Raw genomic sequence first — 144,179 nt, 5'->3', positions numbered from 1 at the left:
ATTTTTAAAAATTATAATTAAAAAAATAATATGATAAAATGAATGTTAACACATGAATTGTTGTTCATTACAAATTTCCATTTTATTTATTACAATTTTTAATTACAATCATCCACTTCTCGACATCTTCATTGAGATAATATTTATAAAAATTATATAACCAGAAAAATTTCTATGCAGTTTATTATTATATTTTATTCTATTTACTTTGTTATCAAAGAGCGACAAATTTACTGACATCCTATACTTTTCTAGTAGCTTAAAGAGTGAGGCAATTACCATCATTTGGGAAAAGACGACGACGACGACGATGATAATAATGATGATAATAATAATAATAATACATATCGCGTGATTGTATTTATCTTCCATCACGCGAAATCCTTGGGTTTTTTCCCTCGTCTACTTTATCTTCTGAATTCGTAAAATATTCAATCGCTGGTAACATTTAAATGTAATTTGTTATCAAATGATTACTAAAGGATTTCGGGATTAGAGGTACGTCAGTGGCCAAGGGTGGAGTTGGTTTAGCCATATGTACTTGTGCTGAATCGTTGCTACATTCATAACTTGATGGAGTTAATCTGTTCTTGCTATCTGCAGTTCCTCCCATATCGACGTCTGTTCGATAGGAAGGGTAGGTCCAAATGATTTCTTTTGACAAATGAGATGGACTTCAATCGGTTTTACAATCTCATCTCCACTACATTAACCGAGTTTCAAAAATAATTTAATTAATCTAATCGATTAGAAAAAGTTTCAGTTTATGTGTGGGGGTTTTTTTAAATATAACTTCATTTCCAATGGAGATTGATTTTATTAATGAATGTAGAATGAGAGATAATTAAGTTATGACTCCAATCGAGAAGGATGATCATATAAAATTTGACTCATATTTTTTAAAATAATGCAAATAGTGTGTTGGCTACACAGGGACGTCCAGAACTCGTATGGGGGTAGAGCGGGTCTCTTTTACCATTTTTTTAATGATAAAAATAAAATTTCTCTTCATTAAAGTTATTACTTTTTTGTTAAATTACTTGAATTTATAGAGGTAGAATAGGCTAGTAATAGGGGCCACTTATAGGTCCCTAAGTTTTCTCTGGGCACGAGAATTCTTAGTTAACTCTCTCTCTCTCTCTCTCAATGGTCCCATATATGTATATTAAATGTGTATTATTTAATTTTGAATTTAAAATTATAAAAATATGAAGATTATTACTCAAGATTTTAATTTTAATTAAAGTCTGTATATAATTTTATTTTTATTCGGTTAAAAATCACGGGATAAACATTATAAAATTCTTTATTTTTATAGTGAATTTAAAATAAAAAATTAACATGAAAAAAATTGTAAAATTAAAAAATAAAATAATAAATTAGTCGTAAATTTTTTTATTAAAAAATATTTATAAAGCTTCTTGTGTATATAATATAAATAAAGGAGCTTTTTCATAAATTGGTTGAGTGCAGATATATAAAATATATGTTTATATGTGTGTGAGTGTGTGTGTGTAAGTTATATAAATATACAAATTTATATTTCAAAAGAAGATTTGTAGAAATGTAAAATTATTTCTGCTGTTAAAGGTAATATAATCTGACAAGCATTTAGAATTTTAGCAAAGCTCTCAGCTAAAATAAATAATAAAAGGAAAGAATCGAAAGAAAATCTTTCTTGGAAAAGATTAAAGAAGGCGGAAAAAATAAAAAATAAAAAGCTCTGGCAATTCGAAAATGTTGGTTTTAAAATTTGAAAAATACATGGCGTTGTGTATTTCGATGAAAAATAATGTTAAGAGAAGGTGAAAAATAGAAAATTAATCTGAAACATGAAAGAAGGAGCTACAAGGAGTCTAGCAAAGAGCCCATGAATCAAGAAATACATCCTACCGATACACTTTCTTTTCTCTAAATGACTTGTTCAGTCGCCAAGCATGAAATGCACTTTTACAATGATGGCAGGATATCTTTCTCTTGCCATTCTTTTAAATTGGATACGTCTTTGTATATTTAACCGATGATACTGAGAAGAAAGAAAGAAAGAAAGGAAAAAAAAGGCATACGGACTTACACAATTTATCACTTTATAAATGATTTTTTTTCCTCTCTTCAAATAATAATAAATAATTACTGAATATTTATTAATAAGTTAAAATCTCGTACAAGATGAATAGTAATTTATAAAATAGAAAAAAATGTAAACAATTATACGTAAATTTAAGTTTATTGTGCTTATATACGCAATTTAAGTTCTTATATTCTGTTTGATTTGTTTTTTTTTCTTAAGCGAAAATAGATAATTAAATATTTTTGATTTGTAAAGTTTTATTATTTTTTTCAATTAAATTTTTTGAATAAGAAAAACAATCAGCTAACATTTGACAGGTTTTCTAATTATATTTCTCGTTCTATACATCAGTTACAACTGTTTGATGTACTATTGACAATTCTTTGTTTTTCCAATTACAATTTTCTACTTGGATGTTGGATACAGAAATTATGCACCACGTAAGTTTTCCAGTTGTCTGATGTTTCTTCATATCTTAAAGTGTTTATTTAATTAATATTAAGAGAAATCTGTCAATTATATATTTATTTCACTATATTTGAGGCCAAAGATATTGATTTTACAGCTTTTTATACATTAAATTCGCATTAATTACGATTCTTTTTAGGTTACAATTTGAAAACATTATAGACCTATAAATGCCCAGTCGTTCGTCCATTTGTCTGTCTTATCTTAATGTTGAGAACGGAGTTAGATAGATGAAAGACGAGACCAGCACGACTCTATTGCTAACAGGAGAAGTGTGATGTACAGGGGTAAACCACTAATTTTGAGGTGGAGAGCATATATTTTAAATTAAATAAATTAAAAATTACAGCCCAGTATTGTAATAATTTCTGCTCGTTGCATCATATGTGTTTTTACGCTTCTTATAAATTAAATATTTTTAAAATTTATTTTATAATTAATGTTTTCTTCGAGTTTTATATACATCAGGGACGAATTTAGAATATTTACAAAGAGGCAGTTAAAAGAAATTGAAAATTAATTATCCAATAAATTTAACTTTATTATACTGATTATAAAAATATACATAAAAGGAATATTCATCTTACGGATAAAAAAATAGGAAAAAATTTATTTACGTTATAAATTTTTTCAAATAAAATTTATTTATAAAAGTTAACTTGATGAGGATATAGTTGAAGCTTCTATGATGTATTAGTATTGTTATGCTATAAATAATTTAAATAAAAATTGTAAATAAATTAAATAAAGAATAATTATTAATCAAATAAATATTTATGACCGTTCGGAGCAAAGCAAGTTTGCTAAGAGAGTTAATTAGAAATTGTATTATTCTAAACGATAAATACGAGTAAATTCTGTCCTTCGAACTTTCGTTTATTAATTCCCGATAAGTTTTAAACAGGATATAGAAAGATAGTTAATTAAAGGAATGCGAAAAGTACTTGCGAATCGTCATAATACATTAAGGAATAAATGGAAAACAAAAATAAAAGAATTCATTCGCATAAATCTGGTATACGAAATGATAAAAGCCATTTGAGACGTCTTTACAAACATCACAAACATTACTTGGTTCCATTAGTGTGCATTAACACCAACTAGCATGACACTTGCGACTAGTTTATTCAAATTTACATTCAAGGGTCGATCTTTGTACGAACATTACTTCGCAATTCTCTACACTTAGTTACGTGTCTTTGCTCATACTGATTTTTCTTTGATGTGCTTCTTAAATGTCAAGACGATTGATAAAATGTCTTCCTTTGACTTTTTTCTATCTTATTCTAAACAAGACTTTACTATTTATCTTAATTATTCTAAAGCTTAGCTCGATTATTCCTCCATAATTTTTAAAATGTTCGACTTGTAAAGTAGTTGGAAATTGCACAGATTTTATTAACAGTCTTGTTGAACTTTCAGATGGAAGATCGACCGCAACGGTGACTGTATCTTTTAGGTAATCAGTTAAATTGTTCCTGTGAGGTGTGAAATTAGCTGACAGAGATTTCAACGTACGATATATAGTGAATTTGTTCATGCAGAGAAGAGAGAAGTATACAAATTGGTTGTAAAATATCTCACTAAGTAAGATTATGATGAGGTTTCCAAGAAACATTTTTGGAAGCAAGTTTCCTCCTTAAGCTCGGAAGAGATTCCTTTGAATCTGGTAGTTTTCAGAGTTAAACGAAAGGTGTACTGCAAGTATAAGCAGAATGGAGAGTACGTGCTGCATTGAGAATGAAGTAAAAGATTGAGAGAAGCCATTCGAAAGCAGTGCTAATGATACGAGGATTGCATTCAAACGTCTCGTACTGTACATTATTATGAGAATTTGCATACTTATAAATAAATTTTATATTCTAAGTTTATAATATTTAATCTAAAATTATATTCCCTAAGCGATATTATTTTGTAACTTATTTTATTTAAAAATAAAAGTGAAATATTAAATATTTCGAGTATATTATACTTATAGATCTAGTTTGATACAGTAGCAATCTATCTAAATTTGCTTTAAAGATGTACAAAATCGAGTTAAAATTGTAATAAATTTCCTATTTATACTGTCAACTCTTAAGATTACCGTAATTAACTTTTTTTTTTAATCCTTCGCTAAGAAAATACTTTATGTAGGAAGAGTCAAACAGGAAATCGAATGGAGAGATAAGAGAGGTAGAGTACAAGGCCATACTTATCTTGTACAGAGGTATCCTTGGAGTTGCACTGGCTCTAATCCGAAAGTCTCCAGGGCGTTTTTCTTGCGGAGGAAAACACACTTTGGTGGCTATCGATTGTACGGGATTAGCGGTCAGACGCCAATTAGTTGCCGAAAACACTAACCCAATTTTGTTTTAGATGCTTTAGATTGGAGTGCCACGTTGAAAGAGAACTCAGACGTCTACAACGCCTATAATTCAAGATACTTGTTACCCATTCTGCTCTAAGGATGAATTTTGGTTCTCCTTGCAATCGATAAATATCACATAAAGGTTTAGCTGTTTCAAAAATATACTCTAACGAATACTTCTAATTTGCGAAGGAGGGGGAAAAACACACTCCAGTTTTTCCTCTGCTAAATCTATAATTCTACCGACAGAAAATTGATAAGAGATGTAATGAAACTTAACAGAAGAGGAAAAAATATATAAAATTAAATGTTAGCAACTACAAATTATTCAATCAGCTGTAGAATGTTTGAAAACTGTCTTGACACGTGAAGATGGTTGTTTTTACATTAGTTCGTTAGTCTCGTGAAGTTTCCTTTATAAAGGTCTGTAATATTACATTCCTCGATAAAGTCTATCATGATTTATGTCTTGTTCTACAAGCTTCTAGCTTTGTAATTAAATTAAATATATTTAATAATTAAATTACTCATATGACAATTTCTAAACACAAGTTTACACTTAGTTTTCGCGTTTAAAATTTGATTTATTAGTTCTTACTCGATATAAAATTTCCTTTACTTAAGAATATGATTAAAAATTCATTATCTGGTTGTAATTATATATTTTCTATAACAATTTTATAAATAAATCCTAAAACAAGAGAATAATTTATGGATTGAGTAAGTTTAGACCCATTTAGGAGCACGTTGTCCAGGTGGAGTATCCCCAATTTAAGTGGAGTGAACGAAAACAAATGGAATCTTACCCATTTCAACGTCAGGAACTGGCAAAGAAAATCTTTTAATACCCCTGGGTCTTTACTATTTGTCACGTGATGACGTGTCAGTGTGACACGATCGCTATTGGAAGAAGCCGAAGAGCAGTCCCCTCCCGATAAGAGATTAAAACTATCATTTTATTGTCTGCATCTCGCTTAATCCCCCATTTTTTTTAAAATCTTTTCTTCTATCTAAACTCAAGATAGCATAAAATGCCATTGTTCTTATTTTTGAATAAGTTGTTACTTTTATAAATGTTTTTACAAGGGAAATTAATTTTCTTTTCTTATTTTTCTTTTTATCTTTTATTAACAAGTTAATGAAAGATTAAATTATAATACTTTTTATACCGTGAATGTTTTTGTAATCCTGAAAAGGTTTGAAGTATGCTCCAATACTTCTGTATTGAATATAAAAATTTATATATAATTTACTTGATAAATATGGAATATTTAGCAGCATTTATTATATTTATTCGCTTTTAAATTTTAAAAGAATTAAATGGAAAAAGTAAATCTTTCTTTATAATTTACTAAATTCTTCACTAAAAACTTACATAATTAGTAAAAACTGACTAAAATGATTGATTTTAATTAAAACATAACTTTTTTCTATTATAAATAATAAAATTAAATCAGAATATACATATATTTATCTGAATGTTCTCTACCATAAAAAATTTAAAAAATTAATAAAAATTCACCACGAAAATCACGTCAAATAAATGTAATTATAAATACAATTTCACGCGTTATTTCTTTAAAAAAAATTAATTAAATTAATTACAACGGGAGAAATTTTTAACATTAATAAATTACCACAAAAAATTAATAAAAATTTTCATTTTTAAAATAATTATAATAAATTTAACAAATATTATTAAACGGAATATAATTAGTATCGTTAAAAATAACATTTTTGTTAATTTTTTTAATCGGTTTTTTTTCATTTTTAGAATTAAAATATATTTAAAAGGAAAATTAGAAGAGAAAAGAAAGTGAAGAAGATCAGATGTAGTGAGACAACATTTATTAACCTGTGAAGTAGGATGATTAAAGAGATCATTAAAGGTTACGTCAACATTCCCCGTTCAATTATCCTGCTATCAAAGAAAATTGTTCATTTTCCACTTGGTCTGCCGCTTCTACAATAGATATCTATCGAAAATCTTTAAAAATCATTAAAATTTATGTAAAATATTCTTTTAAAATATTTAAATTTCGATTTTTTTTTCAAGTAATAAAACATAGGATATTAAAGAAATGGAAACAGGAGATGAGTTAATTAAGTCTCTATGCTCTTTTTTTTACACTTAAATTTACATGTATATAAATATAATATTAAATTATGTATTTATAATTACCTTTAACGTAATTTAATGGTGTTGAGAACGTATTTAAATTATTATTTTCGCTTCAAAAAGCATCATTCTATAGGAAAGTGGGTAAAGTAGCATCAATTTATTAAAGATTTTTAAGTCAAATATCATTAAAAATACATAGAAAATATTGGAAAATAACTTAATAAATATTTTAATTATAAATTATTTTATGATATAAACTTATTTCTCTGGAATAAGGTTATGTATTTTTTTTTTCTTTTTTCCTTCCTTCCTCTTCCGTTTCTATCAGCAATACAAATCTCATCCAAAAATACTTCATCATAGATAAAAATCTTTTAACTTTTTTTTCATGAAATCTATTTTTTAAAGAGTTGTTACATATTGGATAAGATGTCAAAGTCGATGCGTAATTAAGTTCTTTGTCTAGTTTATCACATCTACATGTGACATGGCCATCCATTCAGTCCACGTAAGATACTGTCAAGGCAGTTCATCAGTACGTAGACCCCCTGAAAGCTGGTGGAAAACTTATAAAGAATCTAAAAAAAATTACCTTTAAAAACCATTCCAAATTTCCATAGATAAGTTATAAATGAATACTGGTTATTGAGGAAATCATACAGTTTTGATATAATTTATAATCATTCTGTATGTTACTAAAAGCCTTAATGGATCATTAACTTGGTAAAGGATGCTTTGTCTGTAGGGGCAAAGTTTGATATGGGTAATGCCTGACGGGGGAATTGTCACTCTACTAAATATCACTAGAAATGAAACATGTCAAGATTAGGATGTGTCAAAGACTGCTATCTGTCATCTACTACTTGGCTTCTATACTCCGCTTAATCCATCAAAATATAAATTAAATTGTCTGCTTTTTTATATATATGTAAAAAAAACTTATTTTATAATTAGGTTGTAAATTTAAAATTTCGAAAGTTTAAAAAAGAATTCCAGGATGAAAAAAATGTAAAATCTCAGATTTTATATCAGATTTTTAACATAAATCTATTGCTTTTTAAAAATTAATCTTTAAAATAGTTTAAATCATGCTATTTAGTTTTGATTTGGTTTAAAGGAATATTTTTTTCTTTTTTTTAATTTCTTGAAATTACTTTGCAATTTGCAATTTTTAAATTATTATTATTTTTAATTTCTTGACTCCATTAATCAATGAAATAGCAAAAAATTCATTAATTATATCTCTGGATGATTTTATTTTTAGATACAAAATGTCGTCATAATTAATGGCAATAATTTTAATACCTGTATGTAAATATATATATATTTTTTTTCTTAAAGAATACATTTTAAAATACGAAAGAATCAAAATAAAAAATAAATATTTCTGCACAAGATATTCGAAATTATTTTGTTAACGTTTGTCAGATTAAATATTGATTTATTAAAATTTATCTGTCGTAATAGAAAAATAAGGAGAAGACAGACAGAATGTTTATTATTCTTTCAGAATTTTTATAAAAATAAATAAGTTTTAAATATTCTCACATGTTAATAAAGTTTTAGATCGCATTCTGTTAAAATAAATAAACTTTTCAGCATCCTTATAATGTTTTTAGGTTAGATGAATGCTATGTTTACTTTATTTGCATAACTCCATACCGTAAAACATCCCAAGCAAATTGCTAGACTGATAAATTTTGATACCGTAGCGGAGGGCCCTATACGCCTTCCGATATCTCAGTAGGCATATAGGGCCCTCTGATACGTACGCATCTGACATAGGATCCTCTGATACATACATACTCACCCTTTTCTTTGTGAGAGGTTATTGCGTATAACTATATATTAATACATTATTAGTACATCAATTATAAGATTCTGTATATGAAATCCTGTAATTAATAACCTTTATTCTGTGATTTTACGAACAAAGTAACTCTAAAGTCTTCATTCATAGACACATTTCCATTATTATTATGCAGTCAATTATAAGTCATACCATTTAGCCGAATGTACTGTACTGTACATAGAAAGTTCTTCCCCTCATGGTAAACGTATGTGTACGCACGCATCACAAACCTATCCCTTTGAGCAGCAAACTTTGAATCACCCCGAAGAATAGTTCTTTATTTCCATAATTAAATACTTTATTTTGATAAAGTATTTAATTAAATTTATAATATTAATGCCTTTTTTATGAATTTTGCACTCTTAATTAAAACATTAATGCAAAATTTTTTGTAAGTTAATCACTGTTTATAAGTCATCATATGTTATTTAGAGTTTTTTAAGACTCTAAAAAGATGTGTAAATAACCTCTAAATACTCCAAAAATGTACAAATAATCTATAAAAACTTTAAATAAACATATAAACAAACTCTAAAAGCATCAAACAATGAATAAAATAACCTATAAAAACTACAGAGAAATGTATAAACAACCTCTAAAATCTCTAAACAGTATTCTTAAGATGTACAGTACAGTATATGAATACATTCGAACCGTTTCAAAATAAGTATTTACACGTTTTAAATTATGTTTCCATTCATTTTATAGTATTAAAAAGAAATTACTTGAAAAAATAAAATTAATCTAAATTCATTAACAATCGATCATTTAGATAATTTAATTTGTTTTTCATTGGAGGGAATACTTTCATATGTCTTTCTGGAATTGTTTGATTAGAGATGATAAATGTGTTCTTATGGATGCGGTTTTGGCTCTTTGCCTACCTTCATCATACTATTAGATAAATAGTCAGTGGAACGGTTTTAATCTTTAAACGGGCCCTCATAATAGCTGCTTGGAAAATAGTAAATCATTATTTACAAACAGTTTCTAGTAAAAGTAAACATGTGAAAAGTTTTGTGAATGGAACAACTTTCCTTTTCGTTTAAGGATATTGTAAGAGAAAAGTCTCGATTAGCAATTCATCTTTAAACCATTAACAACTTTTTTCTCCCCCCTCTCTACAATACTGAAGATAGCTCTGGTATGCTTTGATTAATTCTTAATATCCAAATTGAATAATGAAGCTATTAATTATGGCAAAAGTGAATTAAGTAGCGAGGAATGCTTCATAATTTATCATTTTTTATGGAGGCGGTTACGGAATGGTGGCTACAAAAATACACTTTTCTGCAACATATACCAATTTACAGCGGATTAAAAATAGAATAAAATGTAAATATATTTAATAAAAATCGATTTTTTATCAATTATATCTTATTAAATCGATTAAAAATCCTTATAAATATGGTCAATTCGTACGAAGCTTCTTCACATTGAATAGCCATAAAAATACACATTTTTTTCCTACCTAAAAATGTAAGCTTTCTTCAGTGTTTATTACTTAAAAATAGATTTAAAAAAATATAAAATAAATTCTTAAATTCGAAATTTTATATATTTTTCTTAACATATTTTACTTTGATACATTATATTTTTATATATAAATAATGTATAGCGGAACATATTTTGGAATTTTCTCAACATAAATATTCTTAAGATAGATTTTAAAATATGGAAAAAAGAAATTTATTTTTTAAACATTACTTTGGGCGAATCTTTGAAACAATGTAAAAAGCATTTATATATATTTTTTTAAACTAACAAAATCCGTTTTTAGAAATAGGTCAATTTTTTAAAAGTGAAATACAAATAATAAAAAAATCTTTTCTTCTTCCCTTAAAAAAATGGTTCTTTAAACAAAACTCTAATTTTTTTTTCAAATAAGAAGTGATCAAATCCTTACATTTAACTGGTTGTTTTGAAATACCAGAAAGTACTTTGACGTCTGAAAACATTAAAATTATTCTTGACTCGCTTCATTTCCTCTTGGGGAGAGCGTTAGAACTCGTTGAAATTTCTAATAAAAGAAGAAAATAGCCGATAAACGAAGTGTTTGAAGAAAAGAAACAGTATCAAGTCAAAAAAAAGAGCAAAGAAAATTTCTTTCTGGAAGTAGAAAAGTTGAGAACTCTGCAAGATACAATAGAAGGTTGTCAAGGCTCATCAATTCTTTGAATGTATCTTTGCCATTGAAGAAACAAAAAAGGAAGAGGGGAGGAAGTAACAAAAAAAAATAAAAATAAAAAAATAACTTTTTCAGAATCGAATGATTGAAATAATGAAACCTAAAATGACTCCTATACCGTTGCCTTTTATTTACAAATGGCAATCGTAGTAAAAATGATTGTTTATGTCGCGAGTTTAGAAAAAGAAACAGTCTTCATCTGCTACGTAATTAGTTGGTAGCTTTACCACATAATCCGCTTTCCAATAACTTCTCCTGCTTTTCCCTCGTTTTTTTACTTTTTTTATTTTTTCGTTCGAGGGTTTTTCTACCCACTTGACCAATAAGGATTTTTGTATTTTTTTGTTTTTTTTTTTTTTGGTGGAGTAAAATATCCGCTTCATTAGTTGTACACAATGAATTTGCTAGTGTTGGGAAATCGCCTATTGCTATCCATGTGACAGTTAATTAACGAAGGACCATTGATGGCAATGGTTCAATCACCGCAGAAACATGACAGTTTAAGACTTTCTTCAATGGAGTTTTTCATCTAATTACGCTTTCTTCGAAACTGTAATCTCTTAGAATCACTAAAATGCCACCGGAGTATTAAGTCGGACGAGATACATTAAAAGACAAATTTCTGTAGAGAGTGGAAAGACTCTTATTGTCTACTCATAAAAATGTATAAGAAGTGATGCTTAATTAATATCCTTACTTCCAAAAATTCTATTTTTTCCCCTCCTTCCTCTCTTTTTTTTAATTCTTAAATTTAAATTTATGTATAAAAAATGTTCCGGTAATTAATATTACGATAGTAGAATAAATGTGATCAATGCATTAGGAGGAATGAATAAATTTCCTTTAGCATTTAGTTGTAATTTAGATTAACTGATTTTTTTTTAATATATTTAATTTTTAAGATGGTTAATTTACTTAAAATAATATGAAAAAATCATTTTAAACATTACTTAAATAATAAAATAGACGAATTAATGCGATAAATTGGACCCTACATAAAACGCTTCATTTAGCATTACTTCAGCGATGCTCTACTTAGCTCTAAATGAATCAGTACTAAAGTAGCATGGCAATAAAACACTATTTTTGAAATAATTTAATGTCTGAACTGTTAAAAAACAGCGCAACAACAGAAAAAAATAAAATCTGAAATTATTTCTTTTCATTTCAAAATGATGGTATGAGTTATAATAACGCCCTACACAATGGGAAAAAAAGATGCCACAAGAAGATAAAATTATAATAGTAATAATAGTAATTTCCTCCAGAAACAATTGTCTCTTTTTTTTTTCCTTGGCAAAAATGGAGAGTCATTATTTTGTTGCAAGCAGAAGAAAGAGTGGAGAAGCAATGATTTTTGGGCCTTTGTTTAAGATAAGACTTTGGCTGTTGTGACAACAGATAAGGTACCAAATTGTCTGAAGTACCTCACCAAACAAGAACGATGACTCTTTGCCAGATTAAAGGACAAACTCCATATTGACTGGATTCGGCTAATCAAAGTGAAGAGAAAATATTGAATGATGTTCACGCAGATCAATCGTGTCTCACGCACACCATCCTAGAAGAGAAGATAGCGAGTGATGGATATCCGTGGTTATCGGAACCTGAAGTGGCACCAAGAAAAAAAAAGCATTGCCACTCTATCCCATTCCCTGATAATACAGTTTCGAATGGAGATTAGATTCGATAGGTGTTTCTTTGGCCCTAACCCGAAATTTTCTTTATAGACATAATTTTCTCGTAACAAAATTATCGATTGGTTAGGCTCACGAGCCCATATTCGAGTCCCCATTTAGTTAAAGATTCCGAGCACGTTTAATCCATTTTTCTCTTTTGCAAATGCTTAAAAAGTAATTGTCTGAATTTTAGCAAATTAGAGATGATTATATTTTATTGGCTATACAAGGCTTTGACACGTGATTTACTTTTTCCTATATTTAGATAAACGTGACGATTTTTTAAGGAAACGATCATCGTTACTCACGCGTTACTTCTGTTGGTTTTAGTTTAATTAAAGTGAAGATTTATGACTATCGGAAGATATTTACCTTTTTCATTTTCCCTCCCCCGCATAAAAAAATGTTTTCTGAATTTTTATCCATTTATTTTTTAAATAAAATTAAGAAGAAATTAAATAATAAAATTATTTCCGGACGAATAAGTTTGCAGTTCATTTCAATTACATTTTATTGTAATTTTTTTCGTCTAGATTATATTTATCAAGTTTAATTTACATTAATAAATAGGATTTCCTAGGACCAGTTCTTACACTTCACTATAGGCAAGAAATCACAAAATAAAAGCAGTAAAATTTTATTTTAGAATTAAAATAATGTATTAATATACACGACAAACTATGCTTATAATAGTAAAAACTTGAATCATTAATAAAATATCCAAAATAATAGATTTTTTCTTTTATTGCACTGTATTATAACGTGTAAGATATTCTGCTTTAAAAAAATAAGAATTTTTATTATTTTAAGACGAAACCCTAACTCTTAAGATAATAAATAAATACATAAATCTTATTTTAAATGATTATAAGTCACATAGTAGTTCATATATATATATATAGAAGCTATATATAGATAATTATTTTTACACGCCATCGAAACTTGGATAATAATAAAGGTTTTCCATCATTGGCTTGCATTGCTGCCTGGCGTTATCCAAATACTGAGGAAAATGTCATGAGCCAGTTATCCATTATAGAGAATAAGCAGTTACAAACGAGCATCTAGCAAGCCAGGTGTGGCGTTAATAAGTCAATGACAGAAACGACTTTCGTTTCATCTGCTAATTTTGGATTAGAATGACCAAAAGCGGTAGGGAGGGATGAAAAGACATACATCAACTATCATTGTAATCTTGGCCTGCACGTGAATAGTAAAATTTCCGTCCCACAAAGTGACAAACGACGTGTCTCACGAAAGCTGTCATCGTGCAAAGAGGAACAGATCGGGGGAGGGATTTGCTTGATTAGTAGCTACGCTCCTCCATTATGCTTTACTTAGCTCGTCTCTTATTAGTTACAACTGTTAGCACAGAGGCTTTGTTATTTAAAAGTTGGTAGCAAAAAATCGATGAGATTAACTCCAACATTATAATTTCATCGCTATTGTGTACGTTTATAAAGATCCATAAATCAATAACCTGTACTTGCTAATTACATTAATTTAACCAATTTGGACCTGTTAACCTTATGAGTGAACTCTAGGGTTAAGAATATTAATGGTCCACCCATCTATTATGCTACAATTATCTCAAATTAATTTATCTTTACAAATTTGTCTGGTCCGTTTGTCGTCCCGCAATAGGCGTTTATAAATATTCTCCGATGTTCGGCCGATCATTTTTTTTCTTTTTTCCCCCCTTAAAACATGTAATTAAAATCATGAAAATTGAAAAAATTGATTGTTAAAAATGAAAATTAATATATTTTACATCATTTTTAACTGAATTTAACGAGCGTTACATCTCACATAATACAAGCCGAAGAGCTACAAAATTAGAAAATATATAAGTTATAAAGATAAAAAATAAAACAGTATATATAACGTTCATAATAAATCACTGTATTTATTGTTAATTTCCAAAATAAACGTCAGACAATAAAAAAATATAAAAGAAAAATTTGACCGCTCTGACCCTCTCGGTATGACTAGTTCAATACATGAACTCCATTCTCACCACAGTTTCTAGACTTTGACAACAGATGTCCATTTATTGTCGTATCTGGAGTAAAACCCATACATTGTGATATATTTAGTAAAGAGGTCTCGCCACTCTTATAGCCACTACGTTGTCTTAGTGTGCTGAATCTATTGTCGATATGTGGTCGCTCCTCTACTTTGAGCAGTTCTAGACAAATGTTTCACTCTTCTGTAAAGACATAAAGTTGTTTCTGGAGATTTCTTTCTCCGTTATGATCCCACATTCTTTTTTTTACCGTGGCAATCAACTTCGCTCTATTGTATTCTTTAATCAATTCTTCTTGTAGCAATTGCCTTTTTTACTTTCTTCCAAACTGATTTTTACTCCCAAAAATGAAAAAAATAGAAAGTAAGACACACGTATATAGAGTATATATCCTGTATATATATAACACACACACACACACACACAGAGAGAGAGAGAGAAAGAGTAAAAAAGTATATAACTGGTTAACGTTTAAATTTTTATTCGTCGAACTAAGTCGAGTAACAGAATGTGCATGCGAATTTTTTTATTATGATAACATTCGCATCATTTTCACCCCCCTACAACACAGATTCTTCACGCCTTAAGGGTAAAAATTGTATATCTAGAAGCAGGAAAAAAAAAATTAACTTATCGGAAATAGAAACATAACGATTTATCGTAGAATCTATCCAATAAAATTTCGAGACTATAAAGTTAGATAATTATGCGAATTAACAGCGTCATAAAAGAATCTTCTTTTCTCGTTGTAAAGCGTTATAGATTCAAAACAGTTTTCCAGCAGTTAAAATCAGTAAACCATTGGGAAACATTTGGTATCACCGTGTCCAGATTGTATGCAGTCCTTTGGGAGAACAACGATATTTATCTTGTCATTGCACATCCTCTGTTGACAGTTTGGGAAATAACAAAACCTCAGATAACATCTGTACCGCATCTCCCCATAGGTGAGCATCCACCTTCTCCTGTTCGACTTGATAAATTTGATCAAATTTTCTTTTATTACAACTTTAAATTTGTTTCCTGATTGCAGTTAACTTTACAGGGGGAAGACTTTGTTTACTTCCAATTTAAAAACCTTTAACTTTCATCCTATTTTTTTTTCTAATACTTATAACATAGCTAAAATTATATTTAAATAATATGATTTTATAATTAAAAATAAATAAATAAAAATATGTTAAATGTATGAAAATATCTTGGTGACGTTTATTGATGAAAATGTATTTTGGCAATAATTCAAAAACATTTAAAATATCGAAAGTTATACGTGTATTTAGGATGTAAAAAATTACATAAATATATATTTAAAATAAAAATTTAAAAAAGGAGAATTTTTCAAATAAATGTTGATTTACAATTTTTTGAAAGAGGATGAAGATTTAATTGAATTTTCTTCTTGACACAAATGATTTCCTTTCTGTTCAATCTTGCATAAAGTATTAAGCAAGAATGATACTTTAAAATGTTTGTTAAGAGCAAATAGATGATTCTTAAAAGAAAAATGTTAGAAGAAATTCTTTCCGTCTTCTTCCACTTTTATAATTTTTATTTGATCCAATTCTACTCTATTGTAGAACTGGCAAAAGTCCATTCGTTTTTATTGCTCTTTTCTACTTCTTTCTTTCTTCCACTTCTTCTAACTTACACTAAATTTTGATTATTGTAAATGCGAGTTTCCGTTTCATTAAAATTTAATTAATTCATTAATAAAAATATATATATTTAAGATATGTAAATTGAATTAATTTACAAACACTTAAACGGCACTTATACGCTAATGTAAAACGTATCAAACACTTTTACGGCACTTATAAAAACTTTAATTAATTTAATAATAAATTCTCTTCTTATTTTTTTCATTTATTTTTAAATATTTTATTAAAATAAATTTAAATAAAAAAAGATTTTTTTAAAGTATGTCACTTTAACGACTAGATACGTTAAGTGTTTAATCGCTGTCGCCATCTAGCGAGATTAAAATAAATTATTATACCGTATATATATTTTTTCTATTGCAAGAGAATAGAAAGGTATTTATTTAATAAGATTTCGTTCTAAAAATAAAATATATTTAATACGAAAAAGTCGAGAGATTTAGTGAAAGTTACAAATGGGAGAAATTCACGATTATTTTCGATTTATTCGCCATTTGGATCTATCGTTAAGTGTCTGCTTGACAGATTAAAGAACGTGTTAGAGACAAGCAAACCGAAACAAAACTTTTATTTTTCAATTAATGACACATACATTGTAGTTTGGCAAAAGGGGGCGAAAAAAAGAGGAAAACCAAATAAGAAAAAACCATTACGAATGTAACATTTACGACATTTTGATTAATGAGTCATCTGGGAAGAGGAAATTCGTGTCTAACAATATTAGGCTTGTTAAAAAGAAGCAAAAGGAGAGAGAGAGAAAGAGGGGAAGAAAAAAAATGATCCCGTCATTGATACATCGACTGTGTTGATTATTCTTTTAAAATATTCACTTATTGGCAGCATTCTTTTTTATTCAAGAATATTGTCAATCATCGATCGAATTTATTACTTCCAATCTGATCTTTCATAACTTTATTGATATCAGCTTCGATTCTTCTCGTTGTAATTTCGTTTTTTAATAATATTATTATTTTTTTAATGTGTAAAATCTTCTTTAAAACTAGGCCATAGATTAATGTATTATTCTATTTAAAAAATCGGTTAAAACTTTAATTTTTTTTATTACTTAACTTGGTTTTTTTAATGTTTTTGAGGATTTTTATTTTATTTTATTTTACTTTTAATAAAGTAATAATTAAAAAAACTGTCCTGAATATGCAGTTTAGATTTTCGGAAAAACTTTACTTCAGAATTCAGCTGCTAGGACGAAATTTGGCGCTGTTGCCCCCCTTAATGCGCTATTAAGTACGTTTTCTAACGAATTTCGGGTCTTTTAAGTGCTGAAATTCTTAACTGCCTAACTGAATTCTAGTTTCGTTGATAGAAAAATTTAACAAGTAATGCATGATTAGGAGAAATGGCTAATATACAGGGATAATGACGTAATGACATACGGTACGGTACGTTAGTTACGTCATCATTCCTAAACATCTTTTGTAATGAGAAACTGAGACCGAATTGATGTAGGCCTACTAGTGTGCATTTTTGTAACAAGAAAGTGTCAAATTGACGTAAAGGGATACACATTCTAACAATACGAATATATTTAGAAGAATATGCATTATAATGTATATACTGTACTGTACGTTATATTACTGTATATACATTATAATATAGGCCTATACATTTACATGTTAAATCTAAATTACATTATTGAGTATTTCTTAGTAAGAAAAAAATAATAAATATTTAAATAACATTTAACAGAATATATATTATAAGACCTATATTTAATTTTTTTTTTTTTTTTTTTTTTTTTTTTTTTTTTTTTTAAGTAAATTTGGAGAGCAATTTCGAGAATATTCCTGTTAATGGGTCAAGGCCTGGAAGAGGATTCAGATTCATCATTCAAAAATTCGCAGAATACATTGGAATTTATGTTCATGTTAGGAAATAATGATAAATTATATGAATTATGCGTTATAGAATGAAGAAATTAGCATTTAGCTCTATAAATAAAGTTTAATTAAAGTAAATTTAACATAAATCGACTTATAATGCATAAGAGAAGTCAGTTTTTTGAGAAGATTACATTATAATGTAACTTATACAGGCCTAAAGCGTTATATTTATTAATTTTCGCTTATTTAAATACAAATTTTAGTATTAATATATAAATACTTATACATTAATCTAGCTACGGAATAATACGAATTAATACAGTATAACCCCGCTTTACGACTAATGCTTTACAATTCCTTCCCCTACAATTGATATAAATCTTCTATTATGACAGTATTAAATGCCATATTTAACTACTTCTTTGACATATTTGTGCGATACTATATAGTTCAAATTGAATATTCGAGAAGATAATCTAACAAATAGCCTGTATGGTAAATAGCTTATTGAAATTTTAAAAGAAAGATCTCGCTTTACGACGAATCTATGTCCATCATAGGTTCGAGATATATAGAGATTCCTTGTTACAGTAAACCAATTTATATGGTAAAGATCTACCGCATATAATTATATTATAATATAGTATAACCTAACGATCGAACTCCCGTCGTAAAGCGAGCCGTCCTAACATTTAATTATATATAATTACTGGAATACAATCGTATATAACTATATAAAAGTTACCTAATTTACTAATATACAGTCTAACCAACAATAACGTCAACCTCTCAACAACGACCACCTCTAAACAGCGGCATACATACAAAATAACTTCCAAACAAAGGCCGTCAGTGGCCGTTATTCAGAGGTTTTGACTATAGTAATTTTACTTATCTAAATAAGCAAAAATCAATTGTTCTATTTTTAAAAAATCGAAATTAAGAATAATTTGACTCGATCATTTCTCTTTCGATATATTAAATATAAAAAAAGTATTTTATAAAATAAATCACATCGACTAAATCGAGAATTAGATTGATGTCCACGTCGAAATTTATCGTATCCAAGGCGATGACGTCATGTCGGTACAAGTTTTGGTGGGAGGAATGGCTGCCGAAACCAACTCAAACGTCACGCACGTCTGTACGTCACGAACTTCGTGATTCTTTCCAAAGCTGTAAATCACGAATGTCGAGATGTACATAATCAAAGTGTTTATACGCCTGTGATCCATTAAGTGTTTTTAGTCGGATGACAACCTTTGATAAATGTTCTCATCAGTAGAGTAACTTTAGTAAATTCAATTCATCTTCTTTAACTAATAACTTTATACCATGTTACTATATCTTAAAACATTTATACAAATATACTGTATAAGAATGTAAGTTGAGGTTTTAACTTGGATTTCAAAATTAATAATTAAATAAGTAATTAATTATTATTATTATTATAAACAACTATAAGATGAAATAAGCATTTAATGAGTGATGATAACAACAGTTTCGATCAAACCTCCGATCTAAATAGTGGCCATTTTTTAACTTGTATTTTTGAATAAAAATGCCTACAAAATGATCTCCAAATTACTGCCGTTTTCTATTATGTTCCTTTTAGTGTCCGTTTTTCAGAGGTTGGTATTATTGGACTGCTATTTGAAAAAAATTATAGACCTGTAAATTTCTACTGTTGTCTGTCTGTCTTTCCTTAATCTTGAGAACGGAGTTAGATAGATGAAAACTTTGGAGGTAGGAGGCCCGATTAATTATATAAGAACTTCCGATGTAAACTGGAAGTCACGTTATTTCAATTCAAACCTTTTCCCCTGAAAGTAGTTAATAGATGACCGGCATGACTCTATTGTTGAAGGAAAAGTATGATGTACAGGGGCAAGTCAATACTAATTTGAGGTGGAGAGCATATACTTTAAATGAAATAAATTAAAAAGTTAAATTTTATAATTTTTCTATAAATAACAAAGCTCCTATTAATTTTATATAATTTATAACAATTAATTACATTACATTTATTCAGATTATAATTAAGTTTATTCTAAATTTAAGAAAGTAACTAGTAAATTTTCAGATGTTTTTGTGTTTTTTATAAGTTTTCAGAAGTTAAATCAATTTAGTTCTTATCACAATTCCTGTAAGTTTACAAAATATCGATCAGTTTTAATTCCCATTATGCTTTCTACAAATTTTCACAGACTAAATCGATTTAGTTACCGTAATTCCTGAAAATTTAAAGTGTGGGGTGAGTTACGCATGGTTTATATGACGTAGCACTATACATAGAACAAGGCATAAATAGATATAAAAGGGAGTTTAGCAGCTTCAATGCCATGTGATAAATAAGTGGAACCAACATATGGAGGAAACGTGGAGGCAGATGAAAGTTACTGTTAAGCGCATTCCTTCTTTAAACCACATAAATCGGGTCATTATGTCGAAGTTGTAATGGCAGATTTCATTTTCAGAAGTTGCATAGATTTTTATGTTACCTTAAACACGTCATATAAGTATTACAAGTAGAACCATATTGTACATGCTATATTATTGATAATGATCAAAACTCCGATGGTTCTTTAAGGCCTAATATTATAATACTAGAATTTCTCTTAATTGATGTCAATTGTAAAGTTTCTGTGAGTTACAGGAGTTTTCTTTTGTTGTATTCTCTTCCTTATTATCTTCAAATATATCAGAATAAAGTATTTATAAACTAATAATAATTTACTCAAATTTTTCTCAATTCCAAACTTTCTAGTGAAAAAAAAAGACACCATTGATTTTAGTAATTCTTGTTGAAAGTTTGAAATCATTTCTGTCACTTTTCATTAATTGAAAAGTTATTGCACGAATGACTTATGTGACTTTCTAACACTCCTCTATATTAATCCAAATCTACATACGTATCACTTAAAATATGACATTGATATTTGTTGATATCTCCATCCTATCAGCTGACGTTCTTTACATTCTCCTAAGTTATCTCGTGCTACTCACAATTCACAATATAAATCTCATAAGATACAACTGATAAAATACATATAAATTAAACTTTAAACTTATTAAACTATCGGGTTTTATATTTAAATTATCATAAAGTATAAAGCATGTACACAAGTACAGTACATCAAAGGAGCAGATACTGATGACACATCTGCATCACTTTTTATCCATTTTTAACTTAAAAAATCCCATTTTAAAGCATAAAATGTTTGTATTTTTATATATTATAAAGTTAAAAGAAGTTATTACGATTTGAAATCCTCAATATTTGGAGTATTTTTCTATGCTCGCACTTATATAACCAGGAGGATAAGACTTGGAAACATTGGATATAGCAGTTCCATTTAATGATAGAAAAGAAGTAGAATCATTCGCAAGGTGACAAATGCGACAGTGAATCGCACATTTGATCATTCCCTCAATGTGACAAAGAGAGACATTTACGCGACTGTCCTTCGAGACAAATGACTTCAAGTCTTGACGTTTGAATAAACTGCATGCTTTATTCATACGTCTAACTTGACATATTTTGGTACTAAACGGTCGTTGAAACTTGGAATGGCCGATTTCGTTAGATTTGTTTATTATGTTGATTAAACCTTATATATTTTTTTTCCAAATATCGACATCCCCATTGCAATTTTTTACGGTTCTACGACCCTTTTATTACTTTATAATGGCGGCCATTTTAAAATGCTTTCTTTCTCTCACCTTTTGTTGACTCCAAACTGTTCGAGTAATTACAATTTTCCGAAGAGAAATTCGTTAATTTAATTACAATGAAGAAGATTAAGATGTCTCCTTCTAATTACAATAATATTATTTTTTCTTTAAAAAAAGAAGAAAGCTTAAGTGCATTGAGTTAATTACAATTAAGATAATGAAGACAATTACAGCAATAGAAAAAAAACCACCCAAGTTATAAGTGGGTTGCATTAATTGCAATTAGAAAAATGAATTTTTCCATTTAATTGTAATTTAAAATTAAATTGCGTTGTCTTAATTGCAATTAGTCAAATTAATCGCATCGAATTAATTAAAGCTTTAAATTAGCATAATAATTGGTAATTAAAACTTAGTTCTTGTACGAAATAGGAAATAAATAATAAAACGGGATTTAAATTTATTTCCTTTTATTGATATAACCGTCGTTTAGTAAAATATCAAAACACATTTTGATAATCCTATAATTTTCCTTTAAGTGTAATGCACTTTAATATAAATATAATTGAGCTCTTGTATTTATAATAATTATTATAATTAATATTATAAAGCATGCATTTTAATATAATTTTAAAAAAATATTATCCTATTAGGAGTATAATTAACTTTAAAATCTTCTATACTACATGCATATAACACTACATTATCTACACCATGCTTATTATCATTATTATTATTATTATTCAAAAATGTGTAAAAAATAATATAAATTAAAATCTTATAAATTATAAAATATTATTTAAAAAATTGATAATTTATAATTCACAAATAAACTTTTTTTAATAAGCCATTACTAAAGATGATTTGGAAGATGGTGATAATTAATCAAGACTTCATAATCATCATTATTATTTGAATTATAGGCCTATATCTAATTTACTGAAATAAATTTATTAAATCAAATTAATTTACTAAAATATGTTCAAGAAAGTATAATTTTCATTGAAGAAGTTCATTAATTTAATTACAATGAAGATGTTAATTAAGATGCCTTCGTACCAATTACAATAAATTTTATAAAAACCAAGTAAATAGACCGATATTTATAATAAAATGCTTCTTAAAATCATCCCCATCATCATCATTTCAAATACATAAATCTATTTTAAATAATGATGATGAAGTTTTTAATAAGTACATTAATAAAGAATTATATACAATATATTAACATTTTAATTAACGTATAATACATATTTAAATATAGTTTTGTATATCCATAATTTATATAAAATAAAATGTATTTAAATAAATAATACTTTAATTAGTAACTTATTAAATTATAAACATAAACTTTATTTTATTTTTAATTAATCAGACACTTTTATAAGTAAAAATTTTTTAAAATTTAAGGTGTAGATTGAAAATTTATACGATTAAACCAAGCTACAGATGTACAATTTGTACGTAACTATTAAATTATTCAGAATATTTTGCAATCATTAGTATAAGCAGGTATTTTCTCGCGTAATTTTAGGATTATGAAATGTTTTTAATGACATTATTTATCATTTCAATCTTTCATTTATCATTTAGAACAAAATGACAAATATAGGTTAAATGTAATATATTAAATTTTCTAAGTTTAAAATTACAATTTCTAATGAATCAAGTTGGGTAAATTTTTCTAGTTCGATTTCTAAGCAATTATTATAGCCCATTCTATCGATAGATGTTTGCAAACTAATAAGAACTTGCTCCTATCGATAAAGCTAACATTCTATTATATCTCATGTTACTAATAGAAAAAAAAACAAGAAAAAGAATACTGCTAATGCTAATATATAAGCATTATCACGCATGTTTCCATGATAATGATACGCTTCTTAGAAACATGCGGCAAGTAATTAGATGCCAGATGAATTACCACACTAAAAGACGAATTTCCAAATAGAATTTTCAATAATATACAACTTAAACGAGAAATTAAAACAATATACTATTTTAATTTGGTACTAGAAGGTCCAGAAATCACTTAAACATTTTATAAGATTAAATAGCCAAATTCAGCCTGCGATTCGTGAAACGGTTTTGGACCACCCTATCTGCGCTAAAATTAAGGTATACAGTCTATTCGAAGAGGATAGAAGCTAAGGATAATGAGCATCGAAAAGCATGAGAATAAAGCCCTGTATACAGAAAAGCTTAAGTAATTAATAATTTTTTTTTATTTTTTTAAAGTACAAATAATTAGTTAAACTACACAGAAATATTTCTGTAATAAATTATAAAAATAATTTAAATGTCTTTTAATTAGAAAATTAGAAAATAGAAGCGTTTATTTAAGAAGAAGACCAAAAAGTTTGTAAAGAACCATCGGAGTTTTGATCATTATCAAAGGTTTAATTATGTCAATTCGCTTGTATGATGATAAGTTTTATAAGGTTTCGTGATTAATATCTTATTGTTAGATATTAAGTAAATGAATATGTCCATTCTGATTAATTATTTTGATGTTTTCAAACGAGAAATCAGATAATTGAGTTTCTTACTTCAAAACAAAAATTTTGTCCATTATTAATAAAATATATATTTTTTAATTGTTAGTTATTAATATTATTAATAACAAATTCAATTATTTCGAGACTTTATTTAACAGAATAAATAACAATTATAATTTTAAAAATTTTTTAACAAAGAAAAAGAATTAAAATTTAGTTTTGCTACAGAGTCGCCATCTGTGATTCAATTTTAACATTAAATTCTTCATCCATTTTGAAAAATGTTATACGAGAAGGATTGAAGTTTTAAAATTACAAAAGCGAGTAAACGATACAGGAGAAAACACTAATAAATTAATTTAAAATAACTTTTGGGTGCTTTTTTTTTATCTTTACAGTAGAGTTTGTAAACGGGAGCTATTTATCGTGGATTTTTCTATTGTGATAGCAATTTCTTCTTAAGGTTAAATGGACGAAGAGTAAGTGAAGTGGATTTTTTCAAAGGAAAGCTGTCGCTTTTAGTAGCAATGGCCGCAGCCATTGGACACGTTGGTGTACAATCTATCAAGTCTTTTATGAAGTTTTACTGCCGGACAGAAATGGCCGAGCCATATCCCCGCCATCTGCTGGCTGTTGAGCCTGTGGGATAAGGTTTTTATGGCTAAGGGATTACTTCCTTCTGGCCGTGCATCCAGACAATGTAAACTCTGGCCAATCATCTACCACTGAGAAGGTAGTCGACTCGGCCATAAAGCCGCTCTAACAAATTAATATATCTATCAGTGGCACGCTTGCCTTGAAGATATACTTTAACTTCTTATTCTTTTTACTTGTATTTTACTTTCTTACTCTCTTGAACTAAGATGGATTACGCGTAAGAAGGTAAAAACTTCTCCCATAAGAAAAAATAAAATAAAAAAAAGAAAGTTCAATTAAAATATAATGTATTGGCTACTTAAACTGGCGCCATCTGTTATTCTTTAATACAATTAAATATTCTTACATACGAATTTTGAAAAATGTTTTATTTTGAAGAACAGAATAACAGATGGCGCCATAGAATTTATTATTTTAATTTTATATCGTTTTGAAATAAATTTAGTAAAATTGAATTTATAACTTTAAAAATAATTACTGTATATATTTATTTACTAAAAAATTATGTAAATTTCTAAAAATATAATAAATGGTATAAAAATTATCGTATAATAAAAATATCATATAACATTTAGTAGACGCGTATCTTAAATTTAGTTTTATACTTATAGACACACGCAATTTTATATATTATTATAGCAAAGAAAATTTATTTTTATAAGATGTTCTGAATTTCATATTATCTTCAATAATAATACTTATTTTACTTCCTAGATGGCAGTAGATTCGTGAAATTTCCCCAGACCTTGAAATTTCCTAGAACTAGTTTTGAATAAGAATTACACATTTAAAAAAAATTTCTATAAATAAATATATATTAATGTTTAAATTTATATATGATAATTATTATGATAAATGCGATCTGCCAAGAGAAAACTTTGTGGGGGAAATGGCCCTATTTAGGTGTTATACATTTATCTTTTTACCTCCCTTTTAATTTCTGTAGTTGTGTTGAACCCCTTTCTGGATCAATCATAGGATTCTCTCATCCCTAAAATCCAAAATTCAAAGATGGTTAAATCTTTGAATTTTGGATTTTAGGGATGAGAGAATCCTATGATTGATCCATAAAGGAGTTCAGCATTATAACAACTCCAGATTCACAACTTATTACATTGTCATGACAATAAAAAGGACAGTTATAAAACATGTTTTATGACTTTATTTTTTTTTTAACCTTTGGTCCTCCATTTCTCGTCAATTGCAGTAAGAAATCGATCACTAATAGGGGAATCATTCATCATTCTTGACACATTAAAACAGAATATCCGTCATCACTATTGTTTTATTCAAAATTAAATATATTTATCAATGTAGGCAAATGCAAATGAAATTTTATCATTTGCTAACTTAGAATATGTTAAATCCAAACGTTTACTTCCGGCAAGATGGGCACCTCTACGCTGGGGTTTAATCGTTCGAGTCTACCTACAAGAAAAATTCCCCAAATGTTGGATTGGTTACAGAGGACCAATTTCCTGATTCCACAATATTACACCACTAGATTTCTTTCTTTGGGGTTTGTTATAGACAGGGTGTACACAACAAAGGTTTGCAACATTGAAGAACTGAAAAGACGAATTGAAATCTGTGGAGGAATAACTGCTGAAATGCTTTGTAATGCATGGTGCAAAATTAAATGCTGCCCAGATAGTTTATGTACCACAATGCCTACGCATGGAGCTCATAAAATATTTTACATTCTAAATAAATTTTCTAATTAATTAATGGCCTATTAAATAAAACAGCATACGTTTGAGTGCTTAACTATTCTTTTTATTCCTCCTCAAAATGTGCTCAATAATTTATAAGCACCCTTTATATTGATCACAAGTTAAATATAATTTTATAATTTATGGAATAAAATTGAGAATGTAATGCTAGAATTTCAAATCAAAAACAAATTTTTAATTTTAGACTTTTACTGAAATAATTCAAAATTATTATAAAAACTTCGGAGTTTATATAATTTGCATTTATTACAGTTCTAATGCCAAAGGAAGTTATTTAATGCATTGCTGAAACATTGAGATATTCTATTACGTGATAATTGGAAATAAATTACCATAAAATTATTTCTGAAATTAAATTTTCTTTCTTCCAAAGTAATAATTTTCCAAACTCAAAAGTTCAAGCAATACACAAAAACACACAATATCCAAAATTACTTTTTATTGACACTTGAATTTTTTTTTTATAAAGACAATACAATATTCCTAAAATTAAATAAAGACAATATTCTACATTAGTTTCACAATATAAATAGATTTAAATTTTCTTATAATAAGAAAACACAATAATTACTTTAAATATGAAAAAACAAAGCATTAAATTAAGCCATGGAATTATTTTCATATCACATCTGTGAAACAAAACATTAAAATGTGGCAGTGTACTTTGGAACTTAGCTGATTTAATAATATATAAATAAAAACTTTTATATATATAATTTTAAATATAATTCAAAGTTTATCTGGAATTCTTAAAAAAATAATAATAATCAAAATCAATCACAGGAAATTCTAAATCAAGAAAACCAAAACGCTGCCTCGATAAATACACAAAACACAGACATTTATATACATGTATATACAGTGTCATTGATTGACAATTTGAGTGATTATGACAAAAAATAAATTACTATCACAGCTAGGAAGACAGCATGATCGGCATAGGCACCAGGCCAATACGAATGTTACGTCTGTAAGAAAGTATCATTGGTCTCAAATATAAATATCACGACATTATTTGAGCAACATAAATATAGATGGTTGATATGTGCATTATAATCTTAGCCAAAGTAACTATACTACCACTATTATTATTAATTATAAAATTAACTCTCAAAAATCAAGATAGAAAATGATCTAATTCTGATTTCTGAATTACTTAAAATCTGGTTTAATGCTTAATAATTTTCAAGTATATGATTTTATGACTGAATGAATGTTAAAAGTTAGATTTTATTATTGTAATATTCATTTTCAGAATAAAGTTAAATAATCTTTGCAAAAGAAATGTAGGTTAGTGAGATATGTACTTAATATGGTTAATATATCCAATCAAACAATTTTTTTACTGTGTTCCTGACAATGAACAAAGCAGTTTGAATTAAGTTTATGTTTGATCAGCTTTTTTAACAAGTGTCTTGTTTTTAATAAACAGTAAACTCCTATAAAACATGAATTTGTATAACACAATGAAAAAATTGCAACTAGTACTCATACAAAATTTGAATTTTGTCATTCAGAGGTTCAACTTCCAGGTCCAGGTTTAAACTTGCATAAAATAGTCTGGTAATAAAGTTCTTGATAATGTGATTTTCTTAATCTTTATCACACAACTAGATGTGCAGCATTAGGCTTTTTTTACATCACTCTGTATTCTGCAATACCTTAGATCAATGTTTCCCAACCTTTTTCGTGCTATGCCCCACCTAAGCCTTTCTAAAATTCTTATGCCTCCCCTAACATGTACACTTAAATTGCCACACTGTTTTGTCGTAACCACGATAAAACCCAATCCTTTCATCCAGGGCCGGATTATCAAATAGGCAAAGTAGACAAATGTCTAGGGCCCATAATTCGGAGGGGCCCGGCTTCAGTGCAGAAGATTTCTCTGTTTCAAAACGAGTTAAAAATTATTTAAGAAATTCGACAGGACAGAAAAGGCTGTATTTAACAATTCCTACTAAGCTCCGCTCGACTAGCCATTACCTAAAAAAAAAATAAAAAGGTCAACAGCCACTCGTGCATCAGAAGTGATGTATGCCACGAGATCTCTCGCACCATCTAGAAATATTCCTAGGGCCGCCTCCTCGTGGTAGTACTGATGTATGATGGGTATGATTTGTTTTCTAAATCTAAACTTATACGTCGTAACATCGCATATTCGATATAGCGTTCAAGTTGCTCGAGTGCGAAGATATTACAATTCAATAGTGTTTTATAAAAGAGTTAAAAAGGGTGACACTACGGTGTGACTTGGGGTGACACCACAATATCCGCACCGGGTGTCACCCATGCTAGCTACGCTAATGTCACATTATATAAGATTTGTTTAGAAACAACTTATTTAAATGGGGCCCCAATTTAAATTTTGTCTAGGGCCTGCTAGAGGCTTAATCCGGCACTGCTTTCATCAAAGTCTCTTGCACTTTCCAGTTGTTGCCAAACACAACCTGGAACACCACAACTCATGTCTGTCCATCTCAAGGTCTGGGGAAAGAATGTCCTTTCTCCTTTTTCACCAGCATCAGGTCTTCATTCATCTCTTTGTTCTCAGTGGTTCCCAGAACTGTTAATCCCACCCCAAGGGAAAAGGGTTATAAAGAAAAGTTCTAGAAGGAAAAGGAAACAAAGAACAAAGAAAACTAAAACCAACTTAAATCAACATTTACAATAAATATAGCATACAGCAGCTATACAGTTAACTTAAAATCTGGACGAGTCAATTTTCGAATTGCCCGGCTTAAAAATCGAATTGCCCCTCTGGAGGCATTGGCCCCACGTTGGGAAACACTGCCTTAGATGCTGATACTCATTTCAGGCATATGCCCCTCATCTGTCAGCTTTATCTTACAGACATTTAGCATAGTGATGCAAACTATTATACACTTTTAAAAACACATATATGCACTGCTAAAATTATCACGACTTAGTGTACTAAACAGAATTTAACATTTGCCGGCACTACTGGTTTTTATCAGGTTTTTCTTAATCTCATTTCTATAATGCAGCACGTAACCCCTGCATTGTACGAGACTCCACTGTATTTTAAAATATATTAAATCAAACATAAATCTAACTCAAAGTGCTTTGATATGAGCAAAACATATTTGCTTTGAATAGATAAAATATTCTTTAATTTATATGTTATGGATATAAAAATGAATGAAAAACATATTTAATCTCTTCTGATTCCAGTTAAACTGTTCTTTTTATCATCATTTTGGTATTTCAATAAAAAATTTTATTGAATTATTATGTATAATTAGCTTCAGTGAAACTAAAGTTGACTAAATTACACAATATTATTTTCTTAAAATTTAAAACATTTTGAATGCAGGAGGTTTCATTTTAGACACTTTTAGAGAAAAAGGATCAAACTTTTTGTTTCCAAATGTACTTAATTGGAAATGACAGATGTAAGATTGATATATAGATGTATGAGAAAAATTTTCTCAATATTTCAATTGAAATATTTTTTTACTTATCATTTCTAAACTAATTTCTTGTGTTTTAATATTTTAGAAAAGATAAATTTGAAGAAATGTATATTTTGTATATGATACATTCATGTAAAATGTGTACAATGTATAATATATGAATTTTTTAAAATTCAAGATTTTTGAGAGTTAATCATACTACAGTAATGAAAAAAAAAAAAATGGCACAATTACTGGAATGAATGAAACAAAATATTGTCTCAAAAATAAACATCTGAAAGACAAAAATAGCATTTGCACAAAATATTTCCTATACAGCTTGCATTACTTAAAACATCTCAAAAATATATGTATATATCACAATACAGGGACACCATTTTTTTCTCTTCATAAATAAAAGTGATAATGATTAAAAATCTTTTGTTTCAGCAAACTGCTGAAGAACAGACAGTGCATACTGAAGTCTTGTTCTTATACAAGGTTCACACCCTTGCTGTGCAATGTCGGATAACAGATAGCTGGTAGATAAGCGTTCTTCGCTTATATACGTTACAATTCCTTTCCTTTGATCAATACTAATCACTATTTTGGTATGATCTTTAAAAAAGTTTATCTATAAAAACATAAATAAAATCAATTGAGTTTAAGATATTTTTGAATTCAGTATGTAAAGACATTTTAGTATTGACACTCACCTGCACTGTACCGGTACTTAGCTGCATAAGAATGGCATGAGATGTCCGTACCCATCGTTTCATGTGAGGAATGTGACTTTTACCTTTTTGTGGAGAATATTCAATCATGTGAGGTTCTCCACCCTAGCAAAAATATAACAGATTCAATTCAGAATTTAGTTATTATAAAAAAAAAAAATATATATATATATATATATACTGTATTTAAAAATTGAATGATTATTCACCTCAGTAAGATTTTCATCCATATACTGAGCAAAATATTTTAATAAAGTATATTTTTCAAGCAAGCTTGAAGGTATATTAGTAATAGTAAAAATACTAAGTTTTCCATTTAAGTCATGATATTCAATATGCCTGAAAGAATATTGTAAAGAGTTTAAACAATAAAAATATTGTCTAATAGGAAAAAAAGCGTGAGTAAAGTCAAAGTACTTACGTACGATCTGATGACAAACTGATTTTACTAGTGTCATTAAAAAGTACACCAATACTGTAATCTGACAACTGAAAACCAAACCCATATTTATTAGAATAATCAATCCATTTTGTCACAAATACAACCAAATGGTCATCAATTGGTGTTGGATTGGTTAATTCATCTGAAACAAAAATTTGTATATAATATTTAATACTAAATTAAAATAAAATAAACTACAATTTTAAAATTACAAATTTTATATTTATTTAATATAAAACTTAATTACTAAGCAAATAAACATTTTTATCTATAAATTTTTCTAAATAATTTTTTAAATATTTACTTAAATACAGGATATGCATGATTGTAATAAAGTTTTATTTACATTATACAGTTATTTTCATTTGCTTTTAATAAAATAATATTTTTAAATTGAAACAAAATAAATAGCAATTTAGATAATTTGATATTTGAATTTAAACAAAATTATTTTCTTAAATATTATTATACTTCATATTATATAATCAAACAATAACAAAATAAATCAAACTAATGCAACAAGTTAAACTATAATAATATAGGAATTCAAAAAATCTATCAAAATCATTTCAATCTTTCTTTGGGTTGATGCCAAGGTCGTCGAATGATATCATTCTTGAATAACTTTCAATGTTATTTTGAAAAACTATTCAGAAAAAAATTATATTAAATATGCATAATTTATGCATATTTTTAAGATAATTTTTTAACCTGAGGCAAAGACTTTAGGCATGTAAATATAATATATATAATTACATTTAAAAAATATATATATATATTACTAATTTTAACATACCTGTTGGCATACTTTCTAAAGATGATTGAACAATTTGATATAATGCTAAAGTTGAATACTGCTTAACTTTTTTACCTGATAAAAAGTTAAGAGATAATTATTATTAATTAATTAATTAATAATAAAAAAATTTGTTCTTTTATATATATAATCAGAATCAATGAAATGTTTGTATGCGTATCAACAAAATCATAATTTATTACATTCTCAATATTTAATTTTAATTATTATTTCAAAGTTACAGCCATTTACTTAAAACAGATCATAAAAAAATTTTTAATCTCTATTAAATGGCATTGATTCTAAACATTATGATCTTTTAAAAATATTTAAAGTATAAATAAGTAAATACCTTTTTCAGGACAAAAAATATTACTTAATTTTTTCTTGAATGAAGAGAGTGATTGGTGTTTTGACTGAAATAATGAAATAAATTTATTAAATTTACATTTTAAAAAATGTTAATTAAATTTAAAATTAAATAACAATTTCAAATAGATATATTAAAACTTTTATAATAAATTATTTTTAATTTCACTGATAAATGATATTTATTTTCATCAGCAAATTAATTACTGTAGGATTATTTTAAATTTATTTTATTTAAAAGAAAGCTAAATTAAAATTTTAAAATATTATTTGTGATGTTTCAGTTTAAGCATTACACTTCTGAACAAGTAATTTAATATTTTATTACTAATTAATTAATCATTACTAAATGTTAGAAATTCTTTTTGCCTAATTTGTATGAATCATTAAAGTCTCATTTGATGAAAATTGATTAATTATTAAAAATAATTACTTCATTATTCTAGTCAGCTTATTTTTGTAACTTTATTTCAAAATAATTTATGTTTTATTAAATTAAAACAGAATAATAATACCTTTGTAACTTTTGACTTTGGTTGAGCATCTAGCTGCATATTTGTGATTGAATCTGTGATACCTTCCATCTGACTTGATATACTTGCAGAACATCTATATAATAAAAAAGAACATTCACTATATTCTTGAAGATTAAAGAATAAAATAAAAGAAAGTAAAGTAAAAAACAAAAATAAGAAATACGCAGCTTGATATTTAAGTTAGAAAATCTTGATTGCTGACAAATTAACTAATTGTTATGGTACTACATTATATTACATGCTCATTAAACAGTTTTACTTTAAAATTATACAAATAATTTTTGTATTACAGAAAAAAATATTGTTTATAAAATTTTATTTTGTGCAAAAAATATACAAAAATTTATCTAACTATGCTAAATTAATGATACAAATCTGTAATAAATAAGCAAATAAATTCAAACAAGTTTTAAAAATAGTTTAAATATAAAAGAAGTAATTTTATTGGTTTTAGTAAACTTAATTTTTTTTTAAACTTATAAAATCAATGAGAAATTATTCTGTCATATATAGTTGATTTTTATAATAAGGAGAAGAAAAAAGTTCAAAGTTATATTGAATTAAGATAAAAATCTTGACATCATTTTGAAGAATAAAAATCAATATTCCTTGCAAAGTAACAAATTAAAATCAATAATTCCAATTCTCCAAACAATGTATTAAAGTTTTATCGATATTTTAATTTAGATAAAAAATAATAATGCTCTTTTGTATTCATTGTATACTTTTTCTATAGAATATTAGCATTAATTAATATTAAACTTACCTTGAAAGTGTTACAACAGATGGAAATTTAGGAGAAACCATGCAACACATAGGTGATAATTCAGTAGGAGTGTAACCAGTGGTAAAAAATGAATGTTTAAGAATTTGTTCAATAGAAGGCCTATCAGTTGGTTTGTTTTTTAACATTTTCATTATAAGATCGGCTGCCGGCTCAGAAATATTATCGGGAAGACTGTACTTATTGCCAACTATACGAGCATAGGTTTCGGTTAACGTGGAAGTCTCAAAAGGAGGTTGGCCAACTAACATAGCATACCTAAAAATCAATATTAAAAATATTATTTTACAAAATTTTATATATAACTAATCAATATTTATTTTACACGGGTTTCGCTTACATAATACAACCCACAGCCCAAATATCTGTTTCCATATAATGGCCCTCCATATTCAATACTTCTGGAGCAATATAATTTGGAGTACCACAAACAGTCCTTTAAAAATTAAATAAATAAAATATAAAAAATCATTTTAATAATTAATTTAAATATATGCATTTTCTTAGAGAACTATTTAATTACATTTTTGCATTCTTTTCAGTTTCATAGTAAGTAGCAAGGCCAAAATCTCCAATTTTGAGTTCCATATTTTCAGTTAGGAACAAATTTCCCAATTTCAAATCTCTATGAATAATTCCTTTTCTGTGAATATAATCCACACCTTCTAAAAACTGAAGCATGAAGTATCTAACTTCTGGTTCTGTTAGTAACTTTCTGTTCTTCAAAACATGGACTAGTGACTAAAATAGAAAAATTATTATTTATTCTCATTAAAATATTTTTATAATGCATTACGTTTAAAATAACGAAAATTTCTACCTAAAATAATGTTAAATACTATATAAAACTAATTCTTTTCCCCAGAAAATAATCTACAGAAGCAAGTTATTTTCAGTAAAGAAATCATTTCAAGCTTTATATATCATTAATTATCTTTCACAAAAGAAATTAAAATTACTTCCTAATTTAGTACATTGTTCCCTGATTATACCAGCTTTAACAATCAAAACATTCACTTTTAAATTCATATCTTTTCGTTTCCTCTTGTGTAACAGCTGGTCAACGTGAGTAATCAATTTCTTAGAATGAAATTGATCAATTAAAAGATCTGAATTAAGTGACGTCACGACAGCATCGAGTAGCACCTGCCACTGTGTTTAGGGTCATATCGAGGGTCAAAACTTGCCGTTAATTAAGCTTAAAGAACTTCCGTGATAAGAGGAAAAAGTCCCATCCCGATTATGAAGGGAACTAATTTTGTTCATTAGATTCGGTTTAGTTCGCATCCTTTGTTTGTAAGAAAGAAGAATGAAGCAAGACTAAACGTTTTCCAAGTCGTTGAACTTAGATTTTCTCATGGTATCATTTCGAACAGATCGAACAAAACGTGATTAAACGGTCCGGCGATGAAGCGCTCTTTATTTATCTTACGAGGATATAAAAAAAGAACACAAATACACGAATCTACATATAAAAATATATACATATTTTACCTTTCTTGTGCAATATTCTAGAACAATATAAACGTGATCGTCATCTTCGAAGAAGTGATGAAAACGAACGATCCGTTTATGCGTTAAGGAACGATGTAATTCAATCTCTCTCAATATCTAAAAGTAAAATTAAATCGATAAACATATTATACATTACCAAAAAAATTAAATAAAGACTTTCATCTACAAATCACAATTCTCCAAACCAATTTGTTCGTAGAATATTTTAAATTATCCAGTAAAATATTTAATTTAATCTCTTTATATAAAGAATATTTTTATGGATTATTTTTATGTTTATGTACCAGCTGCGTCTATTTATTATCTACGTATCATACACAAAACAGATTCTGCATTTAAGTATATTTAATCTAGGCTACTCGTTATTCATTGCAGAATCATTAAGCGAGTAAATACGTAAATTTATAGATTTTCGATAAAGTATTTGTTTTTATGTTTAGCCCATAAAGAATATTGTATTTACAACATGACATTTTGAAACTATTAGTAAAGCCAAAGTTGAGTAAATCCATTGGAATCAATAAATATCATTCTAAGAAAAACCTTTTAATATATACTAAACATTATCGATTTAAAAATAATTCGAACAAAATAATGATATATAATATTTTATTTACCTTTTCTTTCTGATGGGCTGTTATCAGTCTACATTTTGGAATGATTTTTCCTGCGTAGAGTCTGTTTGTTGTAAGATCGGTTAGTTCGTGTACTCTAGCAAATCCACCCTAAAATAAATGCATATTTACGTGTAAATCATCATCGCAATCAACATTGTCCGTTGTATATTTAGTTAATGAATATTAAAATATAATTATCGAAGCATTACTTTATTATTAACAAGATCATAAATATATATTTGATCTTTCAAAATCATGCCTATTAATAACAATAAACTTTGTTTTTTTTTTTTGTTGTTGTTGATATAGGCCCATATAAATTGATTTTTCATTAATTAAAAAGGAAAAACATTAAATATGACACAATTTTTTAAGTTTTTATTTATATAAAATTATATTTTGCAACATACTAATTTTGTTCATTCATCACAGCTTGAAACTTAGATTATTCCTTACAACAATTACTAATTTACACATTATTTATTACATCATTTATGCGTTATCTGATGTAGAAAAGAAAGCTCCGTTATTTAATTTTATAAAGCGTAAAAATAATTTAATTCATTTCTTAGAAAAAAGACGTTGAAATTAAATAGGGAAACGCGTCATATTTTCCTAGAAAATCTACTTGTAATTTTTCGTAACATTCCGCAACAGAATAAAAGTTTTATAATAAAACCAGTAGTGGTTTTAAGTTGTGAGAAGCCCTAGGCAAACAGATAGCCAGGCCCTTTTTATATAATTTATAGCCCATATCACGAGATACTTGATACTGCACAAGGTCTAGGATACTAACTAGCATGAATTCCGAGTACTAAATCAAGATCTGGATACTGGACAAGCATATGATTGTACCTATCTGAGGCCCTTAAAAGCACAAGGCCCTACACCTAAAACTAGACCGATCTTAACGCTCTGATTTATAAATATTTCGCACCCTACATGTTACATAAATGATGAACAGAATATTTCCTAATACAGGAAAAAGCAAGAAATTGCAACTATTAATCGCTAAAAATATTTTCTAATATTAAAAAACTAATAATAATAATAATAAAAGAACATCTTTAAGAAGCGAAGTGCTCTCGATAATTAATCTCAAATATTAACACTAGATCTTAAATGCGCGTTTCGAATATTAATATTTCTTTATGTAAACATTGCCTAGTAAATTTAAGTATGTGCGAACGGATGTTAAATTACTATTGGTAGAATATTCAAATTTAAGATGAGAATCTCTTATATTTTGATATTTAAAAGAAAGATTTCGAGTGAAGATAGATACGGAGATTGCGGTTACGCGCTGCGAATTATCAGTAAACCCATTGTATATAAGAAAAATTATCTGCCAAAAATCTCTTCATGATCTCATAACTACCATCATCATCAAAACTCGAGATGAAATTGGCTGTGGGCGTAGTCCAATTTTTTTCTTTTCTTTTCTTTTTTTTTTTTATTTATTCGTGCCAACAACGAACCATCAACAACCTTTCATCTTGTGAGAAGAAAACCACTATTTTGCAATGAATGCTGCCTTAGAAGAAATATAAGAGTCAATAACGGGCCGACATTGTGATAAAAGTCGTGATATTCTTTTTACTAAAATCCTTTTATATATATAATATATATATAAAAGTCAAAATAAAAGCCAAGAATTTTTCCTTAAAAAAGTATATATAATACGTTTTTATTTTCATTTTTCTGAAATCAAAAGTGACGTCGTGGAAAAATCCCAATATTCTCGTCCTACGTCCCAAATATCCCAATCAAAATTGACGTCACGTCCTACGTCCAGACGGAATTGGATGATCTGTGACGTTGCAAGACGTTCATTTAATTATTAGAACTTTTTTTTTAAATAAGAAATTTAAAATTTAATCGTTTATACATTTTTAAATTACGCAGCGAATATTTATTTTAAAAAAATAAAAAAATAAAAATAATAATAATAAAAGCAGACAATGCAGTCGAAATGACGTTATTCCTAACGTCTGACATCATTTCTTAACTACATCGTTTTAATTATTTAAACTAAAATACTTTTTTTTTTAATTTCTAAATATATACGTATCCAATTAAAAATTTAGTTAAACAGAGCGTAAATATATTTATGGGTATAATTAAGACGATATTTATATTTATATATTATACAGACGTATTTATAAAAGTAATAATTTAAAATTTTTTATTTTACAAATAAAGAAAGGAAAATCGGATGAGAGAAATTTCGACCAATAAACAAGCGCGAATCCGTTTATTCCCAGAATAGATTACCTGATTGTTATTGGACCTGTTTTCTCGGAATGGGAGACAGCAGAACACGCATTATTCCTTCTTTTAAATTGTTATTCGGCATTAATATCTATAAACGTGACAGTAAAAAACGAGTAAAATTCGATTTTGTGCATATCACCGAAATAAAAATAAAACTAGCCAATAGACGGCATCGTTACATACAGAAAACAACTATTATAATGCCCTTTACAAGAGTGAATTTATTCTTCTCGATGGAGAGAAAGAAAAAGAAGACAGGAGGGGGTAAAAGAAAGAAAAAAAAAAAAAACTAGAACTGAAATAATGAATGCTGCAATCCTTTTCACATTCTAAGCGCTGTACTATAATTTTTTCCCGTTTTTTTCATAACTTTTTAAACAGGCCGGATTTTCTTAAAAGATAACTCTATTGTCGGCTTTGGTAGCCATACAAAGACAGTTCCAATTATTGTTACAGAGTAATTAGATTTCGTATAAGTCCCAGAATCGACTAAAGCTCCGGGGTATGGAGGATCGACAGGTTTACAATTGCCACGATCTGACGTCACAGTTTCCTGCCCTACAGAAACGAGGATGTGACGTCATTCAATGGGTTAAGGTGTGTTGAACAAGAGTGGGAATATATTTACAAAAAAAAAGTTTAAAAAATTCCGGGAAGCAAACGTGTGTAAAACTGTGTGTTAAAAGTTAAATAATGCAACGGGTGAATGTCCAGAGACAAACGGTTTGTGTGTGGTTCTTTAACTTCAATCGGGGACAATTCTTGTTAGAAAGTAGGAAATAAAAGTTTTTTTTTTTTAATTCGTTTCTGCCATTAAAATCAATCAGTAAAGTCTTTTATAAATGTTACTGTTAACAACAAACTGGGAGTTATATATATATGTATATATACACACTAAACCCTATTATTAAAACATGAATAGATAGAAGTCAAAAACCATTATTATAAAGATTACATCATTCAGCGATTGGCAAACCGATATTGTTCTTGTATAATTGCCGTATTCCAAGAAGTACGATCGTAACAGCTGGTTTTCCTAATACTCTCGTGAAGTCCTACATCTTCCACCTGTTGGCTGTCACAGTATCTATCATCCCCAGTACTGGCTCAGCCAAATTTTTCCCAGAAATCTTCGAAATGTATTTTAAAAGATAAGTACAATCGTAGAGGAACTTCTCTTTAAAATATGCGAAAATCGAACATTTGCGCGCATATTTTTTACTGTATATATTTACTAAGAACGAGATAAATATGAATATTTGCGAATGTTTCTCCCACGCGTTTTCCCAATGCAGTAGTAGGTTTGGAATCGTAGGTGTCGTTTTAAATCAATTGTCCCATCAAACGCCCACGTTTATAGAAACGCACAGGTATATTATCGAATTGATTACCCTTTAAAATATATATATATATATATATATATAATAATACTTTCGAATAAAATAAAATTAAAATGTGGAAACAGGCAACGGAAGATATTAAATGGAAAATATATAGAAGACAGGAAATGAATAATAATCAAGAGGAAAAAGAAAGATCTTAGATAAACGATAATTATGAAGATTAGTATATTAATGATAAATAACGTTATGAAGAAACAATAAACGTAATTATAAACTGTGTACTTATTACATAATTTTATTCCATTAACTCGTCGTAAATTGTTCGAAGTTATTGAAAGACGTGTTTAAATTTCATCCATTTGTAAATAATAATGATGATGATATTCTCAAAACACGAAAACGTCTCGTTTCTGTGACTTTTCCTGAAGGTATTTTTGAACTATTTGTTTATAGAAACGTTCCCCAAAATACAGTAATTACGAATCAGTAAGAGGTTTGACCGCTTTCCTTTTAGGTTTTAGTCGAAATGAAATGCTCTTTTCTTAAAAGGAAATTAGTCAAATGTAATTAAAATTAGTTTAGTGGTTTCGAAGAATTCTCCTAATTTACAAAATTAAAAACTTTGACCGTGCCATTAACATTTTCAAAGAAAGAGAAAATGAAATACTTTTCTTGAACTCTGTGGGAACGAATTAAGAAAAAGAATTCTGCGGGAGGTAGGAAAAATATTTTGAGGTTTGAAAAATGTTCCAGGAGGTCAAATTAATAAACTAAAGTATTTATAAAAAAATTTCGAGAAATGGATGACACACAGGAATAAAAAAAAAGATTGAAATTGTAACCGAAAAGCCAAATTTGGTATTAATAAAGATAAAGTTGGAATTGTTAGAGTCCATAGGAAAAAAATGCTTTGTTACTACTATGTTTTCTGAAGTAATTATGAAATTCGACCCTTTTTTACTGTACAAAGTAAAGCTCTACCATAAGATATCCAGTCGTTCGACTATCTCGAGTTACATTGATGAGTATGATTATTGCATCAAGCTACACACCTGGTAACGAGCAGGTGTGAAAATACTGCCAGACGTTCACGACCTCGGGGTTCAGATTGCGGACAGGAATCATGTGGACGAAAAAGATGGCTCGGATGCACAGGAAACGTGCTTTTATTGCCTTGACATTTGATATTTGTAAATCCTTAGCTAAGAAACACCTTGATGAATCAAATCCGATACGTCTACAGAAGTGTTTCCCTTAAAGCTGAAATATTATGTTACGCTAAATGTATTAAAATCTATTTTCTTTATAAATAAATTTTACTCAAGAATAGGAATTTTTTTCTTTTTAATTTCCGTTACACTTAAATGCTTTTTGAATTTGATAGGAGCTAACAAAATTAATGCAATCGACTAGTGGACGCTTTTATTAGATTACATTTAAATTAATTTTAAATGAAGTAAAATACTTATTTTTAGCTTCTTTTTTGAATGTCAGACGTTTGATCGAAATCAATAAAACGTCTACTATAAAATTAATAATTCAGATAATTGACTTGTAAAAACCACGCAATCGAAGCTTCAATTAATTTTGGTACGGATGAGATTTCTCACGGTTATTTTTCTTAAAGAATATTTTAGAGTTTCGAACAAAGTTTTGAAAGGAATCGAAGGACATATTTTCTTTTTTAATTTGTGAAAGAAATTTACACAACAAAATCGTCCCGAACATCGACTAGTTCTTGCACGAAATCAGAACTTAGATCTTAATTCGTTACGCTCCTAATAAAAAAAAGTCAAAGAGATTAGTTATTTTACTTTGTTAAGTATGTTTATTTGTTCATTAATCTGTCATATTTCTATCAGAAATTACCTGCCAACTTTATAAAGAGATAAGAGATGTCAAGTATTTAAGAAACTCCCTTATCGTTTAAGATCTATAATTGAACAGTTCAAATATAAAGATTTTTCGAGGCTTTCGATAAAGTAAAAGACGAATCGCCTTCAACTTTCTAACGAAATTCAATACACGAAAACATTTTAAAAAGGTCAAGATTAAAGAAAGTGAATTGGAAAGAGTTGCCAATAATAAAGAGATGCTGCGTTTAAAACCGGTTACAACATATCAAAGAAACCAATCTCTTCCTAGAAATCACTGTAATACAAAGACAACATTTTCCTATACAAAATTCCTGAAAAGGATAAAAGTTGAGTAATGAAATAAAATAGAAAGAGCAACAGGATCTTAACTAAACTACAAAAATTATTTAAAACAAACTCTTGTTATTGATCGATCCTCTGCAGTTATCTCTCTAAAGAGTAAACAGACACGAGAACTTATTAGCCATTTATGAAATTCCGACAGTTAATTAAGAATAGAAACTCGATTTATATATTTAAAATTCGACTTTTAAATAGAAACTAGTATATTTAAAACAATAACAATTACTACTAAAACAACGACATTGAAGAATAAGAAAAATATATATATATATAAAAAGAAAAACACAATAATAAACATAATAATTTCCGGGAATTTATTCACCTGTTCAATTCCCGGAATTAATATATGTTGAACTGGTTCCACACCCGTAGATTTTATAATTTAAAGAGAATTTTTACGATAACGTCATACAGGAAAATACACACACACATACACACTTACCTTGCCAAGAAATTTTCCTTTCAAATAAGTTACTTTGGTACGTGGATCGACAATATATTCGGGTAGCTCGATATTATTATTGTTGTTATTAATGTTAATATTCTTATTATCGCTGTTATTATTACAGTGTTTTAGATTCTTCTTCTTTTTTCCTAATTTTAAATCTCTCTTCCTTAAAATCTTGGATGAGTTTTTAACGTGCATTGTCGATAGCATCGGAGGATGAGACGTACATCTATCTGACGACTCTAAGAGGTATCATTACTTTTCTCCGGTCTGGTGAAACGAAAATATAGTACAGTAGATGAGAAGTGTTCGGCATATACTAACAGCCGGTCGCACATACTATATTAGTCTATAGTGTGCCGCTAGAGGGAGAGTGCTGACTACACTCAGGCGATCTCATTATAGATGAGGAGGTACTCGATGTTGTGCACCTGCAAACTGTTCTATTGTTCTACTACTTCAAATTCTAAACTTCGGCTAATTCGCTAGAAGAAAAATAATAAAAAAAGAAGACATTTTCCTTTTTTTCTACAGGGAAAAAATTTTTCTATACTTCATAAGTAATAATCAGTAAAATTATTTATTAAAATTTGTAAAGGCATATGTGACGTCACGTGGTAATTTAATTATAATTTTAAATGCCTTTTCCACATCTTGACGATCTAATTTGATTTTTTTAAAATTTAAATATTGATTAAACTACTTAAAAATTTTGTTTGTTTTACTGAAAATTTAATGGACTTGGAATATTATTAATAATAATAATATAAATATAAAGCTATAAATAATTAATTTTTTATTAATGATAGACTATTGAATATAATTAAATTAAATAATAATTAAATAAAATTAATAATATACATATAGAATTATTAAATGCTTAAAAAATATATATATATATTTTAAATTGAATTAATTTAACTTCTTGAAGACTTTTAATTTTTCTAAGTAAATAATTTATTATTTTAAACCGATAAATAATTTTTTTTTTAGCTGTGAAAATCATTTTATATTTTTATCTAAAATTAATAATAATAATTTACATATTTAAAATTACGTCAGCGAAAATATTTTCAAGTTTCCACTGCGCATTATAAATGATCCTACTTGCTCGAAATATTAAACGATTCGCCAGAAAAAAATGTGAAATAATTAATTTTTATGAATAATAACCATTAGAAATTCCTTAAAAAATAATAAAATAATTTTTTATTTAAAGTAATTTTATTTTATAATCTTGAAATTTTATCGTATCTTGGCTTATTTTTCAATATTTTAAATGTCAACAGAGTCATTCATAATTTAAAAATATATATAGAGAGATTTATAAATAAAACGAATTAATAAATTATACAATGCAAAATACCATTAACCTAATGATAAAAATAATCCTTAATTCGTATTAAATTTATTATTTTAATTATCTTTTAAATGATCTTACAATTAATTTTCTATTTATATTTTATTAAATTCATTCTGAATCTATTTTGAATAGATTGATGATTAAACTAATTTATTATGGATGATTAAAATATTTATAAGTTTCATTCAAATTCAAGAAATGGTGATTTAAAATGACTTTACAAGTAATTAAATTTTTAAGAATTTCTCATTATTTTATCATTTTAAGTTAAATTAAGTTAAAATAAACTATAAATTATAATAAACTGTAGAAGTTTATATTATATAATTCGGATTAAAAGCGAAATTATTTAATATTTAAGAGATTTAATTACCTAAATTTACTTATTATTTTCAGGATAATATATAAAATAATGTCAATATATTATTAAATAAAAGATTTAAAGATGAATTTACATCCTTCAAATTCGATTTTTAGCATTAACCGGTCGATCAATTGATAAAATAACCTATTTTTATTGATAAAACTCGCTATAGAATTAATAAAATAAAATTATTCCGCTACAAAATCATGTCAAGTAAGTAATTAAATTTGAAATTTAATAATTTTTCGTGACTTTCGTCATATTAAAATTGATCGTAAGCATTAGAATCTTCGATAGAAATACCACAAATAATAATTAATTTTTATTAATAAATATAATTATATGTTAATTAATATTTTTTTAAATTAGGTTTTATTAAAATTTACTTAAATATATTTAAGAAAAAATATGGGTTGAAGATATATAAAAAAAAATATGTTTTTTTATCCATCCGTAAATAAGGTCTACAACCCATACAGTGGTATATAAATATTAAAAAGCATTCAAGGATATTCTTTACACGAAAAAGGAGGTTTTTATGAATTTCCTTTCAACTTTAAGATGTAATTTATAAGTATTTTATTACAGAAGTAATCCAACTTTAACACATTTCAAGAGTTCCTAAAATATGTTTATATACTTTATACCTTTTAATACTTTTTTTATTATAAATACGGACTTATGCTATAATTATGTACATTAAAATGGATAACGATTCGTCGCTGGAATGTTATATTAAGCAAACAATAGAAGAGAAACTCGTATAAAACTCTTATGGCATGTGAGAAGAGAAGATAAGCAACATGAGAACGTCCACATCATCCGACTTATGCATCTAAGATAAACATAGTTTATACTGATTAAGTTTAAAGCCTTTTAAATCCATTATTGTATAATCTATCTGGTAAATATTTATAATTAAACTTATCTCGGGCCGTAACTAGCGTCTAAAGCTTAATTTCTAATATATTAAAATTCCTTAAATGAATTTAATTACCGGAACGGTGTTACGTTTATGTTTAAAAACGATGAATTAACTATTATTCAGACTTTTATTTTTAAATTGAATAAAGAACGTAACGGTTTATCATTAATTCATTTCTTAGAAAAAGACTGTATAGGACTATACATATTAAATGTTGACATTACGATAACGCCTACATCACGGAGTCATTGCAGCAATTTCGAGCCAATATGCTAGCTTGTATAGTATTTATTTTTAGAATATTAACGGTTAAATCTTATAAACTTAATCTATCGATTGGGAAAAAGCTATAAAAGTATCGAATGTGCCTCTAATAGCAAGAGTATATTAAGGTTGATGATGCTTAATCTCATATCACGTTCTAGGAAACGATATTTTGTTTCATAGTAAAGTAAGGACTATGAACTGATCAATTACACATAATAGTGAGATATATGAGAAATATTCACTTAAATATCTTATCAATAAGTTAATCTACGTATATTTATTTTTAGGCAGTAATGGACATTTTCTTAAAAATTCTTTAAAAATAAATGGCAAGAATTGAGATTTTTATAATTTAAAACCTGTTGAGAGATCTAAAAGAATAAAAAAATAAATATATATAAACTAGTTTAGATTATAATTTTCAGTTTCAAGAAAATGATCACAGAAAATTTTAAACATAAATAGATTTTACATATGTAATATGTTATGATATAAAGATTATTTTATGTAGAGAAAGATCCATTCATCATTATCTGAGTGAAAAAATACTAGATTACAATTATCAAAGGTAGGAAATATTTCTAAATGTATTTTCAAAATTTTCCAATTAATCATTTCTTACACATGATTTCATCTCGAAAGTGTTTAGTAAGAAATTAGGACGAGTTACATACTCACACCCCACACACACATACACTCATTCTTAACTAGTTATAATCTTTAAGTATAAATATTATTTTAAGTGAAAAATATTTTAAATGTCCTAGTTTTGTTCTAGAATCTAGTTTGTGTGAACAAATAATAATAATAAGAATAATCTAGTTGTAGAAGAGGGGGAAAAAAGAATAAAAATGATTGTCTCATCTGGAAGAGAACACCTTACAATATATGACGTCAGTGGTTGTCATGACAACTGCATCCTTCATTTTCTGAAGGTAGGATTAATCAGGAAATGCGGAGAATTGCATTTGCCATTTTATATAATGCCAGTAGTTAAAATGAAGGTATTTATACATACCGTCTATAGACATTCGGATGGATTTTCGAAATAGGATTCGATAGGAAATAAGATTCTTGTTGTTTCGTTACATCTGTTGAAGTAATGAGTCATTCTTAGTCATTTTTCTCTCTCATTTAATGAGTTTCTCAGAAAGGATGTTTTCCCATTTATTTTCATAAAATTTATAGTTTGGTAATAACATTCTAAAAAAAAGAGATTGCTTATTTATCACGACAAAAATATTTTTCGATTAAATTTATATTTTAAAATTCTCTTGATTAAATTTCAGTAACGGTTAATTCGAATAAATCAATTTAAAGGGGAAAAATTAGTAATATAATATTTCACAAAATAAATATATTCTAATTTTTTATATTTTTTATAAAAATAGAAAAAAAAATAATTTTTTTCGTAAACAGAAAGAAAAGAATTTATAGCCTGAAGATAATGTAAAAACAAAAAAATATATTTTTTATAGGTTATGAAATAATGACGACATCTCATTCACTAAAAAAATCGCCGTCATCATTATTTTTACTCTTATATGGACTCTATTTGAGGAAATGGACTGTTAAAAAAAGTCCATTTCCTACAACTGTTCCTATCTTGGATCAAATCTTTTATCATTTTCACACTCTTGCAGGCCTTCCTTAATTCTAACCAGGCCAGTATGGTCTTCCTCTTCCTTTATTACTACTAAAATTCTGTATGCTTAATCTTTTTAGTACGTAATTCGAAAATTTCTTTGTCTATAATAATTTTTAATTTCCTCCTTTCAGTTTTAATTCGTCTTTATATCATTTTATCTGCACGAAATGATTTTTAGTGCTTTCAGATTACCATCCCAACGTATCGATCTATATAGCTTTGTAGCTCCAAACCATAAATTTCTCTCAGTCGCATTAATATATTTGATGCAATATATTATTGAAGATGAAACATTTTAAATTTTTAGTACATTATTCACATAATTTTCTTTGACTCTACACCGTATATTTTAAAGGAAGAATTTATGAATAGTTCCATAGAATTATAAAACATCAATCTTGTGCTTTAAGTCATATCACATTTTTGTAACTTGCAAAAATTTGCAATTCATTCATATTATTTTCTGACGAAATGGAATATATCATTTTAAAATTATTTTTTAGGATTAAATTATGAAAATATATAAATGATATTTTCAAAATAAAACAATAAGAATTTCCTTCCTTAGAATTTATTTCAAAATAAGGAAATAGAATGATTTATGCTATTCATATTCATTAATTTTTAACAACCATTAAAAAATCCACTAAGATTTTTTAAATCTGATAATATTTTAGTATATATAATCGAAACTGCTATTAATAAAGATAAGATTATTTTCTATTTTGTTCTACTTAATGAATTTCTTAAGTAACAAAATTAATAGATGCCAATTTTGCAATTTATTACTGTTTATTACAACTAAATTAAATATCTTGATATTTGTTTAAAATTTTTAATTTACTGGAATATATATCAGAATGTTTAACAGTTTTTGGAACATTTTATGCCCTGAAGATGGGCCAATAACTCGGAAGTGTTGGATTTTAAAGATTTCAAGCATTTTATATATATACACAAACACACACACACACACACACACACATATATAAAGCTTGATAGCTTGATGTATATAAGGATTTATATATATATATAAATCCTTATATACATAAAAATTTCGTATTTCCGTAAAGGTTATAGCTTTTTTTATGTGGACCGAAATATGAAAAAACCATAAATTACATACTTCTATAGTTAAGATCTACTAAAATCATGGATATTCATTATATATGAGGATAATAAAGATAATTCATTACATATATTATTTATACTTAAAAATTACCTACGAAATTACCTTTTTTTACCCACGAATTTGTATATACGAATTCTCAAATCTCGTATCAACAGATCAGTTCCAGTTTTGTTTTGATAATCATGATAAGAGGTAATATGTTTTTATGAACTGTATATAGAAAAGTTTTGAAAATTATCTGCAAAGATACAAAATTAACATCTAATTATTCTTTAATCTTCATTACACGACGTCACATTATTATCTAGCAGAACATTATGGTTAATGAGAAACAAAATCATTCTACTCGAAAAATGTTATATCCCAATTACCTTCTTTTTTTAATAATAGTGTAATAGGCATTATTAGAGGTTGTAGGCAGTTTAATGCCTGAAGCTACCACGCTGTTTCGTTATTATGTCGTAAAATAAAATTTTATATTTGAGTTGTCTTATCTGCCATCTCTTCTTACAATTATACAGTATTTATTCTATATAGTAGTTGATGTGTATGTAATCTTCGTAATTATTATTTGGACTTGATGTTATAGCTTGTTTGATTCATATCAATGCTTCATCTAGCTTCTTCCTTTTTAATTTACTAAAGGTCGTTCTAATATTTTGAGAACATTGTCGAGCTCAGTTTCTTCTATCACGAAATAAATTAAAGAAAATATAATAATAATTCATAAAATCTTATGATGATTTAAAATTTTGAATTCTCTTGTAAGATTTATACGGAAGTTTACAAAATAGAATAATTTTTTTCCGTTTACTAATTTAGAAAAGAAACTCGTATTTTATCATAACTTATAATCTATTATTTTTGATTGTTTGTGCTAATTTATTCGAAATTTTTTTCCCAGAGAAATTAATGGAAACAAGTATTCAATTTCTTTAAACAAGTAAATTTAAATAGTGAGAGAATAAATAATTTCTCTTCGAGATGTCGAAAGCTTTTACGTGTACGCTCCAACATAAACAAACAGATGCTATATTTCTTCCAAGTTATCATATTGAAGCATCTCTTCGCAATCATTTATCGGTTTGTTTCATCTAAGAAAAAAATATATTGGCAATGGCGCCGATATGTTCTAAATATATTCTTTCAGGCGCCAAACTTCCCATTCTGACGACGGATTAATTAAAGGTGATGGTGGGAATGCTACAGATGAGAGGGATGATAATGTTCTATGATTCATAAAGAGCAAAATGGATTCTGTTCTAGATTAATATATTCTTAATCGCCGTTCGGTATCCCATTTATCAATGGATAAATATCAGTCTTTGCGGTGCCACAGTAGATATATTTAACCTTGATGTTACCTAATACCTATCGATTTTTAGTGAAATGAAATCAAAACTATCGAGTTTAAAATCTAATGTTTCCTAAGAGGATTTTGTAGTTCCAACTTAGTAAATAAATTTTATACTTGTTCAAAAATCACTGGTGTAGACAATTATGAGGACTTTTAACCTACTGTTGAAGATATTACGTTTTAATATATATAAAACTTTTATAATTCAATTATTACGTGTTTCCATTTATACACGAATGATCGATGACTGGTCATGTCATACAGGCTTACTTATTTTGTAAGAATTTTAAATATGTTAAGCACAGATTTTTCAGTATTTACATTAAATATACACTGTATATAAAAGAAAACATTTCATATATATAAAAATAAATGTATCTATATAAAGATTTATCAATATTACATCAGTTTTAAAATAATAATTTAATCATAACGCTTATCTATTGAAAATTAAACCTCTTTAAAATATCATTTCTTCTTAGAATAATTATAAAACTTATTGAAGATCATATCAGTTTTATTATTATTTCCCGTCTTTAAATATATAACAAATCGTTATTATATAAACATGTAAAAGGAATACATATATATATATATTTATTTATTTACTAACAAAACATCGATTGCAATGTTAAATTATTAAAGATAAAACTGTATATTTAGATAAGAAGTTGCTGAAATCCTACAAGTGTAATACTAAAAGCAATCGTATTAGTATATATTCTTGGAAAGTAAAATTATCTCATTAATTATCCAGAAATCGCCTCCTTTTGGTTTTTAAATTCTTTCTTTAATAGCTTATTCCTACAAAAATTCTTTTAATTAAAGCTTAATTATCTATTAGTAACATTTATTAATGTAGTAGTAACAGCAGTTACTTATCAGGATTATATTGTTACTATTAACTGAACTAAGATATGCCATTCTCTACTGTATAATAATAATAATTCTAAGATATGAGAAAGTTTTTTTGCCAGTTTAATTTATTATAATGGACTGTCATACTATAAATAGCTACATTTATACACAATGCATCTAATGGAGCGTATAGTTATTGTAAAGTGAATCCAACACCACGTTTCATTATCTCTGATGAATATCTGACGTTTTATTGTCTAGAAAAGAGTTGGGTGGAGCAAAACCTTCGACATTCTGATGTAAACGTCAATAATTGACTAGGAAGGTTTTCCAGGAAGTATCAGCACGTGACCATTTCAATTCTTCAGCCTTAATTTTTTTTCCTCAAATATTATTACATAAAAAAATAAGTTTTTTTTAAAAATGTTTGTTTCTACATACAGAAGGAAATATAAAAGTAAATTTAAATAAAGCTATAAGATATGTAAATATTTTTAACTTTAATTAGAAGATAAGAATTACAATTTTAATATATTAACTAAATATAAAATCAAGGATAAATTTATAATTTTTTTTTTCTATTATTTTTAAACATATTTAAAAATAAATTTAGAATATATTAGAATTTATTTTTAGCAAAAGAACAATCTAAAATTTTATGAATTTTTAATAGCATTTAAAACTTTAAGGAATTAATGAGAAAAATTTTTAATTTTTCTTGTAAAATTTAAAACTTTATTAAAAATTCGATTCATCATCATTCAGGAATTAGAACAATATTATAATGCAATATACAAACAAAAGATTGCATTAGAAGAACTATTGTGACATTTCTTTACATTACAAAGAAATATTAGATTTTTGTATTTATATTACTTAAAATATTTTCTATAATAATCATATTGTAAATATCCTAAAAAACTATCCATGAATAATGTTGAAATATGTTTAGTAATGTCTCATATACCAAAATATTGCTTTTTTTATTTCTAGATAAATAAATTTTTTTTTTTTTTTACTTCAGGATTAAAATTCTAATACTGAAAAACTGCAGCAGTAAGCATACAGATGTTCATCACAAGTTATATTAATGCACATTCACATATGTAAGCTTTTGTTTATAATGTAAAACTTTTAACAGCTGCAAAGCATTATTTGATTAAATTTACATATATATAGTTAATCTAAAACAATTTTTAGTTTACTTATTAAATTTTTACTTGTTTATAAATTTATTTCTCTAATTTTTAGAAATAAAGAAAGTTTAAATTTTGTTTAATACATAAATATTTGTTTTTATTCATTAATTACATATTAATATTTATAACAACAAGCAAAATATTTATATTTGTTGTATCTAAATAATTTTCAAACAATTATAATTATTGTCAGTATAGTTTTGTTAGTTTGAAAATACTCAATTAAATCACTGATTTCTAAAAAATAATTTTAAACATTTATAATACTTTAATTATAACAAAATATTAATTCTATTTGGAATGTTCTGTGTGTTATAAAATAAAATAAATAATGCAATAATTCAAGTATACCAATAATACTATCAAAATTAGTTATACATATTTAAGCATGAATATACTAGTTGAATATTAAGTAGCATTTAGGTTCTTTATTTTCTGTTTACAAAATATGATGTTAATACACATGACTCATACTTCATTATTCATGAACTTGATTATTCGTGTTCCTTTTCCAATATTAACTGATTAGCTAGGAATGCACTGAAGAGTTTTATTATTAATAATTAGTGTCATCAATAGTTTAATATAATATATTATGGAATTTAATGGATTAGGCTATCAGAAAATTGCATATTTGGCTTATTATTTTAATGTTTTATGTTGATATTTTCTCAACTTAATCTAAATAAACTAGAGAGGGGAAAAAAGTTTACTTTGTTTGTATTCACTAGAATATTAACAACAAAATAATAGCTTACAGCTAACAGATGAGGGAGGAGCATAATTAGTTTTGAAAATGAAAAAAGTATAACCACTTTATATGTAAATTATATATAGCTATTTAATTTTTTAAATAAAGGCAATTCTTTGAGATAAAAATAGTGCATTATTCTTTATTATTTGAAAATATATTATTATATTTTAAACAATTTTATCTTTAATGATATGAAAATTAAATTAAACAATTTTTAATAATTCAAATACATCTCTTAAAAATTTTTTACAACTTTCCATTTATATAAAATCTATAATTTTTCTCAGCCATTGCTTGTAAAATTCTAACAATATTTCTGCAGTCATCTACAAAGAAAAAAATCAACAATTTTAACAGGAAGAAATGATAAAAGAATAAAATATTTTCATAATCCATATAATTCCCATACTTATATTTTCCTTATTGCAATATAAAAACTATCAAGATGTAACAAACAAAACAAAAGCTGTTTAAAATAATAATAATAATAATAAATTAGTTTAAACAAAAATTAATTTCTTAATTAAAACACAATTGATTCAATTTTTTCAAATAATTATTGAAATTAAATATGCTAAAACTGTCCTAAGAATGTAAAACTTTTTGAAATAAAATCTATAGTTTAAACATTTGTTAATTTTTTATGATAAATAAATATTTCATTATAATTTTTTTAAAACACTTAACAGACAAATATCAATAAATTATTCTAATGACTAAATAGAATGATCCATTGATATTTCTGCATTTCATCAGTTAGCTATATTTAGATGATGACTACTAAAATAATTTATCAGAAAAATTAATATAGTTATTAAATTTAATATCTACAAGCTAAATTATAAAAGTAAGAAATTAAGATATTATAAGAATATGATAGATAAAAATTAAATATCATATATATTTTATGACACAATTTTTTTAATGTTTATATCAATATTTGATTATTCTTAATAAGCTGAGATAAAAATTTAAATTATAAAATATATATATTATACATGTAAAATACAAATAAAAAATTAGAATAAGTATTTAAAATTATAATTGTATATTAGACACAATATAATAATATGAATAAACGTGAAGTACTTTTTGATATGTCAAAACTCTTTTCATAGCCAGGATATTCCAGGTAGACAAAAAATAAACCTAATAATTAACTAGAGCATAACATAAAATTATATGCAATTTATCTTGTTATGTATAATCAGATTTACATGAATGGTTTTCACACAAATTAAATATTTAAAGAACAGAATATTTCTATAGTATTTTCAAATATTTCATTTTTAATTTCAAAAATAGTAAATCAACACCATTTAGGATAGAAAATACTAAACAATATTGATTCAATAATCTAACAGATATTACATATTTTTATTCTCAATTTAAACTAATATTGCAAACTGTAAAAAGATAATTTAATATATATTTTATTGAAAGAGATTAAAGTTTTATAGATTTTTTCTTTAATATCATTAAATTCATTCTAGTATTAACTAGTTTAATATCTCTTACTTCATTAATTACTTTTGATATAACACTATAACAATAAGGAATAATTTTTTTTATGCCCAGTATTTAAATAAATGTGATGCTTTTAGAAATAATTATTTTATTTTTAATAAGTGAATTTTTTTATTATTAAAAACTTGAATCTTCTGTATTTGTATCAACTTAAACTTTCTATTTTGCTTTAATTTTGTATACAAAATGACTAATTATATTGATATAAATTATTTTATTTAAATCTAGATATTAAATAAACAAAATGATTAAATACTCAAACATTCATATTGTTAACTGATCAATTAATGATTTGTATTGCAAAATTTTATTTCTTTAATAATTGAAAAACAAGATCTATATAATTATAAGTGATTATACATTAACAAAATAGGATTTTTACTTATCAAACTAAAATACTGCAAAACAATCAAGATAATATGCACAAACAATTCAAAATTAAAGATTTCTTTCTATAAATTTTTATATATTTAAACTTTCTTCAGAGAAATATTAAATTATATCATAGAAATTAAGATTAAATGCAGAATTATATAATATCTAATTCTGCATTTCATTTTAATTTGTTATAGATCTAATAATTTCCAATCTCATTTCATAATAAACTTATTACATAAATTTACTTCTTTTTATTTTTATCAATTCAAAAGGGAAAATGTACAGTGCATGTATTATATGAAACTATGAATTATTATATATTATATATTTATTTATCTGTTTAAAAGAAGCATTAAATTATTATTAAATTATTAAAAAATAAAAATAAAAAATGAAAAATTATCTGAAACAACAGATTCAATAAATCACAATTCTTAAAAATGCTTTTTTATTTTTCTTTTCGAAAATGTTTGTGCTTTTTTTAAACAGATCATCCTGACTAATGGTACTTAACTGTTTTATAAAACAATATTTATGAGATAATGAATTCATTATAACTACTACCTTTAGAATAATAATAAGAATGCAAAAGCAGTTATACAAGTTTTCAATATTCTGAATGCAAAAGTCTGATTTAGATCTCATTAAATCTATTTTGAATAAAATCAAAATGAGAGTTCTTAAAAAATACTGTTTTAAACTTATATAATGAAAATTTATTTTTCTTAATACAATAATTATCAGATATAACTAAATATATTTCAAACACAATAGTAGGTAGTGTTTACTAGCATTAGTTAGACAGTGTACCATTATTAAGAATATGTTAATGTTAGTAATACTTTAAACTCTGTTTTTTAAAGCTTTGAAAATTCTCTGTACACCTGTAAGCATCCCAATTTTCACAGGTTGTTTTATTTTGATAATATAAACAATATTTTTTGATTTTTTGTTTAAACACTATGCAGTGTAATTAATTCGAACACTTGGCATTCCTTCATCTTTTATTTTATTTTAAATTTATAGCATGATAAGATTTTATTATGAAATTTAAAAATTTTAAATAAAGATTATGACTTTTAAAAATTGTAAAAGCGATTTTAAGACACAAAAATATATTTTCATGTTTTAAAATCACTTTTATGATGGTTTCTATAAAAATTTGTTAAAAACATTCCATAAATTCCAGAAGATTCAATATTATTGATCTATGATGAAATTATATCAATGATGAACAAGCTTTTCTGGATGCAGGCCACAAGAGAATTTCTTAAGCTTCCAGTGAGTCATATATATTTTCTTATGGAGTTGCAGACTCTAAGCCTGCCAAATCCCAACATGCTCTGTAAGTGCCAGTACACTATGTATTAAAATAACATGCTGATGATATGAAAACTAGTAGCCTAATGTATAGTTTCTGTTAATTTTTTTTACAGGTCAAGTTTAGTTTGAATGTTCTTCATCATAAATATCAGCTTAATTAAAATTGCATAATGGCACAAGATAGAAAATAGGAAAACAAAATTATGTTGCCAAAGCCATGAGGATAATGCCACCTAAGTCCTCATAGGCTGCATGTGACCCAGGAACCACAGGCTATTCATAACTGAATTGAATTAATATAAAAACTGCAAAATTAATATTATGCTGATTAACCACACACACACAAACAATACAATAAAATTTTACATATAAATTTATTTGGTGTGAAAGTTTCTAAAAATGAAACTAGTGTAATTTCAAATAATCTTAACAATAAAAAAAACTCTCCATCAGTGGTCAAGGAATGTTTAGGCATTACTGATAACCAAGTTGCTTTATTTTTATGAATTGAACAGGATAATAATAATTTAAATACCTTAAGTTTTGTGAAAGATGAGTCAAGTTTTTAAACGTATTATATATAAAGAATTTGTCAATATTTAAATTTATGTATTTAATTTATTAATTAAGAAAAAAAAATAATATAAAATTTACATTACAATATATTAATATGAATTAAACATAAGCTGGCCATACATACATTTTTTCCCCCATCCCATCTTTTTAGTAAAGTTTTCACTTTTGTCCCATTTTTTTGATAATCAAAAAATAGTCTTCACTTTATATATTAAACACATTTGTATAATTTATAGTAAATGTGTTATATGTTAGAAAATGTTTATTTTGTATTAATAAGGATCATAAATTTGAATGGATACACTGCTGAGAAAGATGACTGGATTGTAAAAATACAAAATACTCTCAACAAATTTAAGGAAGATATTACATGATCAGAAACAGATGAAATTTACTTATTTGATTAACGGGCAATATAGACAATAACCAAACACTTAGAAAAGTAAAATATAAAAAATCAATCGGAGGATGTTTATATTTGTATACAAAAATCAATGCAGTTGACAGATGTGTCAAAATATTTAATGAAATAACAAAAATGTAGGGTAGATGTACCAGTTTTGGCCAGTGTACCAGTTCTGGCCAGAAAACAAATTTGACTTTTTCATTTTATGTAAAAAATACATAAAATATTTGGCAGCATATCAAAGAGCTTGTACCAGCCCCAAAAGTTCTGGTACAAGCTCTTCGATATGGCTCCATGTTTGCACCAAAAACTACATCTATTCAGCCAGAAACAATAGTCCCAAACGTTGAAAAAATGCTAGTTGGAGTAAAGAATATATTTTATATATTTTCTCATAAAATGAAAAGTTGCAATATTCTATAGAGAAATAAAATTTTTAAAAAGAAAAAAAAAGCTGATATCATGAAAATTGATAGGAAGCAAGAAATACTTAATGTTAAATATAAGGGGGTGAAAAGTTTGCAACTCTTCTTAGAAGATAAAGAAAATTTGATAAACTAAATGAATGACCTCCTGATTGGAAGCAAATGTCATTTCCTTCATGTGTTTCTTCAATGCTGGAAACAGGTGATAATCCAAGAAGAGAGGGTATAGCAAATAGGCCAGGTAGTGTAACAATTTGAACCCCAAATCCTTGGGATTCCTGGGGCACTTTGTATTATTTAAAGAGCATCCCTGACTCAGCTTCTCCCCCAGTCTGAGTTTAGAGTTCCTGCAATTCATCTAAGGACATACAATAGGTGGTGTTGGTTTACTCACCCATTGTCACATACTTCATCAAGATGACACCAGAATATAGACGGCATAACTTTTCTAGCCAATTTCTGAACACAGAATTGTTTTAGCTAGAAGACCTAAGGCATTATTCTTGCCATTCTTTAAATTATTTCTTTGTCTCAGGATCATAATGATGAAGTTATGTTACATCCATAGTCATCAACAGGTCAGAAAGCTTTCAGCATAAGTATTAAACTGCACCAAAAGAGACTGGGAACACAAAAGCTGTCTGCAAGCCCATTTTGAAGACAGCTTTTGCATATTGAAAGTATTATGAATGATGCAAGAAACCCTTTCCTAGAAAATCTATAAGATTTTAGCAATCTTCTTGACAAAAATGCAGCAATCTTCAAAGATCAGAGTAATGTTCAAAATAACCACTCAGTCGGTTTGACGAAACACAAAATTTATATTTACAATACAAATGCACAAAATGATACAAACTAGAGTTACAATTAATTATGCACAAACACTAGTCCAAACAACAACCGACTATTCCCGTACACGTTCGTCGAAAGAAACTCCTTACGACCTCCACAAACAGACTTGTAATTAACAGCACCTCCGAGTCAGGAACAAGTTCGTACTAAAACACTGGGGTTTACTTTCCCCACATTTCCGTTGCGTCCAACGAGAGAGACAGTTAGAACTTCGGTAACAACGATCCTAATCCGATCCGATCCGATCCTCCCGATACCAACCAACCGATCCCGATACGAACTCTGTTCCCGCCGAAACTACTCCTTAAATAGTGTCCAATGTTCGAACCCTCTCCAATCAAATTCGAATGTTCCCACAACGGCCGCCAACGGTCACTTCCCGCCGGCCAATCATCCGCCGGTCGTCGATTTGAAACTTAACGGTTCTTCCCACGGAAGTTTCTAACGGCTGTTTCTAACGGTTTTTCCGTTATGAAAGTTCGTTATTATAAAACAGGGCGGAAATCGCTTCCCTAGGCGATTCCAAACCCTACAATCAGGTCATAGATTTTATTCACCCTTTCATTTGTTGCTGTTGAAATAGACCATCCAGAGCATGGTTTATCTGTTGACTCAAAAAGGCTGGTACAGAAACATACCATTATTTTTTCACCATTGTGAGGGAAGGGCAGTCTTCCTCTAGAACAGGGGTCACCAAACTTTTTCATAGCTGGCCAGATAACTGAGAGAATGACAAGTACAGACCACATAACCATATTGTTCAATACAGTACACTGAATACACAAAAAAATAAAGACAACCAACATATTTATTTACCAATACATAAACATGATTGCTGCAGCAAGTTTGTAATTGCTTTTCTTAGAAACTTCATTGCAAATATTTACACAAAAAGTGCTCTGATATCCAAAGTCACAAAAAGTTGCCAAATTTTTTCACTGATTTTCCTAAAAATTATATTACTGTCAAATGCAAAAATCAGATTGGACCAATTTTGGCATTTTTACTTACATTTATTTTAATTTTTTCTATGTCGTAAGTTTATCTATAATCTATGATATTTCCATATAAATAATTATATTTTAGGGAAGCTTGTGTTTCCATAAAAATTTCAAACAAATACTGGAAATGACAAAAATAAACAGTTTATTTATTTTAATTCTAAAATAGATAACTGACACAAAACAAAGATATGAAAACTTGTTTTTATTATTTTTCATAAACTAACTCTATTCGGAAATTTTTTCTGGAAAGTTGTTAATTACTTTATCATAAAAATTGCTCATTGTTGATTCCATCAAAGTATTTAAAAGCTCTTTTTCTATTGAAAGTGACACTAGTGACAACAATCTTTCCTCTGACTGAGTGTTCCTTGCAAATGTATGAATTTGCTTTGTGGTTGAAAAACTGCACTCAACAGATGCACTCGTAAATGGTACCATGAAAATTAATGATACTAAATCATATAATTCTTTTAGTTCAGATTGTCATTAATTATAATACAATCTTTGTTCAGATTATCATTAATTATAATATGTTTTATGCCTAAGAATGATTTGCCAATATAGTCTGGATGTGAATATAAATATTGCAATTCACTACATAATTTGGTTAAATTAAAAAATTCTCCATAAAATTTACTTAAAGAATTAAAATTTGCATTGGAAAATTGTTTTTCACAATATTTAAAATTATTAACATGTAAAAATGATAAAAAGTCTAAAAATTTTATGTCTGAAAATCTGTCAATATAATTATAATTAACTATAGCTTTGTAAAGAAACGTACAAAAAATAACTTTGAATATTCTTTACTTTTTAAATCTTAAAACCATGCACTTAGTCAAATAGCTCCCTACAAGTTGGATGGAATTGCTGGAAGTGTACTATGTTATTTTTTTGTATAGCATCCACCAGCTAAATTGCGAGAGGTTAGTGCTCTGTAAAGCGCATGTGCAAATGCCTGTAATCTGGCTGCTTTACACGATTCAGATATTTTTGCCATGGAAGCTGTCCCATATTTGACAATAAGGCACTTCCATTGAAAATATGCATATACAAATTTATATTCAAATGTACAATAATAATCTTATCATTGTTTCACATGTATAGAAATTTGTAATAAAAATACATAATGCAGTTATAATAAAATATTAATTTTAATTAATTCAAAGTACTTTAAAATATGAAAATAATCGCACGATATGTATTTATATTTTAGAAAATACAAGGGAAGCACGGCTTCCACAGCTTCCATGGATGGCACGCCACTGATCTACAATCTATGATATTTCCATACAAATAATTTAGCTCATTTATAAACAAATATTTTAGCTCAACAAATATTTTAGCTCATTACCGCATTGTGGCACAATGCGGTAGTGGGCCAGATGAGCTGACCTCACAGGCCATAGTTTGGTGACCCCTGCTGTAGAGTTGCCAATATCTTAGAGTGGCTTTCCTGTATTCCTTTCCCTTGCAGAAACAAGAACTTTATGATGATAGGCTTGCAAGCAGTGCTAAATTCCAGAGTTGACATCACTATCATGAATTCAAACTGATGAAGAATGCAAACTAATTCAGGTCATCACTAAGGAAGCTTTATTAATGACCTTTCTCCCTACATCCATTATGGTTGGCTTTTGCTATCTTTTATATGGATAAATTTATAAACTTTTCAAAACCCTTCATGATATATATTTGTTGCATATGGTTTGTTATGATTAAGACAAAAGTCATCACAACAAAAACCAGATCTCAGAAAAATATATATCCATGTATTATCATAAGATAATACATTGTATATACATATCAAAATATTATATTACAATGTTTTTCAGAATAAACAGTTATTGAACTATCTTAGGTTTATCATCCTTTCAATATTGTGTTGTTACATTCTTTATATACATTACACAAGATTCTATAATCTATACCATTTTCCTCCTTTTATGAAATGCATATTTTACAACTTTCAAAGTTTTGATAAAAACTCAAATGTTCTAATTATGATATAGCAATCATTAGACTAACTAGAAATCATATGGATGGAATATACATGATTACACATTATTGCATAAAACAACAAATATATGTTTATATGTGTAAAATTGATAACCATTAGTCTGAAGCAAGTTACTTTATGTATTCATTCTGAGAGACTGATTATTACCATGGGAAAAGTGTCACAAGATGTAAAAAATATCTTCACTACCATCTAATTGTCAATAAGAGTAACTCTACACCAGGCTCAGGATCTTTACTTGTGAGAAGTGATCATCTGTGTGCTCTGCAAATGTATGAATGATTGGAGAATCTGTTAATTTTCAGCAACATAATATTAAGTGCTCTCACTAAAATAGTTAAAAGTGTCTATCTAATTGATAGTTGTCTTTCTGGATTCCTCAAAAATTTATTTCTTAAATAATTTTTGTAGTCATTAATAACAATGCCTTTGACATGTTTTTATCATTAAAGACTTTATCAAAATGTCTTTAATAATAATATTTGTTAACGGGCAGTCTCAAAAGGAAGAAAATAGGATATATAAAATAATTATACATTAAAATATAGCATAATTGAATTCTGATTTAAAGGTAATGTTAAGCTTTAAAATTACATTACTATAAATTAAAAAAAAATCTTACCAATGCCACTATGATGTCTACCTATGAGTGTAAGATTGAGATATTCCAACATTCCAACTAAATCTCTTGGTCTTTCTAAGTGAAATAATTGTGCAAATGACTGTTAAGAAAAAAATATATATATAATTTATAAAAATTGTCAATTATATATTATTTTTGAACAGATAGAACATGAAAAAATAAAATCATATTATTTATGTTCATTAAAATAAACAAAATTAGACACTAACCTATTAGAATAATTAACTAAAAAGCTGCTAAATTTTGAAAATCAAAAAGTTTATTGAATAATTTTTCCTGTCCTAAGCTAAGAATGGCTCAAAATAAAGCTGAAAATATCACTCAATAAACTTTATTTGATTTCTAGAATTAAATGATTTTTTAATTAATTATTCTACTATGCTTAATATCATTAATTTCATCAATCTTGAAAATCTGTTAAAATAGTCTTTAAATGTATGATTGAAAACAAATGTCTTTAAATATGTATTTGATTTAATATATAGTATTTATAAATGACAAATGTAATAGCTTTCTATTTATATATAAATTTCTTCAAAACAATTTTAAAATCTTGGAAATTATCAAATACTAGATTGTTTTTTTGTGAAATTTACCCAGATGATAATTTTATCTTTAATTAATTAAAAGTAACCTAAAAAGAAATGTCAAGTTGTTATAGAATGCATTCTAGAATATGGAAGTGAATAAAAAGATTACTGTTTCAACAGACTTTGTCTTCCTTCTAATTAATAAATACTGCATTAAACTTTATAGACTTTTTAATATTTTTAAGTACTTTTATTGAACTTGCTTTGTATTATGTCTTCATATCTTACAACTCAAATTTCATCCACTTCTAATTAAAATAGAAAGCTGAAACCTTGATGAAAACCTAAGTCTGATGAAAATGAATTTTAATGATGATTTTGGAGAAAAGGCCCCCACAATCTCTCCATCCTAAAACCTGGTAAACATAATCAAATGTAGAATTTAATCATGATGTATGTCTGTAAATGCACTGTAGTGATATATTGTATATGGTGGGGGTGAAGCCACCCCAATTTTGAAAAATGATCAAGAAAAGCATTTTCTTTTTTAATTTAAAAAAATATATTAAAATTATAATCTAAGTACTTCAAAACTGAAATATTCATAATTTAATAAAATATAATTTAAAAAAAAAATTAGTAACCATCAACAAAATTATCAAAATAACATCAAAATAACATTTTGATGTTAAAAAACTGATCCAATTAGAATAATATTATATCTTGTTTATATCATTTAGCCCATGATAAAAATTGCTTTCATTATATGTCTTTTCATTTAATGTTACAGTTTCCAAGAATCTATTGATGATATTAAGTGAGGACATGCTTTTACCATAATTACCACTCCAGTTCTTGGGGATGATTAATATTTTTCATTGTAAATGCACTTACAATTTTTCATTGTAAAACTTCTGAATAACAAGTTATGTTTTGAATTTAGTATAAATTCAGTTTTAAAAAAATATATTCATTTTTTATAAATTTTCATCTACAATTTTACATAATCAAATATGAAAACTAAATTCTCTAAAGAATTTTCAAACAAGTTACAAAAATATCAGCATGTTTTTATTAAATGTAAAAAATAAGTTTAAATTAATTTTATTAATTATATTATTACGATATTATCTCAAAAATCCATGTGTAAAGGCCATTTTCATTTTTAAAATAAATAAACAAAAAAAATCAAATAGCTATAAAAAGTTTGGTGTTCATCTATCAATTTTGTTAATTATGGAGATTTCTACAAAGAATAATATAATTACAATAGTTGCAATATTTTGTTATTATAAAAAAACCATAGGTGATGATATTTATAAGACACGTAACTGCTAATGAAAGAAACTAGTGTTTAAGTTAAATAAAAGTTTAAAGACACACCCTTTACAGTTTGACAAACCATAGAATGAATATCCTCATTTTTCATGGTATATTATCAAACAAATATTTAATACAATGTTACAATGCAGGAAGTTCAAAACGTACTATACATAACATCTTCATAAACAACAGATGTCTTTGTCAGTACTGTTAAAAATTTTTATGAGTTTATATATACTATGATCTGTGTAGGAAAAAAAGAATATAGAAAATTTTGTTATCAGATAAGCTTGCATGATTTGATTTTGATATATGGTTATTGCAGAAAGTAAAGTTATAACCAAATTCTTGTCCAAAATATAAACACATAAAACTCAACTTTTGCTAAATTAGATAGTGAATGTACAATTGTCACTCTAATCTAACCATATAGCTTTCAGGAAAAATTTCCATGCCACAAAAATGATGGTTTACTAAAACTTTATAGCTTGTTTTTGCTTAGTTCATTTTTCTTTGAGAAATCAACTATTATTGGAATGGAAGTAACAGTATCTAAACAGTACTTTAAACAACTATTAGAAAGGTGGAGTTTACACTATGATTTCAAACATATATTTGTCTATAAAATATGATTTAAATGCATGATGGTATGCTGTTGCATATTGCTAGTATTATTATATAGTATAATCTTCACAAAGGAAATATTAATAAGTAGACTTCATGACTTGCATGTTCACCAGATTTCACTCTCTTGCTGGTTATGGATAAATCTCAAAAGAACAGGTTTATCAAGACACACCTGTACTTTTATACACTTAAAATTATATATCCAACACAAGGTTTCTGACATCTGCAACATGTTCCAGGAGAAGTGTTAATAATGCTGTTTTCTATCTCCTTGTTAGAATAGTATGGAGACTCTGAACAAATGATAAATTATAGTGCAACCTATTTGATAAATAAAGCAATAGTGCCCTCTGTCGATGAAAATTTTTACTACTGTCTAAATTTTTATTTTTCTTTTACTCAGTTATATTACTCAAATATTAAACTCAATAATCAACCATAATGGTATGTGAAACAAAACATTATTAAGGCTATTAAATTTTCAATTATTAAGTTTTAAAAATGTTAAAGGAATTTATATCTCTACAATGTCCTATGAGTTAAATATTATTATTTGTTTTAAGTATTAATATGCTATAAATTGATTGAAAACAAAGTTGTAGCTAGTAATTGTTTAATTAAACAATATAAATCAGATTAATATTCTATTTATTAGTAATTTATTCCATTCCATTAGTAATTTGTATCAAAAACTCAATATATTCAAGTTTAATTTATATCTTGGTTAATTAAACTTCATTTATCTTTTTAAGTTAATTAAATGATTATTATTATTATTATGTTGGGTTAAGTGAGATATACTCGGTTAACACCGGTGGCTGTGTACTATGCCGGACCAAAGTCAAAGCATAGTAACCAAAACAGAAATTAAAGAAGTGTATTATTATTATTAGTTATGTGAGATATACTCGGTTAACACCGGTGGCTGTGTACTATGCCGGACCAAAGTCAAGGCATAGTAACCAAAACAGAAATTAAAGAAGTGTATCAGTGTGTGTGTCTGTATTCAGGAATTTTCTCACAATATGACATGTATTCAATATAGTGGCCTTCTGTAGTGTGATGTATGTGTTTCTATTCAATTCTAATGTGCCCAGGCTTTTGTGTAGTGTGTGTGGTATGACACCTGTAGAGGAGAGAACAACAGGTACAATAAGCACCCTATCCATCCTCCACAGATGCCTTACTTCCTGGGCGAGTTCTGTGTACTTGCTAATTTTTTCAGTGCATGCGTTTTGTATATTGTGAGTGTTTGGAATGGATATGTCTATAATGTATGTGATTTTATTGTGTTTGTCAATGAATGTGATGTCTGGTCTGTTGTGGTAAATTGTTTTATCTGTGATTATGGCTCTGTCGTAGTACATTTTGTGCGTGTTGTTTTCCAATACTGTCTGTGGAATGTATTTGTAGTATGGCTCGTGGATGTCTACTAATTTGTATTTCTTTGCAAGCTCTTGGTGTATTATATTTGCTACTTGATTATGTCTGTGTAAATAATCTGTCTGTGCCAAGAGCTTGCAACCAGAGGTGATGTGTTGTATAGTTTCTGGCATGATGTGACATTTGCTGCATGTGTCATTTGTGACTGTTGCATCTTTGAGTATGTGTTTTCTGTAGTTTTTAGTATTTATGACCTGATCCTGTATGGTGATCGTGAATCTTTCCGTTTCCCCAAAGAGGCATCCCCGAGCTAACCAGCTGTTTGATGCAGTTTTGTCAACTTATTATTATTATTACTACTTAAGTTTATATTAAAAGAAATGTGATTTGATGCTTAGGAGCCAAATCTACTTTTTGTATTTTTCAAGTGCTGACAGCACATTTTTTGCCACGCAATGTTGCCAACCTTTCTTTTATTTACTTGACCCACCACCCACAGCCCGCCAATCCACCGGTGTCACCCAACACTTGACACTAGTAATGACCCAAAGAACAGACTGATTAAATTCATTAGCCTTGTTATGATAGAAGCAGAATTAAATCAACAAACAAATTATGATAATTTGATTGATGAATTTGCAATTAGAAAAGCATGTAAACATATTTTTTAACTCAAAAAAATTGTTATACTTTTTGTAAGAGGTTTAGTGTTTATTTTTTGTAATACAGATATTTTCGTCTCTGCCACATTTTGTATTATTACAATGCATTGATAAAAAATAAAAACAGGCTCACAGGAGTGGCAGATTCAAATATAAAAAATTTTGTCAAGATATAACAAAAAATTTTGGTTAAAGTTTACCTTGGTAGCCCAATGGCCGCGCTTCCGACTGTTCATGCTCTCGATGGACTCCTCCCAAAAGGGAGCTGCCGGAAGGCCGCCAACTGTTTAACATTGATTCATGGTAGTTCTTGAACAAAAGAAAAAAAAGGAAACATCTACTAAAAATGTAGTTAACCTAACCTAACCAAGCCATCTTAACCTAACCAAAGTGCCGCCATTGGGATTACCAAGGTAAACTTTAACCAAAATTTTTTTCTTCTATGGTGGTTGTCGCCCCTGGAAGTGTGCTGCCCTACGCCCAGGCATACTCAGCATACTTAATCCACCTGAGTGCATAACTGTATCAGTGGGTAGTCATGTAACAAGAGAATGAACTAATTAGAAAAAAAGTAAACAATTTTGCCTTTAAAACACAAGATCCCTGCATTTTGGTTTGCGGCAACCAGTAACTTGTCACAGACTCGACAGATGGCACCACTCCTCTAGAAATTTTCCCCATAGCCTCGTACATGAAAACTCTATTATACTCGTTGGGTTGAAGCTGAACCACTGCGGGATATAGAGGCTGATACTGTGGCCAAAGCTTTATATCAGACTTGGATATCGCATTTTGGCCTTCCGGGAGTCATTACTACTGACCAGGAATGCCAATTTGAATCACGTCTATTTCAGTCCTTGTCTATCCTAATGGGTTCCAAACATATACATACATGCTCCTTTCATCCCCAAGCTAATGGTATGATCGAAGGTTGGCATTGGACATTAAAGTGTGCTCTAAAAGCCTACTTAACTGAACAATGGACAGAGATACTCCCTACCGTACTGCTTGGTTTAAAGACAATGTTCAAGTCTGACCTGCAAGCAACATTCAGTGAGTTAGTCTACGGACAGACAATACGTTTACCAGGTGAATTCTTCAATCCTACTCCAGCAGACATAAACACTGCCGATTTCATAAAGACACTAAAGGTTTTTTTTCAAAAACTTAACACCGATGCCGACAGCATCACATGGGAAGCCCAAACTTTTTGTTCCCATGCAGTTAAGAGACTGTAGCCATATTTTTCTACGTTACGATGCCATATGCACCCCACTGCGTCCTCCCTAAGAGGGACCATTCCCAGTGGTGGAGAGGGGAGACAAATACTTCAAAATTCTGAAAAATAGTAAAGAGGTGGTTGTCTCCATCGACAGACTGAAACCCGCCTTTATGCTTGAGGAGAAGGACTCAATCAACCCTACGCAGCCTGTGAATGACCAACCCAGTAACATGGTGGCTGGGCAGACTCATCAAGCAGAACCCACAAGCGAGGCAAAGACCTTATGATGTGACCGCAAAATCAAATGCCCAGTGAGATTCATCGACCGCGGTTGCTAAGAGGGGGGTACTGCGATGATCAGTAACTTGTCACAGACTCGACAGTGGCGCCACTCCCCTAGAGGTTTTCCCCATAGCCTCGTACACAAGAACTCTATTATTCCTGTTGGATTCTGGGATACCAGTTTTTGTTGAATGTTAGCAGCTAGAGCACGTGTAGCTCTAATGTGTACTGTACTTGTACCGATTGTTCATGAATAAATATTGTTAGTGTTTAAAAGGTAGTTGTGGACTTCGTGAGAATCTTTTTACCGCATCCCAAAAAACGCAAGTTTTAGTAATGATCAAAATGGATGGGTGATGGACTAGCCATTTCTGCTGATTCCACGTGCGGCCCTCCATTACCCTCAGGTTAATTTCACTAATTAACTTCTACAGGCATATCAAAGTCCATTTTTTGCAGCTATTGTCATATTATTATCTTTTTCTACTGAAAATTTTCCCTAGACTGCTTTAATTTCCCCAAACCTCATTTGCATAAGCAGACATATTTTGCACCTCTGAATATATTATGTAGCAGAATTCTGTACAGACCAGATTTCTGCCATATTGATACTTATCTCTGTCATTTCATTTGAATCTTCTTAAACTAGATGAAGAAAAGATAGATAAAACATATCCTCTAAAATAATACTAACTTTTAATAATACTAAACTTTTAAGAAATCCCTAGGTATGAAATTCAAAACTTAGCAAAGCTTTAGTATTATTTTAGTATGCATTCTTGGGATGGAATATAGAAAACATAAAACCCTTTGATTAAAAAACTGAACTTATTAGTTGAACAATCTCCATTTAAAACAGCCAGCAAAATACAATTTAATTCAGTATTCTTCTCTCTATCTGATTTTTTCTATTCAATATTTGAGGAATTTTTAATTAAGTTACATAAAATCATATATTTTAAATTTAAAACAATATCTATAAAGAAAAATTAAAGAAACTAAAAATTAACTTTTTAAACAAATATAATATATATACAGTCAAACCTGTTTTTGTGTGATTTTTTATTTATATGATTTGTTTTGTGCGATTTTTTTGTGCGGTATATGAATTTCAATCAAATTGGTATACCGCACAAAAAAAATTGCACAAAACAAATCACACAAAAACAGGTTTGAGTGTATATACATACACATACCTTTTTTATATTTATCCATGAGGTCATATATTCTGGATATGAAATGTTAAAATACTTGCATTCTGAAGGAAGCCTAAGTGCATATTATATTATAAATTAAATACAATAATTATATATTAATTAAAAAGTAAATATTTTAAAATAAAAAAAAAATATAAAGAAATGACAAATACCTTTTAGCAAATTTTAATTCTGATGTTTTTAATCATGATATTTAATTTTAATAATTAAACTTAAATTTTCTTTACATTTATGTACACATTTTATATATTAGGGTGAAATCATAGTAGCAGTGCTGACACCACTTTCAAATGGCAAAACAAATATTCATTCACACTTTGACCAACCATCATCGAACACTATTCCATACAGCCAATCGAACATGTTATTTACTGAAGAGCTTAGTGCAATCAGAATAGAGATAACTTTGCATAAAGCAATTTATCAGTTAGTTCCAACACCATGGCTGAGGACACCAGAATTCTTGCTTTGCAAGGCCTCCTGGATATTTGCTTGTGCACTTCTCTCAAATATCATCATCTACTAAATAATCACAAATGCATGCTGCCATTGTTTTTGTATGCCAAATACATTTATGAATTTAAAATACCAATTCAAAATGATCTTGCATTGCTCAAATGATAATTGTGCCTCTGCCATTTTGTTTGACTCTCCTGCCAGTTGCATGAAGGCTCTGACATTCATGTGATCAGCAATATCTTTTGACAGAATATTACACCACACATTGTCATCATAATTCAGTTCAACTTTTAAAAAATTCCATAGATACCCTCTTTTAAAGTGTGTTGTATACACATGGGTCTTCTGTATTTTAGATAAATTATCATAATTTTATCAAAAACATGATAATTTTAATATAAAAATAATTGTTTCAAAAACTAAAAATTTAATTATCCAGAAAAATCTTGATTCTGAAGATCCCAACTTGCAAATGAATATCATTATTTCAGTATATTATTTTTCTTACCGGTAATATATTTTATTACTTCTATGTTGAGTATTTTTTAAATTATTTTCAACATTTTTTGTAATTTAATTCAATAATTTTTTCTCCTATATACAAGGTGTCTGAAAAAGAACTGATAGATTACAAAAACTCATATTTATTTTAGGAAAACAGATACAGTCACACTATCTTAATTAATGAGAAAACTCAAAAAGATTTATCATCTTTAAGAAATCCAGATATGAGCATCATGCATTATTCTTATAATATTAAGACAATATTCAATTTCTCTGAGTGTCAAATGACATATGGTTTCAACTGTGCTTTTTACGCAATCTTATGTTTCAATATCTGTATCAGGTGTTTGATAAATCAGGTCCTTCATATAATCCTACAAATCTGAAGGAGTTATATAGGGGAGTGGACTGGAAAATGAATTGGTCCGTTTTGTTCCATCCATCAGTTAAAAATAACTTTATCCAAAAGTTCAACATGCAGCAACAGTTTACAACACAATTTTTTTTTGTATTGCAGGAAAAACCATTTAACTTTCACTGACAATTACTGAAAACAATATGTGTATAATCTATTTACTTTAAACACAGTATATTAAAGCCAAATGATTGCCGGATTATACTGGACTATATTACTACTACCATTAATAATTAAATGCACTAGAGGTAGACATTAGGTGCCATCTCTTGCTAAATTTAATAATTATAATTAAATTAATAATTAATTTAGAAGGTTTTGGAAGAAAAGAATTGCCTGAAACAGGACTGAAATTTAGTATAGCTCGATATAATCCGGCAATTATTTGGCTTTAATATATGTATTGGGTTTTAGATATTGATATTTGTATATTTTCTTTAAATACATAATACTTTTTGTAATCCATCAGTTTCTTTTTGGACAATCTGTAATCTATAAAATAAAGAACTTACTGTAATTATATTAATTAAATTTTCTCTTACATTTTTTTCAAATCCCAATCACCACATGTCACAAAAGCAAATTTCACTTTAGGTTTTAAAAGAACTTCTTTTTCCATCCACAACTGAAAGTCCTAATGTAATTTTAATGTTTATTAATGAATTTGAAAAAAACAACAAAATATGATTTTATTAATTTGCAGCTGTGTTTTAAAATTTTTATATATGATTAAGTAACCTTATATTAAGATTTCTTCAATTAACTAAAAATGCTTTTACTCATTTTTGAAATAGTTTCTATAATATGCAAAAATTGTTTAATACACTACGGTGTGCCAATTAAACAATGAGACAGTTGTTATAACATAAACAGAAACCTTTACTTTTCAAAAAAATTTATATATTTTTGAAATCATTCCCTACTATCATTGTACAATGCTAGCAACAACAACAAGAATGTTGGAGGCATGCTGAAAGTCTTCAATTGAGATATAATTCACTTGAACAGTTGTTGCCTTATGTGCTTGGTGTGCTATAGAAATGTTTCTTTCAAACCAATTTGATTTGCAGAAATAAAAAAAGTCAACAAGAGCCAAATCAGATGAATAGGGAGATGTTGAATGATTTTGATTTGTACAGAGGCCAAAAATTGTATAACAAGTAGCATATTGAGCTGGTGCATTATCTTGCATGAGAAACCAATCATTGTTGACAAATCATTCATTTCTCACTCATTTGTTCTTGTAACCTCCTTATGGTTTCTAAATAATATGTAGCATTAATTTCTGTCCCTTGAAGAACAAATTATTTAACCTCACTAACCTGGCTTGTGTCATTTTTAATGAACTCTCAAACTTTCTGAAAACAATCATGCCATTGACAAACCTGTGTCCAAATCAAACATTCATAACCAAACACAATTTTAAATCCTGTAAAGTATCTGTGGAACTTTTGCCTAATTTTGCATAAAATGACTACCTACTGCTATTGAACTCATCTACCTGACACACAGAGATACATTCATTAAAATAATCACAAAACAAGAAGCAACGTATACAATCAATTCAGACTTATGAAACTTATGGTTGGAAAGAGCAGTCTCAATAGCAAAAGATAGTTCTTATTCTACTATGCACAGTGGTGATATTCAAAATAGTTAACAAAGGGTTCACTAGCAGAAAATTTTTCCCTGACAATCACCGACAAACGAAATGGAAGTTTTGGCTAGAAATAAATACAATACCTTTTCTTGCGATATATCTAATAATCAGTGGCGTATTTGGAACGTAACGAGCCCTGGGCGAAGACCAGGTAACAATAGTATATTACTGCTGTCGACCTTTTTTTTTTTTTATTTTAGGCAGAGAAATTTTTCACCCCAAATGGCACTGCTGATAATAGACAGATGTCATCATCTCTCGAAATACAATATCCTTTTTATTTTGCTGTCCATAGCCCGACACGTGTTCCACAGCCATCTTGTATTATCTCGTGCACGTGAGATTGAGGGATCTCTCTTATGACTGGATCTAGTTTCGAGAACTCTCTTGAATCAATCGCGATTAAACCTCGTTTCAGTCGAGAGAGATCGCACCAAGACATAGTCCCTGACCTTGCTCACAATCTACATTGAAATGCTCGGTGCGAACGGAGTATAAGGCTCTAGTTTAGTAGTATTACAGAGTATAATACGTATATTTTAATATATTTTTTAAAAGAAACAAAACTACTGAGAAATGTTACGCGTGTTTAACAAGGTTCGGAAAACTGAAAATTTTAACAACGGGTTCGGCCGAACCTGTGAAAACCCGCTGAATATCACCACTGACTATGCATAGAAATAAGAACTATCTTTTGCTCCTGGGATGCTTGTGCATGCTCTATGTGAGCATGCACAGGCATCCCAGTGTCATTATTTAATTGGCATACTATGTATAAAACTATAATTTACAAAAAAAAAACTATCTCAAATATTTAATTATGATTTTAAATATAAAAAAATAAGAAAGAGGAAAAATTGAAATTTATTTCAGTTTATTTAATTTATTTATGAATATACAAGGCAGTCTGATTTTCAGACAACTTGCTCTTTCCACTTTTAAATTCCTAAATCAATTTTTATACACTAAATTTGGACTTGCATATTTTCAGTAACTAAATGAAAATTTTGAATTAACATGCAGTCACACTTTCTGCCATTTTTTATTTTTATACCATCAAATCATTGTGATAATTAATTTCTATTGTCTGTTTTCTTTTTAATCTATAATTTTAAGATTTTAAATAATGTTTTATACACTATAGTATATTTGCTATAAAAAGCTAAAACTTTTCTATCTTAATAATAGATTTCATATTTTTCTTTTTAGTTCTCTATGAACAGAACTCCCTTTTTTTAATAAACAATTCTATTACTTGCCTTTCAGTTATTTGATTTTTGTACATATTTTTAGAAACATAGGCAGTTCTAATCCAAAAGTCAAGAACTGCCTGTAAAAGCTAAATTTATTAGAATAATAGTCTTATAAATCCAGATAATAAAAGTCATCATGTACACAAATATTTATAGCTCTGCCTCACCATGCTTACATATTATGATAAATATGATTATTATTTCAAATAAATTATAAATCTCATAGTAGTATAAACACAAATTGAATATAAACTTTTGAAGATTTTACAATTAAAAATGCTGGACAGAAGTTAATTGACTACCAGAAACACTAAAATTCATAATGATATGCATTTGTTCATATTGATACAAATGAATATGATCATGTAAAATATAATACATCATGTTTATGGTTCGTTCGAGATGTATACACCAGAAACAAAACCAAAACTTTACATGATCCAAAGTTTGTTGATCACCTTACAAATGTGGGTGTACACTACAAAACACAGTAAACATCAAAATAATTTACCGAAAGTCATTATTCTGCTTCTCTGCAGCACTGTACTCTATTTTTTCTGTAGAGTACAGTGCATTTTTGGATGCTTTTCTGCAGAAAAGTACCAACAAATAGATTTATATAAGCTTACAATTGTTTCTAATTTTATTTTTTACTGTCTACTTGGACATTGACTATTAGTAGGACGTTAACTGGTGTTTAATGTTTGATACAAAACTGACGGGTTAGATCAGAAAACAAAACTTTTATTAACTTCAGAAAAAATTACTACTACAGGTGAAGTTAATAAAAGTTTTGTTTTCTGATCTAACCAGTCAGTTTTGTATCAAACATTAAACACCAGTTAACGTCCTACTAATAGTCAATGTCCAAGTAGACAGTAAAAAATAAAATTAGAAATAAGCACTGTAAGGCATTGTTAATTACAATTGTTTCCTTCTCAGAATTGTTAACATACCTCTCAATGATAGCAATATCTCTCAGCTTTGATGGATTAATTACTGCTTTTCTTGAGTTGCAGTTCCATAATATGTTTTTCATATATAACATGTTAGTGTGACGATCGGGATATTGTGAACTTTATCATTTATATATACCTTTATAATCTTTTAACTATATTTTATGCAAACTCTAGATTTTATACAAAACGGAACGAAGTAGACCAAAAAGGGTTGGTTAAACGGGAAATCGACTGATAAAACTTTCTGATAAGAGCGGTCTAAACTCGATTCCCACGAGTTGAGTTCCTTGTTAAGACGAGTCAAATTTCGGTGACACGACTACGTCACCAATAATTTTATTGGTCCAAGAAGATCATCTCTTCTGACGAAATCAAAGAAGGGCCTGCAAACTCCCTCCCCATATAAAAGGGGAGTACGATGAGTAAGACGGGGAAGTTGTTACTGACCGTGTGTTTGTGCGCTCAAAAGGATAGTTACCTGTCGCCGCCGATCCTCCCTCATCATCTATATTCAAGCCGAACTGTCGTCGTTACACTTCCTATCTGAACAACTATTACCTGTTAGTGGACAGAGTCATTACCGACGATCTACTACAAGATCATTTATTCTTAGTCCGAACGCCTACAACGGTCTATAAGGATATCATCGATTATTACATCGACATCCGACTACATATCTTAAGGTATTTATCCTACACGCGAATATTTGTAAGCTCTCTCTCTCTCTCTCTCAATCCGCGTGGAATTTATGTTCGCGGATCGTGTGTCCTGTATCTTATCAGCTTCTGTAAAGTAATCGTTTGTACCTAATTAGTCCTATGGAAAAAATAAACGGGTATATTTTTATATATAAATCTCTGGGTGCGTTCTTTCCGTCATCCTCTCCACTCGCTTCATTCCGGGTCTAACCCATACGTAACCGCTCGCGCAATTGATTTTCTGTATCAATCTAAGGATACAGTGGTGTCATCCTGACGTGGTATCAAAGAGATACCGGCCCTATGGTCACATTAGCATATTATGCTAATATGTTTTCAATTATGTTCAGGTCTTTTCTCTTATTTTACTTATAAATGTTATTTATGTAATTATAAAATAATCATAATTCTTTCCTAAAATTAAAAAAGACTAACTTTTAGTAGTCAATTTTCATTCTGAAGGGACTAATCTCATTTAAATATATTACAGTTTTGCTCAAGTTATACATGATTCACTTTACAGTATACTAGGGAACCTAATCAGTTCATAAAATGAGGCCTTACTGTATATAGCATTTAAAGTTCAGTTGTAAATATAAGTTTATTAAAACAAGTTTTTAGCAAATTATAAATAATATGTAACTTCTCTTATGACTTTTAACAATTAATCTAAAAAATTCTGTGCAAAATATTTTTATTGATTTTATTCATCTATTTACCTAGACTATCAATTTCATTTATTTTTTTACACAATAGTTTTGTGATACTACTATCCCAAGTTTGCTTTTTCTAATACATGTTTTGTGATGCAATAATTTTCAAATCCCTTGCATCACCTATTCATCTAGCATCTAAAAAGTGTGATACAATAAACATTAGTAAGATTTATTTGCAGATAGATGTACAGTACACATGTATTTCAATTCACAAATTTTTAACATGCATATGTATGCATATATATATTGCAATTTTAAACACATAAATCTTGTCCTTGATAATGAATAGACAGAAGATCACAATGGGGACATAAAACTAAAAGTGGCAAAATTCTTTCATTTCAGAGGAATGCCTAAATAAATTTTAATTATTTAATTAAGTTATCTATAAGTGAAAGACTGTTACTCTCTAAAATTAATAACATTTGATATATAAGAAAAGTATTTTCTGTAAAAAGGAAATGTGGTTTTTTCACCATATTTTTAGAATACTACAGTAGAGCATCGATTATCCGACTTAATTGGGGACTGGAGTTGGTCGGATAACTGAAAAGTCGGATAACCGAAAAGTATGAAAAAATACATTATTAGTATAGTGTATTAGGCCTGGTTTAAATACTAGCCTCCCTTTTATGGTCGAGCCAGTGCTGCCAGCTAAAACATGCAAAAATTTAACAAAAGTAATATTAAAGTAGCCAAGACATAACCAAATATTGTAGCGCCACATCACTAGCGGACATTTGAATTTGCCGACTAGAACGCGGTCAGTTAACCGATAAGTCGGTTAATCGGGGGTCGGATAATCGATGCTCTACCGTATTATTATTTTTTATTTCAATTGCTATAACAGATAAATAACAGTAATTCCATGTATTAATAAATAGATGATAATACCAAAAAATCTGATTATCTAATAAATATATTCCTCTTTACAAAAACAATTGTTTTATCCATGTAATATTACATACATATATAAATAATAAGTTTCCAGGTTTTTAATTTTATTCTATACATGCATAATTTAACAAATATCTGATATTAATTTTACTACATGGTACTTCAGTACTCAAACTTATTCCAAAAGTCTGCTCAAGTACTTGAATGAATTTTTCCCATAAGGAATAATGTACATTCCACACCTCCCAAAAATACACTTATAGAAGCATTTTAATTAGAATATAATTAGAATATAACACACTTAGAAGCATTTTAATTAGAATATATAAATATTAATTAGAATATAATCCCACAAATTTAACAAGTTTACAAGCCTAGCATGCATTAAAAAAAAAACAAAATATATCCATATGCAACAGTGGTAAAATAAGCCTATTAATTTTATTGGGTTGAACAAAAACGTTTTTGTTATTTTAACAGCTGTCCTTACTTGACACAGATGTGCACTTTAATTATAACAGTTGCAAAATTTAACACATTATTGGTAATGTGATACTGTATTCCTTGTTAGAAGCTTATTTTGAACTTTTTACTTCACATTTTATTTGAGTAAAATCAAGTCAAATATGCCATCAGATAAACCAGCATATCCAGCATATTATGCTTTATGAGTTTCAGAAAGGAAATAATGCTGTATCAACCATAAAAAGTATTTGTAATGTGTATGTGGAGATGCACCTAACTTTCAAACATGTCAAATGTGGTTTTAAAAGTTTCATTCTGGAAATTTTGAACTAAAGGATACACAATGGAAGGACACTCAAAAGCTGTCAACAAAGAAAAGTTGCAAGAAGAAATTGTTAAAAATTGACAAATAACAACTTGTGAATTTACAATAGATCTTAAATGTGTCACAGATATGTATAGTTAAAACATTTCATTAACTTGAAATGGTTGCAAAATGGTTTCTGCAAGATTAAGTAAAAAAACCAAATTGGATTGAGTATAATTTTGTATGATGAAAATAGGCAACTCTAGGTTTTTATCTTATTTTTCAATTAGTTAATCATTTTTATCATAGAAAATTATTTACAAATGATGAAATTAAAGTTAAAATAAAACTATTTGATACTAACTGAAAATTTCTTGTAGCAAGTCTTGTTTGTTCAGTCAAGCAACTTTTTTTCCAGAACATGTGTTTGAATACCAAATTATTCAAGTTCAGAGCAGTTTTAATATTAAAATATCACTGTACATATTTTTATTTTTTTGTGACTATGAAAATAATTTTTAAATCATTAAAATTGAAACTGTCTTTGAAACTTTGATAAAACTGAGAAATTCTGTAGCAAAATACTAAATTTTACTGTAACAGATACAGTAAAACCCCGCTTAATGCAGAGGATACGTTCCTAGACAACAAAGCACTAAATGAAACAGCATTAAACAAGGTCATTTTAACACAGAGTAAATAGGGAAAGGGGCCCAAAAATAAACAGATTTTACTTTAATTTTAAGTTCTTTTTTTTTATTAATTTGCATAATAATATATGTTAAATAACACATAAACATATGCACACAGAAATGTAAAGTTTATTTTTTACAATGAAGATACAGGATCTTCTGAAATTCTTGTTTTTTGCAATAAAGTCATGTAGTTTCATTTGTCACTTTTTTTATTTCCTTAAGCAAATGTCGGTAGCAAGAGATCACATTCAAAATGCCTTGTCTTGCTTTTGCACTCCTTTCAAAATCTGGATTATTTGCTACAATTTGGTAAAGATCACTGAAATCATTGTGATTTTGGTTATCTTTACCAAACTTTTACTAAGGAAATCTGTAAAGAAATTTTTTGGGTTCTTCGTTTTCAGAATCACTATTTTTCAGTTCTACATGAATTCCTTATTCTACCAGTTCTTGAAGGTCATCGTTGGTAAGGCTTCTCACCAGCAACTTGCAGTAGCTCCTCAATATCCTGCTTGTCTACATCTCCTAGTCCTGCTGTATTGATTAGGTTGACAATTTGGTCAACTTAACAATACAAAGATAGGCTCTTCTCGTTGAGAATTCTAGGATACCTTCAGCCAGAACTTCTTTCACACTTCATTCATGCATTTGTCAGTTAATTCTTGCTAAGCGAAGTTGATATTGCCTATGGCCTATGCCTATTGCCTAACATCCATGATGTTATTTTTTCCAAAATTGCACCAAACAAACATAGATTTAAGAAAAGTACAGTGCTACGAACAAATTGCCACCTTTTGCTGATTGGTTTGTGTTTGAGAGTAATCGTATTATATATGAACCAATAAAATGCTGCAATAATTTGAATCAGCATAAATTTTGAGCTTTTTTTAGACTTCGAACAGGCAGTTATATCAAATCAGCATTAACTGAGGCAGTATTAAGCAGGGTCTTACTGTATTACTAATTTTCTATTAAAATGTAAGATATAGATAATTTCAGGCTGATCAGATTAAATATTCAGATTCAATCCAAATTCAAAACTATATAAATTAATATTTCTTAGACAACAATTTTAATGCACTTACTTGTAAAACTTCTTCTAAATGTTTTTTATTTTCAATCATTTCTTGTGAAATACCTGTTAGCTGAAAATATTATTTAACAAATATTAATATATTAACAAGAGAAGAATTATCTTATGGATAAAATTAAACAAAATATAATTTTTTTATAAATTAAAAAAATGAAGTAATTTTTTAAAATTTATTTTATAATTAAATATATTTAATATCAATGAAAAAAAGATATATTCTAAATAAAAACAAAAACTAAAAATATTTCTTAATTTTATTACTTATGAATAAAATAAAGGTTTTTTGTTTACACTTTTCAGAGTTTTTTACTTATATTGAAAATAGCTAGAAAATTTAGATTTCAATAATTTATTTTACATCATTAGTAGAGACTACAAATATTGATGAATAAATTAATAATATAAACTAATATAAACATATATATTAATGTGAGAGTCTGAATTTTTAGAGAAAATATTCTAGAAAATTAATAGAAAATTTGTTAAAATTTAATATAATAATTTGAAATTTTTATCAAAGTTACACATCAAAGAGAGCAAGGAACAAATGTTTCCTGTTGACAGTCAGTTCCTGAGAGACATTTTTAACTCCCATGACTAAAAAGCTGACTAAACCCAAAAGACTCATCATGACACCCATCATGTATCTAGATCATTGGTCAGATGATCTTAATTCTTAATCTCTATTGGAGGAGAAAAAATAGTATGAATAGGGGATAAGTGCTAAATTCAGGGCACTTCAGCCCTTCAGCACTCAGCACACTACAACACTTCTGCACCTCAACATATTTCCTCCATAATGAAAGACTAGTGCCATACTTCCTCAGATTGAACTTCCACCCAGAATACACAAAAGTTAGCAATCACATTATAATGTGATTGCTAACTTTTATACATTATTATAATGAGGTAATATACTTAGATTTTGTAAACTCTCTCTCTCATTTCCCATATTAGGGATTAGTATATTGTTACATTAATGGCAGCACATGCAAGTCAAAAAGTAGCCAAGGCACTAACTCGTTTTTGGTGCCAAAAAAGTAAAAAAGGAGCCAAATTTAGCACAAAGTAGCCCAAACCTATCATCACTGCATGCATTCCCTAATATGCAAACTAGGTTGCATTTGCATGGGACTATATCGATTTAAAGAGGTGGGCATCCTTAAACCTTAACCCCTATTTACTGAGTATAGTAGGATGGTCCACCAAAACCAGATGTTTGAATTGCTCTACAATTGGAGGTTGAACCCATCTTTTCTACTAGGAGAAGAAAATCTATTCAACTCAAAATGAAACATTTATTACAGTACCACTTAATTGTTCACTTCGAAAAGTGTAAAAGCAACAATTATTGAAAGTAGAGTTATTTCTTGGGAATTGTGATGATAATTTACAGTTTGGTTTAATGAATTCTGATAAAATTTTTATCTGCTTTATCACATAAAAATTAAAATTGTGACAATGGTGCTTTGCCATGACAATGGCAAAATTTGCTTTATCTGTATTTGTTTTAAGGTAAGTTAACTATATTGCCAAAACATTGCCCTGGTTGAGAAACACTGCTCTACATTATGTTTGGTCTGAAATAGGCTATCATCTTGATGTTAGCCTATTTCAGATCAAGATCACAGAAGGAAGCCACATGCTACATTAAATATCTGTGGTGCATTAAAAACTTATGGTTACAATTTTTCAATTGGTGTACTGTTATTGGCTATACTCCATTGCATTAATGAATCAGATCTGGAATTAATCCTGTATCTAGTTTAAAGAACAGCTCATTTGAGAATAGTACCATAATAAGGCAAAAATGTAAAAATTCAAAATTGGTCATCTTTATTTTGTCAATTCTCTTAAGAAAATAATTATTAAATGTTATAATATATAATTTCATAATGGAAACTGAAATTTCTCTTAAGAAAATAATTTCTTTGTAAAATAGGGCTGGTGGAAATAATGTAATAACAACGTAAAAACACGTAAACAGATAATAAAAATATCTTCTTTACTCGCCATGTCCAATCACCAGGAACAAACTATTCTCCACAGCAGAGATGACCTTTCTTTAGAGGCTACGCCTCTGCCAAATTATGTAAAACAGTCTAAAATGTCAGTCTAAGATGCGAAAAATAATTATTAAATGTAATAATATAAAATTTGATAATGGAAACTGAAATTTTTATTTAAAATTTTTTAACAGTATAAGAAGAATGGAGTCAGTATATATTACAGGATTTTTCATAAGTCACACACCACAGATTGTGCAGAGAAGCATCAGGTGATTGTAAGCAAAGCATCAGGGGCAAGTGTATAGTATATTGGTTATATGATTCATCATTTCAGATCTACAATACTGTTAAACAGAAATTAATTGCACAAAATTCATATGCATGGTCAAATCACCATCAACAAATGTAGCCCAGTTGTATAGTTATGTACAGTATAGGGATTGCAATTGCTGGATCCCTCATCCAGCAATCCAGCTGGATCCAGCACTGCGGATCCGCAAATACTCAATTAACTTTCTAAATAATTGTGAAAAAGTCTACGTCGTTGCGTTGCCGCTTTGCTAACTACTAGACTGCTACTAATTACTTACTCACTACTTTACTAACACTAATAATTAAATTACTCATAAATAAACTATACCTTAATCAATCCAGCAAAATTTAATAAAATAATAACGTATTCAATCGCTTTTAACGATCTTCCTCAGTTACAAAAAAATACATTAACTATAGAACATAAAATGTGTTTGGAATAAATATAAAAAGAATAGTGCTTAATTACATCCCATTTTTTTTAAACAAGATACATAGATGTACTGCCAGGTCTGATAATTTTCGTATTGTATACCGACGTAATCCCACTGTTTTCAAACTTTTAAGAAACGATAAAAAGAAAGAGGATCGGAATTCAACAACAGGTATATATTCGGTGCCTTTACACAACCAACGTTTCAATTCCAAGCTTGTTTATGTGGGTGCAATGATGTGCAGTTTAAAACAAAGGCTCAAGAGCACAAATATACAATCAGTAAGAACCTTGACAACACTGCGTTGGCATCATACACAAGACAGAAGGATGTTAACGTCCAATGGGATCAAATAGCAATTATAAAAACAATTACGAATACGCAAATGGTCAAACATCTTGAGAGATTGGAAATCTGTAATGCGCACATGACAACTGGTTGTATAAACCATAGAGATGCAGACTCATTGTCTACCATGTGGAGATCCTTTTACATTAATTAATGTTATTAACGGACAATGCTGGTTTCATTGGATCTTATATACTTTTTTTTTTTTTTTAAACTGACGGTACTCAGAGACATCTGTAGAGCAATCTAACAGCCGGACTGTCGCCAAATTTGGGAGAGTGACTAAGGACGACATGGGAAAAAGATTCCGCAAAAAAAAAGTAGTACTCAAATTTTCCAGTAGGGGTGGATTTGGCACTGTTGTAGCAAAACAGCTAAGAATCTGCATAAAATCCAGCTGCAATTAACAAACACACGAATAACTAATCAGACAGAGGTTTCAGTGTAATAACGAAAGTTTAATTAATCAGCAAATAACCTTCTCCCTTCTTCAATGTGATCACCGTCCTGCTGGACAACTCATTGCATCCTGAACACCGTGTTCTCTATGGCCGAACGTAACATGTCCGCAGGAATGTTCATCACAGTTCGAGAAATGTTGTCCTTCAAAGTCATCAAGTTTGGGACACTACTAAGATAAACCTTGGACTTTAAGTAACCCCACAGGAAAAAGTAACATGGGGTTAGATCCGGGGAGCGAGGCAGCTATGCAAGTGGAAAAAAGCGACTGATGACCCTTTCTTCAATGAAGTGCTGGTAGCTTTTTCGCTACAACAGCACCAAATCCTCCACTACCGGCGAATTTAGGTACTACTTTTTTCTTCATGGATTCTCTTTTCCGTGTCGTCCTTAGTCACTCTCCCAAATTTGGCGACAGTCCGGCTGCTAGATTGCTCTACAGATGTTTCTGAGTACCGTCAGTTAAAAAAAAACACCCTGTATATATTTTTTCCGCTATTTATTTTGTTTATTTATCTACATTTTGTCCGTTTGGGCGTTTTCCGTTAATTTTCATATTTATTCCGAACACATTTTATGTTCTATATTTAATGTTCTATTTTTTTGTAACCGAGGAAGATCGTTAAAAACGATTGAAAACGTTATTATTTTATTAAATTTTGCTGGATTGATAAAGGTGTAGTTTATTTAACTTATTCTACTTCCAGTACATAGTTTTACATACCTATAAATAACTACAGACTAATATGTAGAGCCTATATATATATGAAAACTGGTAAGACTGATAGCCACTTAGCCACTGATTATCCGTCCTTACATTATTATAATATATTAATATAAATTAATCAGTAGAATTACCTTTGCTATTATTTAACTTAAAGATTACATTATAATTATAATCTAATTAAACATTTAAAGTTAATTATCTCTATCTCAAATGTTAAACCGAACCAAAGTTAATTTTACTACCTAAATGTGTAAGAAGTTTTACTGATTTATAGTGACCAGTCTAAATAATAAAAGCTTTTAAAGTATTTTTTTTAAATGTTTTATTTCATTAAAAAAACATAAATTGCAGGATAGATAGATAGATAGATAGCACTTTATTGCACCAAAAATACATCCACGCTGGATCCGCGCTGGATCCAGCTGGAATGATTTCAATCCAGCAAAAATCCAGCTGGATTCAAAACACTGCTGGATTGCATCCCTAGTACAGTACTTTGTAACTTATAACTAAATATATTTTGAGAATTGAACTTGTTCTATTTAATACATGAAACATTACTAGTTATTTTTTATTATTGTTGTGTTTGATTTTATTTAAATAAAACTAAAAACAACATTAATAAAATCAGTAATGTGTTATGTTCTTGCTATCATATGCATATTGAATATTAAAACAAACAAGTTCAATCCATATCAACATGCTGATTAGTTACAGAACTATGCAGCTGGGCTAGCAAAGTAATTCAACCACACATATGAATTTTGTGTATTTAATTTCTGTTTGACAGTATTTGTAGACCCAAAATAATTCAAATAATGTACCATATAGCCAGTATACTACATACTTGCCTCTGATGCTTCTCCTCACAATCTCCCAAGGCAAGTGACTTATGAAAAACACTGTATATAAACAGATCTTTTGTGAGGACCCCATGATGTCTGATCATAAACCTGTTATCTAGTGCAGTGTTCTTCAACTTTGGCTCTACAAAAATTTCCTATCAGTGTGAGACTCTGGACAGGTCCAAACCCTTACTAAAATCTGTATAAAAAAATGTTTTTGAAAGAAAAAACAAAAAAGCTAGAAATATTTTTGTATAAAAAAAGTGATGCGAACTATAAACAATAGAAGAATGTAAGTCCTAAGATCGACCATTACTGGTTGGGATTGAATTAAACATCAATTTTGACCTCTCCTGTGATCTAAGTTGATCGATCACTCCACGTAGCCTTCCACCTTCGGAGTTTTCTCCGATAGTTGGCCAACTTCTCTAAGTTCATTTTCATCTTTTGACAAACTTGAACTTGCCAAATCGTCATCCTCATATGCCTCCGAATCGATATTCGAAAGCATTGATAAAATTAATGAAATGGTCTCTTCTCGGTTTGATTGCGCCGCCATGTTGTTCACCACGAAATGACCAGTCTGTTTAGAAATGCGCCACTCCCCTGGAATAACCAGCTATGACCGATGACGTCAGGCACCACTACCGCTGTATTACTGGTTACAATTTCCAAACGCGCCCTATGCGTAATGAATGATCAATCACTTGAAAAGAAAGAATGAGTGACCAATCAGAACGAGTGATCAAGGATGGAAATTAATAAAATCCACAGATTTCAAGGACAAAGTGTGGATTTCTGTCATTTTGTACCATCCAAAGCAACCCATGCATGCCTCTTGTCTTCATAGTTCCTGCCTATGCTTTGCCATTGCCAGACTACCCATGACACTGCCTCAGGGTCCCAATGACTCAACAAGGTTCCAACAGCTACAAATTAGCATCTGTGGACTCTTTATTGATTTGTTATTCATCAGAAAAGAGCATCTCCCAAAACACCTCATTCTTATATGAAATAAACAGGTTTCATTTGTAAAGGTATCAAAGTCAGTGTGTGTCCACCACTACCCACATACAATTGTAAACACCTCATACATCTTGATGCGAGTTTAACTAACTACCCCTTTCCAGGTCAGCAAACCTCACACCAGGTCTGCGAAAAATTTCATAGACTAATGTCTATGAAATTTTTTGCAGTTTAACTAACAATTGTAATTTTAGAATAATATAAGATTATCATCTTAATAAATAAAATTTTATCTAAATGATTTTTATTTCTGTCTTAAGGTTATAGGATTTCTTAAATGTGATTTAACGTGAGGAATTTTTTGCCCTAATTACTATGTGTTTTAGCCTAAAAAACTGATTATAATCTTTCTCTCTTTTAACTGGAATTCAAACAAATCATACATATATCCTCAGAGCTCAATATCCTCCGAAAGGAATTTTATCTCTAAATGTGCCTTGCAACAGTTTTCTGGTCTTGACACCAAATTAAAATTGATCTTATGTAAGTTATCTTAAGTTTCAATAAATGGTTTACTGTTAGACATTTGTCATCTTTGTCTCCTCTGCCACCACTCACATACAAACAGCCCTTAGGTTCATTCTGATGCAGGATTAACTGATTCCCCCTAAAAGTTGGCTAACTTACAATACCATAACCTCAGTTTTAATCTAAGTTTAAGTCAACTTAAAATATAAAAAAGAAAAATAGAGGAAGTTTAGGACAACGTTTAATTACATTGTCCTAATTGTAGTGTGACATTTAAAAAATGGAAAGGGCTGAGTTAGAATCACACATTTCAAATTTGCTGGAGTCGGAGTCAGACTATTTGTTTACCAACTCCACCACACAGCCTCTAAACCATGTTTAAGGCTTAGATTTCATGTTTGAAATCCACCATAAATACTTTGCTATCTCTGCTTTCTGCTTTATTAATAAAATTTCTTTATAGAAGTTCATTAAACTTTCACAATTTCTTTCAGCATAAACTCCCAGAGTCAAAATCATTATCATGTTGTTCTAAAATATTTTTGCATTTATTACAGAATTATAAAGCTCATTCTAAAACTTTAATACTTAACACTCTTTCTAGTTTACTGTCCTTTGTTTTGAAGAAAAAGATTAAATTCCATATCTTAGAGTTCTTCATTAGTGACATGTCATAAAATTTTAATAACTCTGTTACATCAGCTGTAATTGTGCATTCTATTCATGTTTACCACCATACCATTGATGTCTTCTACAACTTGCATTAATGTTTATATATATATAGTATGATATACATAGGCTTTTTTTTCAAGCTCCGATGAACCATAAAACAAAGACAAGTGTAAATAACAAAATGAATTTATTACCATAAATTAAGTTACTTTTTGACATAATCAGTGTGAAGATTGACGCATTTCTCTGAACGAGCTTTGAAATCCCTTCTTCATAGAATGTTGCCACCAGTGATTGCAATGAGTCTTAATGTTCCTTTGAAGATTGTCATTAGTCTCGAATGTCTGTCTTCCTAGCCACGTTTTCAGTTCAGGAAAGAAGTGGAAGTCTTCACACATAAAGGTGTGAAGACTTTTACCTTCCAGACTTCCACCTAGCTTGGAACTTTTCAGTGGCGTGCCGTCATTGGAAGCGATGGAAGCGCCGATTCCACCTTCCAATGACCTTCCCTTGAATTTTATAAAATATAAATTTTCATATTTTAACGTACTTTGAATTAATTAAAATGAATATTTTATTATAACTGCATTATGTATCTTTTACAAATTTCTATACTACATGTGAAAAAAAACGATAAGATTGCTATTGTATATTCGAATAATTCGGTGGCGGAAGGAATGTCGAAACCGGGTCAGTCTCCAATCAGCCAGATTATATAGGCATTAGCACATGCGGTTTACAGTGCACCAACCTCACCCGGTTTAGCTGGTAGAAGCGACACACTCGTAAAGTTTTATATCCCGGAGCGGTTGTGGGCTGTTATCCGCCTGCCTGTCAACTTCCAAGCAGCCAGATTATAGGCATTGGCGCATGCGCTTTACATAGCACAAACGTCACGGTTTAGCTGGTAGAAGCGACACACGCGTAAAGAGTACGCGACTTTATATCCCGGAGCGGTTGCGGGCTGTTAGCCGCCTGCTAGATATTCGGCCACCCTCGCTCGATTATGTGAATCACGAGCAGACTAGATCAACGGCGGGCAACCCACGGGCCAGCTACGGCTGGCGAAAAGTTTCTATCCGGCCCGCGAGATCTTTAATAGATTATTAAATTGGAAAAATAACTAATTAATAGTTATTTTTCCAATTCTTTGTAATTTTCGAAAACGATAAGAGAAATAAATGTAGTAATTAACTTTTTATTTATTTATTTCATATTTGCAGACTAAAAAAATTACGAGTCACAAGAAGGGTCAATTAACTACTATGGCGCGGAAAAAAACGTAAAATTTATTCTGGCCCATGTTATAAAAAGGGTTGCCCACCCTAGACTAGATTTATAAACCCAACCGATAGGAGTTTACTGGCACGTTTTTATGATAGTTCTGTATAGTTGACAGGAGTTTAAAAAAACTCCATTAAAATATTTGATATATTTATTCTGCGTTTATTCCGCTCTCCCATCTTATATTACTTACGGATTTCGATGTTAAACCGGTGATATTACGATTTAGTACGTCCCATCTATAAGGGGATGCAGAAAAAACGTGTACAATTCTAGTACAGTGTTAAAAATTAACTGTTACTTTGGCAGCATCATTTACAACCAAATTTAATGAATGAGACGTACAGTACATACAATGGTACAAAAAAAAAAGCTCTAGAATTTATTTTCCTTAAATTTACGATTTATATATCCGTTGTCATAAAAATTTGTCTTTCCACTGTTTTCCCAAGACTACAGATATTCAGGTACAAAGTAACTGGTTTCGACTTATTTCTACTTAAGAGTGACTAAATAATTAAGAGATTAGGGAATGGGGACATAAATAAAACCCTGTTGAAAGAGCCAGAATTTTACTTCAACAAAAGCTTAACAGAACCAATCACTCGCTCAGTACAGTGGGAAACTGATTTCCGTGTACACCTGGTATTAAAACGAATTAGTTAGAAAACAAATGACTATTAAGTTTAACATAGTTATATTTTTACAGCTACGGTGAGAAACGTTTAAAATTTACAACAGCCCTGTGGCGTCCTTTGAGATATACTAGTGATGCGACAAAAGAGGCATTTGACATTGACCGGTATCGGCACCCTCGGGATTTGGCACGCACACACTCACTACACACCTACCTGGACCGGCACTAGTTCCATCCATTAGCTACTCGTATCAAGATATTTGACTAAGTGGATTGTTTTAAGATTTAAAAAGTAATGACTATTTTATGTTATTTTTATGTACGTTTCTTTACAAAGCTATATTTTAATTATAATTTTCTTTAAAAGTATATTAATACAATTGAACAATACATTGTACCAGGTATGTATATCCACCGCACATTTTATTTCACCGAGTAAGTTTTTATAATTTATTTTTAATTTTAGCCCTTATATCGTGGCTAGCGATTCAGAATGTAATTGTGATATTAAAAATACATTTAGAGAAGTCTACAGTTTTTACTGGCTTATCGAACAAATGAATACGAATGGACCCTAGACCAGTGATTCTTAACAGGGGGCCGCGGCCCCTGGGGGTCCATAAGAAGTTTGCCGGGGGCCGCCAAATTATGCAAAATTTCCTTCAGAATATAATAAAAAGAAAATTGATGTATAATCCGAATATCGTATTGAAAAGTGAAATAAGAAAGATAAAGTTTTCCTATTTAGTTTTTATTTATTTATTTTGTATTTCTTCCTACATACAACTTTGTTAGTACAGAAGAAATAAATGTAAATATGCTACTTACACCGCAGTATTTACTTCTTTTATTCCAAAGCAATTTTAAGAAACTATTAATGCTTGGAATTTTAAAAATAACTAGGAAAAATAGTAGGCTTTGAAAATTTAAATATTTTTGCAAAAGATATGCAAAATCTTTACGACAAGTGGGCGTTTTAGTTTTAGTTTAGTTTTAGCATCGACATTGGATCGATTTATCGACATGTTTCTTATTTTATTTTCTGTTAAAAATTAATGAGTTTTCGTGTTTAATTGTGAAGTTTGAATGTTATTTAAATAGATAATGAAATAATAAAATTATGATTTACATTTATTATATAAAAAATAAAGCAATAATAAATAAATCAATTTATTATAGATAAATTATCAAATATAAATTATTATTAAAAAATGGGGGTCACAAAAAATTATGAAATATTTGGTGGGCGGCGAGTATAAAAAGGTTAAGAACCACTGTCCTAGACCATCACTGACGCGCAATTAACTGATTGCCCCTGGAAGTCGGCTTCTTGCAGAAACACAGCTTCCCAGTCATCAAATGTCACGGCACGCCACTGGAACTTTTTAAACACCCAGTGTACAGTCCTGATTTAGTGCTAAGCAACTTCCACCTCTTTCCTGAACTAAAATTGTGGCTAGGAGGGCAGAGGTTCGAGACTAATGATGATCTTCAAAACAACATTAAGGCCCATCTCAATCATTGGTGGCAGCATTCTATGAAGAGGGGATTTCAAAGCTTGTCCATAGATAGACAAATGTCTCAATTTTCGCGGCAATTATGTCGAAAAGTAACCACGTTTGTACCTAACTTTTGGTAATAAATTCATTTTGTTATTTACATTTGTCTTTGTTTTATGGACCATTTGAGCTTGAAAAACTGCCCTCATATATTCATATATCAAATGCCTTTTGTCTGCATTTTAAATAATCAATTAAACATTTGGTTCAAACACAACAAACTTATCATGCACTAGCCTATGTTTATTCAACAATTAAACTTAGCAACATGCAAAAGACTAGAATGCATCTTGATGACAAAAACAATGCTGTCCTCAGTTGGTAAAAATATTTTAAAATATATTATTACCTTTAATAATACCTACTGATAATGCTTACTGCTCATACAGTTACAATGGCATTTTCATCTTTACATTGTATACCTTTAGGCATAGTTTTAAGTTTATCTTTACCTTGTATAATTTTAAATATACTAAAACCTTTATCTAATACCAACTGATGAGGGACTATTTTCTATCAGAAAATAGTCCAAAATGCATTTTGGGTTTTTTTGATTCTATACTTATGTAGGCATTTTTTGTGTTTATTAAATGTTTTCACTTTGATTCATGAGCATTTGTTCCCATCATTGGTCTGATAAGCCCTCACTATTATCTGCCTCACGGTTGTTGATAACTTAATTAATATAACCAGTTTTCAAATCTCAACTTTTATACGAAACCGGTTAAAACTGGTTTTTGAATTTTTACCCAAAAAAGGAAATAAGAGATATTTACAACTTATTTTAAAACTTTTTAATTTATTTAATATTTATAACATTTCAAGAATATAACAAAATATAATTGACCAACATCTATGCAAAACAAAACAAAAAAAAAAAAAGCTAAAATATCACATTAAAATATAAAATTTACTCCATAGAAAACCATTAAGAAAAACGAATAACAATAAAAAATAAGAAATAAAATAATATTTTGTTATTATTTTATTTCTTATTTTTCCTAAGAATATATGATTTTAGAAAGAAAAGAACATCTATAGATCTATTGCTCAACTGTATCCTTATTTTGCACACAAAATTGCCAGAAATAGAAAAAAACTCTCTCACTTGCTACTGAGCTGGGTTTAATCATCTTTAAAGCATTAAATAATAAATCTAAATTTTTCGTTATTCTGTTTGTACCCTCTAATACTAAAAACTCCTTTAGGGTCTTAGGGCCGGATGAAGTCACTTTTTCAAGTTTTTGAAGATATTTATGTAATCGATCTCGCACGACCTGATTTTGAAGGCTGTATTCGTGAAGGGTTGCTTGTAGAAGTATGGTTCCTTTGACTTTTTTGCTCCTATGGATATGCTCTACAGCTCTGATAAGGTCCCAGCCATTTCATTCAGAGCTTGAATTGAGCTGAATTGAATGCTTTTTTAAATGTAGGGTGATTTTTCATTTTGTAGTTAGTTTTATGACACTTAGTATTTAACAATATTCCCGTTTTATGACAGAGACGATTTTGTGTTAAAATGTTGATGTTTTTAATCAAATAATTAATTAATTTTTATGTTTTAAGTATAGGCTCAAAAAGGCTGATTTTTTTACTCAGGAAAACCCGGTTTTCAAATTATACAAATTTCTTCAAAAAACTGGTTTTCATAACTGGGTTTTAAAAACTGACAAACCCTAGTAAAATTACATGCTAATATGTTAATTTTCAGATTGAATTAATAAGTTCTACACTGATGGCATTGTTCTATACTTAGAATGTATGTTTCTTCTTTAAAGAAGGTCATTAAAAATGACCAAAAGTATTGAAGTATAATTAAAATACATTGCAATTAAAGGTATCAGTGTGAAATTAGTAATATTTTATTATCACCAATAAAGATGTAAATTCCATTTACTCTGTTAGATACAAATAAAAAAAGGCACTACATTTACAAAAAGTGTATGAAGGTTACAAACATGTTGGGTATATTTTAAAAAAAAGCACTTCCTATTGTTTTAAAATAAATTTCTTCTATAATATGGATTTTTTTTAATGCTGTGTATAAGAAAGCACTTTAATAATGTTATATTAAACTAGCAGGTAAGACCGGCGTTGCTTGGGCAAAAGTAACGATAGCAAAGATTAAGATTATTACTTTATAGTCACAAAAGAAAAAGAGTAATTTCATCAACAAACTAATTGAAGCGTGCAATGCCATAATGTTGTAAATGCCAAAAAACAAACTTTTCAAGAGAGAGAAAAAACACTTTTTCTAATGAACAAACTTTAATCAAATGCTATAAAAATTATTTTAACAATTTACACTTTGGAATAAAACATTGGGTTTAATTTCAAACACCTAAGTATGATGGTAAGGAAACAAAAAAAGTTTAAAAACAGGGTTAGAGCCATAACGTTGTAAATGCCAAAATTGTGCAAGTGCATAAAGTTGCAAATGCCAAAAACAATTGCAATCATCAAATTAATGTTTCTACAGCTGAAAAACAGTTTTGAATACCAAAAACTTACATTTAAATTATTAAACACAATTTACAAATTCAATATCAATTTTAACATTAAAAACTGGCAATAATCTATTAGTGACTGCTTCCTGGCTTCAACAAGGTTAGGCCCACAGTTTTGGTACTTGAACTGGGCTGTGATCTTTATCAATTGTAATATAATTATGATAAATAAAGGAAAATATAAACAATAAGGTATTAATTTAGTGTAATAAAAGTTAAAATGTATTTAAAAACTTCAAATTTGAAAGATTAATGGAAGTCCGAATATCATTTTGAAATATCAAATAATAAGGTGATACAGGTTAACTATTAATAAACTGGCATTCAGTTATCCGGTTCTGCATAAAAAACTCACTGCATTACAAATTGAAATAACAAAATGATGTAAATGTAAACCGTAACATTTTACGTGCCAAAAGTCACATGGCTTGCACTTTGGCGCTTAAAACGTTATGGCTTGCACATAAATTCATCTTCAAAATATAGCCACTTAGAGCGCCACTATCGCCACAATATTTTTTTGTAGGAAAAAACATTGCATTTAAAATTCATTTCTTCAATAAAACGTATTTTGAGTAAAATGGCATTTACAACCTTATGGCATTGCACGCTTCAATTATTTCTAAAGAAAGGTCGAATTTGAAAATCGAATGTTCTAATATTGTTTGATTTTCAAGACATGTTCTGATTATATCGTTCGATTTTCATGACATGTTCTGATTATATCATTCGATTTGCATCAAATGTTGTAAAGAAGAAAGATCAAGAAAAACCGAACTAATCTGTTTAAATTTGAAAATCGAATATGTTCTAACATAGTACTCTTTTTCTTTTTCTTTTCCTCCAGCACCCGTAAGTCTTGCACGTTGCTTTCTCTTGTTCTCCATTGTTACTTAACACTATCATTGTTACTTTGGTACTTAAATTTAGTACCCTGTGTACCAAATTTCATCTTTCAACTCCTAATCATTTTAGCGAAAATTAAGATTATTACATTATAGTCAACCTTACCCGTTTTCACAGAATGCAAGAATTGGGTCCCCCTGTTTCTAGACTAACTACAGAATTTTTAGATAAGTCTAAAAATATGTTCAATTTCCCAAAAAAATGAAAAAAACTGCATCTGTGTCTTGCATATCGCTTTATCTTAACACTTCCATTGTTGATGGAAATGTTAAAACTTAATCCTGTCCCTCTCCCCGTGGGAAGGAATTTCAAAAAATCCCTTCTTAGTGTGCGTTCTCGTGACATACCCTAACTGTGTACCAAATTTCAACTTTCAACCCCTAACCGTTTGGGCTCTGCGCTGATTACTATTATTATTATTATTATCAACTCATCTTGTAAGCTGCCGACATATGGGGGCAATTAGTTAATGGCACGTCAGGAAAAACCTAGGGACCAATCGTATGTGGGTGGTGGCGGCAGAGGCAAAGATGACAAGTGTCTTACAATAACTGTTTATTTTAACATCAAAACAAACTTACAAAGTAGGCCTACAATACAAGATGCAATCTAGATCGTCTGCGGCAGAAGGCGCTCCGGATGACGGCAATCGGAGAATGCTGTCAGAGTCGTCGGTAAAGCCCGGGGCAGTCGGGTAGGAGAGTCCGAGGGGTCGGTGACGGACGTCGGCGAAGGAGTAGGTGGCTGGTTGGAGTACCGTCGTCCACTTCCTGGTAGAAAGCTCCGTCGTCTCCCCTTCTGACCTTGATTCGGGGGTTTTTATACGATTTTCCCTCGAATCTTCCCCTCTTGATTGGTCTTAAGTCCCTTTTTCCTTTTTTCGATTGGTCAGTCTACTGTTTCTAAGCAAGACAAAAACCAAGTTTGGCCGGGGACGGCGCCCGGGCGTTGACAGCTACTCACATAATTTACACTGTTTGCCCCCCTCTCGCGGACATCGGGCTGAACCGATCCGCCAAACGTTCTGTGGCTGCCCCCCCTTTCAAGACGATCCCGGGCTCATATGGTCTAGCAGGTGTCCTTGACCATCTGTCTCTCTTCTTTCTCCCCCTTTTTTGTTAATTGTTTACATCTCGACTCTTGTATACGAGCACCGCGACATTCCCTTCGTCGTTTATTACCGCGTTGTGTTTGTTTTAGAAGAAATGCTTTACAGATGTCCGGTTTATAGCTCGATGCGCATTCTTGCTCCGATTGACTTTCCGAAATTTCCCGAGGTAGCGATCTTGTAAACAACCGAATTCCCGGCGCCATTTTAGGATCTTCACAATCTCGATTATATATATAGATACAATTTAGAAATGAATTTATAATTTATTTTTAAAAAAATTAAATAAAATTCAGTACCTCAGTACAGAAAGGTGTGAGTTTCTTATTGATGTATGGCTGTACATATTCATGAAATTCTGATTCAGTTTCAAAAGTTTTCCCATTTACTTTTATTACTGGAAATTCAATTATTTCCTATAAAAATTTTTCACAGTTAAATTGATGTATGAAATTAAAAACACATAATGATAAATTAATATTGAATATTGAAATTATTTAAGCATTCTATCAAGGGTACTGGAAAGTCTTTTTGTTTTTTAAACCTTTCAATTTCCATGGTTATAGTACAGATTCTTAATTTTAATCTAGAATTAATTTAAATTCCAGATTATTTAACATTTCTTTATTGTGTATACCAACTTTCACCAAAATCAAACTTATCTTTAGACAGGCAATTACAAGGGTTATTTTTTAAATAAGGTCCGTTTGTGAATGAGAGTGAGAATGACATGCTATTGCAGCAGTGTGCACGAGCATATGCTTTCAGCATGCTTTGTGCATGTTTAGATGCCATTTGCAGCCGTATCATCTGTCTGTGTGCTGAACTATAAAAGTTTATAATGTTTAAGAAGATTGAGTTGCCCGCCGACTGTAAGATACGATCTGTTATTCAATTTCAGCACGAAAGATCATGGTAACTGTCTTTTGAGACAGGAAATGGACTTTGTTAGTGGATTTTACACCAAGAGGCACAACAATCAATTCTGATGCTTATTGTGTGACTCTGCCGTGCCATACAAGACAAGCAGCGTGGCCTGATGTCTTTCAGTGGCAAGTGGCAGATTTCTTTGAAGTTGAAATTTTAAAAAATTTTGAGCGGTATGACAAATGTTTGAACAAAAGTGGAAATTATGCAGAAAAGTAGATAAAAGTATGTAGAATATGGAAAAAAATATATTTTAGCAATATTTAAAGTATTTTTCTTCTTAGCAAAAAATGGACCTTATTTAAAAAATACCCTTAGTATTTATTGTGACATTGTCATAATGCAGGCTGTAATTTTTTGTCACAATGCTCTCAATTTTAATAGTCTTGCCCCTGTATATCATACTTTTCCTGGAGTCATACTGGACATCAGTCCTAACCGGAAGTTTATATATAGTTAATTGGGCCAACTGCCCCTAAGCTTTTATCTGGTCTTGACTTTCATTCTGCCTAATTTCGTTTTCAAGATTACAGAAGGACAGACAGATGGATGCCAATGGGAATTTATAGATCTACAAGTTTTGAAAATTGCAGCCCAAAAATGGTAGCATTTGCATCAAGTGAAGAATAAATACATCATTGTATGCTATTTGAATTTCATCATGCATCAAAGACAACAGAAGTAGCAAGAAACATCAGCAGCATGTATCAAGAAGCTATACAAGTAAGAATTTGCCATATACGGTTTGCAAGATTTTGCAAGGGTGATTTTAGTTTGAAAGATAGGCCTAGATCTAATAGACCAAGTATCATTGATCACAATGTTTTGAAAGTTGTTGTCAAAGAAGACTCTGTACATCTGATTGAAGAGATTGCTAGCAAAATTGGTGCTTTGTGGTCAACAACAAAAGTACACTTGAAAGCAATTGGAAATGTCTACAAAGTGTGAAGCCCTGGGCTGGGATGAAAAACATTCTTTTAACCATATATCTAAACAAAAACAAATATTGATCTTTGTGATTAATTAAAATTAAGGAAACTAAATTATAAAGGAAAAGGGGAAAAAATAAAAATATTTTAATATTAAAACTATGTGGTAAAAAGAGAGAAAAATTAGTAAATCAAATTTTTTATAAGACAAGATGAACAAAAAAGGTAATGTTAGTTAAGGTACAAAGTTTGTTCAAAACTGAATAAAAGACTGTGTCGAATTGTATTAATAAACAATCATCTTTCTTGGAACCGATCTCGTCCAATTTCACCCGGTAACAGAGAGAGACCAATCTGAGACCAAGAAAAGCAATTTATAACCAATAAAGTGACAATTTGCGAGACAAAAAGCTATTTAAGTCCAGGCTACAAGAACACTTCATTCTTTGCCATGGTGTCCCACGAAGCTATGTCCCTCGTTGGGGTGCTTCCCGCAAGGTTCCACCTTTGTCCTTTGCCAATGTATCCTCCGAAAGTTATAGACCTTCATTGAGAGAATCATTGGAAATTCTGATCTGCATTCATTGGACATGGTTTCCTGTTTGAGAACTGGACTTTGAATGCAACATTCAGTCAGTGATAGGAAACTATCCTCATCGCTGGACTTTCCTTTTCTTCTTTGAAAACTACATGCTGAAGTATACAAGGACTTCAACCCTTTGTGACTATAGAACTATTTGTAAGTTAATGGTCTAATAAACAGGTTGTGTTGTTTGTAAATGAGGCATCGATCTGACTCAACCGCTCCCACATGCTGTTGATTGTTACTTGGCAGTCCAGACAGCAATGGAGACGATAACAATATCACATATAATCATTTTTCTCGTTTTAAAATCTTCCCCCCTCGACCCCATCACATAAAGCATGGGAATGGGTTCCACACTTAATAATGGATGAATAAAAATTTCAATGAATTTCTGTCTGCAGTTCTTTGCCATTGAGACTTGCACATGACCCTTTTCCTGAACATCATTGGAGATGAAAAATGGGTGATATATGATAATCCACGTAAGAAAAAGCAGTGGTTGTCTGTTGGAGAAACATGAAAAACAATTTCAAACCAGAATGTACACAGAAAAAAAAAATGCTTTTTTTAAGTGTAGTGGAATATCTCTGGTTTGGTGCATTTTGAACTGTTAAAACTGGGTCAAATGATTACTTCAGATCTTTATTGCAACAATTGGCCCACTTATATGAATCCACATCAATCAAGCTAACTACCAGTGGCGTGCCATCATTGGAAGAATGTGGAAGCGCTGCTTCCCTTGTATTTTCTAAAATATAAATTCATATTGGGTGATTATTTTCATATCTTAATATACTTTGAATTAATTAAAATTAATATTTTATTATAACCGCATTATGTATCTTATTACAAATTTCTATATTACATGTGAAAAAAACGATAATATTGCTATTGTATATTCGAATATCAGTGGTGGAATGGAAGCACTGTATTGTCAAAACCGGGTCAGCTTCCACAGCGAAAATAACTGAATGGTGTATAGCAGCCAGATTATAGGCATTTGCGCATGTGCTTTACAGAGCACCAACCTCACCTAGTTTAACTGGTGGAAGCTACACCCCAAAATATCGTATAATGCTTCCAACGATTCTATCCCTTAGCCACTGGTAGGAAGCTATTTGATTACGTAAATTGTTTAAGATTTAAAAAGTAGAGTATTCAATGTTATTTTTATGTACGTTTCTTTGCAAAGTTATATTTAATTATAATTTTCTTTTAATTATACTGTAATTATATTGACAGATTTTCAGACATAAAATCTTTAGAATTTTTATCACTTTTAAATGTTAATAATTTTAATATTATGAAAAACAATTTTTTCAAGCATGTTTTAATTCTTTAAATTAAGTAAATTTTATGGAAAATTTTTTAATTTATCTAAATTACGTAGCGAATCACAATATTTATATTCGTGTCCAGACTGTATTGACAAGTAACTCTTAGACATAAAAAGTATTATAATTAATGGCAATCCGAACAAAGATGTACTAAAAGAATTATATGATTTAATATCATTAATTTTTATGGTACCATCTACCAGTGCATCTGTTGAGCGCAGTTTTTCGACCACAAAGCAAATTCATACATTGGCCAGGAACACTCACTCAGTCAGAGGAAAAACTGTCATCGCTAGCATTGCTTTCAATAGAAAAAGAGCTTTTAAATACTTTGATGGAATCAACGATGAGCAATTTTTATGATAAAGTAATTAACGACTTTGCGGAGAAAATCACCGAATAGAGTTAGTTTATAAAAAATTAAAAAAACAAGTTTTTCTATTATTGTTTGTATCATATTAATTTGTATTATGTATGTATTATTTGTATTTTAGAACTAAAATACATAAATTGTTTATTTTTATCATTTCCAGTATTTGTTTAAAACTTTTATGGAAATGTGAGGTTCCAGACAGGTCTGAACTGTCACGAAAGACACAAAAAAATGGTTAATTTGGAGAAAAATTTATTAGTTTAAAAAAACATAGGAAAAAGTTGTGTGTAGTCAGACACCCATTGTTTATATCAAACTGTGAGGCAGAAACCATAAATCATGGAAGGAAGTCATCTCATGATCAGTGGAAGATCGAATTCATCTTCAATTTTGACTTTTCTCATGCTCCAGGTAAGTGTCTCGTTACATTTAGTAACAAGGGACCAACCACGCAGAAAGCGTAATTGAGGAAGAACGACCAATCAAAATGGATGAATGAAAGAACAGAGATTGATATAATCCCCAACAATCAAGGACACCTTGCACTCGGTTAATGTTCCGAATAACCAAAACGCCGTGTGTCAATGTGCAAAAAAAAAACAATTTCTCGTCTATCGTGTAAACCCGTAACCCATGCCACATTGGACTTAGACCGTATCCCCGACACCAATGGACAAAGTCTCCCCGTGCCTCACAGACTTGTCAACACCACTGTACCGAAACCCCCTTTGATCGACAATCAAAGAACCACATCGATGCCCAGGACATCTAAACAGCTGATTGTCCTAAAGTAAACTATTTTGTACATAGTGTATGTTTATTTTATGTTAAAATAAATGGTTTTGGTCAGATACTTGTTGTCTTTGTCTTTTCTGCCACCTCTCATGTACAAATGGACCCTAGACAATCACTGACGCACAATTAACTGACTGCCCCTGAAAGTTGGCTTCTTATAGAAACACAGCTTCTCTATCATCAAATGTCACGGCACGCCACTGCTAACTACAGTTTCAAACAGAAAAGGAATCATCCTTCAATGTGACAATGCAAGAGCCCAGACATCAAAAATCACTCAACAAAAAATGGGAAGAATGGGAAGAATGGGAAGTTCTCCCTCATTCTGCTTATTCTCCAGATATTGTACCATCTGATTATTATTTGCTTCAATTGCTTCAGCACTTCTTACAGGGAAAAAAATTTAATGATTATGAAGATGTTAAAAATGCATTAGTTCAGTATTCCAAGTCTAAGCCAAAAAGTTTTTACTCAGAGGGAATAGATAAGCTAGTTGAAAGATGGGAAAAAGTCGTTGAAAATAATGGCAATTATATCATTGATTAAATAGACTTACCTTTTTATTCTTTTCATACTAAGTTTTATAATAAAAACAAAAAGACTTTCTGATAGTCTTAATATTATTGCTTCATGTATGTTTCATTCCATTATATATGACTACAAATGGTATAAATGTTTTCTATGTATTATTAAATCTATGAACTAGTTTTGAATATATAAGTATAACGGAATTTATACTTTTTTTTAAGCATACACAACAAAAAAAGCAAGAAATTGTAAAATCTAAAGTTTTCTATCTATTTAATAGATCATCTTCAGGGTACATTAAAAATATAAAATCAAATCAGATAAACATTACAAATTAAATAAGATACTTGAATGAATGTAATCATTTATTAAAAGTAAATATATAACTTTGAGTATTTCAAAAATAAAAATTAAATAAAAACAAGCAATCATTTATTGTGACATCGTCACAATACCGGGCTGCAATTTTTGATTATATTTTTACTTTAGTTAATTTAAAATATATGCTCTCCACCTCAAATTAGTAGTGGATTGCCCCTCTACATCATACTTTTCCTTTAGCAACAGAGTCATGCCAGTCTATGTAATATCTTCCAGGGGAAAATTTTTAAATTGAAATAACGACTTCTGGTTTGCATCATTAGTTTATATATAGTTAATCAGGGCTTCCTGCCCCTAAGGTTTCCATATCTGGATTTCATCTTTCTAACTCCATTCTCAAGATTAAGAAAAGATATATGAATGGATGGATGATAGTGGGAATTTATAGATCTACAATTTTTTCAAATTGCAGCCCAAATATCTATAACTTATTAAAAATATTGCAATGCTTCCAGTAACAACATGCATCAATTAAAGGTTATTTTCCACCTTATGTCTTTTAAGATCTACCATGACACAATCAGGATTGAATGGTCTAGCTTTGCTATATATACACAGAAAGATTAATGTAACCATGACTGAAGTAATTCAAGAGCTTTCTAAAAAGAAAAGAAAACTGGATTTCATTCTTTAAATAAATTTTCATAATTACCTAATAAATTTTATTGAATTTGAGTTAAAATTTTTCATTCATTCAACACAGCCTCCCCAAAATTATATTCTGAGTTGCCACTGAATGGGACAGTTAAACAAGAACCAGTCACTACTTGGTAAAAAAGTGGCCCAATCACATACCAAACAAACAAGATCAGAAGAATATTGCTTTTCATCCTCTGGCAGAGAAAACTAAAATCCTCTTATATTTCACAAAGTTTTTCATCAAACTGAGCTTCATATGAAGAGGAGGTATGGACAGAAAAGGAAAAGGCTTTACTCACCCAAAGCAAAAGTTTTCCCACCTGAGCAATGCAAAAATAGAGGTGGGAATTTTTGTTGGACTCAAAGTAAGACAGCTTTTGAAAAATCCTAGTTTAAAGCATGGGACGCATTCAAAAATGTGAGCAAGAATTTTTTGGGTAATGTATGAGCTAACAACTAAGAGGAAATTGTGGAGATTGATAACATCCTATCAAATACTGGATTGCAATATGCATTTTCTGCATTCCCATTTAGATATTTTTCCTGCCAACCTAGGGGCTGTTTCTGATGAACATGGAGAAAGGTTCAGTTTCTTTCTGAAATGGAAAAGCTGTATAGTGGAAGGTGGAACAAGAACACGTTAGTGGATTACTGCTGAACTCTACAATGAGAGACTTAAGAATAATAATATAAAAGGAAGAAAATATGATGTTAAGTGTTTCAGTTTTTGAATGTATAGAATTATGAAAAAGGAGTAATTAACATAAATCTATTTGTATCTAATTAGCTAATTGCTAATACAATTAGCAATGTGTATAGCCAATAAATGATACTTTAAACAGAAAATGTTTTCCTTCAAAAACCTCAATTCTGTCAAGAGTGGAAAGTGTTAGATCAATTCTGTTGTCAAATTTGGATTCAGCACCATTGAAACTATAAAAATCATTAATAATGTTTGACAGGAGTAGAAATAAACTTGTTTTTGTAAAAATATGTATAATCAAGCAAAATAAATATAATTACACTACATTTTGTACCACCAAATTACTGATAAGAGTTTCTATACACCTGCAGAAGCAAGATTACAGAATTATTTAATATGTACTTGTTCATTTTTGCTTTTCTGAAGAAGAATGAAATAACCCAAACTTCTTGAAAGCTGTTTAACTGTCATTTATATTTATTCAATTAATATATTTCTCTTATAGAAATTAGGAGTTTATTGCATTCTAACTAAAAACAGTGAATTCAGCCTGAAAACTGTAAACATAGGGTATAATAGTTGAAATAATACCCAGATATTGTATTAACATAAGCGTGATGCTTGTTTTAACAGAAACAACACTGCACTTGCTTGTTTTGAAAGTGTTTCTAATGTTGAGATTTGCATAAAGCTTGAATTATCAAGTGTTATCTCCCCCTTGTATGCCTCTATCATAGAGAAGAAAAGTATTTAAACAAAACTTAATTAAAGAACACTGTTTAAGCCCTAAAGATGCTGTTTCTACACATCTTGGAAGAGCATTCATCATGCTGCTAAAATCATTTGGGTTGTTGTTTTTATTTAATTTTTACTTTTTAATAAACCATTGTAATCATTTAAGTATCGTATTTAAAGATGAAACTTACAATTGTAAAATTAATTTATTAAAAGGAAAATAATTAATTGTGTGATAATATATTTGAATAAACAAGAAAAACTTTAATTCGAAAATTAGTCGTACTTGAGGATTTAATTTAATATGACGATGGCAAGTGGCTTCGAAATCTAAAACCAAAAAATAATCAAACATGGCGGCCCTCAGAACGAAACTGTTCCTTAATGTAAACATAACTTCTTATTGGTCAATTGTGTGACGTCACTGGAAAGATTTTCATTTTAAATATTTAACTACATATTTATCGTAAAATTTTTATTGTTATTAATAAATATATCGATTATTAATTATATATAAGAAAATGAAATTGAAGAAATAGTTAAGATTAGAGAATAACCGAAATTTTATTGCTTTCTGATTGGACGCATGAATTTGAATTTTCAGTTGTCATTTGTGGATGATTTGGAAGAGAATCGTGAGTTGAGTTGAGCGATTAGAGTATCATTTTTAGTACGTTTTTTAAGTTTATAATCATGCCAAACAGTAAACAGACTGAGTTAAATAAGCAAAATAAAGAAAAGGACACGAAAAATACGTCTTTAGACGACGAGAATGTTGATGATGAAACTAACCATCTGAGTTCAGCGGAAGGCTCTGATAAAGGTAGTGATCACGAAGATGAGAAAACAAAAGAATTGAAAGAGGAGGAATCTATAGAAGAAGATTCGTCGGAAAATAAGGCAGAAAGAAAAGGTAATTCGAAGAAGGGTGCAAAAGATAAAAAACCAGTACAGATTGATTCAGAATCTTCAATTTTGGTAGAAGCGTCTTCACTTCCCAATGGTTGGAGTAGAAAAGTTGTCCAGAGAAGAACCGGAAAAACTGCTGGAAGATATGATGTGTATATCTTTAATCCAAACGGAAAAAGATTCCGTTCTAGAACAGAATTGAGTACTTACCTGAAACGTTCGAAATCGAATTTAAAAGCAGAAGAATTCGATTTTAATCCTCAAAAGAAAGGCGACAATGATAATCGGACGCCGTCAAAGCGTTCAATGAAAAATACGAAACGTCCCCAGAAACGTAAAGCTCTGACCTCACCCGTGTCGTCATCCAAAAGGAAGAAAAGTAATTCGAACGAAGCGAAATCAGCAGCGGAAAAAAAGAAATTGTTAGTAAAATTACCATTAGTGTCGCCTAAAAAGATCTACGCCGATTATGCTCGACAAACTAAATCCAAATCTAAAGTTCGTAATCAGTCAAAGAACTCTAGATCACCTGCGAAAGGTAGTGCTGTTAATGCTCGTAAGAAGAGTGGGAAAATAAAGAAATAACTTTTAAAAAAAAATAAACAATAATAATCATTTGCGTTTCTAATTTTTCTCGTTTTTATTTTGCATTTTTAAATCTTAAAAAAAGGTTTGTTACAGTTGACCACTTGGATTTGTCGAAATATCTTCTGTTGTGTGAATTAAAAAAAAAAAAGTTCCACTTGTCGGAACGTAGGTGTGTGAAATAAATATGTAATGAATTTATTTGCTGAATAAATTATATGTATTATTGGGTTATCATGCTATTAATGAGTTCGTTCTATAAAACTTGTGTTTTAATCCATAATTTTAAAAATTATGGATGTTTATTCAAATATTTTTCAAATAGCAATATTCATCGTGCGATAAACAAGAAATTGTCATTAGTCACCTTCATGTTTTGAATGTATACCAGTTTTTTTAAACATTGTAATAAATATTTTCGTATCAAAATAAAACTTTGATGAATTTTTCATATGGTATTTTTTTTTTATCGTACACTTCCTATACAATAGTAATTTTCCATAAATATTATGGAATTGTTCGCTCATAATTTAAATTGTGACGACACACACTAAGTTTTAATTACACTAAAATATCAATAATTTAAATTTAAAATTTGTATTATTGATATTTTAATTCTTTTTAACATTAAAATATCAATATTTTTGATCATTAGGCAATTAACTGTATGATATAAAGTTTTTAAATTAGGAATAATTCAATCAATAGTTAAAAATCTTCTGATTGGCTAATATAATAATACTATTTCTTATATTAACCAATCTCACGTATTGTATTTTGTGAATGAAAATAATTAGAGCAGACGATATAAAAAAAAAAAATTACCGCTATTTAATAAAAAGTCGGATGGAAATATATAAAATTAATATGACATTTTAAAAGACTAATACATTCCATTAATTATCGAAGGTAAGGTTATTCGAATAAAAAAAGGTTGAAATTGATGATTTTTGAACTGAAATAAACAAATTTATGAAAGTTTTGGTGTCAATTTCGAATTAAAGGTAAGCAAAATTGATTTGTATTTAATCTAAATACAGATAACGCATTGTATTTATTATAAAGTTTTGATTAAACATTCATCTGTCTGTCATGTTTGTCTATATGTCATTTCTAAGAAATATACACTGAAAGTTAGATTTAGATCTGCTAATTTGTTTTCTGTTTCTCTGATTTACATTTTGTGGCCTGTCCATTCCATTCATTAAAATTGCATATCTTGTAATATAAGCAGATTAGTAATTTTATCATTCCTCCTGTCATTTTTATATTAGTGAATAAAATCATCTTTTTCATGCCAATATTTAGTTCATTTTTATAATCATGATTTATTTTTTTCACATTAAAAAATCAATTGTAATATCTGTTATACAAGGTAGCTTCAAAAAGTTCCCAGAATTATGCTGGGTTAGTCAATTAGAGACAATGGGAAAGGGAATATGAAATACATGTCTTAGCTAAATGTGTTGGGAATAGAGAAATGTGTTCAAACAAATTCATACTCACTGCAATGATGATGAGTTACCATTCATAGAAGATCGTGTTAGTGAGATGTCGTGAAACAATGTCTATGGAAGAGCAAGCAAATATCAAATTTTGTGTGTTATCGGCATAAAAACCCTCCGAGACCTTGAAGATGCTTTGGTATGCCTATGTTGAATCTGCCACAAAGCACACTCGAGTTTATGACTGGCAAAAATGCTTTGTGAGGGATGAGAAAGTATTGTTGATAATTTGCAAAGTGGCAGTCTGTTGACAATTGACGTCTGAGGAGAAACTGTCAGTTGTACCTAGATTGTGAGGTTGGACGGATGGCAGTCAATTGAGCAGATCACTGAGACAGTCGGAAGTTGTCATTCCATCCTACGTGATCAAATTGAATGTGCACGGTGTTTGCCAACACACAGTGCCACGAATGCTCACAGCAGACCTCGTGCGATTTCTACCTCTTCCCCCAATTGAAAGATCCCGTCGAGGGACGCCACTTCAAGAATGCCAATGAGATTATACAGAGTGTAACATCTACATTGCAGGTGCTGTCGCAAGACAGCTTCCAAGAATGTTTTCAGCAGCTATACCAGCATTGGCAAAAGCATGTGGTTGCCTAAGGACAATACTTTGAAGGACACATTGCTTGATTTGTCAACTTTACACATACTTTTGAGTAATAAACCAATTCTGGAAACTTTTTGAAGTTACCCTGTATAATACTATAAAAAAATTCTATAATGTTATTTCTATGATTTATGATGATTATATATTATTGTAGTTGTAATCTGTTGATTGCTCTTGTAAATATGCGTCTAAAATCAAATGGTACTGAGTTTAGATTAAAAATTTATAAATTTAATTCTAAACTAAATCAAATGACAAAGAAAATTAAACATTAAATCATTTTTGAAACATAGTTAATATAATCTTTTCACTAAATTTCATCAGGAAAATCCCTTAAATATAAAAATCAACATCAAATTACAAACTTCTTCCAAAACATTTTAGATTGAATAAATTTTTTATTTAAAAGTTTCCTTTTCCTCAAATTTCTCTGATCATTTTAAAACAATATTCTGATGCATTTTAGTTTTTAAGAGCAATTATTTATTGTGACATCATCACAATGCTGTGCTGCAATTTTTTATCATATTTTTATTTTAAATATATGCTCTCTACCTCATTAGTAGTGTCTTTCCCCCGTACATCATACTTTTCCTTTGATTTGATTTGATTTTAAAGATAAGAAGGGCTATCCGTTATAACACAGACTTAACCCTGTAGGAAACGGAAAAAGGAAATTAGGAAAGTAAGAAGTTAGGTAGAAGAGGAAACACAGGGAGATAGGAAAGTGTGAAAAGAAGCTACCGGGGCCCCCCACGAGACAAATGAGAACATTATGTACAGTGTTGCCGAGCATGCTACGGGGCACTTCCTCGTCCACATATCGGTTTTGCAGTCTTAACTCTTAACGAATACAATTAGTAAGTGCAAATACAATGAGATAAAGTGTATATCAGTATACAGGAGGACTTATCCTGTTCATAAAGCTTTTCTGATTAATACCAGTATTCAATAAACACATGGAAATTAATGGTTGGAAGCAGGATACAGTTTACATTAAATGGTAGTCGTGAGAGCTTATCCCGATCACAATGTAAAGCGTTAACAATGAATATGTACAAATTGACAGTTGCAAAGCAAATAACAGCAGTATCAGTTTATATACAAAGCAGAGTAAAAGCACCCTTGCACCAGGGGACTAGGCTGCAGGATACATGGACATAAACAATGTGGAAGTGTTGATGGTCAGATCACTGCTTTCAAAGTCAATTTCATTTTCAATGTGGAGGGAGAGAGGGACAGAGTTGTACCCCAACTGCTAGGCCCCTCCTCCTACCCATTGGGTTAACCTAGAACCCCTCCAGAAAACGATTTCGTAGAAGCTGTACTTTCCCAGCCGAAGACATAACAACAGGGGTGATCGATGATTAATTGTGGAAGACACTGGTAAAACAGTTTAAATAGTCTAAGTATAGGAGGACTTGTCTTTTCACACTTGTTGGTTTCCTTGGGTGCTTCGGTTGGCGCTAAGTTGCTCGCTTGTAGGTGGGGCAAGTGCTCTGCTGTCTTTGATGAATGTTGTCAAGGCTTTCAGTAGATTGGTGTCTGCGAAGAATCGTTGATCTCCAGGTGGCCAATTGTAGCCTTCTTGTAGACAAGTCCTGATGAGTTTCAGTCTTTGTTCGCTGTACTTGGAACAGTCGTAAATCAAGTGGTTTACATTGTCTTTTTCGTGTATGTCTATTTCACAATAATCCGAATCTGTTTTGTTGAAACATTTTAAATAAGTGTTAAATGCCCCATGTCCAGTAAGTCATTGCGTAAGCTCGTAGCTTGGTTGGAAAGTCTTGATTTTTTGACGTCCCTCAATCGAAGGGATGAAGCTATAGCATTGCCTCCCGGTGTTTGAGCTGTCCCAGTCTCGTTGCCACAGTATTCTAATTTCTTCTTTAATATATTGCTGAACATAGCTGATCGGGTATTTTGTATAGGTGACTATAGTATTGGTTCTTGCCCTCTTCGCCAATCTGTCTGCAAGCTCGTTGCCCTCATGTCCATTGTGGCTCGGTATCCAATTGAAAGATATATTTGTTTGTTGGCCGATCTCATTTGCTAGGGCTATTAGGTCTGAGGCCAGGGCAGAGCTGTTCTTCCCATTTTTAAGTATGTAAAGAGCGGCCTTACTATCCGTGAAGACAGTTAGGTTTCTCGTTTCCAGTTGTAGTTGTTTTACATATGAGATGGCCCTATAAATTCCCCATAACTCTGCCTGGGTTATGGTGCATTCATTTGCCAATCTTAGGCTTGCTTGATAGATTGTCCCTTTTTTGTTCCTAATAATCAGTCCTGAGCCCACGCCCTGCTCATCCCTTGAACCGTCCGTATATATTATAATTTGTTGTGCTTTCCTGTGGTTATTGGTATTGTCATAATCCAGGATGACTTCATATTGGCTTATCCTTCTTGGATCAATTGGTTGGTTCTTTTTATTTAATGTCGATTTTTCTGATAAATTTAGAGATGTTCTTTGAATTATCTGGTGGCAAGACCTCTGTTTTTTGTAATTGTTCTAAATCTTTGTCCGAGATATTTGTGAAGTTTTTGTTTAGCAAGAACCAATTCCATATTGTTTGTTTAGCCTTCAGATGTATCGGTGTTAGATTGGCTATAACCAGCAGGGCATCTGTCGGTGCTGTTCGGTATGCCCTGCAGATCCTAATGGCTGATCTTCTTTGAAGCGAAAGTAATTTTCTTTTTATGTGAACCTTTTTTAATGCTGTTCCCCATACCTGCACCCCATAAAGTGCAGCTGGTTCGATAGCTTGTAGGTATATCATTTTTGTATGTTTTGGGTTTAGACCCCAGGTATTCTTCGTTATACTGTTTAAAAGGTTGGTTTTCTCAATGGCCTTGTTACAGGTTTGATTCACATGGAACTGCCAGTTTAGACTTCTGTCAAAGTGAATGCCAAGATATTTCATTTGTTGTATGTTGCGAATAGTTTGGCCATTTATTTTCACCCCAATTGCTCTTTTCAACTGCCCTCTTTTATTTTTCCTTGTAAAAACTATTGCCTCGCATTTCCCATGATTGATTGGTAGTTTGTGTACTTTACTCCAATCTCCAATTTTTGACAACGTTTTATTTGCAATATCTGCCACACGGTTGCAATTTTTGTGTGCCACTAAGACCAGGGTATCATCCGCGTATGCCTGTAATTTTATTTCTTCTGTGTCCTTGTGTTGTTCAAGAAGGTCGTCTAGGACCAGATTCCAAAGCCCGGGTCCACATCTGGACCCCTGTGGACATCCTCTTGTGACGTTTGTTTCCACTCTGATATTATTTGTATAAAGACCTGCCTTCCTATTAGAGAGGTAGCTTTTTATTAAATTTGTTATGTTATTTGAGCATTTTGTTGCTATTAAACGATTTATTATACTTGTCCACCACAGATGATCGAAGGCCTTGCGGAAGTCTATTCTTATCATCATGACGTGACAGCCTCGTTCCCAAGATTTGAAGATAAAGTCAGTGACATTTAAGATGGCATGTATTGCCGATGTGCCTGGTTTAAATCCATATTGTTTACTACTGTTTCTTTTAATTTTGTTAAGATGCCAATTTATCCTTTTGATGATAAGTCCGTCCAGAACTTTACCTGCAACTGGAAGCAAACTAATTGGGCGGAAATCTTTTGGGTCACTGGCATTTCCATTTTTGGGAATTAGCTTAATACTTGCGATTTTCCATGCGTTCGGGAAAAATCCCGTTCTTAGAATTTCGTTATATAAATGGACAAAAGCCATGGGTACTTCTTTGAAGGCGGCTTTCACTAACTCTGCTGTCAAACCGTCCACACCCAGGGACTTCTTGTTAGCCAAGGAGAGGATAGCTCCCTGAACTTCTTGAAATGTGAAAGGCTCGTCTTGATCTTGTGAGGATTGATTCTGTGCTGTCCTCCTCATTTCCCTGTGTATTTCTAAGTCGTTAGTTTCGTCATCTGGTGGAAAGTGGTATTGTAATATTCTTTTAATGTTTTCTGTGATGTTTAATTCCGAGTTATTTTCATTTTCTTTAGTTATGTTTGGGATCTGACACTTTCTCTTTTTATTGAATACCACTCTATACGGTACATCCCATGGTGTCCGCTTCCGTTCTTTTCCGCAAAATTCCTTCCAGGCTCTTGTGCGAGTGTTGTTTATGTCTTTTTTGTATGTTTTTAGGGCTTTCCTATACTCGTTTCTGTGCATATTTCTCATTTCTTCATCAGTGGCTCTTGCAATTTTCTTCCTAAGCTTTCTTACAATTTTCTTTTGTTTTGTTAGACTGTGTGTCCACCAAATAGTTCTCTTCTGTTCCGTTCTATTAATACTGGTTGACTGTCTAGCCGCTGCCTGCATAGCGTTTATGATGTGTTCCGCATATTTGTTCATTTTTTCTTCATTGTCAATTTCTTGGAATTTGTAATTTCTCCAGTAAGTTGCGAAGAGGTTTTTGTATAGGTCCCAATTTGTTTTCTTAATATATCAGTAATTTCCTGTAGTCTTGTCAGTCCTAATAATTTCCGCATAAATGTATCTATGATCACTCACAGAATCTTGGAGAAGTGTTTTGCAGGTAGTGATTTTACTGCTCATACCGATCGGGGCGAGGAAGATATCAGTCCAGCCCTCAGCATGGACCGTAAAGAAAGTGGGGTGAGCCGTTGTATTGGTGGAGTATAAGTCCCGGCTGTCCATCAGCTGTTGATTAGTCGACCTCTATTGTCCTCTCTTGAGTGGAACCAATTGGGAGATTTAGCATTAGCGTCACCTATTAGAAGGTAGTTGGCACTGTTAATTTGCTCAATTACTTTTTCTAGTTCTTCGATACATTCACTATCCTCATCCTCTGGTGTGAAGTACAAACTAAGAATATAGAGCTGTGGTTCCTGATGCAGTACTATTGTCATTATTCGTTGTGATGTAAGGTGGGGTATTATCGCAGCGTCCAGATTTTCTTCTCTAACAATGATCCCACATTTTGGTTTTATCTCATTGCCTATGGTCATTACCCTCCATCCATCATATCCCACAATTTTCTTACTTTTTGTATATGGTTCCTGTACAGTGATTAAGCTTATGTTCAAATCATTGGCCATCTTGACTGTCAAGGATGTCGCGGCTCTGCATCTTTGGGTATTAATTTGTAGTATTCTAAGATGTGTCCTATTTGTGTTGCTTTCGCTGCTACTCTGATTGAAGTTACTGTTTGTATTAAGGTCCATAGTTGGTTTGGTGTATGAGTAGTTCCCTGATTTTTTGAGTCGTGGGACAAATAACTAATGTAAACTGAACGCATTATGGTCAGTTCTAAGTTTCTTGTCTTTCGGTAACTTTCTGTTTTCCTGTACACAGTTGATGCATGTTGGTTTACCTGTTTTTTCACATTCATGGAAACTATGTTCGTTTGCACAAGGGCTACATGTTTGTTTCTTTGTGCATTCTCGTGCGAAATGTTGGTAGCCACAACAGTTGTAGCACCTAACTGTTGGCAGGAAATCGTCTATCTTTACTTGGGCCCATGAAAGTGCTGCATGTTTCAGGCTAATTAATTCCTTTCTAATTTTTGAGGTAACACTAAGTATCAGATGGCGGCAGTTCTCTTTCACTTTACCTCTTACATTATATTGAATTACTTGACAGTCAGTGTTGAACTCCTCTTTGTCAATGTTTTGCAATGTTTGGTTCTGTTCGTATAGGATGTTTAAGACCTGGTCTGTTTCAATAAAGTTAGGAACATTGACTAGGATCATTTTCGGTTTCTGTCCTTCAGAAATCTTATATTTAATATTTAGCTGTATATCTTTGATTTCTTTTATTGCTTGTTCCAGCGTTTCCCCTTCTCTCCAATTTCCCACCCTAAAACATACCCCACCGCCTTTTACCTGGCAGATGGCTCTTACATTAATTTTCAACATACTTTTCCTTTAATAATTGAGTTGTACCGGTCATCTACTGTATCTAACACCTTTCAGGGAAAAATTTTTGAATTGAAACAACATGACTTCTGGTTTGCATCAGAAGTTCGTATATAGTTAATCAGGGCCTACTGCCCCTAAGATTTCCATATCTGGTTCTGACTTTCATATATCTAACTGTTCTCGAGATTAAGGAAGAACACAGATAAAAAGACAGGATAGTTGGAATTCATAGGTCTACAATTTTTTTCAAATTGCAGCCCAATGTGTACAAAAAATTTTTTATCATTGTTAAAATAATTGTATATTATTTATTAAAGAAATTTTAAGATTGACAAATAACTAATATATTAGAAAATATGCAGTCATGTTTTGGTTGATGGTAAGTACTATCTCATGCAGTGGCACACTTAGGAGGAGAGACAAAAGGCCTAGCACTCCAAAGAAAAAAACACTAGACAGTTTTCTAAAGCCATTTTCCTAATTAAAATTCATTTTATTTTTTATTTATATTGTCTTCTATTTCTTTATTAATTAATTATGAACTGATGATCACATAAAGTGGGAATTTTCTTGAATTTGGATAAAAAATTTTTTATCCATTCAACTCTGCTCCCCCAAGATTAAATCCTGAGTGTGCCACTGGTCTCATCTACTGTATGTATCGTTATTTAATACATAAACAACTCATTTTTACTCATTAAGCAAATACATAACTTACATACTCTCTATACATAATGGAGAAGATCAAACCTCCAGCCGTATACATAAAAGGTATTCTACTACAATGATCAATGACACACTGGCAAGAGAACTGGACTCAAAATACAGTAGGAAGGTCAACCTATGCCTTTGTGCTTGAAGTTAGTCAAACTCCAGTAAGTTGCAATTGGCTATTGACATAGATGTTGACTGGACATCAGAAGTTTCTCCACTTTAAGTCCAAACTAGAAGAAGGTGGTTGCTGTTCCTGTGGATGTCCATTTCTAGGAGAAGGGGCATTGCTGACTGATGTAAGTGAGCTGACCTCTCTCAGGTGGAACATTCAAAGTGCAGAGCAGGCTGCATAAAGCTGTAAGAGAGTTGGACTGAGATCAAGGAAAGTTGGTCCTCAATTGGGTCTTGTACTGCCAGAGCCAGAGCATTATCTCAGTCTGACTTTAGTCATTCAGACTTTGGTAGTAATTAATGTATGCCTTACTACTGATGATTAAGCTATACTCTCTGAACTCTGTAGTACTATTTGGTAGAGCAGAGTCCAGTTTTTAGAGTTGTCAATATGAGGTATATATACATACAGCAGAATTCATTTATTGTAATCAAGGATATTGTTATAAGTCATTTACCATTATCAGAATTAGCAAATAAGCATCTGTAAGATGTCTTTTTGTGCTATTAGTCTCAATATGTGATAATTCTGTAGTTATCATCATCAAAGATTTCCATCATCACACTTAATCGGTGCTTTAAATACTAATTGTTTTAATCACACTGGATGAATTTACTGTTGCTTATAATTATAAATTCAACAATAAATCTTAATTATAATAATTAAATCTTCAAGTTATAAAACTTTTTATTTTTAACAAGTCCTTTTAATGTTCAATTCAATAAAATCTGTATTTCCACTAATATAGTTTTTATTACTTATTACTTCAGGACTTATCTACACTGATAACATTAAGTGGAATAAGTGAATGCTACTGTATAAAGAACCTAGTTTGAACTTTATACTAAATGAATCACTAAATTAATTCATCATTTAGAAATTTGTTTAGGTACTGAATAATTTTAAAAAATTAAAATCTTTCTCTTTGAAAATAGAAAAATAGTTGAGTGCTTAAGAGATGTAGCAATGGTCTGAGGGTAAAAAGGCATGTCATTTTTTATTTTATTTTTATCAATTCTGAGTTTATTGTAGTTAAAAGTATATTATGTTTAGTGACAACTTATATGTTTATCACATTAACATCTTAGACAAATTAATTTGCTTCATTTTTATGTACATAAACAAAAATATTTATAACATTCTAGAAAAATGAACTACAAAGTTATTTTAATTTCCTAAAAGTTGACTTTTTTTGACTTATGCACTTTTACCCTCTGATCATCCATATATCAATTAAAAAAAACCATATAAATGATTTTAATGAAAAATTTGGGAAAGAAATTGGTAGAAAGATGACATCAAGAATCTTATTAAGCCTTAGAAATGTGAAGACTGATAGACAGATGAATAAGATCATCATGGGAGTTAAATTCATTTGTGTAACCTTGAAATAAAATTAACTTGTCCCATGAATATTGAAATTACCGTATTTTACGGACTATAAGATGCACTTTTTTCTTCGAAAAATTGCCTCCAAAATTCAGGTGCGTCTTATAGTCCGTAAAATACGGTATTTGTAATTAAATCTTCAGTGGATATTCAAATTGTTTAATTCTATTGTTGACCAGTTTTCTCTAAGTTTCAAAATGAGAAAGTGGATTCTTTGCAAGTGCATCCTGCTTTATAATAGATATGCATTAGGAATAATGCTAATGCATAGATCCTAATGTATAGATATGCATTAAGAAGTATTGTTGATCATTATCTGAAAACATAATAAATTTTGCTGTTTTTTGATTTCTCAAACTTGATATCGTGTCAAGAGAATATGATTCAAAGCCTTACATTTGGAAACTATAGTGCATTCTTCAGGTTATTATAACAGCAATTTTAAACAATTAGCAGACAAATTAGTTTCAAACATGCTTTAGTATATGCATACACTTAACACCTTATTCTTGCCGAGAAATATAAATTTAAATTTATATTTCTCGGCAAGAATAAGGTGTTAAGTGTATAACAGCAATTTTAAACAATTAGCAGACAAATTACTTTCAAACATGCTTTAGTAATTGAAACAGATATACTGTTAGAATTTTTACCATTTGTCTCATCTAGTTTCTCATTGTGTTCGTTTGCTTTTCTTGCTTTCTGTCTAGCTGTTAAGTAGTATTAAGATTCGCAATTGCGTTCAGTTTTATTAGTATTAAGTAGATACAAGTCTTCCTACTAACAGCCACTTGGCACTAACTTCTACACTTAGCTATTCGTGGCAGCACTCAGTTATTGATGTTTGCTACACTCAGGTTTTCTTTTAGAGCCTTGCAGCCTAAAACTGCACCCCAACGTCAAACATAGAGGATACTGTAGCCTTATGTATTCCATTCAGAGGGATCCTAACTTTCTCTACTGTATCTCCTATCCTTCCTTCTTCCCCTTACCCTATTTTCTACAGGCTAAATACTTCGTGTACAGCCAATGTCTTTCTTGTATGTATGTTAGAATTTTTATATACACACAATATATAGCTGGCAAAGCAAATGAGTCAAAAGATTTATCAATTATTATTGGAATTATTTGTAAAGTTATATTTAAAGTATTATATGATTCTATGATTAGTAAGCTAGATCTTCTATGTGTTAATTTCAAAACACCTTTCTCTCTTTTTCTAACAAATTTTTTAATTAAATTAATGTTTGCAGCTTAAATTAGAACAGAAAATTTTCTGTTCTAGTTTAAGTTCTAACTGACATTCCAAATTATGCTTAACCTGAAGACGGCCATTTAAGATAGCTGAAAATGTTAGTTTAATTTAATTTAAAAATTTTCTAGAAAAAGAGAGAAAGATGTTTTGAAATTAATATTTTATGATTGATATTTAGTTATCTTTTCATTATAACTGTACAAAATTATGAATCATATTTTGTACAATATCAGTTTTTAAAGTTTAGTTTCCAGGTTTCTTGGCATACAATACTGTGTTGTCATCTTCATAGTTTATGCAGTTTCCTGCTCTGTTGGCTTTATATATTTCTAGTTTTTCCAGTGTCTTTGTGTGATCGGTTTGGAATGACTTCTTTATAAGAGTTGCATTCTCTAAGTCCACATGTACTGTACTATACATCCAGGTCTGATGCATGTGTTGCCAGTGCTGTGGTGCACCTACCCTTGTCTATGTATACAGACAAGGGTATACAGGATACCGGTCAAAGACAACAGGTTTCATAGAGACTTAGTGTACATAGGATCAACAAAAAGGTCACTACAAAAAAGACTGAATATGAACATATAAATATGACATAGACAAGGGTAGATGCACTGGCAACATATGCATCAGACCTGGATGTACAGTACATACAGACTTAGGGAATGCTACTCTTATAAAGAAGTCATTCCAAACCGAACACATAAGGACACTGGAAAAACTAGAAATATATAAAGCCAACAGAGCAGGAAACTGCATAAACTACGAGGATAACAACACAATATCACATGCGTGACAATATGCTTATGAGAAGGATCCCCGATAATAATGACATGTTATTTACAGAATTTTGGATGAAAACATTAATATGAGGGCACTGGCCTATATAATGGAGAATGACACAAATAGCAAATTATTTGGTATTAAATAACTTGAACTTTGGGCATTCCAAAGTTGGAACAACATCGCAATATCAAACTTGAAGCAGGACTCAATAGTGTCGAAAACATTTGTTCTTGCATCTAAATATTGTACCTTACTGGATAAAAAGGTTCTGAAAGGGTTATTTACAAAGTTCCAGTATCCAATAGTGTAAATATGATATTGTCATAAAGTCAGCAGTTATATCAGTTTCAGAAGTCGATAATATTTTATATATAAATAAGTAAATTGATTTAAGTAAGAGATTATTGAAGATGATCTGTAAAATTTCATTAGTATTGATATTTAATCTTAGTAGTAAAACTTGAATTTATAGACAGCTTGAAATCAAACACTTATCAACAAAGTCTAAATTGAAAACACTAAAGAGCAAATCTGCTGAAAAACAAAAATCACATTGACTGCATTTTTTGACTTTGATTTGATGAACACTACAGATATACTCCAGATAGTGATCAACTTTTTATAGAGCCAGTCTGTGACACATTCTTACTAGACTGATTAATACAAAATTTATTATTTTTCTTTTATTAAAACAAAAACTTAAAATAATTTTATGTTAAGTTTTTGTGAAATACACTGTTCTGTATTTTTTTTTACATTTTGTTTTCATAAAAGTTATTTAGTTGGTTCCATTATTCCTTTATTTAACATTGGTATATATAAAATAACTAAATAATAATAAGCATAAGGAAAATAAATATTTTCTACCTTCCAACAAAAATTGTTCTATTGTCTGTTCCAAGCCCACAGGAGAGAGGAGGAGGGTTGGGCATAGAGAAGTAACCCCACCCTATAAAAACTGCTATTGCTAAAGAAACAATAAGCAGACTTCAGTGAAACCAAAATTCTCAGCGTGATATTATTGGCTCATCCTCTCTGACAGTGCAGGAACAAAGCCATGTGGATGTCCAGTGCCCAATGCAGAGTTCAATACTAAGCACCAATAGCATAACTAAAATTGGAACATGGAATATACAGAGATTTATCAGTGTGGCGAACTGTCTCAGTTGCTCCAGGAATTTGATAAGTACGACATGCAAATCCTTGAAATTAGTGAAGTAAGATGGACAGGAAGTTGCAAAATTATTGGTGTAGGCAAAACCATCTTGTATTCTGGCCATAATGAAGATCACATAACAGAAATGGGGCTTGTCTCATCAACAACTGCATTATAGCAGTTTGATTCTAGTCATGACATGTAAAAATTACTGTAATCCAAGCATATGCCCCATTGAAGATGCTGATGAGACAGATAAAGATGCATTCTATGATCAGTTGCAGGATGTATTAAATGACACTCCTAGTCACAGCATGAAGCTGCTTATGGGTGACATGAATGCTTGGTTAGATAGGAATAGGATAGGCCTGGATTATGTCATTGGGCCATGTGGTTCTGCTGTGTGAACAAATGATAATGGGAAAATGTCTTGCTGTCCCACAGCATGAACAATTTGTGCATTGAAAATACACATTTTGCACATAAATGTATACATAATAAACTCGGCATTCACCTGATGGCAACACAAACAATGAAATTGATTATATCTCTATCAACAGTTGCTGGAGGTCATCACTTCCAAGATGTCCAAGCATATTGAGGAGCTTATATTGAGTCTGATCACAATTTCCTCTGGCTCTCCCTATGTCTTCGACTTAAAAAGAAAAATCAGCATAAACCTTGATGCCCTTATGCAACTGAAAAATTACGCAATCTACCTACTTCTCACAAGTTCCAACTTGAGCTCAGAAACTATTTTACCCTGTTATGGTATGATCCTGCAAATGATAGAATGGATTTCAACAAGTAGTGAAGGATAGTGCTGAAAAAGTATTACAAAGGAAGAGGTACCAACAGGCAGCTAATAGATGAAAGAATGGCTAATAGAAACTAATAAATAAAAGAAGGAATGTAAAACAAATAAGAGACCAAGTCAAATCATCACATGCAGAAAATGAAGCTGCAGCACAATATCACATGTTAGATAAACAAGTAAAGAAAAGCTGCCATACTGATAAACAAGCATGGATTGAATGCAAAAGCATTGAGGCACCGGAAGCAGCAGATAGGAATGACTCTAAGTCCCTATATTGTTTTGTCCATGAACTACTTGGAGTAAGAAGTAATTCTAATGTTTCCATAAAAGATAAAAACCAGTAAAATCCTGCACAGTAAAGAAGAACAATATGCATGCCAAATGGGATATTTTGAAGAGATGTTAAATCAATCATATCCTGCCTCTGCATTTGACTTCAACATTGTCAACATCTCAGATGATCTTGAGGTGGAAATGGATGAGATCACAATAGACAAAACTTCAAAGGTGATTATATTTTTGAAGAACAACAAAGCAGCAGGCCTAGAGATCTCAGTGGAGCTCCTGAAGTATGGAGGCAATTGCATTGTGCAGACCCTCATAAATATTCTGAACAACTGCTGGAGGAAGGAAGGTATCCTATGGGACTGGCAAAAAGATGTAATAATCAAACTTCCTAAGAAAAGAAACCTTGCTGATTGTAATAACTGGAGAGACATTGTGTTTCTTTAAATTCCTGAAAACGTCTTCTGCTTAGTTCTCTTACAGAGGTTAAAGGAAGTAATTGAACCAAGGGAAGAGCAGGCTGGCTTCAGACAGGGACAATCATACTGTGATCTAAGTTCTTTAGAATATCATAGAGCAATCTCTGGAGTTGCAGAAACCACTGATTAATTTTGTTGACTTTAAAAAGCATTTGACAATGTCCATCATGAATTGCTGTGGAATATTATTAATCTTATGGCATACCACAGCAATATATTAATATTTTTAAGAACTAATATCTGGAGTATACTTGCTGTGTAAAGACAGAATGGATACACTGATTTCTTCAAAATTGAAACAGGTGTTGGGCAAGGTTACATTTTCACCATTCTTGTTCCACTTGGTCATAGATTTTATAATGAGGTGAGCAATGGCCATCCCCAATGCAGGAATTCCATGGAAAGCACAGATGCAACTCAGTGACCAAACTTTTCTGATATCAATGCAATTTTTCAGTAATGTACCCAAAAGATGCAGAGTATAATATGCCTTGAGTATGAGGTTGGAAGGTTGGGAATCCATATCAGCAGTAATAAAACAAAAATAATGTCCATAAATAGGCAAACAAAAGTAAAAATCACAGTTGGGAGTCAAACAATGGGTGAAATGGGAGGAGTGATGATATCTGCTACCTTGGCAGTGTGATATCACCAGATGGAGCATTGAAGCTGATATAAAACACCAACTTGGTAAATCATCAGCTGTCTTTCAGAGACTATGCTCAATCTGGTCCACATGTGCAATCAGTACAGCAATTAAGATATGCTTTACAAATAATTTAAATTTTTGAAAAATCTTTTAGTAGACCCACCTAAAATGATTCTAAGTATTTATAAATGCAAACCCTAAATGTTACTTTTAGAACACTTTGTTTAAACTTTAAGATTATTTTGTATTTTCTTATTGTGTAAAAAATTACATAATAATAATAATATTTTATATTGAAATAGTACACTATTTTCACTCTGTTTCCTTTCCAATATTTCTCTGTACCCATTAGGATGTCTATCATTATGCAAAAGAAAATAAAAAGTGAATTTCACATTTGACTGTGTTCAGTTTTAACTTGCAGCTCTGCTCTCGTTAACCCAGTGCTCCTTGCGATCAGATTTGTAATGCCGTTACTTGAGAATGAGGGTATGATGCTCAAGACAAATCATTTAGAATATGAAAATATGTAGGGTGAGTGCAGAGCTCACCCTACATATTTTCATATTCTAAATGATTTGTCTTGAGAAATTTTACTAAGATCAGGAAGTTTTGTTGTGAATAATACACATTTTAATGTTTATTTTACTTTACTTCAGTTAGAATACACTAAAAATAATTTTGATATATAAACAGAAAATTGATATCTGATCAGATTGATAAAAACAGAAATACGATGAATAAAAATTATAATTAAGTCTAACAATAATTTTAGATAAGTTCTGAATCTGTTTAGTCTGGATTTTTAAAATTGCATTGTTTGCAGATTATTGTATGATATCTGCATATTGATGCAGTAGGCTACATATTACACTTTTGGATGCTGTTTTACTAATCTTCTTTTTCAGGCAATATGCACTTTTCTCTTGATACTAACGTTGCCTGTGGAGGATATGGTTTCTTTCTTTCTAAACACTTCCTGGATTTTCATATGGAGTTCCTCACTCTCATCTATGAAGAAGGAGCCTACAATTTCTTCCTCAAGCAATTTCAGAAATATTTTATGATGTTTTATGATAGTATATATCCACAATATCCTTCACAATCAGAATCATACATACCACTTTGAATGAAAAAAAAAAAAGACAGCATTATTTGTAGGTTAGTGCTGCACACTAACTTGTTCAACATGACTGAAACAAAGGCAGCACTGAAAGCATTAGCAATGACTATTATTTCTGATTCCAGTATCTCATTAAAGGAAATACTTGGGTAGAAAGGTAGATGAGAGTTTTGCCACAAAACTTCCAAGCATTTTAAAATGAAAGGTGAGCACAGCACTCACCCTCAAGTAACAGTAGGTTACTGGTGAATGAGAATTTGTTTTTTGATTGCTGCTTTTGGTAATACCGACTCTCCCAAGAATTTCTCATACCTGATAACCTTGAAATGATTAACCTGATTGGCAAAGCCTATAATCAGGCTCTACCAAACATACTGTTGAAAAGGTTAAAGGAGTTTTGCTGCACAATGGCAACAAACATCTGTCTGTTCAGGTTGCTTTTGATGTTCTCATGAATGAAACCTTTAATAACACGAAGGCTATGCTGGACAAGATAAAATACAATGGACATAAATGGAATGCTAACAGATCTTCAAGAATGATATGCTAAATTCTGTTGTCTTTTATGTGAATGGGACAGTTAAGCAAGAACCAGCCACTACTTGGTAAAAAAGTGGCCCAATCACATACCAAACAAACATACAAGATCAGAAGAATATTGCTTTTCATGCTCTGGCAGAGAAAACTAAAATCCTCTTATCTTTCACAAAGTTTTTCATCAAACCGAGCTTCATATGAAGAGGAGGTATGGACAGAAAAGGAAAAGGCTTTACTCACCCAAAGCAAAAGTTTTCCCACCTGAGCAATGCAAAAATAGAGGAGGGAATTTTTGTTGGACTCAAAGTAAGACAGCTTTTGAAGAATGCTAGTTTCAAGCATGGGACGCATTCAAAAATGTGAGCAAGAATTTTTTGGGTAATGTATGAGCTAACAACTAAGAGGAAATTGTGGAGATTGATAACATCCTATCAAATACTGGATTGCAATATGCATTTTCTGCATTCCCATTTAGATATTTTTCCTGCCAACCTAGCTGTTTTTGATGAATATGGAGAAAGGTTTCATCACTCTCTTTCTCAAATGGAATAGTGGTATAGCAGAAAGTGGAATGAAAACATGTTAATAGATTATTGCTAGACTATACAGTGAGAGACTTCAGAATATAAAAGGAAGAAAACATGTTGTTAAGTGTTTCAGTTTTTAAATGTATAGAATTACAAAAAAGAAATAATTAACATAAATTTATTTGTATCTAATTAGCAATGTGTATAGCCAATAAATATATTTTGAACAGAAAGTGTTTTCCTTCAAAAACCTCATTTCTCTCAAAAGTGGTAGGTGTTAGCCAAATTCTGTTGTCAGATTTGGATTCAGCACCATTGAAACTATTAAAAAAAAATCAATGAAAATGTTTGATGGAAGCAGAAATTTTTTTTTTTGCAGAACTGCATATGACATATTCTTCCTTGTCGTACTTCATCTAAGTGATATCACTGGATTCACTGGATATTTAACAAAAATAATAGTTGATCCTCATTTCAGTATTATTTAAGGATCGGTATGCTGATAAGATTTAATTGATTGTCAGTTTGGTACTGTTTCTTATTTCTCCAGTGCAGTGTATTGTACTGTACATGTATGACATGTATATGTTGATACAAAAAACATTAAGAGTGATTTAATGAATAGTTTTATTAAATTTATTATCACAAAAAATTAAATAAAAAAATAATAAATAAATAAAAAATTTAGGGTCTTGCTCATTTCTCTCTGTTGGTCCATTCATCTTGTCTAGTTTGTCATTGTGTTCATTTTCTTTTTGCACTGCTGTCTAGCTGTTAAGTATTAAGATTCGCAATTGCCTTCAGTTTTATTAGTATTAAGTAGATATAAGTCTTCCTACTAACAGCTATTTAGGCACTAACTTCTCACTTTGCTATTTGTGGAGCACTCAATTATTGGTGCTCAACCTTCTTAGCTCCATGACCCCCCAAATAGTAAATATAAATAAAATTAATATTTCGCGACCCCTCCCTTCCCCCAAAGGAGCTAAAAACTCTGTCAACTGAGTATTTCCTGGAAGATAAAAATGATTTCTCAAAGAGATGGGTACTGAATCTGTTTAGTGAAAATGTTGCCACTGCTAAGATTGATGTAAGATTGATGAAAATGTTGCCACTGCTACCTGTTGAGATTCACGACCAGCTCATCGAAATGTCTGCCGACAAAACACTACAACTGCAATTTACATCTGAAGATTTAAATATGTTTTGGCTTGCTTGTCAACATGAATATGGAAATTTAGTCACAGAAGCATTAAAAATATTAATCCCTTTTGCCATGTCTTATCTCTGTGAAAAGGGTTTTTCAACTATGGTTGTGCTAAAAACTAAATACAGGAATCATCTTTTATCACTCGAAAACAATTTGCTTTTGTGTGTTTCTAGCGTAGATCCACGTATGGAGAAAATTTTAAATGAAAAACAAATGCAACCATCACATTAATTTCTTTTTTTTTACATGTGTACTTATTGTAAGTAAAATGTTTATAAGTTTACAATAAATGATTTTTTCTCATAAAATGATTTCATTATTGTTTCGTGACCCCCAGGTTGAGAAACGCTGCTATAAATCAATCTTGAGTTATTCATAAAATAACCATTATATTCGTTTCCTATTTGGGTTTTCTTTTATGAAATTTTTCTTACAAGTTTCATAAGTTTGTTATATCTTAAGCTCTGAATAGTTAATTGGAAAATTCAGAAAATGTATTTAATATTTTTAAGTTTATTTGATTTATATCACAATCATGTTACTATAATAATGATTTTTTAATGTTTTGATTTTTTTAATTTCATATAATAAATCAAACACTAAAGTTAATTCTTACTTAAATATATAAGTTTTGATTAAAAGTATTACATGTATTTTTATTTTCTGTATGTAGAATTGTAAAATAATTTAAATTTTATTAAACTGTCTATATTAATAGAAAAATGTAATGTTAAAATCATTTTCTTTACATGATTAGAATATTTAATTATTGAAACATTTATTTAAATTAATAATAGAATATAATTATTTATTTTGAAAGATGACTAAAACTGTTGAAGAAAGTATAATTTCATTAGAAACGGCTGTACTGAATGAAACTAAAGATTTAGAAAAAAATTTACAAGCTGAAAAACAGAAAATACTTCATCTACAAAATGAATATAATATACTACAGAAAGAAACTGAAAAAACACAAGAAGCTATAACAAAACTAGATGAACAGACAAGAGAAGTCTACAGAAAATTTACTTCTTCAAGAGAGAAATGTAATGATTTAAAACAATTAATGCAGTGTATAGAAAATCATGAAAATGAATTAAACATAAAATTGACAAATGAAATAGAAAAAGGAAAATATGAAAATTTGCAATATAGTCAAGCATTAGATGTCTATCAAAACAAATGGAATAGTTATCAAGAAATTTATGAGCAACATCCTCTAATACCTACATTACGGATTAAGCAACAACAACTTAAAGAGAGTGAAGAGAATTTACAAAAACTTCAGTCTCATTTAAAAGAGCTTGAAAATGAATTTTTTAGAAAAAAATGTAACATTAAAAGTAAGACAGCTGATAATGTGATTTATTATGATTTAAAAAGTTACATTATAGAATTAAGCAAGTTGAAGAAAGAGACATTTGATAATCAAAAAAATATTATGACTATTCACAATGAAATTCAAAAACTAACTAATATTGCTAAACAAAAACAGTATATTATATTAAATAGTACCTCAAATGAAATGAAACAATCCAAAATTGCTAGCCAATCTGTTAGTTCATATTTTCAAAAATCAATACAGAATGAATTACAAACAAAAACAGTATCATTTCAAACACCTAAATTGAAATTTTATATCCCACAATTTAGTTCAACACCAAGATTGGAACAATATCAACACCAAGAAAGTCAATACCATAAAAATTATCAAAATCTTGATGACTCTAGATCATGTACCAAAATGACTCCAGACCATGTACCAACTTCACAGCAGTTTGATAATTCTAATCAGAACATAGTAATTGAAAACAAACTTGCTTCAAGTCAGACAAGTAAGGAAGATAATTTTCAAAGAAATGAAAGTTTAGAAAATCAGACACGGCAAAATTCTTCTGAAACATCTTCAATTGATTTTGAATTTGATAGAGAAACTAGTTTTGTCCCTTCAATAAAATCTCCTGGATTTTCATACAATTCAAGGTTTATGTTCACTCCCAATAAAGCAAACGAAAGATCTGACAAAAATTTTGATCTTTCACTAGGTCCAGGTAGTTTCCAAACACCTAATTATCAAGATGATTCAGGAATTTCTCAACAAGCAGAATCATTATCATTACCTACAAAGACTAATGATCAGTCAAGCCACCAGCTGTTTTTATTTGCTCAGTCTCCTTCAACTGATGATAATCCTTTATATGCTTCAGTTTCTCTGAATAACAGTTCTGTTTTCAGTTTGTTTGCAAATCCAGAAGGTAATAATGATAATACTGCAATATTAGATACATCAAACTTTGCATTAATTTCAATAAAGAAACTTCACCTGACCAAAACTCTTTTCAATTTAATTTCTAATAAAAATTTATCTTAAATGTATACAGAAATTTATGATAGTTATTTAAGTGTATTTTGTTTTGTTTGTAAAATATAAATAAAATTCAAACATTTTAATAAATTTATTGATAAATTTAGATATTATATGCTGAATTAAAATTAATGTATATAAATAATTACAATCAAACTTTATTTATTTAATACTTGAGTGACATTTATTATGCTAAGAGTTTTTCTTTCCTTCACCTCCTATAAAAGAAAACAATAAGAATAGTAATTGCACAACAAAATTTAATGTAATATACCGTATTTTACGGACTATAAGACGCACTTTTTTCTTCGAAAAATTGCCTCCAAAATTCAGGTGCGTCTTATAGTCCGTAGCGTTTTATAGGTATTTTTTTTTTAAATTGCTTAAAAATTAAGGTGCGTCTTATAGTCCGTAAAATACAGTAATTAAAAATATTAAATATAAATAATTACCTTTTTTCCTACTAAAAGTGCTATTTATTTTAAAAACATAACCTCTATCTGCTAAAGCTTTCATGATAGCTATCGTATTTCTGCAATCATCTTAAATAAACAGACATCACAATTTATATCCTGTTACACTATTTCCATAACTATTATTAAACATAATTACTAAAAACAATTTTACTTTTTTTAAATCTATATATTAAAAAAAATTGAAGGAAGAACTAAGTTCAAAAATTTTCATCTTTGAAATTTAAAAATTTGTTTCTAACTTGATAAAAAAAATTTTTTTCAGTTTCATATACAGTCAAACCTTAATCCATTCCTAAAATTTGTCTGAAAATTGATTCTTATAGGAAAATCTTATTTTTCCATTAGAAACAATATAAAATAAATTAATCCATTCCTCATCCCCAAAACAGCCTTTTCTTTACCTTTTCAGCTGTATTTCATGCATAAAAATACCTACAAATACAATATACTGTAGTATATAATATATATTATCATCATCTATATCCATTTTATATATATATATATATGAGTATTAAAAGCAAAATGTTCTGTCACCACCAAACAAAACCAAAACCATCACTTTACAAAGTGCTATAAATAGATTCAACTCTACCTGAATGAAATATAACAAAATCAATCAAGATGGACAACAAGTACTTTATCCACACTTTCTGAAATATTATTTTAATTGATTGACTTAGAAATAAAAATCAAAATTAATTTTACCTTTGGTTTCAGTGTAAAAACCAGTTTTAATTAACTGGCTACCTAGTATTAATAAATATTAATATTGTTAAAATAATATTCTGTATTATAATAAGCCTTTAATCCCTTTTTTAAAAAACATTTAATACAAATATACTTTATTATATATATGTAGAATATTAATTAGAAATTACATGATAAAAACTATTAGTAGACATTAGGCACCATCTCTTAATGAAATTAGAAATTATAATTTACCTGATTCTTTTCTTCCAGATTATTCTAAAATTTAAAAATTAAATTATAGTTACTAATTTCATTAAGAGATGGCATCTAACGTCTACCTCTAGTTTTTCCTATCATGTAATTTCTAATTAATATTTGTAGCATAATTTCTGTCCAATTAATATGGCTGATGGTTGGATGATTATTTGTAGATTACTATTACAATGAAAGGGTTATCACACACATTAATTGTTTAATGTCTTATATATCCCTAAAATGCATTTCAGTCCCTGTATTAATGGCCTTCATCAGTTAAGTGAACAACTTTTAAATATAGGGCAAAAAATTATCCTAAAGAATTTATTACAAGAAACACACAAAAAACAATAAAATTATATACAGGTACTCCTCACTTTACGACCGAGTTCCGTTCTGATGACTACATCATTAAGAGAATTGGTCGATAAGCGAGGAGCTTGCGCCAGGAATATAGGATCGTTGTAAAATTATACAAATTATGCAACAAACTTCAAATTTATTCATAAAAAGACAATTATAGTATGCTTAGTGCACATGTCACCATTTGCCACTAATCAACACTCAAGCTGAGAAAGGGGATTCCCCGAATTGCAGGTCGAAGCTCGATTAATCGTAAATGCGAGTGGTCGTTAAGCAGATAGGTCACAAAGTGAGGAGTACCTGTAACTACTAGCAGATGAGCCTGACATTGCTCAGGCAAAAAGTAACAATAGTGAAAAGATTATTAAATTATAGCCAATCTTACCCATTTTCATTGGGTGCAATAATTAGGTCTCCATCTTTCAAGGCTATTTAGAGAATTTTTAGATGAGTCTAAAAATATGTTCAATTTTCCATAAAAACGTAAAACACTGCATCTAAAATAGTATAGTAGAAGTAGAGTTCTTCAGGATAATCCTTCACCCTCTCCCTCTTCCCTGGGGGGGATTTCAAAAAATCCCATCTTAGTGCACATTCTCATGATGTACCCTAACTATGTACCAAATTTCAACTCCTAACTGTTTGGGCTCTGCACTTATCATCAACCCATCTTGATTATATATATAGATTGACTGTCAAAATGTTTAAAACATCTGTCAACAGCTAAGTGTATGGTTTCAACTTTCATTGTTACACACATACTTTGTAGTATTATTCTATATATTTGTATTAAATATAATATTACATTAATAAATTTTTGTTATTTAATTTGAGTTAAGTACTTTTAAACATGGGTTCATTTATATACTGCAAATGTCAATTAACATCATTTTTATTAATTAATTTGTTTTAAATTCAATAACAACATGTACTGAAAAACAGTAGCAGTATCTTACCTGCATTTGCATTGAAATCTAATTTGAATAACAATGTCATCAATGGTTCATGTTGCAATGTCTAATGACCCAAGTTGATTTCGATGCTAACTTCTGAATCATTAGTCCCATTATTGATTGGTCAGGCCATGGATTTTCTTTAACACAGGAAGTATATGAAATTGACTGTCTCTCACTACTCTATGGATGGCTCTTGCAGAGTAGCTTGTTTTGCAACCGAGTTCATTGTATGGCAACAGGGACAAATAGGACGTCCAATAGTTTGTTCATAAACTGAATTGTTTGAAACTCAAGGTTTGACTGTATATAAACTAAATTCAGTTCTTTCAATAGAAAATCTGCTAAAAGTTTTTAATATATTTATAAAAATGTTTAATGTCATTTTCTAAAGAAATCTGTAGTAATGCTACTACTACTACTAATAATAATAATAATAACAATAACTAAATTAAATTATTTTCATATCCAAGATAGTGAAGCAAGTGAAGACAAAAATGAAATATTTGATGTACAAATACATTTACATTATATTTATTGCATTTGTATTTACAATTACATTATGTATTTGTACATTATATTTATATACAATTTCTAAATATTATGTCATTTTGTTTTTATTAAAAATGTCACAGCTATTAAAACACTTATGAAAACTTAGTCTTATTTTTTTTTGTACCAATGTTGGTTAATCAATGGAAAATCAAATTAACAGATTTAAAGTGTAAGATAGCAAATAAAAAAATCAATGTTAAATAAGCTGGACAGATTTTAACGAAATTTCAAATATATCTCCTGAGTTTTAAGGTTTAAAACTTCTGAGTCAACTTCTAACCCAGAAACTTTAAAAAGAAATTCTATTTCAGAAAAAAGTTTAAAATGGAAAATTATTTCAGAAATTACACACATTTTTGAAAAACTCGTCTTTTTTAATCCTGTTATGACTCAAATGTTCAATTATATCATTTTCAATCTCTCTACAAAAACAAATTTATCAAAAATTGAACCAAATCTAAATCTTTCTTTCAATTAAAATAAATTCAGTATGTCTATCACCAACAATATACTGGCTGGAAGTACTAAGATAAACATATAAATATCCAACAACCAGCAACAAATAAGTAATTTAATATAAAAACAAACATTTTCCACCATTTTGAATGGTCATCAGGTTTGTAAAATCAAACAGAATATTGAATATGTATTTAAATTAGAACTAAATTTAAATATGCACCATCATAAATACAATATATATAAACAACCCAAAGTCCAATGTATTATTTGTAGCATAAAATAACCCATATTATCATAAATTTTTCTTATTATTTTTTATGTTTACTTAGTTTATTTTATTTGTTTTTGCCTTCCACATCAAGCTTATGCCAGGCTCCATATGCATATTTTTTTTTTTTTTTTTTTGTTCTAATAGTGGTTGTTGGTAAAATTCAATACTTTCACCAACCATATACTAACTATTTTGGAATACAACATATTCCAATAATTACATGCATTCAAATGAAATGCATAAAATTTTTTAATTGTTCAAAGTTTGTTTTTATATTTTTAAGAATTTTTTCATCTGGCACTTAAAACTGATATATTAGCCAGAAATTCTAAATTCATAAAAAATAAAATTATACAATTAATAAATTATAAAATTAATTTTTTAAAATTGTTTTATGAATTTTACTTATTAAAATTTAAAAGTTTCTCAGTGTGTTCTACTTCAATAACTTATAGTTTTTCTTTTTAATTTTTTTTTAAAATTTATCATTGAGAACTTAACTATTTTTTTCAACATTTAAACTCTTAACAGATTTGGAAAAGTAAAAATCATCATCATGAACAGATTAGAATTTAGACAATAAAAGTGACAAGAACCAAATTACCTATTCCAGAATGAAGCCTGCCAACTGGGGTGATATTTAAATAGTCTAAAACTCCTTTCAATCCCAAATTAGGCCATTGTGTGGTTTCATCTGCAAAACACTAAAATATTAAAAGTTATTTTACGTAGTTTACTAATAATATCTGGAAAAATAAATGTTTGCTTTACTTTCTGAATATCAATCCATTCTGTCATATATGATGGAACATCTATACCAAGAAATTTACATTGAGAGGGCAACCTATAAAGAAAATATTTAATATATAAATGCAGCAAAGTTTATTATTAAAATTATTAACTCTCATTTAATAAAATTTAATTAGATACCTACATTTTATTAAAATCAAAATCAGAGTATGTAACAAAAGCAAACTTTATTTCAGGATTTAAAAGATTTTCTGATTCCATCCATCCTTGAAATTTCTGAAGAAAAAACAATTATATTATTTAATCTAATGAAATAAGACAATAATTTATTTGCTTTCATCAATTAATATTTGCAAAATATTAATTGCAACATGCAACGAGTTCTCATTGTTTATTAGATTATATTCCTCAAAACTTTTTCTAATAGTGAAAAAAATGAGCAAAATTATTATTATTTATAAACTACATTTTATTATAGAATATCCATATAAATTTTACAATCTAATAACTATATATGCATTTAATTGTGTTTTATGATTTAGCATTTATCAAATACAATCAAACTTCTACATAAAGTTCTACATTAAGAATATCTGTTTTCAAGCAATATTTCATAGAAATATCAAAAGTATATTTTTTTTATATTTAAAAATATCCCTATTTAATGAAGTTTAATATCTACATAATGATATTTTAAAAACTGGATGAATAAAAAAAATTATTTTTATATTCATAAATGTTTAAATTGATTAAAAATAAAATAATAATTTCTGCATCTTGCAGATGAGTACCATACAGTGCCCACATTGATATATCATCATCATTAAATGATGTGTAATATAGAGTTTTAGTGCAATAAAGTTAATTATATGTAAACATAAATGCTTAAATATTAAAGGAAAATTAAAATTTAAACAATAATATTGTGAGGATCCAGGGACTGTTTTTCGAAATTTTTATAAAGCCAAACCACATTTTTACTTAACTTATCAGCAAGTAACTAAAGAAGTCATGTCTTTAGGGTCATTGAAGGGACAAAGTCCTCCCCCTCACCTAAACCCACGAAAAAAAATCACTACGTTATAACAATAATAGGTTAAATGGGGCTGCCGGATAAGTTTCTTGTTTCTACTGATAGAGGAAGAATCCAAAAACAGTCTTAGTTAACTATCAACTTTTCCACACTTTAACAATTGAATGTTATGACATGCTAGGCAATTTTGTTTAACTTTCATCGTCCAGCAATGACACCTTTGACTTGTCATCGCTGCCAAACAAATGGTCACTTGACCAGATTCCCACACTGAATACCAATATAACACAAGCGCATCAGATCTTCGGGGCTGATCGTACTAAGTTCTCGAGGATAACCATTAATTTTGTGAATTTGTGCCCAAGCCTATCGATGTCTTCCCCGTCTTTTCCACAAAAGACATCTGAGTTTTTCATCGACACCGAGGTATGATAATTGATCAGTCTACGTACACTCTCTCTTTCTCTCAGTCAAAAATAGTTAATGATGTTATTATCACGTGAGTGTTATTCCTAACACTCTCTCATGATTTATACTAGATTGAGGGAATTGTATTCCTCTCGGCTAGATTCCTGCATTTGTAATCTTTTTTTGTTTTTATTAAAATTATTGAATTTATCTCCATGGATGATCTTTCTATGGACGTCTTATCGATGGCCTCACTAAACCCTCCCATTCACTTGAACTAGTTAAAACATATAAAATCAAATAACACATCCAGTGACACTGAGCAGATCTTGCCAATCCGACACCAATAGAAAGGGCATAGAGTTGAAACTCTACTCTCTTAGTTTCTCACAATATAGTTTTGTGAATATAAATCATTACCAATTTAATTTTTTTCCTTTTACTGTCAATGCATTTCATATTTTAACAAAATTTTGTACATAAATTTTCCACATTTTCCTATAGGCAATTCATTATATGGAAGTTCAACTGTGGTTGCTTTCAGTTAATAAGTGCTTTGCTTAATAAAATGGCCATCTATTAATCAATAGTTACAAGCATTTTTGTGCAAGTAATTCATGAAAATGAGGATATATATAAAGTAAGTTAAATATACAACTGAGACTGACATTACAGAAATCTTTGTATTTACAGGTATCCCTCGTACAATGCGGTTTCTGGTTTTGCTCTAACACAGTTTGAGAATTTGAGAAATTCTTCATACAAAATTTCACAACTTTTAAGTGCAAACTCCTTCATTCAATATTTCTTTTATTCAAATAAGCATGCATGTTATCACAAATTTGCCCAAGGATTTTAGAATATTGAAATTTTCAGTTTTTGTGCCTTTCATCAGCTGTACTTTAAGGAAAACTGTTGGTACAATTTTTTCTTCCTTGTTGTGACTTTCCTATCAACCGGATGTCATTGCTTTTGCTTTCAAATTTTAGCCTTTAAGACTGTCACTGTGTTTTGTTTTTATACATTAATCTTCAAATTTAGTAGGGTAGATGTACCAGTTTTGGCCAGTGTAGTACCAGTTCTGGCCAGAAAACAAATTTAACTTAAAAATATAATCACAAACGAAACAAAATTTTATTGTTAACTGTGCAAACAGTTAACAATAAAAGTTTGTTTCATTGGACAAATTTGAATATGTGGTGATTATATTTTTAAGTTAAATTTGTTTTCTGGCCAGAACTGGTACACTGGCCAAAACTGGTACATCTACCCTAAAGTTTATTTAAATATTTTTAGGTAAGTGTTATTAAGTTAAGCTTTTTCTAACTGTGGGTAAGTAATCATTCATAAAAATGACAAATGAAATACAGTGGTATATCAGTACTTGAACTGTTCCCAACTTGAATAATTTGGTATTTGAACACAAATTCTGGAAAAAAAATTGCCCAGTCCTTGATTTAACAAACATGACCCACTAAAACAAAATTTTGATTAATAACATATTTTTACTTTGTCATCCAAAAAAACCTTTTATGGTAAAAATTTAAAAAAAATAAAGATGTTGATCTTTGATCAGAAATATCAACAAAAGAAGTTCAGAAAATGACAATACTTTGTAAAAAAAAATGTCCAAATAAGGGCATTTAACTAAAATTAATATTAATGCATAATACAGTACTTTTAATTGTGATTGTTGGTTAATTATTGATTGCTTTAGTAAACATATTTTACTTAGTGATGAAAAAGACTAGCATACTTTTGTTAATGTTAGAACCTAACCCCATTTTTGTATTAGTCCTTTGTTTCATATAGCATAGATTTGCATAACAAGGCACTTTTTTGGAACATAACTACAATGTTATACGAGGGATACCTGTATATAACCTCTTAGTTTAAGATATTGGTCAATCATCAGTTTTCTGCCTTTGATTTGAATTAAACAATGTGAATAAATCTTACTTTTACTCAGTTAATTTATTACTATAATTTGTAGATAATGTAATTTTCTGGATATTTTCATCTTTTTATAATGTATGGTCTTGCAAACTGGACAATACCATATTGAATGCTATAAAACAGAAAGTGTGAAGTTTGTTAATCTTGCTTAGTGTCAAAGTCAGCAATGACAGAGTTTCTGTTAGTGTTGACCAATGAGACAATTTTTTATCATCTTCAGTGATTCCTTAAGTTGAGTTTCTTCAGTAGTACCTATCTCAAAAATGAACACACTAGTGAAGTTTTTGAAATACTTGGACAAAATTTTTTTTTTTTTTCTTTTGAACAAAAAACTTTTTTAAACATCAGAACTCAGTACTACAAATTCATAAAAATAAACATTAAATTTGTGATTAAAAAAATTAAGGAAAATTAAAACACATTACAGTAATTAAACAAAAATACAATCCAATATTAATTTTGTAAAGATAAAACGTAAGCACTCTGTCTACTTAGCAGTTGAACTGATATCATCCAGTATATACAGAAATACCTTAGTAAGTTCTGTTAATTCATTCCAGAAAATTACTATACTAATTGACTAATTGAATCCTCACTAATTAGGGAATATAGTTAAACAAAAAAAAAAAAAAAAAAAAACAGGATTCATTTGGAAAACGTTCTCTCACTTAAAAGATAACAGGTCATAAAATCTACAAAAATTACAAAAGGATAAAATAAAAAGATGACGCTACTAAACCTAAATTTTTATTATTTTTCTTTGCAATTAAATGTTTAAATGGTTTTTATTTAAATAAAAAGAAATTATGAATAGTGTTTGGACTCGTCTTCTCTTCCTTTCTATATGAAGCTCCAGAATAGCATTTACACAAAATTGTCAGAAGCAATCTTAAAAATACATACAAAAATAATGCATCAGTAGATAATGAGGAATGGAATGGCTGAACTGAGTCACTAGTCAATTTGCCATTATTATTTTTTAATCACTAAACTGATATTTATATATAAGTAAGAATTTCTCTGCACTAGTCTAAAAAAATAAATTTATCTTAATAAGGAGTTGCTTATTAGAAAGTAAATATTGTTGTTACAGATATGAAAGATATAATTATAATAGTTCAAAATATTTTATTAGTTGCATTATTAATTGTTGATTTTTATAAAATTTAAAATTTTTTAACATTTTTCATAGAAAAATTAAAGCTAATTTAATTTGTTTATTGTTTCACAAAAAACTGGACTGCTATAGTTAAAATTATACTTCCAATATTCAAAGTTACATATATGCTAAGGATAATCTCTCAATAACTTACTTTTAAAATCTCATCAAAATGAGGTTGCCCATCTACCATATCTTGAATTATTCCAGTTAGCTATTGAAAAGAATAAATGTGTTACCAGCATATAATTTATCCAAAAATTTTTAAAATAATAAAATGTTAGAATAGTTAAATATTTTAAATTATTATTGCAGCCGAGTCTGCATAAGTAGTCACCCGGATAACTTGACACTCATTTACGTAGTCAGTTTTTTGTGGTCCCGGCCGACTTACATAGGCATTAATGTTATTAATGTTAAAAAACTCGGTTTACTCAACATCATTTAACTTGTCACCACTGGATAAATCAACATACTTTTTGTTTCAGACTTTTTAGAATTCTGATAAGTCGACTCTCCCCTGAAAAATGAGTTCACACCACACAGCTTATTGTACAGTGTGAACTCATTTTTTCAGGAGGGGAGTCGACTTATCAGACATCTAAAAAGTGTGTCACACTTTTTAGATGTCTGATAAGTCGACTATGTTGATTTATCCGGTGGTGACAAGTTAAATGATGTCGAGTAAACTGAGTTTTTTAACATTAATAACATTAATGCCTATGTAAGTCGGCCGGGACCACAGAAAACTGACTACTTAACCTACGGTGTCAAGTTATCTGGGTGATGACTTATGCAGACTTGACTGTATTTTAAATGTTATAATAAATTTTTGATATTGAAACACTTAAACTTCAATTTGTAGATAAAGTCTAATCATTTGATAAAAATTTTCAAAGTACCTTCTTTCTTCAACTTAACACTCAAACAATTGCATATTTCCAATAGTTGTACAATTTTCATTATTATGAAATATATTCTAGTATGTGAATATATTCAGAATTTTCTAATCTTAATCATTAGAATTTATAAATAAACAAAATTAACTATTGATAAAATATTATAAAAATAAAAAGTATAATTTTTACTTTTCGTTTCTATTTTAAAGACTTAAAATACAGTAGACCCCCTATAACACGGTATATACATTCCATGTTATGTGAATTCCGTGTTGTACGAGTCACTTAGATTCTACAAATACATGAGCCGTTCACAGCCCGGCACTTGTGTAGTTTAGGGGGTAAGGCTGTTTGAAAGGTTTTCTTCCATAAAATTAATTGATTCTAGACTAATTTGACTCAACCATTTCCAAAACACATATAATTTTTTGGGAATAATCTAATTTTAAATTTTTTGGGAATAACCTAATTTTAAATTTTTTCGGAATAATCAATTTTTTGTTTATAGCGCATAAACTATGCTATAAACAAAAAATTGTAGGAATACTTACCAAGTGTGCACCATTCATATACGCCATGCTTAAGCTTGTTTTCGTCATGGAGCGGCTCATCAAACAGTGGGCACGTTTCCTGATAAGTTATTCTTTCTGCAAAAAATTCGCTGAACTTTGAGACATCATTAATAGAAATATAATTTTTATGGCCGTTGAATAATAAATGTTTTTTAGTAGGTCTGCTGCTCATTTAAACTCAACGGTTTGTGCAATGTCCATTTATTGGTCCAGATTCAACCAATCCTGTCGAGGCACAAGTCGGCCATGACAATCTGTCTCATTCTTTTACCGTGTTATACGAGCCTCTTTTAGCATGTTATATGAACACGATTGCAATTTTTCTGCTGTGTTATATGAATCCGTCTTATGGGGGGTCTACTGTATTCTCATTGATAAAAAAGTTTGTACCAAAAAGATATTAGTATCTAATGAAATTGTTAGTGCAAATATAATGACAATGTTAATCATATTAATGATTACAAAAAAAAACAGTTTTCATTGAAATAACAGTATATTTTAAAAAAACCTTTAGTGCCCCGTTTCCCCGAAAATAAGACAGTGTCTTATATTAATTTTTGCTCCCAAAGATGTGCTAGGTCTTATTTTCAAGGGATGTCTTATTTTTCATATGGTATGGCGGATTCTGGCCACCAAGGGGAGCACACTACGGCACACTTGTACAGCACAGCAGGGACAGCATATGGTATGGTGGCAGGCAATGGGCCTCTCGATGCCTTGCCTGCACATTTACAAGTGACGGCTGCGGAAGGGAACATCGGGGTTGGCGGTAGGTGATGGTCTTCATGTCCTGCATGCAGCTGCTCTGCAACGGACAGTGAAAGTAGGGGACAACGGCAGCGGGCTAAAAAGAATCACAGCTGCATGTTCTGGTGTCCTGTTCGGCGAGCATGCTTCCAAATGAAAAGTTTGCTAGGTCTTACTTTTGGAGGAGGCCTTATATTTAGCAATTCAGCAAAATCTCTACTAGGTCTTATTTTCAGGGAAACACATTGTAGGACCTCCTTTTCTCTGGAAACATGACAATATGGTTTAGCATGCAAGAATTTATCTTAGAATAACACATGTATAATATCCTAAGACAAATTTATCCAAAGATGCTGCAACTGCCACTTCAGATCCCTCACATATAGTCAAAGCTGGCATCCCATCCAGTCCCACAAATGTTTGATGGACAATAGATTTGAAGATCAGGCAAATCAATATATAAAAAATATATACTTTCTTACTATGTTTATTTATATGTAATAATAAAAATACATATATACACAGACTTACATTTTTATAAGTCATGTTTTTTCCATTCGTGGAGATTAAAGAATCTGTCTATTGTCAATTGTGTTTCTCACTTTTTCAGGATTTTTCAGAAGTAATTAATAGCATTTTAATTGCAGAGATCCCTAAGCCTATTAACCTCAACCTGATTTGGATGCCATTCTAAGATAGTTGTTCTAACATCCTCCCACTTCAAAAGATTTTTAATAGCAGATGTCGATATCAATTGTCTTTTTCAGAAGAAAACATATCTTGCTGAGTTTCTTGGTGTTTTTCGTTCAAGAATTCTTGGCATTCTTCTGTTGTCAAATCAGTTTTGGGTTCTATTATGAGCTCTTCAATGTTCTTTATTTCTCAGATGTGATTTTTGTTACTCCTTCAGCTGTTTGAGTCTTCTTGATTATACAGTATCTTTCTTAGATAAGATTGAACTGTGGCCTACTATAGACCTGTTCAAGCCATACTGCCCAGCAACTTCAGACATTTTCTGCCCAATCTTTACCTTTGCTATTATACTCTCACCTTTCGAAAATAAAAACAGACGCAAAACTCAACGAGTGCCCACCTGAGTCTTGCAAATACTATAAAAGAATTGTTTCTGTCAGAAAAATAAAAGGCTGGAATTACAAGGGAGAGTTTCAAAGTTTGGAGGAATACTATCTGATCAGTATATACTGGGTTGAGTGTCAATGTCAATCTCTTCTGCACTCCAAAAAGTTTTGAATTGTTGCCTGAAGACAAGGGAAGACCAATCGATATTCATTATTTTATGTCACTTCTTCTCATGTTTGTTCTGTGAGGTGTTCGTTGTTTGAACACAAAAATCTTTTGCGAAATTGTTCGTTATTCGATTTGTTCATTAACTGAACTGTTCATTAAGTCAGGTTGGATTTATAAATTTTAAACTTTTCAAAACTTAAAGTCAGAGTTAGTGAATGCACCGGTGTAACAATTCTGGAATCAGCCTATTCAACTATGAACCATCTGTTTGCACCATCCTGGATAGTGCTGTAGAATAGTGTCCCTTGCTTATATCGTACATGTGCTCCTTAAGCCTTTTGTTGAGGTTCTGGTGATGACATACACATACTGTTTGTTCAAACCTAATTGATCATTTTTATATGGTATCTTGTATACTCCAGATTGTTGTTTCTTCTTGATCATATCCTTGTCATTCCTAAGCAAGTTATATACTGTGGGAGCCCTTTTGTATAGTAATCTTGTGTTCTTGTAATCTGCAATTTCTTTCATAATATTTGACATGTTTCTGTTGTATGTGAACTTAGTCACCTTGTTGTTCATATCTTTCTTCATTTTCCTTTTGCTAGGATCAGTGCCATATGAAAATGATCAATTAGGTTTGAACAAAGAGTATGTGGGTGGAGCCACCAGAAACCTTGATAAAAAGCTTAAGAAGCAATGTATGACATAAGCAAGGGACACTATTCTACAGCACTATCCAGAGTGGCACAAACAGATGGTTCAGTAGTTGAATGGGCTGATGCCAGAATTGTTACACCAGTGCATTTACCAACTCTGACATTAAGTTCGGAAAAGTTCAAAATTTATAAATCCAGCCTGACTGGCAAATGTTTAAACTACAAGGATGCCACAGGCTTACCAATGGCATGGAAATATATGATCAATAATGGCTAGTAAAATCTGATGCATAGCGTGTGGTCAATGTAATTTTATATCTTATGTTATTATATTTGTATTTTATTTTATTTTGTTTTACTCTCTTTATTTTGATTCATTCAGTTTATGTATTTAATGGATTAGTTATATTATTTATATTTTGATGTTTAACCAAATGTTCAAACTGTTTTAAATTTGAATTTTTTATTGCATATTGATTCGATTATAGAATGATTGTAAACGTTCCTGTAAACTGATAATGTGATGATGGCCTGTTAATAATAACATGATAATAATAGTAAATACATACAATGGCCTGTTGATCAGGTTGAAAACATTAGTTAAAGTAGTAAAAATGATTCTCAGCAATAAAGTGTATATGTTGTATAATATTCAATGAGTCTAAGTGTATGTTGAAGTTATATATTTTTCTTCAATTTCTGTTAAAACATAAATGTTTAATTAAAAACTATTTTTAATAAAAAAAATTCAACTATGTAGATCATAATTTACAAACTTTCAGAATGAAATATAAATAATCTATGAAATAAAATAATTCTAGAAAATTCTTATTCTGTATCATATAATTACTAGTTTGTAATAGTACAATATATAATAAATTTAATTTTGTAGATGGATTTTATATATATATGTATCCATGTTAAAAACATAATAATACATTAATAGAGAGTAGAATAGAGATCTTTCTATTATTTTATTACTTACTTCAATGCAAAATGGATGTAATTCCTTATGTACAACAGGCTGAACATATTCATGGAATACAGACTGAATTTCAAAGTTTTTTCCATCTACTTTCAAAACAGGAAATTCAATAATTTCCTGAAAAAAGCACATTGTTATTTTAGATTGTAATTTTTATAATTTTGAATCAATATCTATATCATCAATAAAAGTAATAGTATAATTAATATATTAATAAAACAATTTAAATTATCATAAAATGGAAAAATTAACTTAATACATTTTGTAACTAAATGTAAACCTATTCTTACTGATAAGAATGCCACTTGGAAATAGAAGGCATAACAGATGCTGAATCTCTAAGTCAGCTATAGGAAATAAATTAATGTAAGTTATATATTAATTATATTATTTAAACTTTGTTCAAATATTGTCTTATTAAATATTTAACATCTTAATAGGGCATAAGTAAGAAAACTGAAGAGTCAAATCCATTTTATGTAAATTAAAAATTATTGCACAAATAAACATTTGTAGTTTATCTGATGAGAAAAATATTAAAAAAAAAAAAAAAGCTTAGTTAACTTCTTAAATTTATATAAAGGTTAACTATTAATGAATTTATTAATTTTTTCACATATCTGATAATATATAAAAATAAAATTTACAAAATTTTCTTCTTTGTTCAATTTTGTATAAAAAAATAAAACATCCCAAGATAACATATCAATTTAAATGTGAAATTAAAATTCTGGAAATGTGTTTAATTGAAACCTTTAAATATGAATGCTGAAAGCTTTCTTTTATAAAGAAGTTTATTTTCTAAATCTATTCAAAGTATATAACAATATTTTTAAAATATTTATTATATATAATAGAAGCAATTCACATTCAGTGGTCAAATAGAATTTTTAAATTTATAATATATACTAGCAATTTATAACATTTCTTCAGCTGTTTGTAGAAACAATAAGTGGAATTTTTATGAATTATAAAATGGCAATACAAATGTTAAGTAAAATCATGCAATTTTTGTCATATTTAAAGCAATAAATAAATTTTAAAACAACGAGTTAGTGATCTGTATTTCTAATTTGTTCATAATTTACTATTTTTTTTTAATATAATAAATGAATAGCCAATTTTTATTAAAGTATATTTAATTAGAAATTTATGTATAGTTTATGCATTTTTATTTCACTCTAATGAAAAGAAATCCAGAATTTTAACTATTGAAAGTTAAAATTTGATTTCTTAATGAAACATTTTTTTAAAGGATGAAATAATTTGTTTCTTTTTGCACAAGTTTACCTAAATTTATTCACACAAGTGAAAAATCATGACTTATAATCCTGTTATCTATAGTAAGATATGTTTATTTATAATTATATGACTTTAACCTTGATAAAAAAAAAACACTCAAATCTTACTGCCAGAGTCGCAAGTAAGTGTTCTATCTTCTTTACATTACAACAGATGAGTTTTGACACTTGACTGTTGGCATCATGGTAATATCAGTTTGAAGGAAACTCATTTTCATAACTGAACACAAGTGTGATCTTATGAACAGATTCAAGAGTTGTCAAAGCACTGCTTGTTTTTTAGATTGCTCCAAACAGTGTGTGGTTTTGAGTGACACCATAAACAACAAGATCAAAATAATTCAATTAAGGCAAATGCATATGAAAATTATTCATTTTAATAAATTATATTTTTCCAAATCACCTTTCAGGCTTCAAAATCAAAAAACTTTTTATGTTTACTTAATATAACTAAGTTTATGATGTTATATCATTAAAAAAATATATAAAAAAAAAGAATCAAAATTATTTATTTTGGCATCTTCTCAATGTTTGGCTACAATTTAGATACTGCAAGAACCTATGGAACTTCAGATTGAGAATATAATTGATTTTGAAATAACTAATAGAAATTTGTTCAAAATGACCACTTTGTTAGTAATTGATAAAAAGTTTTATATTTTAAATTATAAAGAGAGTAGTTTCAATTGGATTTAAATTCTTTTTCTTATTTGTACTATATATGTTAGTACATGGAAATTTTGAGTGGAGATTAATTTTCCGTGTACTAACATATAGTGTACAAATAAGAAAAAAATGATTTTATCCGACTCCATTGGTTTTAAGATAAGAGTTTTTTTGAAGTAATTTTTATCTTTTACATTATTTTATTAATATACAATTTTTAAGAAGGATGGATCTAGAGGCAAAGTTAAGGGCATTACAGGAACAACGAGAGAGATATGTGAAGGATGTGCAGTTCTTCAGGTGCCATTTACGTGAAGAAACAACTCCGAGAACACTACAGTTGAAGAAATCGATAAAGATGGGTAATATAATATGAATAATAAAAAAATTTTTTCTCTCTCAAGATTTACCTGTTTGCCTTACAATTTTTAATTTTATTTGGGTTTGTTTTTAAGTAAACAGATTAGAGTACTGTGAAATTTCTAGCCTCCGTACGTCAGAAAAGAGTGGAGATTAATTTTCCGTGTACTAACATATATAGTACAAATAAGAAAAAGAATGATTTTATCCGACTCCATCGGTTTTAAGATAGGAGTTTATTCGAAGTAATTTTTATCTTATACATTATTTTATTAATGGTTTTAAATTTTTAGTTTAAATTTTTTCTAATAAAAAAAAAAGCATGCTACTTGCATGGTGGGGAAATATCTTAAAACTGAAAAATTTAAAGTAAAATTAAGAAAACTAAATCCTATTTTTTAAATTTTTTTCTCTAGAAAATAATTAGCAAAATTGCTTCTATAATTTTACTAATATTCTTCTGTTATTATCTATCAGGAAATATTTATATTGCAGTTTAATTCATAAATTAGTCCAAAATATTCACAGAATATCATAAAATTAAGTCTACTGCAAAGTTTTTGGATTTTTGTATAGTTTCCTCTTCAAACTTGTATCTTCTAATTTATTTTCAGATGGACAGTTGTTTTCATCAATTAGTACTATAAAATCATGGAATAATAACACGAGAGAATGGCCACCTTTGGAATATCCAGCTATATTTGAATAGCTTACCTTATTAAAAGTAAAACTTATGATTACCAAGAAATGATTAATTATAGGAGTCTTATAATTATTTTTCAAGTGGTAAAGTAGGTAAAATTTTAATTTATAAATTGTCACAAAACGTTTGTGTCTTCACGACAAATGTAGAGCCATCACAAATCCTATCTGCAAGTAATCATTGACTGCATTCAACAGACTCAACAGTTCCAGATCTGTTGAGTATTTTTCTGCTGAACGCCCTGTACAGTAGCGCTGTTTTGGAACATGTTTGGCATTTTCGCATCACATTTAGTAGCGTCTTTCATTTATGCTATCTATCGCTAACTGCAAGTGACTAACTATGGCTGCTTCCTGTTCCAACACATATATGACTCATCATTCAGCAGATGTAACTACATAACAGCTACCAATTGAAACACCTTTGCTCAGTTACAACTGTTGATACTGCTGAATGCAGCCATGAGACTTCTGTGTCTAATGATAGCAAAGTTATATACATAGCTGGATGTACAGTACATGCATGGCTGGTTACCCATTCTCTTCTTAAATTTTCAGCATGTGGAAATGAATGTAACTGAAACGATTGAATACACGAACAATTTGTTTTTGTGTGTATCGCATACAGCTTCAAACCACTTATAAAGAATTCCCTGGCTACTATGGCAGCCAATCACTGCACAATATCTGAACTGGTTTTATAAGATGCATTGCCAACAAAAACCTAAAAATTGCAGACCTACAGAATGACATTCTGGAAACTTGTGGATAGTCACACGGGCTAATAATTGAACACGACAATCTTAGCAGAGCATGCAGTATGATGTCTGATCATGCACATCCAGGAAGTAGGCCGATTTCAGAGGCTACATGTTGCGAAAGACCACATGTAGCAGTACAGTTCCTTTGACCTTTTTGCTTGTACGGGTATGCTCTACAACTCCATTACGGTCCCAACTGTCTTGTTCGGAAACTCAAATCAAGCCGCCGAGAGTAACAGCGAAGGTTTATCCTATTATTATTTTTAATTTATTTACTTTGGTACTATTACAATATAATAGTATCAAAATAATATTCGATTTTTTAATAATATAAACTTATAAAACATAAATTAATAATTTACTAATAAACATACAAATACCTGTGGTTTTAATACGTTTCTCTTTTCATTACACGTGGCTTCAAAGTCAGTAACCAGAAAATAATCAAATATTTGCTGAGGACGTTTGGAAATTTTATTTTTTGAATTTTGAAATATTCTCTGTAATAAATTTAAGCTGTCTGAACATAAAAATAAAAATAATTACTAAATTTCGAAAATACGAATGAATAAATTTAATAACCGACACTTAATTATAACTCTTACGTTTACACCGTAATGCAGAGGTAAATATCATTTTTGGTTCTGTTAATGCTTATAATTAAATCATAATTCTAATAAAACTTTGAAATGCTTCGATTAAAAACACGACGAAATTTTAAAAAGCTGGGAGCCGCCATATGTAAATGCTCAGTGTTGCCAACTGACTGAAATTTTAAAAATTAAACTAATTTCATGAAACATATATTATATTCTTTTCGCATTTTAATTTAGAATAATAAATTATTTAAAATTTTATTGTAAATAATTTGGTTTATTGAAGTTTGAAAATTCGATTTTTGATTTATTTATTTATAGAAAATGACATACGATATTTTATATCTAATATAGAACGGCCGGAGGCCGAGCATTTAAGGGGGCAATCTACCGCTTTGGGGGTCTTGGGATCCAATCCGATCGGGTCGAAAAATTTCCAGGAATTTTTCG

The 144,179-nt window shown here is 29.4% G+C and overlaps 5 protein-coding genes across 9 annotated transcripts; 2 read left to right on the top strand and 3 right to left on the bottom strand.

Moving 5' to 3' along the window:
- Positions 1-27,235: 27,235 nt before the first annotated feature.
- On the bottom strand, positions 27,236-46,428 carry LOC136985569 (serine/threonine-protein kinase PLK1-like). 3 transcript variants are annotated; one of them, XR_010882360.1, is made up of 15 exons: positions 46,246-46,428; positions 42,303-42,793; positions 36,025-36,132; positions 35,387-35,503; positions 34,416-34,633; positions 34,233-34,328; positions 33,875-34,150; positions 33,088-33,181; positions 32,556-32,619; positions 32,204-32,278; positions 31,387-31,549; positions 31,175-31,304; positions 30,948-31,070; positions 29,610-30,865; positions 27,236-28,479 (listed from the first exon to the last, which is right to left on the bottom strand). XR_010882360.1 is itself a non-coding variant. In XM_067282880.1 (14 exons), the coding sequence occupies exons 2-14, from the start codon at positions 42,516-42,518 to the stop codon at positions 30,662-30,664; spliced, it is 1,884 nt and encodes a 627-aa protein (XP_067138981.1). In that variant the 5' UTR covers positions 42,519-42,793; positions 46,246-46,428; the 3' UTR covers positions 27,236-30,661. The 3 variants fall into 3 exon arrangements, 2 of the variants coding, with proteins under 2 accessions (XP_067138981.1, XP_067138982.1); XM_067282880.1 differs by having other exon boundaries at positions 27,236-30,865; XM_067282881.1 differs by lacking the exon at positions 46,246-46,428 and having other exon boundaries at positions 27,236-30,865; positions 42,303-42,868.
- Positions 46,429-52,367: 5,939 nt separating this feature from the next.
- LOC136985573 (ERI1 exoribonuclease 3-like) lies at positions 52,368-102,461 on the bottom strand. Its single transcript, XM_067282888.1, has 7 exons — positions 102,217-102,461; positions 94,297-94,413; positions 78,689-78,748; positions 70,496-70,587; positions 68,555-68,627; positions 61,309-61,408; positions 52,368-52,501 (listed from the first exon to the last, which is right to left on the bottom strand). Exons 1-7 carry the CDS (start codon positions 102,322-102,324, stop codon positions 52,422-52,424), a joined length of 630 nt encoding a protein of 209 aa, XP_067138989.1. The 5' UTR covers positions 102,325-102,461; the 3' UTR covers positions 52,368-52,421.
- A 30-nt stretch (positions 102,462-102,491) lies between these two features.
- LOC136985572 (methyl-CpG-binding protein 2-like) lies at positions 102,492-103,658 on the top strand. Its single transcript, XM_067282887.1, has one exon. The coding sequence runs from the start codon at positions 102,624-102,626 to the stop codon at positions 103,422-103,424; it is 801 nt and encodes a 266-aa protein (XP_067138988.1). The 5' UTR covers positions 102,492-102,623; the 3' UTR covers positions 103,425-103,658.
- Positions 103,659-104,276: 618 nt separating this feature from the next.
- LOC136985544 (putative leucine-rich repeat-containing protein DDB_G0290503) lies at positions 104,277-124,989 on the top strand. Its single transcript, XM_067282848.1, has 2 exons — positions 104,277-104,428; positions 123,361-124,989. The coding sequence occupies exon 2, from the start codon at positions 123,361-123,363 to the stop codon at positions 124,909-124,911; it is 1,551 nt and encodes a 516-aa protein (XP_067138949.1). The 5' UTR covers positions 104,277-104,428; the 3' UTR covers positions 124,912-124,989.
- Positions 124,978-143,873, bottom strand: LOC136985546 (ERI1 exoribonuclease 3-like). Of its 3 annotated transcripts, none has more exons than XM_067282849.1 (9): positions 143,739-143,873; positions 143,514-143,653; positions 139,344-139,460; positions 134,388-134,447; positions 129,862-129,953; positions 129,699-129,771; positions 129,532-129,631; positions 125,358-125,447; positions 124,978-125,123 (listed from the first exon to the last, which is right to left on the bottom strand). In XM_067282849.1, the coding sequence occupies exons 1-9, from the start codon at positions 143,767-143,769 to the stop codon at positions 125,098-125,100; spliced, it is 729 nt and encodes a 242-aa protein (XP_067138950.1). In that variant the 5' UTR covers positions 143,770-143,873; the 3' UTR covers positions 124,978-125,097. The 3 variants fall into 3 exon arrangements, with proteins under 3 accessions (XP_067138950.1, XP_067138951.1, XP_067138952.1); XM_067282850.1 differs by having other exon boundaries at positions 124,978-125,120; XM_067282851.1 differs by lacking the exon at positions 134,388-134,447.
- Positions 143,874-144,179: the final 306 nt, after the last annotated feature.

The sequence above is a fragment of the Centruroides vittatus genome, unplaced genomic scaffold (assembly GCF_030686945.1).
Source record: "Centruroides vittatus isolate TY-2023 unplaced genomic scaffold, ASM3068694v2 contig_971, whole genome shotgun sequence".
Taxonomy (NCBI): domain Eukaryota; kingdom Metazoa; phylum Arthropoda; class Arachnida; order Scorpiones; family Buthidae; genus Centruroides; species Centruroides vittatus.
Note: the sequence above shows the minus strand (reverse complement) of the source record. Positions and strands in the feature narration are given on the sequence as shown.

Coding starts and splice junctions, on each gene's coding strand:
- LOC136985569 (XM_067282880.1), bottom strand. CDS start 42,518: ATGCTATCGACAATGCACGTTAAAAACTCATCCAAGATTTTAAGGAAG. Junction 34,151..34,232: donor TGGGCTGTGGGTTGTATTAT/GTAAGCGAAACC, acceptor ATTGATTTTTAG/GTATGCTATGTTAGTTGGCC. Junction 31,550..32,203: donor TTTAGAAAGTATGCCAACAG/GTATGTTAAAAT, acceptor TTTTTGTTTCAG/ATGAATTAACCAATCCAACA.
- LOC136985544 (XM_067282848.1), top strand. CDS start 123,361: ATGACTAAAACTGTTGAAGAAAGTATAATTTCATTAGAAACGGCTGTA.
- LOC136985572 (XM_067282887.1), top strand. CDS start 102,624: ATGCCAAACAGTAAACAGACTGAGTTAAATAAGCAAAATAAAGAAAAG.
- LOC136985573 (XM_067282888.1), bottom strand. CDS start 102,324: ATGTTTACATTAAGGAACAGTTTCGTTCTGAGGGCCGCCATGTTTGAT. Junction 61,409..68,554: donor CATGGATAAATATAAAAAAG/GTATGTGTATGT, acceptor TTTTCTTAACAG/TCATTTGCACAATTATTTCA. Junction 52,502..61,308: donor TAGACATCATAGTGGCATTG/GTAAGATTTTTT, acceptor TTTTCTTTGTAG/ATGACTGCAGAAATATTGTT.
- LOC136985546 (XM_067282849.1), bottom strand. CDS start 143,769: ATGATATTTACCTCTGCATTACGGTGTAAAC. Junction 129,632..129,698: donor AATGGATTGATATTCAGAAA/GTAAAGCAAACA, acceptor TTAATATTTTAG/TGTTTTGCAGATGAAACCAC. Junction 125,448..129,531: donor CAGGCTTCATTCTGGAATAG/GTAATTTGGTTC, acceptor TGTTTATTTAAG/ATGATTGCAGAAATACGATA.